We start from the raw sequence: 144,179 nt of genomic DNA on the forward strand, positions 1-144,179 counted from the left end.
ATATATATATATATATATATATATATATATATATATATATATATATATATGTATGTGTGTGTGTGTGTGTGTGTGTATGTGTGTGTGTGTGTGTGTGTGTGTGTGTGTGTGTGTGTGTGTGTGTGTGTGTGTGTATGTGTGTGTGTGTATGCATGTGTATATATATATATATATATATATATATATATATATATATATATATGTATATGTGTATGTGTGTATGTATGTATGTATGTATATATATATATATATATATGTGTGTGTGTGTGTGTGTGTGTGTGTGTGTGTGTGTGTGTGTGTGTGTGTGTATGTGTGTGTATGTAGATATGTATATAAATGTTTCTGAGAATCTGCTTAACTATGAAGTATGATTTATAACAATTTCTATGAATACAATATTTTATTCTATTGGCAATAATGAGTTTGAGTAAATGCTCATATACAAGCAATTCAAGTTTTTGGAAGCTGTTAACTGTATTTACATGACAGAAATTAGATGCATCCTAATATATGTAATGTCTGAATCATATTAGCCAAAGTTTTTGATTTAAATGAATGTTAGAACCTATTTTTCTCTCCTCTTGATTTCTAACATCAAGATTATTTGAATGCTATTTGAATACAAGTGTTTTATATTACATGGATGTATATAGTAGTATGAACAGTTTAAAAAAAAAAAAAAAAAAAAAAAAAAAAAAGGTTTATTTTAGTTTATATGATGCTGTTTTACCAAATGTGTAGTCTTGTCTTGCTAGATAATTGAATTGAAAACTGTTAACTTCAGTTAAATATAACTAGTATTAAATTGATAAGGTGGTAGCTGACGTACTGCTGCTTAGGGTAGGGGGTTAACTTGAGTGGTAAATACTACTCTAAGTTGGAGTTTACAACTCCAGGCTGGATGCAAGGTTTAATCCTTACATTATTTTCACTTGTTCATTGTTATTTGTATATAGTTTTGACATCCACAATATATTTTGTACATTCATTGTCACTACAAACAAAATTGAATCCTATACGAAATCCCATAAGAGATTCAATAAATACAGCTATATTTAAAGGTACACCTAAAGGAGGAGATGTAACATTACTTATCTTGTTATTTGTTATTTTGATCATAAGATTCTTAAGTTTTAAAAATGCCAAATGACATCTTTAAAAGGAATTTCTTTAAACATTAATGGATTGAATAATCCATGTAAAAGGGCAAGCCTAATAAGATACATTAATTTACATAAGGCCAACTTAGTCTTCCTACAAGAAACCCATCTCTTGAAAAAAGATATTGATAAACTAGCCACAAACAAATATACAGTATTGGTTAGTTCAGAGCACACTCAGAAAAAGAGGAGTGGCTATTTTATGGAATAAAAGTATGCCCATTCCTAAAACCATTAAGTCTTATCAGGATGACAAAGGAATGTTTTGTATGGTTACAGTACAAATTAATGGGAAGACTTACACTTTAATTAATGCATATTGGATACCTGGAATTGGTATTAATACAGTGAAACATCATCTTGATAAGATCATATCATTCTCTATAGGAGATATTATTTTAGCTGGTGACTTTAATTGTATACTACATGAAAGTGATACTACCACTATAGGAAAGAGAAGAATTACATCTAATGCAAAACATTTAAAGGATTTTGCTAATTCTTATCATTTGAATGATATTAATAATCAGATAGATTCAAAATCATTACCATACACCTTTTTTTCTAACAGATACAAAACTTATTCAAAAATAGATAGGGTCTTTATTTCTAACCAGATGGTAACAGATTTAATTAATTCTAAAATCATTTCATGTTCTATATCTGATCATAATTCAATTGTTTTTGAATTCATGATAAAAATACTCATAATGTTCAGATCAAAAGGATACCAGCATACTTAACTCAACTAAAAGACTATAAAGAATATATACTTTCAGAAGTAAAACATTTTTTAGACATAAATAACGCTCCTGAAGTCTCCATTGTTTATGTTTGGGATGCCTTAAAATCATATCTATATGGACAAAGTATCAGATGGTATAATAATAAAAGGAAATCTTGGGATAAGGAATTGTTAGATATTCAAAGTAAATTAGACTCTTATAAACATAATAATAAAGAAAATATTATGGACAAGAAAGTTATTGAAGAAATAAACAAACTAAATGAGAAATACAAAGAAATTTTAACTCATAAAGTTAAAATAACTTTAGAGAATACAAGTTTTTGTCTTATTCAATAAGCCCCAAATACTTACATAGACTTAAAAATAAAACAAAAAGGTTGAATAAACAAAACCATATCAAAGAAATCTTTTCTCTAAGGAAAAAGAAGAATGTTTCTAGTATACCAGAAATACTAGATGAATTTAGAAATCACTTTCACAAAATTAACCATAATAATATTAACATGGAACCTAAAGATAAAATAAAGGAGTTTATAACCACAAATATGAATAAAAGCTTAATAAACAACAGATTAAACTATTGGACAAGAGTATTTCATATACAGAAGTTATTACACAAATAAATAAGCTTAAATCAAACAAAGCACTGGGTAATGATGGTATTATACCAGAGATATATAAAATCCTTTCTAAAATACATATTCATTAATACATAAAGTTTTTATTTTGGCCCAAACTGAGTTAATAACCCCCCCCCATCTTGGCAATATACATTTATTTCACCAATTTTAAAACCTAATAAAGATCCAACTAGATGTTCTTCATATCGCCCATCTCATTACTTAATGTTGATTATAAAATGTTTATGAATATCTTTGCTGATAGATTGAAGACAATCATTCCCGGCATTATAGATATAGATCAGACAGGCTTCATTGTAAATAGAAATACTTTTGATAATATAAGAAGAACTTTAACATTAATAGATATTGCAAATAGGAAAAAGAAAGATTTAACACTTATTAGTCTTGATATAAGTTCAGCATTTGATTCAGTAAGTTGGGACTATCTGTTTACCTTAATGAAGTGCACAAACTTCTCGGATGCATTTGTAAATCTAATTGAACATTTATACAAAGGAACGTTGGCTTATATTAAGGTAGGAACATATGTTTCACAAAAAATACCCATTCTTAAAGGTACAAAACAAGGATGTCCACTTTCTCCACTATTATTCACTTTAGTAATGGAGCCTTGGTCTAATTTGATCAGAAACAGTACTGACATAGAGGGTTTTGAAATAGATGAAAATACAACATCCAAAATTCAACTTTTTGCAGATGATGTTCTAATTACATCAGCAGGATCTAATTCTTCTATACAGTCTCTATTTGACAACATGATGAATTTTAAAAGTATTTCTGGTTTAATATTCAATGAAGAAAAAACTAAAATACTACCTATATATACACGAAAAATATTCTCATTAGTGATTTTACTAAATATGTACCCAATTCAGGTCAGATAATTTATTTAGGTATAATACTATCTAAAGATATTAAATCTATTATATATAATAATTATAATACCTGTTTTCTTAATATACAAAATCTTTTAATACCTGGAATAATATGTTTTTACTATGGAGGAGAGACTTACAATTATTAAAATGATAATATTCCCCAAGATTTTATACTTAATACAATCAATAATACTTCCACCTACAAAAATAATTATCAAGAAACTGAACACACTAATGTTAAATTTCTTATGGGCACCTAATAGACCTAGGATTGCATTAAAGAAACATACTAATAGCTGGTCTCAAGGGGGTATTTCTTTTCCAGACTTTAATTTATATACTATCTCTTCTATTGTAAAAGTTATTACTTTATTAATAGATCAGTCATATGTCACAAAATGGAAAGATTATTTAGAGCTAATTAGTATACACTTCATGAAAATCTCCTTAACACATAAAAATATGATTGTAAATAACTCCATGTTATGGTTACTAAAGGAATTTTGTACTTCACCTATTACACCTAAACATATGGTTTGTTACCCATTAAATATTATTATTAGTTATCGTAACTTTATATTCATGCACCCTAAGTATAGGGAATGGAATTTTATTGTATTTCCTATAATGTATACTCAGGGTATGCTTTTGTCATCTACTTCTGAAGGAACTCATTTAGCTATAGATAATGATCTAAAGTACTGGTATCAGTTGATATCTGATAATAAAGTTAAAAATCTAGATTTCTTAAAACAAGAATTTGATCTAAGAGAAACTTGCTGGTTAGAGGTTCAGACCTTTAGACAACATCTCATTAATAAAATAGATTTAATGTCTATAACTGTTAAAGAATCTATTCCAACACTGATTGATTACTTGATATTAAATTTACAACATAAAGTTTCTGATAAAGGTAAACTTTCATACATGCATAAAGTTATCAGACAAGAAACTTTTTACAGTGTAGATTCATACTGGAATTATTTCATTTCTATTAATGGGGACCCACCAAATCAACAAGATAAACAATATATACTGGAATCTGCTTATAGAACTACGTCTTCCATTGTCTGGAGACTTTATACATGGAAATTTTTACATAGATCTTTTTATACACCTTTGATGATGAATAAAATAAATAATAAAGATAATCTATGTAAGAGATGTAATGTAGAAATTAATGCTGACTGGGCTCATATGTTTTATGACTGTATAAAATTGAAAGAATACTGGAAGTCAATTAATGAATTTTGCAGGCTCTTTTTACAGATAATTTCATTATTTCTAAATCTCTTATATTATTCAACACACCTGTACCTCAAAGTGTTAAAAAGGTTAAGCTTCCCTTGTTATGGTCTATTCTAGCAGTGGCTAGGAAAATAATAACTAGAAATTGGATTTCAGATACACCTCCTTCGTTCAATGAATTTAAAAATGTTATGAATATAGTGTGCCATATGGAAATAAACACAATTAGGACTAGAACAAATAGAAAAACATCTTATTTTATTGTATGGGATAATTTACAAAATTTGTTAAAAAATTTTAATTTCAATAGCATGGTATTTTAGTTTAATTAATTGATCTGATTGTAGTGGATGTCTTTGTAAATACTTTAGTTGTTTTGTTGAATATTATAATAATACCTATTTTTAATTACTTGTATAAAATTGTTATGATATTTCTCTTATATGTTAAAATAATAAACCTGTTTTGAAAAAAAAGATTTAGATATCAGTCTGTATTAATATCATGTTTGACATACTGAGTTATAGTTTCTGTGCTCCACTGAGTAACAAGGAATTCACCTTGTCTAGAAATGGATGCAAGGACTATTCAAACTGCATGCAGCAATTGACAAACATGATAGTACAAATGATAAAGGTACCACTGATATAGATCCAGGGCCGGCTCGTGCTATTGAGCTGCAGGACTGTAGCCCCCTCAGCTGTAAAATGAAAAGTGCATGCGCACCATTTCCGATATCCAGACTGCTGGTGAACCAGTCCAGAGCATATGCACAGAATCCAGACTACTGGTGAGACAGTCCGGATTAGGATGACAGCATTCAACAGCAGAGATCTCAGAAGTCTATGCAGTTACAACTGCATAGACTGGAAGGGGATCAGACTGCAATGTCTGCAGGCTGAGTAGCAGCCTGTTCTCACAGGAAGGGGATGGACATGTTCTCATAGACTTTACTGCAGAAAGTGTGTGTGTGTGTGTGTGTGTGTGTGTGTGTGTGTGTGTGTGTGTGTGTGTGTGTGTGTATGTGTGTGTGTGTGTGTGTGTGTGAAACACCCCAGTTAAATATACCTGGTGGCTAGACTCAAACCCTGTACCTTGGGAGCAGGTAGCAAGAGCTTGAATTCCCTACCCACCACCACTTGTGAAATGTTTGCCTCATATGTCTGTTCTTGTGAAATTTGTGGTTTTCTGGATTCTGACAGGCATTTGAATTTCAGACTTCATATTCTTCAGAAAGTACATGGTAACACAAAACCTTTTATTCTAGCAATTTTCTGTTTATAAAATAAATATTTGAAATCTGTCCCTATTTTTGGGGCTGTATTCCCCCATTATTGGTTTTGTCCAGGTTTTTTGTGCTAAGAGGTTGAGAGCTATGGTGATAACTGAATTCACTGAATATGTTTGGCAGCTGTATTCCCCCATTATTGGCTTTGCTAGGTGTTTTGGGCTAAGAGGTTGGAGGATTAGGATGAGAGCAGTGGTGTGTTGCTCTGACTGTAGTCCACAGGGTCCAGGATTCAAGACTTGGCAGTGAAATGCATGGTGGTAACACAGCATTTTATTCTAGCACCTTTCCAAGATTATGCAAGTAATGTTTAAAATGTGTCTGTAGATTTTGGGCTTTTGCCCCCCCCCCAAAATAAATTTTGGCTTATTCCAGGTTTCTTGTGCTTCAAAGTTGAGAGATACAGACATTGAGTGTCGAGTGGATTTTACAAGGAGCTGAGAGCTTGAAGAAAAGTTTAATGCTGCTTATTCTGAGTCTGCTTGTGTTGTTAATAGCACAAAGAGGTAGTGTACTTGCTTTTGATGCAGAAGGCTGTGGGTTCTACTCCCACAGTATATAAATGTATTGCTGATACTGTACTGTGTTGTACTTTTACAGTCCTGAGAATGTCCTCTTTGGCAAAGCTACCTAGTAACGATGAACCTGTTATCAGTTTGCCATCCATTCCCTATTGCAATATTACTAGCTTATCATTTTTTAATGCAGCATAGGCAATTTATTCCTCAACAGCAACATACACTTTATTTGTAGATGTAACAATGAAATATAAAGTTGTTTGCTAGCAGCAACCTCTTCATTAGTTACAGATCTATTTAATGTGGAATTATTTAGATGACTTACTTCTGCAGATATCGTGGATATTTACTGATACTGGTGGATTGAAGTTTGAGTAGACTTTTATGATGGAAATGTTCTGAACTGAGCAGTTTTTTCATTATTGGTGCATGCATTTTGTTTCATTGTTTACTGGAAAAATGTTCAAAGCAATACATTTAAAATGCCGTCTAACAGCTGTACTGTATTATACAAGGAATATAATTTAATACAATCAGGAAAGTGTATCAAAGAACACATGTATGTTTCCCGTGCAAGGAGCCTATGATTTGAAAACAGCCCAAAGTTAATCCTTATCTGCCACTGGACAGATGTATTTTCTTTGAATGTGGGTTTCAATGCTGTTTCAATGAATGTGAGTTTCAAGGGCAGAGTAGTTTTAATGCTAAGTCTATTTTTATTGTGAGACTGCATTGCTTTCTTTAGCATATGTCTATTAGTGTTTGTGCTGTAAAATGTAATATAAAACTTTAAAATGAAATCCAAATCATAGCAGAACAAAAGTGGTATGCACATTACAGTGTTTATGGTAAATGGGGCAAAATAGCCAAGTAATGGGTCATTGGAACAGCTGCAGGGGGAGGCCCTATTCATTCATGATTTTGTAAGCGGGGGAAGGGAGGCAAACTCAGACAGCCCCAGCTGAACTATACCTCTTAACTGTCCAGCTTTTTGCAGAATGAATAGATTTCTACTTCTTATTTTTGGTTTGTTCCTCATAAAATTTGTGGTTTTCTGGCAAACCATTTAGGAATGAGGTCACTAAATAATGACAGACATTGAGTTTCAGACTTCATACTCTTCAGAAAAATGCATGCAAAAGCAAGACCTGTTATTCTATCAACTGACTATGCTTATACAAGAGCAGTTTTTAGAAATGTTTGTATGTTCCCCCAATATGTTTGGCCTTGTTCAGTTTTCCTCCGTTAAGAAGATGAGAGGTACATGCAAATAAATCACTTTATAGAATTAGGTATATCCAAACCTCTCAACTGTCCCTGATTTTGGCACAAAATGTTGCTCTCCCCCTAATAATCCCTATGCAAAATGGCAAATTTGGAAGAAAACGTAGAGGGTTTACAATTAATAAATGATTGTAATGATCAGAGTTATAGATTACTTTTAATTTCAGAAATGCATGTAGTTTCTCTTATTTTATCAGCTGCTCAAGTTAACAGTACTAATATTTAAAAAAAGCATTTGTTCTTTGACAGGTTCCCAGCTGTATTGTGTGACTATTTTATATTTTTGCATCACATTTGGTTCATTTTTCATAAAATTGTGGTTTCCCAGCAAATTAGTGGCAAATCATTAAAGACTAAAGTTAGAAAATAATGACAGACATTCGAGTTTCAGATTTCATACCTTTCAGAAAATTCATGCTAATACAATACCTACTATTCTATTATCTTTCTAAGTTTATAAGAGCAATATTAAAAAAAATTGTCCTTATTTTTGGGCCTTTGTCCCACTTTTGTTTATGGCTTTGTCCAGATTTTTTGCTCTGAGGCTGAGAAGTATGACAAATGTAAAGTAAATACAACAGGCTGCAGAAAAATATTACGAAAAAAACAACAGGTTAGTTGAGAAAACCACTTTATAAAACACAAAAACAACAAAGCTTTCGGGTGAAACCCTTCCTCAATACTATTACATATGCTTAAAACCAGACTGGTTAAAATACAGGTCATATAAATCACATGACTAGCAGTCCAAAAGTCATGTGACACAAACAAATGCAAATATAAAGTGTAAACATAAAACATACAAAAATCTATAAAAATATATATAAAAATATATGAAAATTATATTACATCTAACAATGCAATCTAGTTTGTTGCAATTTAATAAGAACAGGTTTTAATGTAACCATCGAGTTCAAACCTGGAGGATGGTCAGAAGCAAGCCTTAATATCCACTCATACTCCTTGACTTCGAGTAGATTATTGCTATCACCACCCCTTAGTGTTGTATGTAAAATATCTATCACTCTAAAATTAAATCTATGATCTGTACCAAACTCAGCTATGTGTTTGTATAAAGCATTCCTATCAATAATTCTTCTAATCTCTGATTTGTGCTCAATAATACGATCTTTCAACTTCCTGGTTGTTTTTCCTACGTAAAATGAGGGACATACAGCACAGGTTGCTAAATACACCACATTAGTCGTGGTACATGTGGCCAACAAATCAAAACTATACACTTTACCAGTGACAGGATGTTTAAATTTATGACCATTATCACTAATAATGTCTGAGCAACAAGTACAATTCATACATCTATATGTACCTGGTTTAACAGAAACAGCCCGGCCAGGGGGTCTACTAAAATCTTTATAGCATAGTCTACTCTTTAAAGTTCTCACATTTCTATATGAGAAAAGGGGTCTCTCACACAAAATAGCCTTAACTTCAGCCGATGCCATCAATATAACCCAGTTCCTCTGTATAATTTGTTTAACAAAATATGTCTTAGTATTATAAGAGGTAATATATCTAACTGTGGAAACTTGACGTTCAGTTATACTAGGATTACTAACATCATCTAAAAAAATAGGTTTCAAACTTGTCTTTCTATCAGCTATGGTTCTAGTTTTCAAATCCAACAGCAATTTAGAGTCATACCCACTATTCAAAAAATCATCAATCATTTCATCAAGTTGTATATTAAAGAATGTATCATCAGTATTCAACCTACTAACTATTAAACTGTGAAGTCACTATGCCTTTAAAAACATGTGGGGCATGAATGCTGGTATTATGGACATACCTACCAGCATATACCTCCTTTCTATAGACACTAGTGTGAATAAATCCCTCTAGTAACTGCATCTTAACATCCAAGAATGCAATCACATTTTCAGAAGCATCCATTTTAAATTTCAAAAAATTCATGGTTGTATTCAAATAATCCACATATTCACTAAGCTGAGTTAAAGAACCTTTTCAAATCATAAAGCAGTCATCAACAAAACACTGATAAAAACATACATTACTATTCAGGGGATTTCTATTACCAAGAATATAAGTTTTCTCCCATTGGTGTAACACCAAATTGACATAAGTATTGGCCACCGAAGTTCTCATAGCTACACCCGTTAATTGTAAGTATAGCTGTTCATCAAACAAAAAATATTATTAGTGAGAACTAAATCCAAAAGAAAACATATTTTCAACATATCTAGTTGTTAAAGAGAATTGTGAAGTCAAAAACTCTCTTATAGATTTGATACCATACTCATTTGGTATTACAGTAAACAAAGATGCAATATCTAATGTAACAAATAAAAAATCACCCTGTCTTAAAGGAATACCATCTAAACCATTATACCAATGTCGTAGTTTGAATAAAAAATCTGTAGTATCTCGTAGAACATTAGTGCATTTCAACAAAAATGGTTGCAGCTGTTTCTGCAGATAAATGGAGATAGGCTCAGTAAGCCAACCACCACCCGACACAATAGGTCTCATGGGGGGGGGGGGTCTAACATTGACTTATGAATCTTAGGAAGACCATATAGACATGAAATAACTGGGCACGAGACAGTAAAAAAATGAAACAAATCTAAACTGATGTCACCATTAATTTGCAAATCATAAATCATCATATTAACAGAACTTATGCACTTCTTAACATCCAAAAGTGTAACACGTTTAAATGCATTAGCATCATAAAGTATATTGGAAACAGAAGACATATAGTTACACCGGTCCATAAGGACCACAACACCCCCTTTGGTGACTTGCTTAATGACTATATCATGGTTAGCTTGTAATGTTTTTAAAGCTAAATGCTCATCATACGTTAGATTAAAACATTTTTACTTTGTATGATCAGCATACAAACGTCTCAACTCCATTTCACAAAAGTCATGGTAAGCAGTTAATACAGGTATACTGACAGGTATAAATGTACTACGTCATTTGCAACAAGTATCAGTAAAAGAAGAATTACCAAACAAAACTTTCAAATTAACATTCCTTACAAATTGCTTAAGGTCTGTAAGTGCTTCGATCAAATCATCACTAGCCATTGGTATAAAATTAAGGCCCTTTTGTAAAAGGGGATAATGAGCAGCCTTTAAATCAAAGGCTGAAAGATTTAAAGTACCTTTGATCACTTTCGGCTCATTTTGCCCTGTACTAAAGGGCTATCATTTTTCCACTTGACCGGGGCCATCACTTGACCTGTTGGAGACTTCTTCCTAGGAGTAGATCGCTCAGAAACTGCTTCAGGTTGATCTAAGTGGAACTGTTTATGTGAAAAGTTTAAAGTAAGTTGTTGAGTTTTCTTGCCACCGCCCAAACGTGTATTAATTTCTCCATCTTGCTTGTCCTTTTCCTCAACTTGCGAGCATACACCCGCAACAGTCACCGCTAACGTCACAGTAATGGGCGTGTTCTCAGATACACAGTTCAACAATTTAGTAGATGACGGTTCCTGGTCCTGTGGATTAACCGGTAACACTTCACGAAAGTCATCCAAGGCATCTAAAATCACCTTCTGGCCACGAGGTTTGTTGTTGGAATGAGTAATGAAGTCAGTTTTTGGCCATGAGAAGATATGGCCTCTCTGAAAATCATTCATATCACGCATTAACTTGCGCTTCTTGGTTGCTTCTAAACGGTCATCCAAAGTTTGTATTGTATCAAGCATCTGTTGATAAACATCCAACATATCAGCAAAGACAGGCATGTTCATAATTTCATTTTCCATATTTATTATCTCATCTTTTAGTTCACTTTCAGTAACAGAAAAAAACTTGTTCATGAGAGTCATATAGTCTAAACTCAGCTTAATATTAAGTTGCTGCCACTGTTTCAGTAACTCTGGATAGGCATTCCCATACGAAGGCATTTTGAGTATTCTTAAGCCTCGTGGGACAATGCCTCTATCCAGATAAGTGGAAAAACTAAACTGCTGCCATTGCAGGCGCTTAAAAGCACCTACCTTTCCCTCAAACAGTTGTAATTTCTTGTTAAAGTCCATAGTGCTCTCAGGCTTAAAGCGACCATTGTTTTCCATATCAGAACATGCTGTAGAAGCAAACTGCATTAGCGGATTAGTTTCATTAACTAAAAGAGACTTGTCCGAGTTCACAGTCTTTGATATTTCCATATCAGTAAGGAATAACAGACTGCAAGCAACCCTTAAGGTATTCCCAAGCAGACAGCAAAAATGTAAAGTAAATGCTACAGGCTGCAGAAAAATATTATGAAAAAAAACAACAGGTTCGTTGAGAAAACCACTTTATAAAATACAAAAACAGCAAAGCTTTCGGGTGAATACCAGCATGCATGCTAAGACATATTTTGTTAAACAAATTATACAGAGGAAATGGGTTATATTGATGGCATCGGCTGAAGTTAAGGCTATTTTGGTTGAGAGACCCCTTTTCTCATATAGAAATATGAGAACTTTAAAGAGTAGACTATGCTATAAAGATTTTAGTAGACCCCCTGGCCGGGCTGTTTCTGTTAAACCAGGTACATATAGATGTATGAATTGTACTTGTTGCTCAGACATTATTAGTGATAATGGTCATAAATTTAAACATCCTGTCACTGGTAAAGTGTATAGTTTTGATTTGTCGGCCACATGTACCATGACTAATGTGATGTATTTAGCAACCTGTGCTGTATGCCCCTCATTTTACGTAGGAAAAACAACCAGAAAGTTGAAAGATTGTATTATTGAGCACAAATAAGAGATCAGAAAAATTATTGATAGGAATGCTTTATACAAACACATAGCTGAGTTTGGTACAGATCATAGATTTAATTTTAGAGTGATAGATATTTTACGTACAACACTAAGGGGTGGTGATAGCAATAATCTACTCGAAGTCAAGGAGTATGAGTGGATATTAAGGCTTGCTTCTGACCATCCTCCTGGTTTGAACTCGATGGTTACATTAAAACCTGTTCTTATTAAATTGCAACAAACTAGATTGCGTTGTTAGATGTTGTAATATAATTTTCATATATTTTTATATATATTTTTATAGATTTTTTGTATGTTTTATGTTTACACTCTATATTTGTATTTGTTTCTGTCACATGACTTTTGGACTGCTAGTCATGTGATTTATATGACCTGTATTTAAACCAGTCTGGTTTTAAGCATATGTAATAGTATTGAGGAAGGGTTTCACCTGAAAGCTTTGCTATTTTTGTATTTTATAAAGTGGTTTTCTCAACTAACCTGTTGTTTTTTAAGTATGACAAATGTGTCAGGGCCATCACCGTCAGCCAGAGAAATTTCAAATTGTGACATACTTGTTGCACCCCACTCCCCCACGTATTGGCTCTGGATGTGTTCAAGCAAGGCAGGGAGAAATTATGCAGTGTAAGTGCGCAGAGTATCCCCCCCATCCAATGTAGACACAAGTACTACAGTGGCTTTTCATCTGTCCTTGATTTTGCAGAATGTTCTAGTTTTCTGTCATATTTTTATACTGTTGATTTATGATTCTTATTCAGAAAATGCATGTTGATGCAGTGCCTGTTGCTCTGTGTTTAAGTAGCAATGCTTTAATGACCATCAGGTAAGCTTGACTCAGACTGTAAGATGCAAGTAAGCTTTAATAATCATACTGTTAAAGAATTACCAACATTTGAAGCTTTTTTTTGTTGTTGCCATGCTGAGAATATTTACATATTTAGATAACATATAAACTTAAGGTACTGAAATGCATATGACAGTATTTGTAATAAAGGACAGGATTCCAGTATTTTCAGAAGCTCATTACATTTGTTGAAGACTTGCAGTCATCTGTGCAGGCTTTACCCGTAAACTAAAAAGAATGCCAGTCTATTATGTGTGGTCCATAACCTGTGCAGTAATCCTTTAAGCAATTTATCTTAAGCTTGTTTCTTGTTTGCTGTAATTTTTTTACTTTGATCATGTTTTCCATATGAAACAGGTAGATAGTTGTTGTCAGGCAGCTGGTCATTTTTGGATAAGAAACATTTTTACAAGTGGGGGTATTGCTAATTTCAGCATGTTACTTGGTACTTTTATAAAGCTGAATATAAATTATAATTAGAACTGCAGTGCAAGGAGAAGTGGTTTGTGTTGAGTGCTGCTTTTTTTATACTTGATTTTGACTGGCATTCCCATAATGTATTTTAAAAGTAATTTATTTTTCATGCCTCACAACCTTTTTGTTTCAATCTAGATATTAAGTAAGCTGTCATGTAACCAATGCACCAAAATATTTTTTCTTCTACAATTAATTTTGTCTTGATTGGACTCTCATAATGACGGTTTGGCAGTGGCACCCAGGGCATCGTATTTAATTAAAGTCCCAGTTTATGCATTTTTTAGCATAGCTCCACCCCTTTCTAATTGACAACACCCCTTCCCATTGGTCCCACCCATTCAGCTGTCTTTTGCAGCCCCTCTTTGATTTGAAGTCACCAGCCACCACTGGGTATGTACACTGGTTAATCATATTTACTTGATCTGAAATCCTTCTCCCAGGAGTCGGGGTTTATTGAACAGGGGAGGAGCTTGAGCTTGCATAGAATAGCCATTGCCAAGCAAAAAGTGTGAAAGGCAACCACTCCACCAGTTTCCAGTGTCTGGATAGAGACCAGCTAAATCTAACTTTCTGGTAAGTACATAACTTAAAATTTATCAGTATTTAGTGTTCTTTTGTATATCCAGTCTAAATTTATCTGCCTACTATTGCTTTTTCTAAGGCATATTGCACTGGGCTGTCGTCTTTGAGAGGAATTTATGGATTATTGCAGGAAATTAAATGTGTTTACTCTTTGTTCTTAATGTTTTTGCATATAGAAAGTAAATGTGTATGCTAATACAAGGTGCATTTTACCATGGTAATTTTTTTTGTGTTGTATTTTATTACTCGATGTTTGTAATCTGTAATACACCATTGCTTTTGCTCTAGATCATGGATGAACTATGTCTGCCTTGGATCAGTCTGCAATCCTAATAAACATTAAATTACAAATAGCCCAAGTCTTCAAGTAGGACAAGTTATGAGGAATTTGCAGAAAATGGAAAGAATAATTCTGCTTTGCAAGATAGAGATCAACTTAAAATTAGTTTATCAATATATATTTTATGATAATTTATTTTTGTCCTATCATCCCCGAACTGTATGTCAAGACTTCTCTATCTGGACTCTAGCACAAACATGATAAAGAGGATGGATTATGAAGTAATGGCTGCCTTTACAAGCTCTTTGTGAATCTGTACTTTATGAATGTGAATGTTAAAATACTGAACTAGTGGCATGAGACTCCAGTAAGGATGGTAACAAGGATTTTGATGGAGTTGAGTATCTGCTTGAGATATATAAGTGGCAGTTAACTTTATTATTTTAGTTTATTTAATTTTTGTTTACCAGGGTAGAGCACTAAGCCATATGGAACTTTTTAAAAACTCAACTCAGGAGCATTATCTAGTTAAATCACATACGCAGAGTCAAATAGTAGGCAAATGAAGGCTGAGGGAATTAAACCATGGATCATAGGTAGCAGATCCTCAACTGTTCATAGCCTTAGTTCTCTGAGCTGCAAGACATTATCAATGTATTTTAAAGTGCCTCAGTCTTTGTGCGTTTTGGAGGAGAATGAGGGACTAGTTCACTAGTACCTTAGGATTCTGGGAGAGAGACTTTATCATTGATGTGAAATGTGTTGTTATTTAGGTTGTAGGCATGCAGCCCAACAATCTTAAATTGGAAAATATTAATACATTTCTGTTTATGATTTACATGTTGCTAGCTAAAGTTACAGTCCTAAAGGTGCCTCCAAAAATGAGGATCTCTACCCAAAGAAAAGAATAATAAAGAGGTGAACTTCACAGATATGGACAATAACTTTATTTAAAAAGATTGTCTTGTTTAATAAATTATGTAGCCCATCTTCTAACTGGCTGATATATCTGGTGTGGAATATAAGTGTTCAATATGAAGAGGAAAGGGACAAAAAATAAGCTAATGAATGAAAATGTTGGATTTGATGACAGAGGTAAGGCTTTCCTGACAGGGGATGTCCAGGATATGGTCATTTCTAGGGAAGCACTTTACATCAGGACTCACCTTATATGTTGCTGGATCATGCTATGTCATAATGCCCTGTTGTCACATACACTGCGGTAATGTTTCCTTCCACTTAGAAGGCCACTAATCATTTCTGAGGATCCTGAATGCATTGCCCTCATTTCTAAGTATTTTTAATTCATACGCTGAAGTATTATAAATCCATGTATTCATTTCTAAGTATAACCTCATGATATATATTTTCCCGTAACTTAGTATGCATACACACACACACACACACACACACACACACACACACACACACACACACACACACACACACACATGTACACTATTGCAGAAAACATGTAATATAAAAAGTAGAGTTGACTGGTATATCACTACCTTATATTCTACTGAATACTCATCCTTTTTGGTTACCTAACCAAACAACTGACAAGAGAGTTTTTTTAAAGTAGCTAAGTGTTATTGTTATTTTTATCAATATTTATTGCTTATTTGTAACATTCCTCTCAAGGGTTACATCACTGACTCCCTGTGTCACAACTGCCAGTGCAGTGTATAATGCTGTCAATGAATTGTGCCTCTCAACTGCCTGCACAACACAGGGAATGTAAGTTCCAATGTAAAATATCACCTATCTGTGGTCACCAAGAATACCTGGAGAGAAGTATTAAGGATGACAAAGGTAGCCTTGCTAGTAACTATTCAAAGTGCATATAATCTAAGTGCTTGGTGAATGTAGCCTTGTGGCCCATTACTGTGATCTCAGAAAATTTAGTTAATAAAAAGGTGTTATGCCATTTTTTTACCGTAAATGCCATAAATTATATTATAAAATAGATTGTGTGGCTTGCAATATCTGTATTCAATGTGAATCTTGCATAGCAAACAACTTTAAAAGTATTACAGAAATATTAATACTTGAAAGAAACACAGTATGGTCTTCTAGAAGTGCAATGGTGTGGAAAAAGTGTTTTGATCCTGATCCCACATGACCATCATGTTCGCCTCAGATGCTCTATCGACTCATTCATTCTCCTTGGGGTCAGAACTTTATGGCTCATCCAGTCCACTTATGTCAAACATCATACACTAGGAATGGGGATGACAGCTATAGTTGGGATCATGGATTTTTTTTTTTTTAGAACTCATTGTTTCCTCTGCACGTCACAAGTCTACATGGTGAGATTTTGTGAGGTCATGTCACCCACTTCAGTAAGTGATTCTACCTCTGAGAGTGTCCTACCCTTACAGACAGATGCCTCCATCTCATATCCAGTCTGCTCTAGGGATTGAAAATGGAGTTTGCACTCCCGATATGTCCTTCCAACCCTGCTCCTAAAGGGGTGAACAGGCTGTGTCTCATCCTTCATTTTCCTTTTTCAGACAGTTCCTGCAGTGCTTGGTGCCACTTGAACCTGGAATATCTGAGACATTTTCAGGGATTCATCTTTCTATGCAATGTGCCTGGATGGCAAATATTTAGAAACAGTGGGAAAGTAATTTATTTTGGAGTTATACTTCTAATATAATTGATATTTCCAATGATAGTTTTATGGTAAATGACATAATGCAGGAAAACTAAGTATCATAAATATCTCTTAACATCTTATATGCTGAATCAGGGAGAAAGCCAAAACTAATAAAGGAAGAAGGACCCATGTCTGGGAAACTTGAAACTTTCTAATATTGACATTCTTTATGTAAATGATTGATAGACTGTGAAGATTTTCTAGATTCAAAGTGTAGAGCCACTTTAGTATATACATATATATGTTTGTTTTTAAGACTTTCTTATAAAGACTGCTTATAATTGCTTTGTGACTACATTTTTTCTCCTCCTAACTGGACTTACTTGCTTTTACTGAGTGTATTTCTTGTTGATTGTTTTTCTTAAAACTTGTGACCTAGGGTATAGCCCTGCTCCATTCGCCCAAGCTAATGCTCTGGCTCACTATGCTCCCCTACCCAATCCCCCATTCACACCCACCCCCATAGCATTTCCTTTATACCTATCCTCCTATATTCCCCTCCTCTTTACCCCACCATGTCCTCTCTTCTGGACCAATCACAGCTTGTCACCCCCCCACACACTAATTAATTGGGCCTCCATTAGCTCCACCTAAACACATTCTGTTTCTTGCAATTTCTCCACTAGCAGGTATTCTCACATTTTTCCCATGATTGTAAACCAAGGACTTTCCTATCAGACAACTCCTGCCACTCTTGCCTTACTTTACTGACCTACCTCGCTAACATGACACATAAAATCTACACATTCTTCTATTTGCCTCCCTTACTACTTTTTTACTTTCTAACTGCCTATGACATCCAACTAACAACTGAATACCTTGCTCCTAGCTATACTCCTCCAAGTGTCACCCCACATCCACTTCACCCTTTCATAAACTGCTCTACCATCGCTCTTACAAATACTCTCCTTCCCAAAATCAACCTTCATCCTACCCACTCAAACTTTACAAAAAGCAAAATCAAGTACCTCTGCTACTACCCTTCACTCTATAATGTCCACTTCCTCTCAAAAACGTTATTGCTATCAGGAGATGGATCTACTGCATTCTAACAAATTTCCATTTCAACGAAATGGAAATCTGCGAATGCATTTACACAAAAGTGTGTTTCAATGAAAACGCACTTTTGTGTAAATGCATAACAAAAAAAAAAAAACACTGAAAACACTTTTATGCAGAGGGCCCCTGCACCCCCCATGTGGAGGGCTGTGCATCCACACCCCCCTACTTTAATATTCTCACTTTGAGATTGCACTACAGTGGGGAAAAGAGAATGTTCCCTCATCCCTACTGTACTACGATCTCAACAACAGTCCGCTTAGTTGTACATCAACACTAAACATTGATGTACAACTAAGTAAACATGCAAATTGCATGTTTTTCTTTTTTAACTAATTTAATTTTGTGATTTCCGTACTTATTTATGAGAAAGTGCATTTTCGATAAAACGCACTTTCGCTTAAATCCACTCATGAATTTCACATTTTGGTGAAATGGGATTCGCTAAAATCAAGTAGATCCCAGGAGATATTCATCCAAATCCAGACCCAACCCCTTCCTCCCCAACCAACAACTCTATTTCCCTACATTCAGGATAACTTACACTTCCAGAAAATATATATATCTTTTTATCCAATGAATATTAGAACTGTACTAAATAAGGTCACTGAATTCCATGCCTGACTGGCAAATCACTCCCCTGATATTATCACCCTCACAGAAATATGGCTAAAGCCTCAAATTCCTGATACAGACATTCTCCCTCTTGGATATAATATACTGCGACTTGACCACCAAAAGAAAAAAGGGGAGAAGTGGTCATTGCCTACTCCAACCACCTTACTCTTACACCTCTGGACAAACTAAACCCATCCTTTCTACCTGCTGAAATCCTGACTGCTAACCTTAAACTGAACAGTTATATTACAGTCAGTGTAGCAGCTACCTATATTTCTCCAGGGGACAACATCCCCTTACTAGAAAGCATTCTTTCCTACCTCTTTCAGCACATACATAATGAAATCGTCCTCCTTGGTGATGTAAATATAAATTGATTATCCATTTGCTCACCAAATTGTAGCTTATCTATTAACTTGCATGGCTTTACACAGCTCATCTCTACACTCACCCATGCTAACAAACCTCACAACTCTGGCTCGGTTATTAACTGGATATTAGTCGCTTACCCACTTAAATATCATAACCCTATAACCCTACCTGACTCCCTAAGTGATCACTCACCAGTAAAAGTTCTCAGATTCACTCCACAATCCCCCGTGCCACACAGACATATTACATGTTGCAAGATATCAAACTTCCACCCAGAAACTTTTAATACCCTCCTCTCCAAAGTTAACTGGTTTATTCTGTCCCAAATCCTTCTAGATAAGGCAGTACACCCATTTATGGGTTCATAGGTTCATAGGTAGGTACTAGACTATCTGCCTGAAGGCATTTATAAGCCTAGCCAGAATGTGTTGGCTTTTGCTGCCCCCTTAGATTAGTTCCCTATGCCTCTGTCCATCAAGCCACTGAAGTGATCCCTGGGTAAACTTTCTGTTTCCCATCTACTCGTCAAGGTTTCTATTTTATTTATTTATTTTATTTATTTATATTTGTTGACCAGGAGTGCCCGACTGGACGTAGGTCCATTTTCAGCGGAGGCCCGGGGAGAAAAGCTCCACAGTTAAAATAAACAGACAGTAGTTACATTGGATTACATAGCGATTAACAATTTACATAGCAATTACTTACAACATATTTACAGATGAAGAACATAGTACATCAGTAGACAACTAGAATCTTTATCTGTGAAGTACATAACAGACATTAACAAATGTTAAAATAAGAAGTTCCTGCTGTATAAGTACTAGGTTTATGAGCATCTGAGCTTGCTATAATCAAGGTAGTTAGTGGAGTGGAAAGAAGGGTAGTGGTTGGATGAGGTGGGTGATATTAGAATGGGAGTTGCAAGGGCATAGCCAGCATGTTTTTAGGTGCACTTTTAGTAAAGTTTTGAAGTGGATGCATGATGGTACAGAGGTAATTGTGGGTGGGAGGGAGTTCCATAATTTGGCTATGGTGCAAGAGAATAGTGCTTCACCAGCAGAGTTATTGGCTTTAGTGATCTGCAAGTGATTTTTCTTGCTGGATCTTAGTGGTCTGGTGGTGCGATAGGGTTGGAGTAGATTCTGGAGGGATGGGACATTTAGTAGATGGTTTACTAGTTTGTGGACGAGTGAGAGTTGATACCATTGAAGGAGGTGAGGGAGTTCAAGCCAGCCCAGTTCAGCAAGTGAGATACAGTGGTGACTACGGTAGGATGCCCCTGTGGCGAATTTGGCAATTTTGTTGTAGCAGGTCTCTAGCTTGTTTAGATCGCATTGACTTAGGTTGGTATATATTGGAGCGGCATAAAGTAGGGTGGAGATAAGGTGGGAATTTGCTATTGAAATCTTTGCTGCTTTGGTGAGAAGATGCTTATAGGTTCATAGGTTCATACTAGGCTATCTGCCCTAGGGCATTTATAAGCCTAGCCAGAGTGTGTTTGGCTTTCGCCACCCATTTTAAATTAATTTTGCTATGCCCTTTTTCGAGGTTAGTATACTGTGCCTCTGCCTAACAGTGACACAGAAGTGATACCCGGGGTAAACCTACGATCTCCCATCCACTCATCAAGATTCCTCTTGAAGAGAGTCAATGAGGGACTCTGCCTAACCTGGACTGGGACTTTATTCCAAAGTGAAAGGAGCCTCTGGGTTATGAGTCTGTCCCTCCAGCATGTCCTATTTATTTCAGTGCTGAGGTTCAAGTCTCTTGAGCACGTAGCTCGATGGGATTTGGATTTTCTGAGGTGCAGCATGTCCATTAATTTTGGGTTGGACATGGCATTATACATTAGGCACAGATCGCCTCTGAGCAGGCAGTATGCCACTGAGTAGAGCTGGAGTTTCTTTAACCGGGCAGCATATGGCATCTGTTTGAGCCCTTTGATCCTCTTGGTGAGGTACTTTTGGGGTCTTTCCAGTTGCTGCAGGTGTCTGGTAAGGTACATCCCAAAAGGGGCATTGTACTCAATTATGGGCCTGATGAGGGATGAGTAAAGAGGCACAATGACCTTCCCTGATCTAGATGTGAATCCCTTCATGATTAGGTGGGCTATATAAAATGTTTTTCTAACCACTTTGGCCACGTGGTTGTCAAATGAGAGAATGCTATCAACTTGGGCCCCCAGGTCCCTTATTACTTCTTTTGTACTTAATGGATTACCACCTATGTGGTAATTTGTGGGCACTTTGTTTTTGCCAAAGGGGATGACTATACACTTTTTGGCGTTTAGCTTGAGGCCATGGCTCTGGCACCAGTTGTCTGTTTCTATGAGGCCCTTTTGGAGGATGCTTGTGTTGGCTGGAGAGTCGATTATGGTGCCCAGTTTGCAGGCATCTGCGAACTTGGTCAGCCACAGTCCTTCCGTGTTGGCCTGTACCTCCGAGAAATATATACCGAACAAGAGAGGTCCCAGGACTGAGCCTTGTGGGACGCCACTTGTAACTGGTTTGGAGTCTGACATGGCTCCAGCAATTCTAAACATGTGGGTTCTGTCCTTGAGCTAGTTTGCAACTCATCTAGTGACATAGGGGTTTATATTTAAGCTGGTGAGCTTATCTATAATGCCCGAGTGGGGTATTGTATCGAAGGCTTTTGCGAGGTCCAGGTAGGCTGTGTGGACCACCTTCCCCTCGTCAATGGCCTTGGTGACTGTTTCAAATAAATCAACCAGGTTTAAGAGGCAGGATCTGCCCTTGACAAAGCCAAACTGGGTAGGATCCAGTGTCTCTAGGTCCCCAATATCTTTATTTATGAGGTCCATGATGATCCTTTCCATAGCTCTGCAGACCAAGCTAGTCAGGCTTATGGGGCGATAGTTTCCAGGATCCGTTGAGGCACCACCTTTGTGGAGAAGAACCACTGTTGCTGTACGCCACTCTTTGGGTACATATCCTGTAGTAAGGCTGAGCTTGAACAGTAGTTTTATGTTTGGGTTTAGCTCTTCTTGGAGTTCATGTAGGACGCAGCCCGGGACACCGTCTGATCCCATTGATGCTGGGTTTTTTGCTTTGGAGAGGACAGCTCTTACCTGAGCATCTGAGATGTCAGGGGGGCAGCACTCTGCTGGGATAGATATTTGCCCTTTTGGTGGGGAGGGGAGGGAGAAGTTTGCACTGAACCTGTCAGCTAGGATGTTGGCAATGTCTGTGGGTTTGGTGTATTTTTTGTCATTTTGGACTACTTTTGATCATATCTGGGAATTTCCACCCAGGTTCCTAACATAACTAAAGAAAGCCGTGTGATTATCCTTGGTGTCCTGTGCAATTTTTCTCTCGAAGCTGGCCTTAGACGATTTTATGAGTGCCCGTAGTTTTTTGCTAATACTTATCAGAGATGCCTTCCCTTTTTGGGATTTTGCTCTATCATGTAGTAGCTTCCTCCTTCTATTGTATAGTTTGTTTATGGCTGGGGTCCACCAGACAGGACGTCTGCCTTTGGAGGATTGGGTCTTGGTTTTATTTGGGATTGCATGATCCATGCATTCCTGAAGGTGTTCATATAATGTGTTTATAAAGGATTCTGTGGTCTGGGCTGTATTTTCCACAGGCCCAGGGGCTTTGAAGGATTCCACCTCGGTTTTGAGGAGTGTGAAATTTGCTTTAGAGAAGTTTTTCACTGTGGTTTTCAGGGCAGGGGTGGAGTCGGGATGTGAATATCCAGTGAGATTAGTTTATGGTCTGATCTTACCAGTGAGGGATACACTTCTGGTCTGGAGCATAGAGTCCCCATGTTGGTGATGATCAGGTCCAGTATGTTTTCCCCTCTTGTGGAAGTGGTAACAAGTTGTTCCATAGCATTTGGGTTTATAAATTCTAGGAACCTTTGGGCTAGGGTGTTGGAGCTAGAGTAATGCTCCCAGTCTATGTTTCCGTAGTTGAAGTCGCCCAATATAATAATGTTTGGAGAGGCCTTCATATTTTCCAGTGTTCTCAGGAAGGCCGAGTGAGGTTCCTGGGTTTGGGAGGGTGGTCTGTAGCAGGCTATAAACTGGAAGGCAGTTTTACCCACTGTTAGTTGCACATGGATAGTCTCTAATTCTTTGTGCTGTGCCACCAACCTGGAGGTGTGGGTATCTTTGACAAATATTGATACTCCCCCTCCTTTTGTGGTTCAGTCCAAGTTTTGGGGCCAAAAAGCATGGTATAAGATAATCCACAGACAGGAAGAACCGAACCAAAAAGCACAAAGTGCAGCTTTATTGAACAACAAACAGGTCAATAAATCAAGTGCTTTCGCCAGGCAAATACCTGGCTTTCTCAAGATAAAAAGTAGTGTGACTGAAAAGTTTAAATACTTAAGCATCTGATGACATGGTACTTAATTAGTTCAACAAACATTCACTTAAGAAGGCAGTTAATTAGTAACTGAACTCAGTGAGTGAAAAGTATGCATATGAAAATGCAGAATAAAAGTTCAAATAGTGAAAACACTAAAAAATCATTTAAAAATCAATTAAAAATCATTTAAAAATGATGTACAAATGTGTGCATAAAAATTCACAAATGTGTGAGATAAAAGACATTTACTAATTGTAACAAGAAAATCATAGCCTAGCCCTTCTCAGCTTTAGTACACTAGATATATTAATGGCCTCATTGAGACCAGGGAATTTTGCAGCATTAAGTCTAAGCTGCCATAAAAGCTTTTTGTATTCAAGGCGGGCTTCACAGTCACCTCCTCTGGCATCCTGGGTCACCTGTTCAAGAACTATAAACTTAAGTTTCATGTTAGAGCAAGAAGCAAGATGTTTAAAAAAAGCATTAGTGTCCTTCTTTTTTGTAATGTCATATTGATGTTCATAAATTCTTTTTCTAAGGGGTCTCTCAGTCTTCCCTATGTAGAAACTGCAACATTCTGTGCATAATCCTAAATACACCACCCCTTTTGCTCCGCAGTTGTAATATCGGTCAGCGTCAAATCTAAATTTTCTAGATGGAAGATAAAAAGAACTATCATTCATGATAAAGGAACACTGCTTGCATGCCCCACATTTATAGGTACCAAGTTTAGGAGAACAATGCCTTGAATCTGATAGATGCTTTCTTTCAAATAACCCTTTTAGGTTAATATCCCTTCTAGTCACAAATTTGGGACGTTCCTGAATTATCCCTTTAAAGTCATCGTGTAGCATCAAAAGTGGCCAGTGTTTAAGCACTGTGTGTTCCACCAGTTGGAAATCCTGTGAAAATGTGTGAATAAAACTATTATGCAAGTTAAAGTATTCCAAATTCTCAAACTGCTCAACTTGCTGAAAGCCACTACCTAACAGCGGAAAATACTTGGTTTGTCTATTATCTGTCACTTCTTGGGCCATGTTGTTAACCAAGGAGGCAGGGTAACCTCTTTCTAAAAAACGTTTTTTTAAAAACTCAACTTCTTCAAACAGTGCTAGATATCTTAGATGCACGAATGAATTGTCCCTTAACCAAGCCCTTCTTCTGGTGAAATGGGTGACCACTGTCAAAATGAAGGTATGAATTAGAAAAGGTGGCTTTCCTAAATACCTTGGATTTAAAGGTGTGATTACAGTTGTCCTTCTGTATTGATATATCCAGGTAGTTCAGTACATCCTTACTAACATTATAAGTGAAAGATAGAAAGTGTGTGGTAGAATTAATATAACTCATGAACTCAAGAAAGTTGCTCAGGGTTCCTTTCCACAACAGGCAGATGTCATCAAGGTATCGCTTATAATGGACTATGTATTGTACCCAATGTGTGGAAAATATAAAATTGTTCTCCCAGTAATGCAAAACTATGTTGGCGTATAATGAGGCACATGCAGCGCCCATCACAACCCCCTTTTTCTGTTTAAACAGTTCTTCATTGAAAAAAAGAAAATTATTATCGAGAACAATTTCCATAAACTCAACAATTAAGCTGATTGTGTTGGAACTAAGGCCGGATTCAGAGGCCAAAACTTCATTGAACCACTCTAATCCAATAGAGTGTGGGATGCTGGGGAACAGTTCTACAATATCAATGGTTGTCATAAGTAAATCAGGATGAAATAACCTAATTTCTAAACCCTTGAGAAAATCCCAAGAATCCTTGCCTAAATGTTGTAGCGTAGAAGAGAATTTCTTTGTAATGTGGTCAATAAACTTGCCCAACGGTTCAGTGATACCTCCAGCCCCCGAGACAATAGGTCTAAATCTCATGGGGTCTAAACCTTTATGGGTTTTGGGTATTCCAAAAATTACTGGGGTCCTAGGTTTATTGTAAATAGTTGTATAACCTTTCGTTAATAGCTCCCTGTAATAGGTGGTCCGATAACAAAAAATTGATCTTGGAATAGGCTAAATTTAACTTGCTCCTAGAAATCAATTCATACTGCTCTGGACCCTGTAACATGTTGTGGAGGTAGGTGTCATATGCAAAAATATACATCAGGACCCCCCCCCCCCTCTTGTTGGGTTCCATCACCCTAACACCGTCCTGAATAAGGGACTTAATTAAATGCTGTGACTTAGAGTCCAAATTATTAGATGGAGAATGTGTTCTGCTAAAACACTGCTTTCTTAAATCCATTTCCACCATCTCCTCAAAAACCTTAAGAGAGGGGTGTAGAAAGGATTGTAGGTACTAGCCTTTGCTAGCTCTTCTTTTGTGTGTGGTTGTCCCTTAAATTGTAATGCTAGATTTAAATGTCTGACAAAAAACTTTAAATCCACTAAAGCATCAGTCAACTTTAAGGGGCGTAGTGGAACAAACTTAAAACCCTTAGTAAAAAGCACAAAATAATCCGAAGTTATTACTAAATCAGTGAAATTAAATATAGTAAAATTATCTTTTTTTATTATAGTGTACTTGTTATCAGATGATTAAAGTAGTAAGTCAGAAGATTCAGATTCTTTTATCTTATTTGCCTTGGTTTCTTGGAAGTTATTTCATGGTATGAGGTATAACCTGGTAGTGCTGGGGTGCTCTCGGGAGCCTTGAACCAGGTTTCTGTTACTGCACAGATATCGATGTTCTCCATGCTAAGGAGAGTTTTGAGTGTGTGCATCTTGAGGTTTAGACTTCTGGCGTTGAGTAGCATTACTCTTAGTTTCTTATCCCTTGTGATACTTATGGAGGTGGGTTTGTCTTTTGAACCTTGCCTAAAAAAGGCACTATGGGGGTAGCAAGAGCCTTTGCCAATATCTGAAAGCCCAGGGGTGACAGGTGCAAGCTGTCCCTAGCGAAACATCGTGGCTTGTCGAGCATGTCATCCCAGGCTGACAGGCATTGGATCCCATTTGAATGACACCAATACTTAAGCCAATTGTTGAAATTGATCATCTTATCTTCATATTGTGGCATCATTCTTGGTGAGGGTAAGATGCTACTCAAGGTCAGGGTCATACCAGCCTGGGCTACATGCTCAGAGAGCTCCTCTATGTCTCTTTTCATGTAGTCCAGGGAGGTACATCTCAGGTCATTCACACCAGCATGGACAATGACTGAGTCATATTTGTACTTGCCTTGGAGTGACCTGAGTGCTTGTATTATGTGGCGGATCCTAGCACCCAACAGGCAGCTCACCATGACCTTCTCCTTTTTCAGCCTGGTGAGAAGGACGTCAGTGTGCCTGATGATAGAGTCACCTATTACAAGTGTATCAGGTGTGTTGTTTAGCCTTAAGGGCTGTGACTGTTCGGCACACTGGCTTTGTGAGCTATGTGTTGCACGTGTTTTGTTTTGGGTAGTGGTTGCTTGGGTGTCTGCTTTGGAGGTCTCTGCTGCTTAGGCCAATTTTTATTTAGATCCTCCGAGTATGTTTTTGTGTGTTTATGTGTTTGGTTTGCTGTTGTGGTAGGTCTATGTGAGACTGGAATTGTAGTGAGTGTGGTTTCCTTCTCCTCCTGACTGGTTTCACCAGTACTGAGTTGAGAGAGCTTAGGCTCCAGTATGGCTATATGGTTGCATCTCTCACATGTGTTGGAATTTGTTGGGAGGAGGAGAAGGTTGTCTGTGTAAATGAGGCAGTTGTAACATTGCCTCAAGATTCCCAGATTCACCAGCTGGACCGGAGAGGAGATTGACAACTGACCTTTGGACATGCTAGAATAGTACTGGGAATTCCTTTATAATTGAAAAAAAGGGCCAAAGGGGAACGAGGTACTCAAGGGGAGTTTGTGAGGGTGTAGTGCTTTTAATATTTTAGTGCTGACTTATATAATTGCTTTAGTGAGCAAGTGCCAGGTAACTTAAATGCAATGTGTTACAGGTAACTTAAATGCAAAAACGACAAACAATAACTTTCTTTCAAGTGAAACAAGGAAATAAGTACAGTAAGCAATGCAGATATCACTAGGGATCCATAGAAGCACTGAAAAGCCACATTTTAGGTGGAATTAGTGTTTCAGGGAAATAAGCAAACAAACAACAAGCATACAAATAAAGCTAGATTCAGCAGGCCTGGATCTAGTCTATGCTACAGCAAACAAGGTGTACCAATTTCAGTAAGAAACAGTTCAAATATGCAGGCGCTATAAGCCTTTAACCAGAAATTCCCAGCTCAGAAGGGCAGAGTCCAGCCTCTCCTCCCACAAGAGTGCAGACCACGAACCTTCTTAATGCAAAATAACTGGCCTGAAGCCCAAGTACTTAAACCAGAGCTAGTACACTTTTAGATTAACAGACACTGAGCCCTCAATAAGCAGTTCACAACTTAGAAGGATGTAATCTACCTGTCCTGCCACCACAGTGCAGGCCACAAACCTTCTTAATGTTTAACAACTGGTCTGAAGCCCAAGTGCTTAATCCAAAAGACTTAGAATGATAGCTACACTTTAATCAAGTTACTACCAAGCAGTAATAGATACAATTGAATACTTTAAAGAATGCCTGGATTAGTGCTCAAGTTATACAAACAAAGCTAGATTCAGCAGGCCTGGATCTAGTCTATGCTACAGCAAACAAGGTGTACCAATTTCAGTAAGAAGCAGTTCAAATATGCATTCACTATAAGCCTTTAACCAGAAATTCCCAGCTTAGAAAGGCAGAGTCCAGCCTCTCCTCCCACAAGAGTGCAGACCACGAACCCTTTTAATGTAAAATAACTGTCTGAAGCCCAAGTGTTTAAACCAGAATTAATACACTTTTAGAATAACAGACACTGAGCCCTCAATCAGCAGTTCCCAACTTAGAAGGATGTAAGCTACATGTTCTGCCACTACAGTGCAGACCACAAACCTTCTTAATGTAAAACAACTGGCCTGACGCCCAAGTGCTTAAACCAGAATTAATACACTTTTAGAATAACAGACACTGAGCCCTCAATCAGCAGTTCCCAACTTAGAATGATGTAAGCTACCTGTCCTGCCACCACAGGGCAGGCCACAGACCTTCCTAATGAAAAACAACTGGTCTGAAGCCCAAGTGCTTAATCCAAAAGACTTAGAATGATAGCTACACTTTAATCAAGTTACTACCAAGCAGTAATAAATACAACTGAATACTTTAAAGAATGCCTGGATTAGTGCTCAAGTTATACAAACAAAGCTAGATTCAACAGGCCTGGATCTAGTCTATGCTACAGCAAACAAGGTGTACCAATTTCAGTAAGAAGCAGAAGCTTATTTCTGTATAACTCTCCTAGTTTTTTGGGGCTTTTTTATGGTCATGGATATGTGAATGTCAAATTTTAGTTTATTGTCTATTTCCACACCTAGCAATTTGGTGTGTTCAGTTGGATATATAGTGGTGTTGTCTTTAGCTGTAATGTTAAAGTGAGAGTTGTTTTCAGTATGTTTGGCGGGTTGGAAGATGAGTAGTTTAGTTTTCTTTTGGGTTGAGTATTAATTGGGCATCGGATAACCAAGTTTCAACAGAGGAAAAGGCTTCCTGTGTGACTTTTTGCAGTTTGGGTAGGGACTGGGCTGAGCAGATGATGGTCGAGTCAGCTGCATATTGTATGAGTGTGCCATGTGTGGTGGCAGAGGCTAGATTATTTGTGAAAATAGAGAAGAGTAGGGGTCCAAGGATGGATCCTTGAGGAACCCCTATGGAGACAGGTAGTTGGGGAGATATGTCATTCTGCCATACAACGGATTATTGGCGGACAAACAGGTAACTCTGAAACCAGTTGGTGACTGATTGTGAGAAGGATAGGTTATTGTGGACAGAGATAAGTTGTTTGTGTGGGACTATGTCAAATGCTTTAGATAGGTCTAGGAAAGTAGCAGAGGAGAGATAGCCATTGTGTTGATGCTGAAGGATAGTGGTAGTAAAGGAGAGTAAGGCAGTGGTGGTGCTATGGTTTGGTCAGAAACCATGCTGAGTATTGGAAAGGAAGTTGTTAGTAAGGAGGTAGTCTGAGACCTGAGAGTGTATGCATCTCTAGTATTTTGGAGAGTGGAGAGAGAATAGCTATGGGGCAGTAATTGGTTAGTTCTGTGGAGGGTCCACCTTTGTGGAGGGGAATTATATGTGATACTTTCCACAGTGTGGGAACATAACTTTCTGACAGAGATCGGTTAATCAAGATGGATACTGGGTAGGCCAGAGCATCAGCTGCGATTTGTAGGTATTCACTTGGGAGGTTGTCTGCTGCTAATTTGGTGGGTTTAAGTTTAGTTAAGAGTTTTTTTATGTTGGAGGTAGGTACAGGAGAAAAAGAGAAGGCAGTGGGGAGATTAGTAGTTGAAGGTGTGGGTTGGAGAGGAGGGGGGTTGTGTTGTTTAGCTAGTGATCATATGGTTTGTGTGAAGTGTGTGTTGAATGAGGTAGCAATATTTTCTGAGGAGTGAGGGATGTTAGGAGGAGGGGTATTGACTTTACCTGGGTAGAGGATGGAGTTTATGGAGGACCAGAATTGTTTGGGGCTGTGTTCGGAGGAGTCTAGGGCAGACTGGTAGTATTGGAATTTGTCCTGTTTTATTAGCTTTTTGACTCTATTGCATAGTTCTAGGAATTTCTGTCTAGTTGAGGGGGTCTTGGTTTTGCGCCAGTGCTCCCAGGCTTTATCCCTTTTTTCATTTCTGACTTAGTGATTTTCTGTAGCCATGGGGAGGGTTGTGCTTTGATTCTGGAAAGTTTTATGGGGGCATGGTAATTAAGGATGCTCAGAAAGGTAGTATTAAAAAATTCAACTGCATCATCAAGACTGAGGTACTTTAGAGGATGCCAGTTACATTCTTTGAGGGATTAGATGAATGTGAGTGGGTTAAAGTTTATTTTTTTATGTATCTGACGGTAGATGACAGGTTTAGCTTGGTATAGGTATTTTTTCAGTAGGAATGTTGGGAAGTGATCACTGAGGCTATCTGATAAGCAGCCTGTTATATATGACAGGGGGCTCTTACTGACTAGTATCCAATCCAGGGTAGTGTGCTTGCTGGAGTTTTTATTTATCCTGGTTGGGGACTGAACTAGTTGGGTGAAGCCATGAAGGTTTACATGATGGGTTGGATGGTTGCCAGAACAGGATTGCCAGTCAATATTGAAATCACCTAAAATGATAGTTTCTTGGGGGAGATGGTGGGTAGACCAGCTGAGGAGGTTTTCTAGTGGAGGGATGTTTTGGCCAGGTGGGAAGTAGCATCCAGTTATGTTGATGGTTTTGTTTTGGTTTATTTTGAGGTTTGTATATATTATTTCTTCATTGCCTATTTGTGGAGCTGATGATTTTAAGATCTGGATGTTTAGATGCTGTTTAAATATTATAGCTACACCGCCTCCTTTCTTGTTTATCCGGTCTACTCTTAGTATGCCATAACCTGTAGAAAGTATTTGCTCACTGGTAATGTGAGGTTTTAGCCAGGTTTCTGTCAGGATGACTATATCTGAGGAGTACAAGTCTATGGTGGCATGGATTTCGTGGACTTTGTTGGATATACTTCTAATATTTAGGCTTAGTAGAAGTAAGTCATTTGGCTTTCTATTGGCTGTAATATGGGAGAAGTTGTGGTTTCTAGTCTGATTATGAGGATTGGGGTTGGAGATGGTAGGGCCAGGGCTGGGGTGGATATATCCAGTTAGGGCTAGTTTTGATATGCATGAGGTTATTAGTTTTCTCAGTTTTTGAATGTCTTTGTTTATGCGGGAATCTTTATGATTGTGCTCTTTGGGTAATAGGTATGGTGGGAGGGTTACTATGTTAAGTTGTAGGGATGCTTTATGTTTGAGTAATATAGATGGTAGAATATATGGGGGGTGCATAAGGATGGTTCTTGAGTTGGTGGGAGGGGAGCTGAGTGAGGGTGAGATATGAGTGGTGGTGTGAGTAGGAGTACAGTGGTAGTGGTTGAGTGTTTGAATGATAGAGCTTTGGTAGGATGTAAGATATGCAAGTAGAGTGCATGCAGTGAGCATAGGTAATGTATGCTTGTACATGTTAATTGAGGAGGGGTGATAGTAGTGGGAAGATGGAGGAGGTAGTGTTGGGTTAGTGCTGTGAATGGCTACTGGAAAGATGGGAGGGGTTTGTGAGTGTAATAAAGGTGGGACCACTGGGGTGGGAGGGAATAGGGGGCAGGTTGGGGTGAAGTGGTAGAGCCCTGTTAGTTGCTCTTATGAGGGGGCTGGAAACAATCAGGTAACAGAGTTAACTGATGAATGAACATATGATAGTGACAAGGGTGGTTGTAGTTTTAAAAATGGTGCCTGCCACAGGTAATATTTATTAACTTTGGGATTGTCTTAAGGTAATAAACAGGGAAGGGGGAGGGAAGAACAAGGGTGTGAGTAGGCAGTTCTTTGTACTGCTGCTAATGAGCCAAAGCAAAGACAAGTTAGTGTTTGAGAAACAATCACAATTGACCAAGGACTGCTCTGAAACTGTAAGTCATTTCGTAACCATTTTCAGGTGGAAAAACAAGATAACCTTGTATCAGTGGAGGGAATAGGAGGCAGGGTAGGGAGCGAAGCGGGTAGAGACCCTGTTAGTTGCTCTTATGAGGGGGCTGGAAACAATCAGGTAACAGAGTTAACTGATGAATGAACATATGATAGTGACAAGGGTGGTTGTAGTTTTAAAAATGGTGCCTGACACAAGTTATATTTATTAACTTTGAATTGTCTTAAGGTAATAAACGGGGAAGGGGGAGGGAAGAACAAGGGTGTGAGCAGGCAGTTCTTTGTACTGCTGCTAATGAACAAAAGCAAAGACGAGTTAGTGTTTGAGAAACAATCACAATTGACCAAGGAGTACTCTGAAACTGTAAGTCATTTCCTAATCATTTTCAGGTGGAAAAACAGGATAACCTTGTATCAGTGGAGGGAATAGGGGGCAGGGTGGGGAGTGAAGTGGGTAGAGACCCTGTTAGTTGCTCTTATGAGGGGGCTGGAAACAATCAGGTAACAGAGTTAACTGATGAATGAACATATGATAGTGACAAGGGTGGTTGTAGTTTTAAAAATGGTGCCTGCCACAGGTAATATTTATTAACTTTGGGATTGTCTTAAGGTAATAAACAGGGAAGGGGGAGGAAAGAACAAGGGTGTGAGCAGGCAGTTCTTTGTACTGCTGCTAATGAGCCAAAGCAAAGACAAGTTAGTGTTTGAGAAGCAATCGCAATTGACCAAAGACTGCTCTGAAACTATAAGTTATTTCTTAACCATTTACAGGTGGAAAAACAGGATAACCTTGTATCAGTGGAGGGAATAGGGGGCAGGGTGGGAAGCGAAGCGGGTAGAGCCCTGTTAGTTGCTCTTATGAGGGGGCTGGAAACAATCAGGTAACAGAGTTAACTGATGAATGAACATATGATAGTGACAAGGGTGGTTGTAGTTTTAAAAATGGTGCCTGCCACAGGTTATATTTATTAACTTTGGGATTGTGTTAAGGTAATAAACAGGGAAGGGGGAGGAAAGAACAAGAGTGTGAGCAGGCAGTTCTTTGTACTGCTGCTAATGAGCCAAAGCAAAGACAAGTTAGTGTTTGAGAAGCAATCGCAATTGACCAAAGACTGCTCTGAAACTATAAGTTATTTCTTAACCATTTACAGGTGGAAAAACAGGATAACCTTGTACCAGTGGAGGGAATAGGGGGCAGGGTGGGGAGTGAAGTGAGTAGAGACCCTATTAGTTGCTCTTATGAGGGGGCAGGAAACAATCAGGTAACAGAGTTAACTGATGAATGAACATATGATAGTGACAAGGGTGGTTGTAGTTTTAAAAATGATGCCTGCCACAGGTAATATTTATTAAGTTTGGGATTGTCTTAAGGTAATAAACAGGGAAGGAGGAGAGGAGAACAAGGGTGTGAGCGGGCAGTTCTTTGTACTGCTGCTAATGAGCCAAAGCAAAGACAAGTTAGTTTTTGAGAAACAATCACAATTGACCAAGGACTGCTCTGAAACTGTAACACATTTATTAACCATTTTCAGGTGGAAAAACAGGATAACCTTGTATCAGTGGAGGGAATAGGGGGCAGGGTGGGGAGTGAAGCGGGTAGAGCCCTGTTAGTTGCTCTTATGAGGGGGCTGGAAACAATCAGGTAACAGAGTTAATTGATGAATGAACATATGATAGTGACAAGGGTGGTTTTACTTTTAAAAATGGTGCCTGCCACAGGTAATATTTATTAACTTTGGGATAGTCTTAAAGTAATAAACATGGAAGGAGGAGAGGAGAACAAAGTTGTGAGCAGTCAGTTCTTTGTACTGCTGCTAATGAGCCAAAGCAAAGACAAGTTAGTGTTTGAGAAACAATCACAATTGACCAAGGACTGCTCTGAAACTGTAAGTCATTTCTTAACAATTTCAGGTGGAAAAACAGGATAACCTTGTATCAGTGGAGGGACTAGGGGACAGGGTGGGAAGCAAAGTGGGTAGAGACCCTGTTAGTTGCTCTTATGAGGGGGCTGGAAACAATCAGGTAACAGAGTTAACTGATGAATGAATATATGATAGTGACAAGGGTGATTGTAGTTTTAAAAATGATGCCTGCCAAAGGTAATATTTATTAACTTTGGGATTGTCTTAAGGAAATAAATGGGGAAGGGGAGGGGAGAACAAGGGTGTGAGCAGGCAGTTCTTTGTACTGCTGCTAATGAGCCAAAGCAAAGACAAGTCAGTGTTTGAGAAACAATCACAATTGACCAATGGCTGCTCTGATACTGTAAGTAATTTCTTAACCATTTACAGGTGGAAAAACAGGTTAACCTTGTATCAGTGGAGGGAATAGGGGGCATGGTGGGAAACAAAGTGGGTAGAGACCCTGTTAGTTGCTCTTATGAGGGGGCTGGAAACAATCAGGTAACATAGTTAACTGATGAATGAACATATGATAGTAAGAAGGGTGGTTGTAGTTTTAAAAATGATGCCTTCCACAGGTGATATTTATTAACTTTGGGATTGTCTTAAGGTAATAAACAGGGAGGGGGAGGGAAGAACAAAGGTGTGAGCAGGCAGTTCTTTGTACTGCTGCTAATGAGCCAAAGCAAAGACAAGTTAGTGTTTGAGAAACAATCACAATTGACCAAGGACTGCTCTGAAACTGTAAATCATTTCTTAACCATTTTCAGGTGGAAAAACAGGATAACCTTGTATCAGTGGAGGGAATAGGGGGCAGGGTGGGGAGTGAAGTGGGTAGAGACCCTGTTAGTTGCTCTTATGAGGGGGCTGGAAACAATCAGGTAACAGAGTTAACTGATGAATGAACATATGATAGTGACAAGGGTGGTTGTAGTTTTAAAAATGGTGCCTGCCACAAGTTATATTTATTAACTTTGAATTGTCTTAAGGTAATAAACAGCGAAGGGGGAGGGGAGAACAAGGGTGTGAGCAGGCAGTTCTTTGTACTGCTGCTAATGAGCCAAAGCAAAGGCAAGTTAGTTTTTGAGAAACAATCACAATTGACCAAGGTCTACTCTGAAACTGTAAGTCATTTCCTAATAATTTTCAGGTAGAAAAACAGGATAACCTTGTATCAGTGGAGGGAATAGGGGGCAGGGTGGGGAGTGAAGTGGGTAGAGACCCTGTTAGTTGCTCTTATGAGGGGTCTGGAAACAATCAGGTAACAGAGTTAACTGATGAATGAGCATATTATAGTGACAAGGGTGGTTGTAGTTTTAAAAATGGTGCCTGCCACAGGTAATATTTATTAACTTTGGGATTGTCTTAAAGTAATAAACCGGGAAGGGGGAGGGGAGAACAAGGGTGTGAGCAGGCAGTTCTTTGTACTGCTGCTAATGAGCCAAAGCAAGGAGAAGTTAGTGTTTGAGAAACAATCACAATTGACCAAGGGCTGCTCTGAAACTGTAAGTCATTTCTTAACCATTTTCAGGTGGAAAAACAGGATAACCTTGTATCAGTGGAGGGAATAGGGGGCAGGGTGGGGAGCGAAGTGGGTAGAGACCCTGTTATTTGTTCTTATGAGGGGGCTGGAAACAATCAGGTAACAGAGTTAACTGATGAATGAACATATGATAGTGACAAGGGTGGTTGTAGTTTTAAAAATGGTGCCTGCCACAGGTAATATTTGTTAACTTTGGGATTGTCTTAAGGTAATAAACAGGGAAGGGGGAGGGGAGAACAAGGGTGTAAGCAGGCAGTTCTTTGTACTGCTGCTAATGTGCCAAAGCAAAGACAAGTTAGTGTTTGAGAAACAATCACAATTGACCAAGGACTGCTCTGAAACTGTAAGTCATTTCTTAACCATTTTCAGGTGGAAAAACAGGATAACCTTGTATCAGTGGAGGGAATAGGGGGCAGGGTGGGGAGCGAAGCGGGTAGAGACCCTGTTAGTTGCTGTTATGAGGGGGCTAGAAACAATCAGGTAACAGAGTTAATTGATGACTGAACATATGATAGTGACAAGGGTGGTTTTACTTTTAAAAATGGTGCCTGCCACAGGTAATATTTATTAACTTTGGGATTGTCTTAAAGTAATAAACAGGGAAGGGGGAGGGGAGAACAATGGTGTGAGCAGGCAGTTATTTGTACTGCTGCTAATGAGCCAAAGCAAAGAGAAGTTAGTGTTTGAGAAACAATCACAATTGACCAAGGACTGCTCAGAAACTGTAAGTCATTTCTTAACCTTTTCAGGTGGAAAAACTGGATAACCTTGTATCAGTAGGCCACTATCTGCTAACAGAAGGGAATAAGCGAGAAAGTGGAAGATGAGTGTATGTGTGTGTGTGTGTGTGGGGGGGGGGGGCTGCTTACAAGCCAAAGCAGAGTGCTCTCCAGAGGAAAATGAATATTGGCTCAAACAGGTAGACCCATACTCAAAGTTAACGTTAGTTGTTTGCACCGGACTGCTCTTTTCTTATAAGAATGATAAAGGTGGTACTGCAGTTGAATACTTAAGAGTGGTGTTAGGTTCAAAGTTAACTTTAGTTGTTTGCAGACACTTCAGACCCGGACTGCACTATTGAAGAGTGTTAGCGTGGAGCTCTGCCTAATGTAGATTGGAATCTTTTTCCAAAGCATTGGAAGTCTCTGGGACAGGAATCTATCCCTCCAGCATGTCCTATTTATTGTTGTAATGAGGTTTAGATCCCTAGAGCATGTGGCTCGAGGGGATATGGTTTTCTTTAGGTGGAGCATGTCCATCAATTCTGGGTTGGACATGGCTGTGTATGTCAGGCAGAGATCACCTCTGAGTACGCAGCATGCAACCAAGTACAGCTGAAGTTTCTTCAGTCGAGCTGCATAGGACATCTCATTGAGGCCAGTGATCCTCTTGGTGAGGTACTTCTGTGGTCTTTCCAGCTGTTGTAGGTGTCTTGTAAGGTACATCCCAAATGGGGCATTGTACTCTATGATGGGTCTGATGAGTGATGAGTAGAGGGGCACAATGACCTCTTTTTATCTGGATGCGAACCCTTTTGTTATTAGGTGGGCCACATAGAAGGATTTTCTAACAACTTTGGCAATGTGATTATCAAAAGAGAGATTACTATTTACCTGGGTCCCCAGATCCCTTATTACATCTCCCGTATTTAGGGGACTACCCCTTATGTGGTACTTTGTGGGCATTTTGTTTTTTCCAAAGGGGATGACTATGCACTTTTTGGCATTTAACTTGAGGCCATGATTTTGACACCAAGTATCCGGCTCAGTAAGACCCTTTTGGAGGATGTCTGTGTCAGTCAGAGAGTCAATTATAGCCCCTAGTTTGCAGTCATCTGCGAAGTTGGTCAGCCATAGTCCTCCTGTGCTTGCCTGTACCTCTGAGAAGTATATGTCAAACAGGAGGGGTCCTAGGACTGAGCCCTGGGGAACCCCACTTGTAACCAGTTTAGAGTTGGACCTAGCTCCTGCAACTCTCACCATGTGGGTTCTATCCGTGAGCCAGTTGGCAACCCATCTTGTGACAAAGGGGTTTATGTTCAGGCTGGGGAGCTTGTCTATAATACCAAAATGGGGAATGGTGTCAAAAGCCTTTGCGAGGTCTAGGTAGGCTGTGTGTACCACCTTTCCCTCGTCAATAGCCTTAGTAACTGTCTTAAAGAAGTCCACCAGGTTCAGGAAGCATGATCTCCCATAACAAAGCCGAACTGGGTAGGGTCCAATGTTTGAAGGTTCCCAATGTCTCTGTTAATGAGTTCCATGATGATGCACTCCATAGACTTGCAGACCAAGCTAGTCATGCTTATAGGGCAATAGGTCCCGAGGTCTGTTGTGGCTTTACCTTTGTGGAGCGGAATAACCATTGCTGTGTGCCACTCTATGGGTATGTAGCCTGTGGAGAGGCTAAGTTTAAACAGTGTGTTTAGATGCGAGATTAGTTCATCTTTGAGCTTGTGTAGGACGCAGCCTGGGACACCATCCGGTCCCATTGATGCTGTGTTTTTGGCTTTGGAGAGGGCTGTTTTAACCTGAGTGTCTGTGATTTTAGGGGCTCTACATTCTTCTGGTTTGGTTATGGGCCCTTTTTGGGGTGAGGGGGGGTGAAGTTTGCACTGAACCTGTCTGCCAGGATATTGGCGATATTGGTCTGTTCAGTGTATTTTTTGCCATTCTGCACTAACTCAGAACAGATCACAGCATTGCCACTTAGATTCTTGACATAGCTAAAGAATGCCTTGTGGTTATCTTTGGAGTCCTTGGCAATTTTTCTTTCGAAGCTCACCTTGGATGATTTTATGAGGGATCATAGTTTTTTGCTGAAACTGATCAGGGGTGTCTTTCCTTCTTGGGATTTTACTCTTTTCTGTACTAGTTTTCTCCTTCTGTTGTATAGCTTGTTAATGGCAGAGGTCCACCAGACTGGTTTCCTTTTCTTTGAGGAGTGAGTCTTGGTTTTGCTTGAGATAGCACAATCCATGCATTCTTGTAGGTGCCCATAGAATGCATTAGTAAAGAATTTTGCAGCTTGGACAGCGTTATCCTTTAGCATGGGGGCTTTGAAACTTTCCACCTCAGTCTTAAGTTCATGAAGTTTGCTTTTGAAAAGTTTTTCATGGTGGCTTCCTTGTCTGGGGGTGGGGGTGTGGATATCCAAAGGGATTTGTTTATGGTCAGATCTAACCAAAAAGGGGTTGACCTCTGGTGTGGAACACCTGTCGCCCATGTTGGTGATGACCAGGTCCAATATGTTGTCACCTCTGGTGGGAGTGTTGACTATTTGATCCAGGGCATTTGAGTTTATAAATTCTCAGAAATGTTAGGCAAGGGAGTTAGTACTTGAGTAGTTCTCCCAGTTAATGTTTGGGTAATTGAAATTGCTCAATATTAGGGTGTTTGGTAGGACCTTTCCAGTGTTTCCAGAAATGCAGAATGGGGGTCCTGGGACATGGTGGGTGATCTGTAGCAAGCTACAGTTTCAATTGCAGTTTTGCTGTTGTTAGTTGCACGTGGATGATCTCTGAAGCTTCGTGCTGTGCCACTAACCTGGAGGTGTGGGTATCATTGATGAATATGGATACGCCCCCACCTTTTGTATTTCGGTTGAGGTTCTGTTGAGTTGTAGCCTGGTAGTGCTGGTGTGCTGTCTGGAGCCTTAAACCAAGTTTCTGTTACTGCATATATATCGATTTTCTCCGTACTGAGGAGTGCCTCGATTGCGTCCATTTTGAGGTTTAGACTTCTGGCATTGAGTAGCACTACCCTCAGTTTTTTGTTACTTGTGCTATTTACAGCGGTGGGTTTGTCTTTTGAGCCTTGCCTATAAAAGGCACTATGGGGGGTGGCAAGATCCTTGGCCAGTATTCGAAAGCCTAAGGGTGACAGGTGCAAGCCATCTCTAGTGAAGCAGCGTGGCTTGTCGAGCATGTCATCCCAGGTGGACAGACACTAGATCCCCTTTGAATGACACCAGAAACTTAGCCAGTTGTTGAAATTGATAATTTTTTCTTTATACTATGGCATCATTCTTGATGAGGGCAGGATGCTACTCATAGTCAGAGTCATACCGGCCTGGGCTATGTGATCAGAGAGCTCTTCCATGTCTCTTTTCATATAGTCCAAACAACCAAACAAAAAACCACCTCCAGAGGAAGCCTTAGCAGGCAATAATAGTAAAATGAAAAAAAGGCTTCCACCACAACGAAAAGTTCACTGAGAAATTCTGTTAAAATGTAGGCTTTAATAAAACGAAGAAATAAAAAGCACAAATTGTGCTATTCAGGTTGCAGGTCAAACAGGATAAGCACTTTCAGTTAAAAAAACCTTCTTCAGATCCTAGGATACATATATATATACATACAAAGAACTTAGAAATCTGGCAAAATGCATGTCAATAAAGGCAAAAAAAGAATTTTATTATAACCCACCAACTGCTCAAAATCAAATCCTTCAAAATTGTGGCATGCAATTAATTGAATTCTGCATCCTGGCAACCCCTCATCTCCTAATCCCTGCCCAACAAACACACCACAAAAAAACGCAGCTATTTTCAATTCCCACTGCAATTAATCCATTAAGAAGATGTTATCTTCTGACTCCTCATCTACCAACACTGTAATTTCTCCCAACCCTTGTCTTACTCTAAACACCACTACAACTTTTTCCCCTAAAACCAGTACCCACCAGCTACATTAAATCTCTACTCTCCAAACTAAAACCCTGCTCTTCCATCTGCAGATAAAATTCCTCCCTACTTCCTTCAAGTAGCAGCAAACTCTCTGGCTATTCCTGTATCTATTCTGAAAAACAGCTCTATCTACCTCCGTTTGGAAAGAATTCTACACTCTATATCAATACATAAAGGAGGTAACTCCACTGAAATCTCCAATTTAAGACCTATTGCTATCCTCTCGCCCCTCTCAAAAATCTTAGAAAAATGCATACACAAGCATGTCATGCAACACTTGTTGCAAGAAAATCTACTCAGCCCAACACAACACAGCTTTTGCCCAAAACACAGTGCTACTACTGCCCTTCTGTTCTTCATCAACACTATTTGTGTAGCCAGAGATAACAACAAACATGTCTCCTGCTCATTCTCTGATCTTTCTAAGGCTTTCAACATGGTCGCCCACTCTCTCCTTCTGAACAGATTGGCTAACCTCAATTTTCCTACCACTACTGTTGCCTGATTTTCTAGCTATCTCTTTGATTAACAACAATCAGTAAAGTGTCTCTCTGACCCCGCCCCCACTTGTTAAAACAGGTGTTCCCCAAGCTTCTTTTCTTGGTCCATTATTTTTCAATATCTTCACTAACCTATTCTACACTTCTTGCCCTCAGCCATCACTTGTCTAATATGCTGATGACTCTACAGTCATTTATATTGCAGACACTCCCACTGATTTCATTTCACATATTCTTTAATTCTTTTAGTCTTTCTTTAAGTCTGTTGAAACCTGACTCTTCAATATCCAGCTTATACTGAATCTTAAAAAAAACAAACTCTTGCTCTTTCTTCCCCAAAACCTAAATAACCTTAAATCCACATTCTCCATACTCTCTCTTAACAGCACACCTATCATTGTTGAACCTTCCACTAAATGTCTAGGTGTCATAATTGATGAGCAACTAAAACGTCAACTACATGTAAACAATTGCATTAGGAAAACTCACCAAAAACCTATTCTCTTAAACAGAAATAAGATGTTCCTCACCAACAAAGCAAAAATATCCCTCTCCCATAATTATCTATTACCAAGCCTATTGTACAGCTCCCAAATCCTCACAGACCTCAACTTGTCACTCCTAAGTTCGAATCTACCTACAACAAAGTGTCCAGGTTTGCAGCAAACCAAAATTATAAATCTCATCACTGTCTCTCACTAAAAAACTTAAACTGGCTAGAGCTTCCCCATCAGCTTCTCGTCTCCCAGCTTCTGATTATCTATTCCATATTATATCAATCAGCATACTGTCCCAACCTATCTCCCCTAATCTTCTTCTGCACTCCATCTAGAGCTCTTAGAAGCGCAAGCCAAGACCTACTACTAATCCATAAACCTAAGAACAACATTGGCTGCAACCTCTACATCTACAATCCAGCCATATCTTGGAACAAACTCCCACTGGACATTAGGACTCTCAACAAAGTTAAAAAATTTAAATCAGCCGCAAAAGAATACCTGAAATGTCAGTGGTTCTGCCACTGTACTCACCCTCCATAATCTGTCTTCCTGTCCTAGGGCATCTCACTTTGCCTGCTCTATCCAGTGTTTAATTTCTGTATATCTGTTACGTCTACAGCCACCTTATCTATGTATTCTCACTTTTCACTCTATCTAACCATATACTTACTCATATCACTTCTATTACCCTCACCTACTGTATCTTCCTCAACTAAGATATTTCTAAATGGTGCATCATCTAATCAAAACTTATGCTAATCACAATCTAAACTCTGTAATGTTGTTATTTGTTCTGTATATTGGCAATTTAGATTTAAACATCTGTATATATTATAAATGAAAAAGGGCTATTCAGTTCAGATGGACTAACCTTGTCAACAAATGTAAAATAAATAAAATAAATAAATAAATTTCAACTTCCTGCTGGAAATAGTGTTACTCATGCAATGAAATGCATTACCTATCAAAATAACACTGCTATATATATTTATGTATTTAGTTATTGAATCTGCAGTGCTTCTTTTCAAGGCTTTGTTGCCTCAGTATGCCTGTGAATGTCTTAGGGTGGAATTCAATAAAGGCTACACAGAGTGATTCTCCATGTAGGAATAGTGTTATGGCCCGAACACAGAACATGGCCGCCAAGCAATCCAGGAAACAGGGATGAGGGGCGTGCATGAGCATGCGGACATTGAGGTGTCCATGGAATGCAAATCACCTCATAAGCTGGTGAAAACCATGCAAATAAGGTTGATTTGTGATTCAACAAGCAGAAAGGCACCTGTGTAGGTGCCGTGTTGATGTAAGGTTAGAAACCATGTACCTGACTGTCAAATTAAAACAGGGCCTGTAAAAGCCCCCCAAAAAGGGTGGATATTGCACAGTAGGCATGCAAATGGTCAAGACTATGGCCAGTGATTCCAAAAAGGAATGCAACTCAATAAAACATATACATTTTTTTAATACATATATCACATTTAAGTGGCACCCAGCAACAAACAAACATGCCGTTATGTAAACAAAAAAAAAAAAAAAAAGAAAGAAAAAGTTTAGAAAATGAAAATTAAACATTTGCAAAACTATTGCATTATAGTGCCCAGCAGGCAGAGTCATAAAATGGCAGGTTGCACTGGTTGCTAAGGAGACAGACCCTAGTGTAGTGAAGTATCCGGGGTATATGCAATTAGGTGTATATAAATGAGCCAGGGTTACTGAATATCAAAAAGGGCCATTTTTTTCCACAGGTACAAACCATGGTAGGGCTAGAACCATGTTGGTGTAGGAAGAATAGGTACCTGATATCAAAAAGAGGTGTGTCACTCCATGTTTAAGTGGATTGGAGGCTAGTGGCACCTGTTTGTGCTCACTAAGCACAGCTAAGTAGGGGGGCATGTCTGAGCTGCTAAGCTATGTTTAGCCCCGCAGCACATGTTTTAGCTGGTTAGAGAAAAGTTGAGCATGCCCATGTACAGGGGAGGGTCCAAACTGCTGAGCAATGTTTACACTAGCACCGCAGGTTTGCACAATACACCACAGTGCTTAGAAGTGGAAAAAATTAAAAAAAAACACAAAAATAAAAGGAAATAGCCTGGGAAAGCCAATCAAGCATAAATGACTGATAAGCCCGGTTCCACTGACACTGACCCATTCAAACCCTTCAGTAATATACATGGCAGGTGGAATGCATCATAGTTAGCCAATCACATGGGCTGCATCTGCACCACACCAGTATAAAGTATGCATACACCCTTCAGTCTGATTTTTCCCACATACTCTTCAGTATTGGAATACACACTTGGGAATTTTAACTGACAAAATGATAGGAGCTGCTGCTGCTCTGCTTCATCTGTATGCACTAGAGGCTGAGGTCAATGATGAAGCTGATGCTGACAATAGGAGTAGAGTTTTCAGGCCCTGGGTAACCTTTCAGGGGCTACATGAGCTGGAGATAATAGATGGCTACAAGGTGGACAGGGACATATTACAGGAATTCACAGAGCTCTGCCACCCTCACCTCATATCCAGAGCCAATAGAGGGGAACCCATCCTAGTGGAAACAAAGGTATGTGTAGCCTTACAAATACTAGCTACAAGTACTTTCCAAAGACCTACCAGGGACATGATGGGGATCTCACAGGCATCTGCATCCAGGGTACTCAACCATTTCCTGGATGTCATGGTTCACATGCCAGTGAGCACATTTATTTACCCTGCACCCCTGAGGAGAGGACCAGCAATATGCATCTCTTCCAGCATATAGCACACTACCTAGAGGTACTGGGTGCCATAGACTGCACTTGTGTGCACATCAAAGCACCAACTGGTGAGGAGGATAGAGTCTACATCAACAGCAAGGGGTATCACTCCATCAAATGCCAGGTCATCTGCAATGCTCAGAGCATTATTATGAATGTGTGTGCCTCCAACCCTGGCAGTTATCACAACTCCCACATCTGGCAGGCATCAGAACTGTACCATACATTTGCCAGGGGTACATCCCGTATGGCCATCTACTGGGGGATGGTGGTTACTCACTGGAACCATGGATGATGACTCCCATTAGAAATGCACATACACCTACAGAAGAATGCCATAATGAGACAAACACACAAACTAGGAACATCATAGAGCATGTGTTTGGGCTGCTCAAGTCACAGTTCTGCTGCATTGATATATCTGGTGGAACCCTGCAGTACTCTCCAGCCACATGTGCACACAGGTTCATAGTATGTGCCATGCTACACAATATGATCCTGCAGAAACAGCTGTGGCAGGAACATCACGAGGATGGGGTACACAATCCCCCACCAGTGCCAAGGTTCCAACAGGCACAGAGGGACTCGGAGGAGGAACTCTCTGAGCCTCTCCCTGTAGGCAGACATAGGCATGCCCAGTCCACCATGGCCATGGCAAAGAGGCAATGTATAGCACATGCACTGACAACCTTGGGACCCAGGGACTGACACCTCACTCTAACTTATACATAGTAAAAAGGATGTGAGGCACACCCCATAACCTGTATCTTACCATATATATAGGTGTGTATTGCATGCATCCAACAGAGTCAGCCCTGAAGCAGTGTTCTCCAAACTGCTGCAGGCACAAGGTAAGTCAATCTTCTTTACAACAAATGAATGGCATAGTAGACTGTGGTAGCATATGTATGGACCTACCACATTTATGCAAGAGATTGGAGTGGGCTACCAGGAGAGCTGCAGACAACTGACAGTTATGTGGGACAACAGGAACCTTCTGCCCAATACTGGCTGCCCCATAATATGCAGTAGGCCCTAGCCAGTAAAACCCACTGCACTATCTGAGGGAATTACAAACACTGGGGTCACAGGACTGATGTTTTACTGTCAATACTAAAGTCCCCTATCCCCAACACACCTGTGTTCCTATACAACTGCAGTAACAAGTATGTTTGCAAGGTAATACCAGCAGACCACACAATCCCTGGACTGTCCCAATCAACCTGGTGACATGTACCAGTTCTCCAATATGCAGGGGTCAATGTGCTATGTATGTCTGTGGTTGATAGTATCAGGAAGTAAATTGCACTGTCTTGTGACTGTCATGGCTTAGTGGGATAAGTACATTACTGTGGATGATAGAGTACATGGTTCAAGACTGGCTGTGCCTACTATTTTCCATGTGAGCTATACCTATGGTAGGAGTTCTGCAGATTGTCCATATGTCAGTATTTGTTACTGCAAGAAAGCTGGACAAAGACAGAGACAATGGAGGGACAGGCTATTACAGATATGGACAGTACAAAGCTCTGAGTAACCTGGTTTCATGCCAGTGTAGCACCAGGATATAAAGGCTATCACATAACTTTGTCAGTTCTTACAACAAGTCAGTTGGCACCATCCATACCCCACAAATGTACAGAGTTTCACAGAATGTCCACATTTATGTCTCATATATCTGTTCTGTTTGTGATAACATTGCAGTTGTCTGGCAAACTATTGGCAAATCATTGCAGGTTACTGTGAAAAAAAAATGACAGACACTTGAGATGCAGATATCATACCCATTAGAAAATGCAAGCTAATACGAAACCATTCTACCAACTAAGTTTGTAAGAACAATATTAAAATCCTATCCCCGTGTTTTGGCCTGTGTCCTACTGTTATATATGGCCCTGTCTAGATATCTGGCTTTAAGAGTCTGACAGGTATGGGCAACATGTAGCCTTATAATAACAGTGCAACACAAACCATCTGAGGACCACAGCAGATGTATGGGGGAAGATGCTGGACAACCTGCAAAACAGGTGCAGTCAGAAGTGTGAGGTCTGTTATGCTGTGTGTGGTGTTAAATTGTCTATCCCAGTCACAGCATACCTACAACTACATAGAGGAGCAATTGTGGACAAAGCTAGGAACAGGAGCAGGGCAGGACAAAGAGCCACAAATAAGGGGAAGGAAGAACTACTGGCCAGGCAAATGTAGAAAATGCACGATAAAACAGTCTGTGCAGTAGCATGTGTTCCCTGCAGTGTATGGATTCAGTAACCTAAATATCTATCAGCAGTTCTCCACATCAATCTATAATGATCGACCACTGACAAACAAAGAAATCACATTGCTATGTAAAATGTACCAGACTTATTGTGCAAAACTCTGTTAAGTCCAATACACTCTGTACACACCCTAGATATGAGTCAGATATTAAGGACAGCACAAGCCAGGAAATCCCTCTGACATTATATTAGGGAGGTGATGGACTGTTTAATCAGATTCAGCAGCCAATTGGCTGTAGCACACAATATCCTGGACTGGAGTACAGATAGGTCTGGCCTGGAGTCCCATTGTAAGTACTGATGGTCATACTGGGCATGCTCCTACACATAGCTAATTTTAACCCATGTCTGAACCCATATCTGACTATAGAACAGTGTTGTCCTTATATCCCTGTGCATACAGACAGCAATGTATACCTTAACTCTGTCACCATATCGCCATCAGACATGATTACCCTTATCTATCTGTATGTGTCACATATAAGATATGTCTGGCTTGGTTGAGTTTTATATACATACATAATATATAGGTAACATATATAAATAAATATATCATATAAAGAAAAGCAAAGAGAGAGAGAGAGAGACTCTGAAAGGCATACAGTAATGTAGTGCTGCAGCCTCTCATCCACTAGTTATAACAAGTGACATGTGCAAATAATAGGGTGAACTCTCGTGTGTAATAGTACGTAGGTAGGGGTTTTAATCTCTCATCAGCCGCCTTGTATTTTTGTATCTATTTCACATACAGCAGAATGCACATGCCCAAGAGGCCTATGTCTGTGCAATTGTCACTCATTTTATGGCCCTGTCACTATTGTCCTTCACAAAAGTGGCCTCACTGTCAACAGTTACTGATGTCATCCATCATAACAGCAGTGCCACTCTCCAAATGCATACGCTCTGTGGTGTATGTAATAAGTACATAGCCCTATATTGTAGACAATTAGATAGGTAGTGGTTTTAATCCCAAGAACAGCAACTCAGTGAGTGTGTGTAAGTATATCCCCTTGTGGCTCTGTGTATTTCTTAACTATGTAAGTACAATGCCAATACATTTTAAGACCTGTGCCTACCTGTGAACCCCCCCATTGGCCTACTTTACAGGGTCTGCTCATGTCATCCACCTTAGATGCACAGCTACACACTCTCCTGACACGTAAGCTCTGTGGCGCATGTGATAAATATGTAGCACTATAGTGTAGACAGTTAGATTGGTAGTGGTTCAAATCCCAACAATAGCAACTCAGTGAGTGTGTGTGCATGTGTGTAAGTATATCCTCTTGGAGCTGTGTGCATTTCTTGCCTACAGTATGTGTGTGCAATGCCAATACATTTTAAGGCCTGTTCAACCCTGTTGAGTGCCCCAGTAGATTGCAATGCAGGGCATGCTGATGTCATCCACATTAGATGCACAGTTAGACATTCTCCAGGCACGTAAGCTCTGTGACACATGGGATAAGTACATCATATTATAGTACATACAACTAGACAGGTAGGGGCTGTAATCTCAAAACTGGCAACTCTGTGAGTATATATGTGTGTGTGTGTGTGTGTGTGTGTGTGTGTGTGTGTGTGTGTGTGTGTGATGGTTATACTATTTTGAGGGCTGTCCCACCTTGTGAACCCCCCCCCATTGCATTACTTTACAGGGCATGTTGATGTCAACCACCTTAGATACACTGTTAGACATGCTCCAGGCACATAAGCACAGTGGCACATGCAATAAGTATGTAACACTATAGTACATACAACTACATAGGTAGGGATTTTAGTCTCACAAATGGCAAATCTGTGTGTGTGTGTGTGTGTGTGTGTGTGTGTGTGTGTGTGTGTGTGTGTGTGTGTGTGTGCATATCCCCTGTAGCAGCATGGCAGTCTTGCCTGTGTGTGCAATGGTTATACTATTTAAGGGTCTGTTCCACCCTGTTAACCCCCCAATGGCAACCTATTCAGCCCTACAGATGTCATCCACCTTAAAAGCACAGTTAGACAGTAATTAACCACAGCAGGGCCATTAGCCTAGTACACACCTATGAACCTATGAACACACCTATGAATAGCACTGTGGTAGATGCGATAATTACATCATTCTATAGTGTACATAAACACATAGGGAAGGGTTCTAATCTCGAAACTGGCAACTCTGTAAATGTATATGTGTTTGAATGCATATCTCCTTCCAGCAGTGCAGCAGCCTTTTGTGTGTGCAATGGTTATGCAATTATAAGGGTCTGTTCCATCCTGTTAAGCCCCCATTGGCAACCTATTCAGGCCTTACTGATATCATCTACCTTAGAAGCACAGATAGATGCCGTCTAACAACAACAGCTCTGTGGTGCATGCAATATGCATGTAGTACTATAATGTGTCTAACTAGACAAGTAGGGGTTCTAATCCTAAAACAGCAACATTCTGTGTGTGTGTGTGTGTGTGTGTGTGTGTGTGTGTGTGTGTGTGTGTGTGTGTGTGTGTGTGTGTGTGTGTGTGTGTGTGTGTGTGTGTGCGCATTTAAGTATTTTTTTCTTTTTTCCTGGCTTTTTGATTATTTACTGCTTAGCGACTGCATTTTCGCCTGTTTATACAGCTCTGCATTCTACTTAAATTGTTTTTGTGTTGATTAACTGTTTTGCACCTTTAAAAAAGTTATTTGTTGCTTAATTTTACCTGTAGGCTAACACACTCAAGTGCGCTAGCCGTTTAAAAGCATTTATAGCATTTACTGTCTGTTTTTCCTGTTTTCTGCAAAAAAATATCTTGTTTTCCCGCCTTACTGAACTAGAATAGTCCAGTCTCCAGAGTTTGCAGATCTCTGGGCTTTGGCTTGGTTCCTGTGCTATTCTGTATCCTTATTTGGATAAAGGGAAGCTTCTTTGTTCAACAGTGGGAGTGGGGAGCACTGAGCAGCCTATTTGTCCCTAGAGCAGTGGTTCCAGCCAGAAAATTGTAGTCTATTGGCCATTTTGGGTCAATTCCTAGCTCTTTTCAATCCCCTGCTATAAAGCCCGCTTTAGCGCGCTTTTGCGTGATTTAGAGCGGAGTTGCCCATAGAGCACCATCGGGCAGCGCCGGTTAAACAAGGTTAAACTATTTCTGGCTCCGTAAAGTCTGCTCTTCAATTTTTCCCTTAGAACTTCTCTACTTGCAATCTAAACAGTCTATTCTCTATCTCAAAAGCGCAGCATTTTTATATAGGTAAAGTACTTATATACTAAACAAAGTACTACATTAGCCTAGAATCCCCTTGAGTACCCATTTCCCTATAGGTCCCTTCTGACTCAGTTACACAGCAAACTTTTTCACTTTTTCTAGCATGTCGAAGGGTCAGTTGCTAGCGTCCCCTCCTGTTCAGCTGGTGAATCTTGGCATCTTGAGGCAATGTTACAATTGCCTCATGTACACAGACAACCCACTCCTTCTCCCACAAAACACAAATACATGTGAGAGATGCAACTATATAGCCAAACTGGAGGCTGAGCTCTCTCAACTCAGGACTGGCAAGACCAGACAGGAGGAGAAGGAAACCACGACACCACAAACCCAGTTTCACATAGAGCTATCACAACTGCAAAACAAACACATAAACACACAAAGACATACTCGGAGGAACTGATCAAAAATCTACCAAAACTACAGAGGCCTCCAAAGCAGACACCCAAGCAACTGCCACCTCAAGACATAAGACATGCAACACATAGCTCTCAAAGTCAGTGTGCTAAACAGTCACAGCCCTTAAGGCCAAACACAATGCCAGACACACTTGTTATAGGTGACTCCATAGTCAGACACACTGACGTCCCACTCACCAGACTGAACAAGGAAAAGATCACAGTAAACTTCCTGTCGGGCGCTAGAATCTGCCACATAACACAAGTACTCAGGTCACTCCACAGCAAGTACAAGTATGACTCAGTCATTGTCCATGCCGGTGTGAACAACCTGAGATGTACCTCCCTGGACTACATGAAAAGAGACATAGAGGAGCTCTCAGATTATGTAGCCCAGGCCGGTATGACCCTGACCCTGAGCAGTATCCTACCCTCACCAAGAATGATGCCACAATACAGAGACAAAATGATCAGCTTTAATAATTGGCTTAATTACTGGTGTCATTCTAAGGGGATCCAATGTCTGTCTGCCTGGGATGACATGCTTGACAAGCCACGCTGCTTCGCAAGGGACGGCTTGCACCTGTCACCCCTGGGCTGCCGGATATTGGCAAAGGCGCTTGCCACCCCCATAGTGCCTTTTTTAGGCAAGGCTCAAATGATAAACCTACCGCCCTAGAAAACAAAAATGGAAAAAAACTAAGGGTGATACTGCTCAATGCCAGAAGTCTAAACCTCAAGATGCACGCCCTCGAAGCCCTCCTCAGTATGGAGAACATCGATGTCTGTGCTGTGACTGAAACCTGGTTCAAGGCTCCTGAGAGCACCCCAGCACTGTCAGGTTATACCTCATATCATGCGTTCTGGCCCCAAAATCCAGACCGAACCACAAAAGGAGGGGGAGTATCCATATTCATAAAGGATACCCACACCTCCAGGTTAGTGGCAATGCACGAAGCATCAGAGACCATCCAGGTGCAATTAACCATAGGTAAAACTGCCCTACAGTTTGTAGCATGCTACAGACCACCCTCTCAAACTCAGGAAACCCACACAGCCTTCCTGAAGACACTGGAGAGTATGAATGTCTCTCCAAACACCATCATATTGGGTGACTTCAACTACCCAAACATAGACTGGGAACATTACTCAAGCCCCAACACCCTAGCCCAAAGGTTCCTGGAGTTCATAAACTCAAATGCTATGGAACAACTAGTCACCATTCCCACAAGAGGAGAAAATATACTAGACCTGATCATCACAAACATGGGGACAAAATGCTCCACACCAGAAGTATATCCCTCATTGGTGAGATCAGACCATAAATTAATCTCACTGGAGATCCACATCCCGCCCCCAACCCCAGCAAAAAAGACCACAGTGAAGAACTTCTCAAAAGCAAACTTCACACTTCTTAAGATTGGAGTGGTATCCTTCAAGGCCCCCGAGCACGTGGAAACCACAACCCACGCTGCTGAAACCCTTACAAATGCCTTCTACGAGCACCTTCAGGAATGTATGGATCAAGCAATCCCTAATAAAATCAAGACCCTTTCCACCAAAGGCAGGTGCCCGGTCTGGTGGACCCCATCCATAAACAAACTCTACAACAAGAGGAGAAAGCTACTACATGACAGAGCAAAATCCCTAAAAGGGAAGGCATCTGTGATCAATACTAGCAAAAAACTACGATCACTCATAAAATCATCCAAGGCCAACTTTGAGAGAAAAATCGCTAAAGACACAAAAGGCAATCATAAGGCCTTCTTTAGCTATGTTAGAAACCTGGGTGGAAACTCCCAGATATGCTGAGAATTAGTCCAAAATGATACAAAAATCACTGAACCCACAGACATTGCCAACATACTGGCAGACAGGTTCAGTGCTAATTTCTCCCCTCCCCCCCAAAAGGAGAAATATCTATTCCACCAGAGTCTAGCCTCCCAAACATCTCAGATGCCCAGGTGAGAGCTGCTCTCTCTAAAGCAAAAAACACAGCATAAATGGGACCGGACGGTGTCCCCGGCTGTGTGCTACACAAACTCAATGAGGAACTAAACCCACACATAAGGCTGCTGTTTAATCTTAGCCTTACTACAGGATACGCCCAAAGAATGGCGACGGCAACTGTGGTCCCACTCCACAAAGGCGGTGCTTCTACGGACCCATGGAAATTACCACCATAAGCTTGACGAGCCTTGTCTGCAAAGCTATGGAGAGGATCATAATGGAACTCATAAATAAAGACATTGGGGACCTACAGACACTGGATCCTACCCAATTTGGCTTTGTCAAGGGCAGATCCTGCCTCTTGAACTTGGTCGACTTTTTCGAAACAGTCACTAAGGCCATTGATGAGGACGGCAGTTCACACAGCCTACCTTGACCTAGCAAAAGCGTTCAACACAATACCCCACTCGGGCATCATAGAAAAGCTCACCAGCTTAGATGTAAACCCATATGTCACAAGATGGGTTGCAAACTGGCTCAAGGACAGAACCCACAGGGTTAGAGTTGCTGGTGCCATGTCAGACTCTAAGCCAGTCACGCGGTGTCCCACAGGGCTCAGTCCTGGGCCCCCTCTTGTTCGGCATTTATTTTTCTGAAGTGCAGGCAAACATAGGGGATTGTGGCTGACAAAATTTGCAGATGACTGCAAACTGGGCACCATAATTGACACTCCATCAGACACAGACATCCTCCAGAGAGGTCTCATAGAAATGGATAACTGGTGCCAGAGCCATGGCCTTAAGCTAAATGCCAAAAATGTATAGTCATACCCTTTGAGAAAAACAAGGTAACCCCTAATTACCACATAGGTGGTAATCCATTAAACGCGGAAGAAGTTATCAGGGACCTGGGGACCCAAGTTGACAGTAACCTCTCTTTTGACACTCACATTGCCAAAGTGGTTAGGAAGACCTTCTACATTGCCCATCTGATCATGAAGGGATTCACATCCAGATCAGGAGAGGTCATTGTACCCCTGTACTCTTCACTTATCAGACCAATGATTGAGTACAATGCCCCATTCGGAATGTACCTTACCCGTCACCTGCAGCAGTTGGAAAGACCCCAAAAGTTCCTCACCAAAAGGATAAAGGGGCTCAAACATATGTCATACGCTGCCTGACTGAAGAAAATCCAGCTCTATTCAGTCACATACTGTCTGCTCAGAGGTGATTTGTGCCTGACATACAAGGCCATGTCCAACCCGGAATTAATGGACATGCTCCACCTCAAAAAATCCAAATCCACCAGAGCCACGAGAGCAAGAGACTTAAACCTCAACACAGATATAAATAGGACGTGCTGGAGGGACAGATTCATCACCCAGAGACTCCCTACACTATGGAACAGAATCCCAGTCCATGTGAGGCAGAGCCCCTCACTGACTCTGTTCAAGAGAAATCTTGACGAGTGGATGGGAGATCGTAGGTTTACCCCGGGAATCATCTCTGTGTCACTGCTGGACAGAGGCACAGCAAACTAATGGGTATAGTATTCTCATCCTAAGGGGTGGTGAAAGCCACACACACTCTGGCTAGGCTTATAAATGCCCTAGGGCAGATAGCCTAGTATGAACCTATGAACCTATGAACCTTACAACAGTGTGACTCTCTCACCTGTGATTCTGTGCTATGGTTATTCCATTTTAAGGGTCTGTGCAAACCTGTTAAACCCCCAGTAGCAATCTTTACAGCTCCTGTAGATGTCATCCACCTGAATAGTAGTGGCAGACACTGCAAAAATAGGGTCCATATCACATAGTCAAACTGTCATAAGTTTGACTATGTAAATATTGAACCTGGAAGTTCGAAATTTAAAAACTTTAAACACTCAGAACAGCAATGTTTTTTTTCCCAGAGAAAATAATTGCTGTTCTGGTACAAAACGTAGAAACACATGAAGACTACATACTGTTGCTAATGTGAGGGGCTGTGCCCCCCACCCCCCCTACTTAAATATACCAACTCCAAGAATGCACCACAGTGGAGGAAAGAGCAAAGCCACAGAAATGGCCCACTGAATTCTTTCCCTGGGAAAGAATTCGATGTATCGTGGCTTTGCTATTTTTACTCTTCGAACTTCCCAATTCGATGTTTCAGCATTCTGACACTTGTGTGTTCGAACGAATGATATAGACCCAATAATATATAAGCTCCATGGTGAATGTGCTGTGTATATAGTGCTATATTTGGTAAAGTTAGGTAGGTAGGAGCCTTACTGTTAACAAGGGCAGTTTGCGCGCATGTGTGTGTGTGTGTGTGTGTGTGTGTGTGTGTGTGTGTGTGTGTGTGTGTGTGTGTGTGTGTGCATGTGTGTGTGTGTGTGTGTGTGCATGTGTGTGTGTGTGTGTGTGTGTGTGTGTGTGTGTGTGTGTGTGTGTGTGTGTGTGTGTGTCTGTGTGTGTGCATGTATCCCATTGCAGCAGTGTGACTGCATTACGGCCACTATTATACTTCTCAACCCATTAGAGCAAGAAGTCTGGAGAAAGCCATACAGAAAAGTGGGACAAAGGGCATATAATAGGGACAATTCTTAAATATTGCTCTTATAGACATAGAAAGTTGATAGCATAACAGGTTGTGCATTAGCATGAATTTTCTGAAGTGTATGAAGTCTGAAATTAAAATATCTGTCATGATTGTGTAACTTCAGTCTTTAATGTTTTGCCACTAATTTGCTAGAAAACCACAATGTTTTGAAAAAAAAACGAACCAAAAATATGTGGCAGCAGGACAATCTGCAGAAATCTGTACAGGTGAGAGTTATGGCCACCACATGTCCCACCCTGCAGGTTGCAGTCCATGTTGGCCAGGTATGACCTGTGAAAACAACTCAAACAATACAGAGGTCTCAAGAGTTTAGGACAACAAATATTTGCTTAAGTTGTCTTATAGTTGCATAAAGCAATTATTTTACATCAAAAACACCTTAATGTTATGAGAAATAACATAAGCTATGGAAATGCGACAAAAATAAGCTGTCATATTGGCAGACCAAGAGAAGTCCTGTCCGTTGTGCTTGCCATGGGTATGGTTTGTCTTGCCAACTCTCATGATACTACAAGAAGTGCACCACATTGCACATTTGATAAGGTGGCAACCCTATTCTGTGTTGCCTATGTGTGTGCAATATGTAGACATGTGGAGGACCTGTGAGTAGCTGCTGCCCCCAATGACCTACATGTATCTAGGCATGAATGCTAACTGCCACCACCCATATTTGTAGGTACTGCCTAAGGTTGTCGTGACTGTAAGTTGTATGCTGTCTGTCACTGACCCAAAAACTGATGTTAACACACTGCAACGGGGTCTTACATTGGGTATGAAATGGTGCCAAAGTCCTAGCCTCAAGCTAAATACAGAAAATTGTACCATCATACCATATGGGAAGAACATGGCCCCACTATTTCCCACTAAACACACACCCTCCATTGAGAGACTTGGGTACTCAGGTTGATAACACTGTTGCATTCAGCCATCAAGTAGTGGCAGTGGTCAGAAAAGCCTTGTACATGGTTCACAACATAGGTACAGGGAGTGCATCCAGAAAAAAAGGTGGACATTACCTCTGTATAGTCCTCAGTCAGTACAACAGTATTTAGTACCATGGCCCATTTGATATGTATCTATCCAGACATCTGCAGCAACTGGAAAGGCCATGGTAATACACACAAAGGTAATCCATGGTCTTCAACACCTGTTCCATGCAGACAGCCTCAAATCAGTAGTGCTCCTCTTGATATCAGACAGGGTGTCCACAGGTGGGCTGTGGCATGCATAGATGCCAATGTTGTACCCAGCCCTTCAACAGCTGACTCATATATGTGAGTCTAACTGTTTGCACATTACCAGCATAACAGGCCTGAATCTGATATGTGGCATCAACAAAACCTACTGGAAAGACAGGTTTGTCTTCCAGTGGCTACTCTGTCTGAGGAATGCTTTTCCCAGACATGTCAAACAGAGTACCATGCAGATCCTCATCAGGTGCATCCATGATGAGTGCATAGGAAACCACAAATCTGTCCCAGAGGTCTCACCTCTTTCCCTCAATGACAGGGACAACATGTGCTGATTGACCATTCTTTCAGGAATAAAGTAATGGCTAGGCTTGTAAGGGACCCAAGGCCATCACTCTAGTAACGTTCTATGATCTTATGAACCTGTGATCCTACGGAACTCCCAGGTGACATGTATCAAGAGTAACATGCTGTGTCAAGGGGTATGTATGCAAGATTATGCTGTCCACCCCCATTGTCCATCGCACTCTGTTCTACATATATGCATCTAAGTAACCATGCACATATTCAGTCATACCTTGGCGATGTCACATTTCTGTGCTGCCACTATGCCATCCTGAGCTGCTGTATTGGCAGCAGACCCCCATGGTGTAGACACACAGACACCTGGAACAGAAACAGGATAAGGTCTGGGAGACAACAGTCAGTCAGCAATACTAACAGGAATACAGCATCATGGACAAAAGTACATAAACTTTGATGTGTATGCATGACAATTGCCAGCAGACAGCACCTTACAGGGCATAGCACTATTGCACTACAAACTGCCATTAAGTGTACTATATTCACTCTGTGCATCAGACACATATTAACATGTCCCTGCATCGATGGCATGGATGACAGGGATGTGGCACAGGTATCATCACATGTACAGGGTGTGGGGTGGGCTTGCCAAAGGCCTAGGCTGTGCCACACAGTTGATATTGTGTGTGTGTGTGTGTGTGTGTGTGTGTGTGTGTGTGTGTGTGTGTGTGTGTGTGTGTGTGTGTCTGGAGGGGTGCTGTTCAGCTGGGCCATGGAGAGGAGCTGTGTGTGTCTGGTGGTGACCTGCATGTGACAGTGATGTGTGAGTGTGTGCATGTACACAGTCAAGCCATGTGACAGCCTTACACATGGGTATGTTGGACAGCTGTGGACTGTACATGGCAGAATGTACAGTTCACCATCTCCAGCCACAAACATGGGAAAGGGTTCCTCCAGGAGTGGCACTGGCACCACCATGCCCAGGGCTAGATGCAGTGTTTCTTGCTGATTTTGACTGGTGTCTGCTGGGTCTGTGTCCCTCGAGGGACCACCTAGGACCATGTGCCCATGGCCTGCCATGTTGTGGTGTGAACAGCACCTTCCCTTTGGTAGTGCTGGTGGTACTGCCACTACAAAGTGTGGCTGTGCATGGCCACATGGGCTCCCAGCTGATGTTGCTGACCTACATCCACATGTTCAATACCCTACTTCCACCACATTTTCAAGCACAGACATTGCATAGTTAAGGACTGACAATGTCGCACCCCACCGTCTATCCACTACATCAGTGAAATGACGTAAGGCATCACCAATGCTGTGGTGGGAGTCATGTATGCCAGGCAGTGTGGTATCCATGACCCTAAGCATCTGGTGTACTGTTCACAATGTGCCTGGGCCCCCATGACAGACCAAAACATGCATCAGGTGACATGTGCTGTGAAACCTCTGACAGGTGCTGGATGGGCATCAGTCCTCCTTTGAGCACCCCTGTCAATCAACCTCTGTGGGACCTTGTCAGCTGTCTGGCTATGGCTAGTGTCTGCAGTCACAGATGCCACAGTCACCACACTTTCCTGTTCAATGCCACCACTCTCTGACTGTCCAATATCTGTGGCTGCTTGGGACTGGATATGTGTGGGCATACTGACGTGTGCGGGGACATTGGTGAAGAAAGTGGGATGTCAACCAATGGGACAGATTCAGCCCCCAGCAACACCACCTGTGCCTTACTATGGCCACCATCATCATCTGAGTCCGATGAGACACTGACATCAAATTGTTAAGGGGACACACTCCAACCCCCAATGTCACCTGTGAGGGGAAGACAATATGACTACATTAATTCCTACATTATAATGTCTGCTGATCCACATACATACACACACACACACACACACACACACACACACACACACACACACACAGGTGAGGTGCCACAAATGCATTATACAGACCGCACCTTATGAGTGATGCCCTGCACAACACACAAACAGACCACAACAGACACATACAAGTAAGGCCCTTAACAACATGCAGTGCAGCTATATCCATTTAATGTTGCTAGTACTATACACCTGTGAGATAAGTGACATATCAGTGTATGTGATGGACCTTCACCTAAAACACAGTGCACCTATTTCCACAATAGGAATGCACCCTTTTATAGTAGACTGCTTACACATTCACAAAAATATGTGCTAATATGTTACAGCTCCTGCAATTATACTGCTGTGATTACCAATGTAATGCACTGCAATGAACCTCTCCACAAGTGAACATGCAACTATTGCAATATGGCTAAGCTTAACAGTTGTGCCAATGGCAAACTGGCATCCCATAACATGCCTAGGGTATAGATGAGCCATAACAAAACAGTTCCACACTCACCGGGTACAGGATGGTGGACTCTGGCCACACCAGAGGTACCTATGGATTTATGGGGGAGAGGTATTGTCAGCAGACACAAATGGGACATTGGTACAGGATAATATGTGCATATATTAACATGTACAGTACAAACTGTGATACTATCCACATAGCTGACATTCACAATATGTGCGCACATGTGTGCATTACAAACTCCACCCCAGAAATGCAGATTGACATAGCATATGTGTACAGGTATGCAGAGGCTGCCACTATGAATGCTACAGTATTAAAGTAATGACCATAGGACACTTAGGATGCTGCTCAGTTGTGGAACTTTGCCACCCACCTCCACGACATATGGTGTGTTGGATTCTTGTGAGCTGGTGGTTGAACTCAAGTTTGCCTGGAACTCCTCTATGGCTGAGAGTGGGTGTTGTATAGCAGGCACTCCACCAGTGCCAGCACACTCCCTGGCCACAGCTGTAGCCCTTTGCTGTGTATGATGTATCATATCAGTGGCCCGGTGTCAGACCTGCTCATAGCTCCTGTACAGATGGCCCACATGATTCACCTATGGCATGAGGTCTGCCCACAGTGCAGCACCTTCTTACTGATTATGGCAAGTCCTTGATGACAGGACATGGTGATGGTGTCTCAGGGCATCAATTATGGTGGCAGTCTCTTCTTCTGAGAAAGGTGGCTTCCTACGGTGGTGCATCTCTCCTGAAAGACATGAAGAGGTGAACACATCACAGGACTACATACATCTCTCATCATTATGTACACACTCTGCACATCCACATTTGCCAGCACTATCTACCACTAACTCCCACATCATACTCCACCATCTATCACCACAATAGGTATATGGCTATAAGTAACATAGTGGCAAAACATCATGCATTGTCCTCCTGATCTTGATGTTTCCTGCTACTTGCTGCATGTCATATAAGGTGTTCAAATGCATTTTCCTGTTGCATCTATTACTGCTTGTTCATAGCCTGTCTACCTTTTATGCAGTGGTGTCAGCCTCCTACTGTTGTAGTAAGCACCTGGGTTGTAGGCCTACCCCTTAGGTCTTCCTGGCCTCCTTCCCTCAGATTCTGGAATATATGGCTGGACAATCTCCTACAGTTTTCCCTGCCAGTCTGGTTGATATGGGCATCCTGGCACAGTGTAGCACCTGCCTCATGTACATGGACGGACAACCGTCTACAATCAGCATCAAGCAACACACTGTGGGAGAGATGCAATGACATTAGGAACCTACAGTCCATGCTCTCTCCCTGTCAATACTGCATATCTGTCCTGTGCAGGTTGCTGACACAGTCAGTACACCTCTCACACCACCCACACCTACACAGCACAGACACACATATTCAGAGGTCCTCAATATACACATCCACAAACAAAGGGGACCTCCGAGGCAAATCCACATGTGCATGTTACAGCCCTACACAGCATATACTGCACATAGCCACACACCTGTGTCCCACAGCCACTAAGGCATCACCACATATCAAACATATTACACATAGTAGACTCCACTGGGAGACACACTGATTTGCCTCTCACCAGTCTGTATATGTGGATGGTCACAGTCACTTGTGTGTCAGGTGACAGAATCCATCATATCACATATGCACTGCTGTCTCCCACCAACAGGTACTGCCATGATTCTGTCACAGTCCATGTTGACATGCCTGACTTGAGATGTACCTCCCTGGACTGTATGCAGTGAGACATGAATAAGCACACTGATTATGTGTCCCAGGCAGGTATGTCCCTAGCCTTATGCAGCATTATGCTGTCACCCAGACTGATGCTGCAATACAATCAGGAAATGATCGACCTTAACATGTGGCCTGTTATCGTGTGAAATTCCATGGGGTTCCAGTACCTGCGAGCCTGGGATGATAGGGTCAACAGACCATGATGTTTTGCCAGAGATGGCCTCCATCTCTCTCAACTGGCCTTCATATGTCTGGCATTGGTTCCTGGCCACCCCATAGTGCCTTCATTAGGAAAAGTGATGAGGTTATCATTACCAACATAAAACTGTCAGCACAGCACACAATGAAGGCCATACTGGTAAATGCTAGGAATCTACACATGACTCTGCCCTGAGTGCAAGCATTCTTAACCTTGGAATTGCTGACATCTGTGCAATCACAGATACATGGTACAAAGCTGCAGAGAGCACCCCAGCCTTACCTGATCAACCATCCTATCATACAGTTAGACCCCAAAGTGTGGACGATAATGCCATGGGACATGGGGTTTCAGTATATATGAGACACATACACACCTCCACACAGAACAGGCAATAAGATGCACAGGGGACATTGCAGGGGCAGTTCACCATTGCCAACACACCTATTCAAATGATAGCTAGCTACCGGCTGCTGCATGTGACCAGGAAGCCCATTCTGCCTATATGGATCTCATCAACTGTATTAGGATTTGAGTCTGTACCCTAACCCTGGGTTACTTGAACGACCGAATCATACACTGGGAGATGTACCCATACAAGCACACAAATGGACAGAGAGCCATCAACAGTGGTATTACAAACACCTCTGTGCAGCTAGGGGCTACCCCCACATGAGATGAAGGTGTGCTGGAGTTGATATTACACAAAATGGGTTACCACTGCAGCATCTCTATAGTATCATCCTCCATGGCAAAGTAACCATCATGCGGTCATGTTTGCAGTCACCATCTCCCACAATATCACATACATACACCACCAACATGGAATACAGCCTCCTGGAGGGTGGTATACACAGCTTCACAGCCCCCAACCTCTCTGTAGGAACTAGTACCAGTATCCACACGTACACACAAGAGCTATCAGTGCATTTGTGTAGATTCATGGAGTCAGGTATACCCAACAAGATTACATCATCCTCTGCAAGGATAAATACACCTGTCTGGTGGACATCTGCAAGAAATAGTGTCTATAACAGGGATGATATACTGCTGTGTGAGACAAAGTTGCAGCAGGTGCCCATTTTGGAGCAATGTCTCCTTAGCATGAATAAGTGAATGGGATCACTCCTGGAAACCTGCACAGCAAACCCAGAGCCCACATTGTTGACATCAACTACAGACAATCATCTCCCCTTCTGCACATATGTCTGCAACATCAGAGGAAGCACTTAAATCTGCTCACTTGTGGTGGTCAAGGACACCAGCTATACCAGTGCTGTATGTCTAGAATTCTTGATGCCTGACAGAGTCAGTGTAGGCTTCACCCCTACCCCCCATTAGTACATCAGGATGTCCCCAGTACCTGACCCTTCTCCTATATGTAGGGAACAGGTCACCACTGCCATGTGAAAGTCATGGTATACAGCCACCATGGGACCCAATGACATTACAGGATGCATTCTACATGACCCAAAGCATGACCTTGCAACACCATAAGGCACTGTATTCAAAGGATGCCTGACTACCGCCTTTGTCACCTACACCATCTGTGTGAAGGACAACCACTGTCACCCCTTTACACTAAATTGACGCATCCACCAATCTGTCACATTACAGACCCATCAGCCTCACTAAGCTGATCTACAAGGCCATAGCACAGTTTATAGTCAACCTCATTAACAAGGACATTGGCAACCTCCACACACTCCATCATGCACAGTTAGGCTTTGTCAAGGAAGGGATTATATCTGTTACACTCAGTTGACCTCTTTGGAGGTGAAACCTGGATAACTGGATGGTTAACAGCACATACACCCTTGGGATACCACCTGTGTCCCTGTTGGACTAGGGCATCAGCTGTTGCCTTGCATACTCATGGGCTAACATCTGGCCTAGGCTTATCGGGGCTCAGGGCTCATAGCCTAGTAACGTTGTATGATCCTAGGTATACCAGTTATGGCCTGTGTGCTGTGACAGACTGTGTTGTTATGTGTCCACACACATCACTACCATCTATTGTGGTGTGTCCCCTATGGGCAACGTTACAGTACCATGTCATATAACCACCATTCGACAAATAGGTGAGTGGTACTACAAGTGTATGTTGACATTACAGCAACAGCTGCGCTACACAATAACTGAAAGCAGTGCAAATGTGGTGTAGGGTCTCCTGCTCATAGGTGTCCGACATCTGCAGTACACAGATATTTGCGGAATGTGTATATGTGCCTGATATAAGTGGATCCCTGCCCAACAAATGTGGATGTCTGGAAACTAGTTGAACAATATGTAATGGTTGTTCCCAGATTGTGGGGAATGTGCCTGTGACATGTCAGAACCCTCAGAATACAGTAATGGTGCATTAATATCTGGTATGGTATTCATTCCCTTACATTGTATGCTCAATATGTACACACTGTTGCTGAGGTGGAGCCTGTGCCCCCCCCCCACTACTACTGTCTACAACCTGTCCTGCTGAAGGAGGTCACCAGGTACTCTAGCCATAGCTGTCAGGCAATGAGATACAGGCGTGGCGTACACAGTGACCTAGCCAGAGTATGTCAGGAACAGTCAGGGACACCTGGCCAAAGTGTGAACTATGCCTGTATGACATTCACAGACTGAGAGGGGCTCACTGACAGTACATGATGTGATAAGCCAGCTGTATCCACGAGCAGTTACTGTCACTATTGTACAACAGACAATCCAGTAGCATTCATTTGTGAGCTGACCATTGCTGGGGGGACTCAGAGGCTAGAGCTTTGGTCTATGTCACTGCAGAAAGAGCCAATAAGGAAGACTGTAGGTGCTTGAGAGATGACTAACAGCAACATGTTATTCCAAGATATGTTGTTGAGACCTACTGTTGAAATTCATATTTCGCATGACTGCATACCCCCATCTGCATTCCATTACATGGGGAATTCCATGATATACCTGGTATAGTGATGTACTCCTTTGTGAGCAGAAATCCAGTGGTAGTTTTCCTAGGAAAGTGCAGTCTGTCTTCATGAAGAAAGTCACAAGCCTGTTTACCATAGGCAGCACCTTGCCTTTTGTAAGTAATGCTAATGAACAGGTGATTGTCTGTGCACCAATCTGTGACTCCACTTGCTAACAGCATCCAGAACAGCTGGACTGCATTTTCATTAGCAAATGGCATGCAAACACAGTGCTATAATTAAGGTGTTCATGTAGGCCTTGACCCTTTTCCTGCCCTGTGAGGAGGGCATTATTATGGTGTGGGAACTACAGCATCACAGAAGGTAGGTAGAAATACTGTCCACTGTTTGGATTGATGTGGTATGTCCACAGTTTTGCATGCTATGTTTGCCCATTCTTTACAGAGTTTCAGATTCTGTGGCAATTTACTGTTTAACAATGTGTGTTGAGGTCAGTAAGGAGACAGGCAGATGTGAGTGTCATACATCCTTTTTATCTGAATGTGTATGCTGCTGCAGTTGACATTGGTCTATCAACTGTGTATGTTTGTAGGAGGAGACTGTGACACATCTCTGTGTCACCTGACCATCCTCCCAACCCTTTATGTATGGGTGTGGTATAGATGCCCTGTTCTAGGTGTTTGGGAAGTAGGGTAGGTCTGTAGCAGGTAGCTGAACATATTGCTGCATGTGTAACATACTGCAGCTGCTGTAATCTGGCCAGGGGTTATACTGGGGATTGTGAACATATTGGGGGACAGGAAGCTGTATATGTCAGCGAGGGAGCAGTGTCAGCTCTGTTTTCACAGCATAACCATGTTGAGGTACCCATAACAGTTCAGGTGAGGCATGCGCCTTTGGTACATATGCTGTGACATGTGTCCCACCCTACAGGCCTTTAATGTGCTACTGTGGGTGATAGTGACTGTTGTAGCAGCAACCAGTTCTGCTGGACATTGCAGGGCTCAGTTATTTCTATGTTGTATTGACAAGCATGTAGTTGTTGTGCAACAGACTGGACTGTGGGTCAGGACTGTGGGTGTCCAGATGTCACACATGCTAGGAATGTAGCGGATAGATCTACTGAGTCATTATTATGGCAGGTGTAGTTGCAAGACATATGTGCATGCATACAGTGTGTTACACAGGATTCGCATGAATATGTGTGTTCAGATGGGTATGACATGTGACACTGACCTTTCTGTTATGATTTTGTAACTTCAGTCTGCACTGACTTGCCAATACTTCAGCACACAGAATAGGTTTTATGACAACCATGCCATAAGTAGGTGGCACAACTGTGGACATTCTGCAACAGTCTGTGCAGTTGTCAGCTCTACCTGATATCGTAGGCCTCATGTACATCCATTAACATGAATCTGGCTGTGTACTAGTTCGGTGCCTGCATCACAGGCCCAAGTACACTGTAATTTATCCCATTATACGTAGAAGTAGTGTGTCACTGGCAATCAGGATATGTTTGTAAAAACATCAGTTTTTCTTCGCAGTTGAGTGCAGTTGACAGGGTGCTGGGTTCAATACTTGTCAGGTGTACTTGTTTTTGCTGATGTGCATCATTTCAATTCATGATATGTTTATAGAAACAGTAGCTAGTCTTCAGAGCTGAGTGGCCTAGGGGACTAATACACTATACTGTTGTTGACATGATCCTGGCTTCAGTACTTGGCAGGGGTGAATATTTTTGCTGATGTTACATCAGTGGAATGCATGATATATTTATAACAACAGGAGGTGCTCTCAAAAGCTGAGTAGCCTAATGAGTTAATGCACTATGCTGTAGTCAAGAGGGTCCTGGATCAGTGTCAGAATAAGATAAGGGGATTAAAGCAGTTTTAAGCGGCGCACCACTTAGGTCCGCTTAAACCCGCACTAATTCCAAAAAAAGAAAAGAAAGAAGGGGTGATAAGGCAGTGGTGAAATGTGGCAAACAGGGGGAAAACAATGTGAAAGGCAAGTAGGGATGTGTAGGAAAGGACGATAGCTCTCCATTTCTTGTACAGCAACAATTGTGCAGGTAGTGGACAATTTAGAATTTGGAGCCTCACATCCCAGAGACAGGGGTGTGGATGACATAACTATATTGATTAATTGCTGTATTGATTAATTGTGGGCAGTGTACATGGCAGTGAAAGAGCTATGTATGGGGCAATGTTTTTTTTGTTGGACAGATGCCCTTTTTCTTTTTTTTAAGGTAAAAGTGGAATGTTGGGGAAGGGTTATAGGTACATTTGGGAAGGTAAGTTGGATAGGACAGGTTGCTTTTGAAGACAGACAAGACAGGAGTAGTGTATGACACATGAGGAGGGTAAACACCGTAGACTGGGAGGGTGTTTGGGAATTGGAGGGCCAAGTACCTCCAGATGGTGACAGTGGGACTGAGTTCCCCACCCATGGGCAGTCACCACTGTACCTTCACAGCCCTGAAAGGGGCTGTGTTGGGGGATGGGCATTGGGGCTGCCCTATCCCTCCAGGTGTGCCAGTTAGTCTTCAGTCTGGTGCAGTCAATCATCCAGATCACGCTGGATAACCCTGTACACCATCCATGGTAGCCTATTCTGGGTGACCACTCCCTCTCTGGGCCAGCATCCGGGGGGGGACAGGCCTCATCCCCTGAGGCAGTTCCACCTGTGGGTGGTGCAAGACCAGCAGAGGGGGCAGCTCCAGGTTGGGTTCCAGACGTGCTGGGACCCAGTGCCATGGTGAGATGACGTGGGTAGGTGGGTCCGCTGGAAACGGCCTACCCAATTGTGCTATTGTGTTGAGGTTTTTTTCAATGTGTACAGGTTACTCATGAACACAACATTTAAACATTAGTTATAACACCATGCATGGGTGTTCCAATCAACCCAGAACAATTAAATTGCAAAGCATGCAGAACACAGGCATAAGTGGTATAACAGTCAGTATTGTAACAGCATGCCAGTAGCAGTTAAGGCAAAAGGCCAACAACATTGGTGTTTCAACAAGGTATGTTAGTATGCAACCATTGTAATATATAACCAATAATACAACACAAGGCACAACATTAGGTTTTGAGAACAACATATGTGAAAATGAAACAATACCCGTAGTATAAGAATAATAATTTGTGATGCAGATAAAGGGTGGGGGGAGAGACATTCCATTACCACCTTTATAGGCTATATTTTTCACAACAGTACTGCTTTATACTCTACAGGTCTGCCTTTACTTTATGTCTACAAGTGCCCTATAAGTTATGTAGCATGTACATACCTCTCAAGCTGTCTGCATGGGATGGTATAGGCCAAGCTGTAACACCTACAGGTACAAAACTACAGGGGACTACTACAAGTTAATGGAACATATATGACTACCAAGGTGTACTCTGCACTGATGTTGTGAGAGTGTGCTACTAGCATACTTCGACTGGATTTTATATCTGCAGCCAAGGTTTTTGGTAACAGTGATCACTATCTGTGACAGCATGACACTTGAGAGGCATGTATCATGCACAATACAGAGAGTTTACACTTATCAAGCCATCATTGGCAGGCCTGGGGTTAGACTATCAGAAGACATTCACAGACGCACCAGGCATACAGCCATGCCAACAGACCATTTAATTTGTCTTCTTAACTTGGAATAGTAGTGTACTTCATGACGTTTTATTTAATAGAGTCTTATCACCTTGCTAAGCAATGCTGTTTATGCAGTAGTACATCTGGACACAGACATTAGTATACCCTTCATACAGCTATTACAGACATGTATTTACCTATATGTCCTATGGGGAGAATATCTATTAACAATACATAACTGTTTCTATAAATAGTCAGTACTACTTGTCTGTTACTATAAATATATCTTAGTACCTGTTCCTAGATTCAAACTCCGGACTGTGTGTGGAAAAATGAATAACATAATTATTGCTTACCGCACTGAGCTACTGGGCCACTAGTGTGTGGTGATTGACTGATATGTGCCTAAAGCTCACCTGGTGACAAGGTCTGACCTGGTAGTATAGGAAGAGTGTCACACAAGACTGCAGTGACAGTTGAACATACATGCATGAGATTCATGCATGATAGAAATAGTAGGTGAACTGTGTATTAATACTGGGAATGCAGATGTACACAACCCCTTATGGGTGGGAATATGTGTGATCTATACAGACCGTTCCCTATTTGCCACAGGGGCAAGTGGATCCTTTCACAGATGGCTAGAGCTGTATATGGCTGAGAGCAAATCACTGCAGGGCACCAGTGAGACATCAATACGTTTCAGAAGTAACCAAACACACCTGAAGAAAGCAGCAGCCATGAAACAATACCGCGCACACAGGCGGAACATAGGGCATCAGGCGGGAGGCACCGGCAAGGGTGGCAGAGGGGGCATCAGCAGGCGGTAAAAAACATTGCCCACGAAACAGTAGTTTTTTATGGCCTGTGTGTGCAGACCCCCTTCTGGAGAGTGTGGGAGTGTTACCTAAAACACAGCAGGCACAGCAGTGCCTTTACAAGTATCATGTCTGTTTCCTTCACCCCTTAGCACTGTCTACATGTAATATTATAACACATTGTTACTTCATTTTGGCACCAGTAGTACATTGCACTTTTTCCTTTACTGTTTTGATTTCAATTAGCTGTGAGCATGGTGTATGTGGTGTGTCTCTCTTCTCCACAGAATTCACAATTGAGTTGAATGGCTACTACTGCAGCTGAGGCCTCACTTCAAATTCCCTGATTAAATATACCAAACACAAATGTGTGAGCACTGAAGCACCCTGCACCATGCAGGGTTGGGAAACCGGGCGGTGAGGACATTTAACAGCGACTGGAGACAAGGCCCAGAGTTTCAGGATTCAGGCGACAGGCTTTAAATGGGCCCATGCCTGCTGCAAAAAAGCAAACAAAAACAAATGCATGCCCACAGTTTCAGTAACCAAAAATTAAATGTAATGCATCATAGTAAATGGCATCACAACCAAAAGAAACAGAATCAAGCAGGCATCACAGGCAGGAGGGCTGGCATGCATGTCAGTGGCAATTGCATGCGGCAGCCAATGGCACCCCATTTAGGTGTGGCATAGCAGTACCCTGCACACATAGTGTCACATAAAGTACTAAAAACACACCTGCAGACATAAATGTGACTACAGTGCACTACAGGATTTCCTTCACTTACCAGCACCTTCTACTATATTGTAGTAACAACAGCATGTACTTACATGCAGAGCACACTTTCATTTATTAAACTGCCACAGCCATCATTCACTCTTCTGGTTGTTCAGGCATGGCATGTGCAACTTCTCTTTGTCCACAGGGTGCAGCTTCATTTATTTCTCTTAGAATGAATGTTCAGCCATGTGGTGTGTCACAAAGTTAAATTGACCCGCGGGGGAAATGTCTGCCTTGGGCTGGGCACTGGAACTGGCACGGGGGGCAGAAGGCACAGGTGGCCTTCCTATGTGTTGACTGCCTGTGGTACATGGCAGCTGCGGAAATGCTCAGCGTAACATCAGCTGCAGAGAAATACAACTGGTCAAAATTCTTGCTGCAAATTTTCAGAAACCAAATGCACAGGGGAAGTTCAGTCCCCACATGCCCAGGGGGGCATGAATATGGCAGCATATGGCAGCTATCAGCAGCCAGAGGGCACAGGGGCAGCGGCAGGCAAATGCAGTGCACAATTCAGTGTACAGAGTGTGTGGTGGAGTACCCCTTCACAGTGTCTAGGTCTAGGAGCCTTACCTAAAACAAATACACAATGTGTCTAGGCTGCAGTCCAGTGTCCTGCAGGTGACATAAATGCCTTCAGCATCATGTGCTTAAACAAACATGTACTGTACACACTGCAGCACAACACTCATTACTTCTTCTACCACCCATTCATTTTAGTATTTGGAGCTGTGCAGGGTTGGCTTGGTTGTTGCTACTAGCATATTGGAAGGTACAAACAGCCATATACTCCTGCAGCTTCGTATCACTTCAATACATGTCCCTGGGTCATTCCCCCACGGGAAATGTCAGGCACCTAGGGCACCCTGACACATGTGGTTCGGGCACAGGTGAGTGAGATTATTTCCTGTGGTACATTTGACTGCTTTGAGATGCATAGCAACATTCAGCTGCAGAATGGGCTGTTTAATAGTTCTGTTCTGTGGGCACAGTGGTACACGCGCAAATGCCCAAGACAATGGCACGTCCACCATCCCCAGCGGAATGATAGGAACGTAGGAATATGGCAGGCATCAGGGGCAGGCTGGCAGGGCATGGCAGGGCAGTGGCAGTAAGGTGCATGTGCACAATGCTTTTATAATTGGTGTGTTTGGTGTGGAGTGTGTACCCTTCACAGTGTCTAGTGTCACAAGGGCAAAACCTATACTTAATGCCGAGCATACTTGTTGACTACGGTATCAGCATTTCCTCCTTGCTGTAGCCATGCTGTAGCACATCTACAGTTACATGTTATACATACTGTACACTGTACACTGCCTCATGCTTCATTACTTCTTCCATTCCATTCATTTGGTTATTAAAGCTGTGAGCATGGGTGTACTTCTCTTTGTCCACAGGAATTTGCAAACAGCTATATCACTGCAGCTGAATGTCACTTCTTCCATGTCCCCCAAGCCAACCCACACAGGATGTGTCGCGCCTGGCTAGGCGCCTGAACCCATACAGACCATATCAGGGTGCTGGGCTGCCTACCTGGCTCATATACATTTGCAGATGGTATATTTGCAGTCTAGAGCTATTGCAGTTTCATACCTGCCTGCATCAGCATACCTGTATTCAGGAATGCATATAACTGAAAGGCAAAGGTTAACATAAGACAATCCTGGGAGAAACACATGTCAATACATTAGACAGTACTACTCTAGGTTCAGATCTTAGTGCAGAACAAATATCATATTGCATTATATTTTATAGTACAGCTCCACATCTACAATTTAGCATAACAGTTCTTTATTGGCCAACCTTTGGTCACTTCATGGTGTTATACTCATGTTTACTTCACAGCACCTGTAATATTCGATTTCTTGAACAACAGCCCAGAATACACACAACAATTGGCAGAACACAGCTTTATTGAGGGTAACATGACACAGTGATTGGTATATATCTGACAATCTTTATTGTTCTACACTTTAAATAATGCAGGGGCTGAAAGACAGCTGTTATTGCACAATCTATGCAGTATGAACTTTATTTCCTTCACAATTCTGACTGCAGTTATAGTTTATTTAATGTAGATTAGGAATGCAGTTAATGTTTTCCCTTCACATTTTGAATGCCGATGTACTTTATTACCACAACATGCATTATTCATACAGTATACACATGTTATTCCCAGACTGTATTAATACAGTATTAACTTTCTTTCCTCTTCATGCTTTCATGTATATTGAACTGTACCTGACAATACTCAGTTATATCAGTGCAGGTCTATGAACACATTCATTGCAGTACACTCACAACAGAATATAGTAACTGGCAGTTAGTACTGTACTCTTTCATAATTAGATTATTATATACTGCAAGACAGATCTGTACTCACTACACTCTCAGCACATTCTGGCCAGGCACCCTGCATGGGCTTATAGGTTGTGAGCCCTCTCTTCTGCAGTTGAGGGGGGAAAACACACCATTATGCATACCTGTCTATCAGATATTCATACTAGAATTTGGTAAATGGATGGTACCTATACTTACAAACTTCTGGGGCATTGTGGTCCTGAGCTTCTTGGATCCATTGGGCCAAGAGACCCCCCACCCCTTCCTATGCTTCAGGGTGTCATAGTGATGACACCTGCTCAGCAGTGTGGGGGGGGATGCCAGTTGCAGTGGTGAGGTTTCATGCCAGCTGGTCTCAGGCCTCTCATCTGTATTCAGACCCCTGGTACAGGCCCTGCAGCAGATGGTTGTCATGGTCTTTCACAAGCAGCCCGACCATTACCCTGGACTCCAAAATGCCCCAGCACTGCACCCAAAAGCATGCACCCTCTCTAACACATACCATAGTTCCTGTACAGGTCAAACTCTAACAGGTTCTGTCTGTATTCCCACCTGTTCAGCTTAAATCAAGCTGCTTTCCCACCTTTTGCTGCCATTGGACAATTTTAAAAATGCTAAGTGAAGCTTAGCACTGCTCACACCCACCAAGGTTAGCTGAGCAGTGCTTAAACTGGCAATGCTTAGTAATGCTTAGCGGTGCACAAACCAGCTTAGCTGAGCTGAGGACTGCTTAACCTGGGACTGCTTAGCAGTGCCCAAACCAGATAAGCAGAGCTGTGCATTGCTAAGTACTGCTAAAACAGGTCCTGTTTAAGCATTGCTTGGCTTGGCTTAGGATTGCTTAGCAGAGCTTAGCTAAGGGCAAACTAGATTTTTATAATAAATAAAAATATATTGACATTAATTGCTCATTGATGATACTTTATTATTATGTGTATGTATTTTACTTTACATAACCTAACAGTATGTATTTTAATTAGGTTATCTTGGGGTATGACTGTAATGTATTGGACACTTGTGTGTAAGTGGAGCATTTCTCCTCATATCTCCACTGAAAATGGGCTTTTGCACCAACTGGACTAACTCACTTAATAAATATCAATAACTACGTCAATAAAAAAATATGTAAATATAAATGAATGCTATCAGGTGTAAAAGCTGAATGGTTTATGTGTATTCGAACCATGGACCTACTGCACACAAGGCCATGACTCTAACCATTCAACTAACATGGATGTGAAAAATTTCAGCTATACATTTCTATATAGCTTTCAGTTACATTTAAGCACTGCTGAACAATGTGCCACACCACTCAAACCACTCAGCTATGCTTAAATGTGACATTTTCCATTAAAATTAAAAGCATCCGGTTTCTATTTTTAGATGTCTGGCATGTATTCATTGTTAAGTGCCACACTGTGCAAACATGGGGAAAAATTATAAAAAAAAGGGGGGTGGAATGACATTTTTACTCATATTTCAGTGCCATCCAGCATGTTGACAGTGCAGGGGGTGTCTTATGGACACTGTAACACACTTCCTGCAAAAAAGAAAATTGGGGAGGCAAACATATTTTTCATTTATATTTCAGTGCCATCTGGCACTTTGACAGTGCAGGGAGTGTGTTACACACACACACGCACACACACACACACACTGTAATACACCCCCTGCAAAAAAGAAAATTGGGATAATCAACACATTTTGATTTATATTTCAGTGCCATCCAGTATTTTGATAGTGCAGGGGTTGTGTTACTCATCTTCACGCACTGTAACACACCCCCTACACTGATTCAGTAACTGTGTTAAATGGCTCTCCCTCAGTAGCACGCATTCATTAATATGCAAGGCACACTGTCAAGGGGGAGCTGCAGACATGGCCACAGTTCACTCCATGTAGGCCTTACACTATTCCTACCTGGAGTTTATTAAATCTGGGGGTTAATCTTTTCTGTTTGTAAGTACTCTGCATACACTCTTTGTATCTAAGAGCAGTGGCTGAAATGGGTCCACTACGATCTACCAGCTACCTCGATCATAAAACATGAATAAATGAAGGATTGTGAAAGATGCATATTTTTTGAAGTATAATAAGTATGTAACTTTAATATAAGTACTACCTACTGACTTTCATCTTCATTGTTTGATGAAATAAATACATACATACATAAATAAATAAACAAACAAATAAATAAATAAATGCATACATAAATAAATAAATCATTAATTTTACTTTGCTGGAACAAATTTTGAGCCAAAATCAGGGATATCCATTATAATCACGTACAGATGACAGGATCTCTAACTGCCTTTTCCCTAAAATTTATCAGAAGGAAATTATTTCATCTTTTAGTCACCTAGATTCTTGGAATCACCCATCAAATTACTTAAAAGCCTTTAGTAGTAAATCATAAAAGCTGCTGATTTTAAATATAATTCCATCACCCTTATTACTTTTCTTCCTCTACATATGATAGTCTTCCTCATGTAGTTTTGTTTGGAACCACTGTCCTCATCAATATTTGACTTATCCTGCAATAGGGGACATCTTACAACACAAAGGTTTCCATCAGACTGGCGACATATTTTCTTTTGAAAAATGAACAAGACCTTCAAAAACTATCAAAATCACAAGAAAGGAATGTTGTCAGTGGAGTATGTATCAGTAAACTTTATTCACACATATAATCCACAAGAGTTAAAATTCCCAAAGATAAGCGCTCTTGTTTTTTCATTAAAAACTTCATCAGATACCAATTTAAAATTTACAAGCACATATGATCACCAAGCCTCCCTCTAAACATCTAATCTGTATGAAGTCCCGTCATCATATGATGACCAACTCCCACGGAGATGTTCATTGCATTTAAATGCCAAGAAAAAATAGGTGAACACATCCTCCAGCTGTCTTACAAGTATACCATTATTAAAAAGTGTCCTTGAAACTATTATATTTCATTAACTGAAAACATTTAACAATAACTTTACCTGATAGCATCATTCACTACCTTTTAAGTAGTTTCTGTTATGGTGTAGACATTTTTATTGGTATACCAACACTCTTACGAGGATAAGTTTATCAAATGGCTTCTTCAATTTCTGTTAACTGTGGTTTGTCAAAAAACACACAGACATACTGAAGGAGGTTGTGGTGCATATTAGCTGGGATTTGCTGCAAATTGCTCATATAGAACTCATCACTGTACTGCTTTGAGACAGCTCCACTGGCTTGAACTGCCCAACCTCCTAACCTACAATCAGCTCTGCCTCTGTCATTCTATCTATTACCTCTCTAATAAGTGTCCTGTCCTCAAAAACCTAGTACAACATCACTCATCCAAAAGGCCTCTTAGATCATCAAGCAAACTACTACTAGAAGTCACCAACAGCTACAATAGCTTTGGAGATGCACTATATAGTAGTTCAGTGGCTAAAAAATGGAACTCTGTCCCTACAAGCATTCAAAACACATCATCCAAAGACTCTTTTGAAGACCTCATCAGGCAACATCTCAAGGAAAGTTGGCAGTGCCATGATTGCTCCCCAGGCTAGTGAAAGCAGATAACACATACATACAAAATCTAGAGCACTTGATAATAGTTTTCAATTTTACTCACAAACACTGGCTAATCTACAATGTATGTACTGTACCTGTGTACTATGTATGTATTCTACCTATGTTCCAAATTTCAGCTGTACACCACAAATCTATTAATTACCTTTATTTTTAAAATGAATATTTTTTGTTTGTTCTCTCCACTGTAACTGTTTATGTGCTGCATACCACTGTAAAAACATGTCTCCTGTAATTTGTGTGTATACTGATCATGTCTAAATAACTAAATGTGTCTGTAATTTTTCTTTGTGGAGCTTTTCTCCCTGGGCCTCTGCTGAAAAAGGGCCTTTTCAGCTCAGTCAGACATTCCCGGTTAACAAACGTAAAATAAAATAAATAATAAATTTTCACTTTTCCCCACTGTGATGTGACTGGGACATTTGCATATATATGGCAAGGAGGTGTAGAGGGGCCATACTAGGGGTTCATGAGGTGTTTACTGCCTATAAAATATACTGTTGTGTTATTATGAAAACTTGATCTACTCGTGTGAGACAGGAAAATTTATAAAGCAGAACTCATTTTTGGATGACTTGATTAAGAATAAAGAAAGCCTTCTTATTCTTCTTAATAGTCTCTGAACAAGTCTTTGAACCAAGGGATATGTATGGTTCACTGAGTCCTGCTTGGCTGACAGATCAGGTCATTGAAATTAATCTTCTCCAGAGGATGCATGGACTTGAAGAATGCTATATAAATTAAAGAGGTGCAAGAGTGAAGCTCCCCATTTGAGGAAGGTGGAATCTTGCTTCACCCAAAGTATGTAAGTTAACTTTTTCTAAGTAAGATTCAATGAAATTGTTGATAAAGCTGAAGTTGATGACCTGTACCATAATCATATCTACAAGTTTGTCTTCTTCAATGTAAAAAGAAAATCTCCATCCCTTCATTTAGTTTTTTTAATGGCATCCTTAAATCTACTACTCATGCCATGTCACATTCTAATCTTAGATCTTGCTTATTTACTATTCTTTTTTTCTGCTTTCATCCATTACCCAAATGATAGATTTGTAAAGAACACCATCATCAATCACCTTTCTTATCCCTTACTTTCTACTTTTGAACCTTTGATTGTATTTTATAAGCTTTCTTCTCAGCTACTACCTTTTGTTCTGTCAACTCTTGTCCCTTTCTATGTGCTGTGATTTTTATTCCTCATTTCTTTATATCACCACATCCATCATTGTCATTCCAGTAATCAGTTCCTGCTGAATCCTACTTTGCAGTATTTTATACTATTTGTATTCTGTATATTTAACAAATATTTATGTATTTATGCACTCAATCATTGTTCACCTTGAATCCTAAGATGCTTCTTTATCTATTATTTATTTATACTGGATAACCTAGAGGAGGATGAAGACTGAACCATCAAGCTTAGTTGCCGAAAGTTCAAACCACTGATGACTTGAGTTCATCTTTAGGAAATCACTGTATGTTTTTCTGGCTATGATGCCTTTTGGGGGGAAATTCCCCCCTTCTTTGAGTTGGTGTGTCCTTGGAGTTGGTAGATATAAGTTTAGGGAGTATGGGGGATTTTCCCACTGGAAGAAACACTTTAAAAAGTTTTTTTTGGCCTTTATTTTTGGTAGATGCAGTTTAGGGATTCTGATCCTCAATGCATTCAGTGGAAGCATTTACACTTGTGAGTGTAGTATAAGCAAAACAATTTTATAAATGAGGAAATTAAAATACAACAAATCACACATATTTAATTAAAAAAACTACAGAATAAATAAATACTAATGATTATATATAATAACAGTATGAAGGGAATTATTTTAAAACAAGACTATTTTCACAGAAGGTAAAAAAATTGTGCAATAAGGAGCAACAGCACAAATACTTAACTGATCAAAATGTAGTACAATATTATGAGGGCGTGAAATGAAAACATGGCACTCTAAATAGGTAATGCCATGCTTACATAATATCAGCATAATGTCTTCTAGTGTGAGCAGTTTATTTGGTTTAGGTAAGAAGGCAACAGGAAAGGAAATCTCTAATCCATGTCTGCTGTTTTTACTGCAACTAGACCAAAAGGAGTCCTGGACTGTTAAGACCTTGTTTCTCCCAAGAGCAATTTTTTCCTTTTAACCAGGAAACCACCATGACAGTGATTATATACATACAAGCCTCCAATGCAGTACAAACTATGAACCAGGTACTGTGTTAACAACTCAGCCTTTAAACGAAATATGTGAGACATCACTATAATCTCAATTCTGTTTATTATAAAAATATTAATGCACTGTAGTACAATATAACTTGACTACCACCTGACACATATGTGAACACACAGATACTAATATTAAGGAGAATAGTTCAAGGGTTTGTCTGTTGTCACATGTTGCATTTTTTTTGTGATAGCCTGTCAACTACTACTATTATATGGGTTACAGAATGATAATAAGGTGGTCCTTATATTGCCTGTTCAGTTTCTATCTTTCTCACTTGCGATGATGATTACCCATCATATAAGAAATTATTTAATCATTTTAAAGTATTATTTTATCAAAAGAAATATGTACACCATACACTACTGTAACAAAACAAAACATTTTTATATGCAGAATAAAGTGAATCTGATGGTTTAAATGTATTTTATACAATCAAATTATTTGTATTTGAGTTATATCTGATCATTTTCTTCTTTAACTGTTGTCTGCAAAACATAAACTCCTTGAATAGATTTAAACATCTCTGTCACCTAAAAGAGAACAGAAAAAGTATAATTCAAACATATTCATAAAGTTACCTGCATTTTATTAAACTTTGCAAAAGGTACATAATATATGACAATCCTTCAATATCCCATTTATTTTAAAATACATGCTTTAAAATTAAGATAAAAATAATGATCATAATGGACATATACATTAGAATAACCTAAATGGTACCATTTAAATGAGGTTTTGGATAAATAGCATCAGTGCTTCATAAAGGAATAATCTTAATGTCCAACGTGTTAAAGAAGAAAACATTTTATTGTCTAGGCTACAAATGAAATTCAGTGCAGCTCACCATGCCATTAAAGATTAAAGCAGGATAAAGATATTTCATCTTACTGGTTCACTGACTCCAGATAGCATCTCTGTGTATGTACAGGTTGATTTTGGCAACCACTTACCAGTGTACAGTTTTGGTTTCATTTTGCAGCATTAAAGCAGGAGCTGATAGCTTGTTTATATTTACTTATTCTATTATTCATTTCTGATTGGAAACTGTCCAGGAAGCATATATCTAAAAAGGTATCAGAGTGTACAAAGCTGACATATGTGATAGGAAATGTATGTATACTGTTATATAAAAACAGAGTCCAAATTGCTTCATTCAGTTGTGCTTCTGATTGTATTCTACCTTTATCAATGACAATTGTGTTTTCATGAAATTATTTTTTCTGAAAATGTAATTAAAGCAAATTATGTTTTCTGGCTGTACAGATATATTAAAATGTAATGTATTTTGCTACTGTAACATTGTAAGGCACCTAGCATTACTGTATCTGAGTCAGTAAAGTCAGTCATAAAATATACATTATTACACTTCAAGTAGTTAAATCAGCAACAAATTACTGTATTTGCATATCTCTGAAGTGCATCTCATTATGAAGAATGTTCCTCATTTTGACCCTTAAAACGTCCATATTCTTCAAAGTTCAACATCAGAAGGGTCTGCCACAAATTAACTGTTAAGACTTTTTTAACTGATGTCTGTGATATGTAATACTTACTCATATTAAAAGCAAGTAAGTGTTACTATGGCATTTATTGGAAAGCAACATTTTTTACACTTTTTAAATATTTTAAAAACACATATTTGACATCTTTACATTTAAAGCACATGATCTGATTTATGTAATCAATCATGAGCAGACAGGTGATCCGCTGTGGCGACCCCTAACCGGGAAAAGCCGAAAGAAGAAGAAGATCTGATTTATATAATACACTTAAAGTGTATTTTGTGTTTTATCCACCCTCCAGAACTTAACTTTTTAATTTCTTCATTAAATACCCATTATTGGTTATGAGTAGACACAAATATCTTTCTTTACACACACACACACACACACACACACACACACACACACACACACACACACACACACACACACAGACACACACACACACACACACACACACACACACACACACACACACACACACACACACACACACACACACACACACACTAATCATAAGCACTCAACCACTTTTTTTTTCTTCATTTTCTGTTCCATAATCCTCATACAACACCATTTTCATATTCATTTCTCCTATATTTTAGTGCTATATATTTCTGATATTTTCTCCCACAATCTGTTTTTTTGTTTTTTGATATCCTATGAGCTTAAGTTTCATTTTTGTCTTTTGTATTACAGTGCTGTTCGTTTCAAAGTCTTTAGTCTTACATTTTATATTTCATGTTCTCTTTAAATGGAACTTTATCTGTAGATAGCCTCTGTAAGAAATCTGTCTGTTCATGTGTGTTTTGGAATATTTTTCTTCATCTTCTAACAACATACTTCTTAATATCTAAATCTTCCCATGTAGCTGCAGAAAATAAATTTTCCATTATTATGGTACAAAATAAATAACTTATTTTTTTATCTTAACATTAACTTGTCACATCACTGCTGTTTGATGTACATTTAGCTGACATTCTTCCTCAATCTGTTTTCTTTTTTCTTTTTGTGTACTATCCGATGCATCCTTATATTTTTAAAATGCTTTCCAACAGTCTATTTTCATTCTGAAAGAGTTTCTCTAACATATAATACATAAGTAAAGTACATAAAGGTACTATTGCTGTCATCATCCCAGGACACCGTTCTGCTTTTCCTTAGATATTTAGTCACTTTTAACCAGATTTAACCTGGAGCTTTATAACAACAGAAACCTAACTTTAATAATTCTTTATCTTCCTGCTTTTGCAAACCATACACTCCACCTATGTATCTCAAAACATCCATGTCCAATTAATTAAATAAACGTTTTTTGCAAAGGAACCTTTAAAAGTACTATAAACATTAAAATTCTCTTTAATTTCTTTCAGATATTTTTCCTAGTCCTTACTTTTTTCTATAAAGCATTCCTAAAACATGGACTTTCACATTATCAAAATATATCCCCCTTGTTTTAAGCTGCTGTAACACTTAAACCCGTTTTATTGAAAGGATCTGCAATTGCCACTATGATTTCTCTTACAAAACCTTTTTTGCCTACTAATATACCATTTGTATTAAAATTTACAAAGCATGACGTTTCCCTTTATACTGTCTTCTACTTACACTCTTCTCATTTTCTTGCTTTTATCCACTACACATTCCTTATTAAAAATGTCAGTAGGTAATCCTAGTCTTAGCCCTCTTCCCATCCTTATTTTCCAAGCTATCAAGCCCTTTACTATAAAATTTATGTCACAATTCTCACTTGCACTCTCAAAAAAGAAAAAAAATAATTTTTAATGCAATAATATTCTAATATTTTCCATGTTTGTTCATGACTAACTCTATATACAAATTAGATCTGTATGTGATGAATGTGATGCAGAAGAAAGTTCTGGCAATCTGCTTCCATTCCCCAATTACCCAGTAAACACCATGAATAGCAGAAGTTCACAGGATTGCTGCAGGAGTTCGATGCAACCTCATAAGCATGAATAGCGAGGATGCAATCTTAAAACTTTGACTCATCAGATGTCACATTTCTCCCTTCCTTCCTTTACTTTGTAATACCATCCCCAATCTGTTTAATTATAATAAATAGTTCATTCACCTCCATGGATTTTATATGATAAACACTTTCAATGACTATGTTCAATAACAATTTCCTTTTCTAACTGGTACTGTTTTCATAAATATTTTCTAAATCATGTTATGTAAATGTTATGTAGAGCTGTCGGGTTCCAATTTTCCAAAATTTCTTTCTCCCTTCACTCATATAAATTTAACCTCTATTCTACAAATTTCTTTGCTTAATTCTGTCTTGTTTTCATTTAGCAATTCCAAAATGTTTATTATTAATTCGATTCATACTTTTATAAAAATTATATTTTAAGCCATCTTTCCTTGGTGCAAAGCTATCATTAAGCCAATATCATTAATCACTTTCATTGTGATCTTTTTCTTGCAGTTTTTATATGTGCTTCATTAAGTGTTAAGAATTTTTAACTGATGTCCATGATATGTAATACTGAATCATATAAACTTGTCAAAAAATCTGTGTATAAAATAATACATTTGGCCATCCTGTGAGCTTCATAGCTGAAGGTGTTAGTAAGCGTTCCCATTTTGCCTATTTTTTTCTACATTATGAGAGGTAGTGTTCCTCATTTTGGAGCCTGAGGGTTAAGAATTAATCATATTTGCAACAATGACAACATTTGTTTTTATACTGATATAGCATGGCATTAATGAGTTAGAATCAACATTTTTCATACTTATTTCCCCAAACTCTTCTTTGTTGCTAATTAATAGTCCTGGAAGTTTTGTTTATTTATTTATTTATTTTCAGTACAGAATCTGGAGAACATTATGTCCTTTTCATTCATTCCTCAACTGATGGGGCTTGGATCAGAGTCTCAGATCCGACTGAGACAATTCTACCAGATCATTGGACCAGATCCAAGAACTCTTGCGTTCCACCATTTAACCACAATGCTCCACCAGCCTAACATACCTCAGATCTCATTTCCTGCCATCAGCTTCAGACACGGATCCCACTGTTCTCGAGGTTTTGGAGTACTAATAGTTTGTTTTTCATGACTTAGCTCTTAGTTTTTAACTTTCAAATTCTATTATACTCCTACCTCCCACCCATAATCTTTTGCGCTAATTACGTCTCCCTTTTAGCTGCTGTTTTTGACCTATTTCTGTTCCCTTTTTAGCTAACGTTTATCGGTACCCTCTTAAAGTACCCTTGTTTGTACCTGTCCTTCTTCATTACTCTTCTATCTACCACTGCTGGTAGATTTTTTCTATTTTTCTTGCTTTCTTCTTTTCTGCAAAAAGCAAAAAAAAAAAAAAAGCAAAAAAAAAAAGTCTTTTCTATCCTTAGACTCTAAGTGTTTTTCTTTTATACCCTGTATTGGTGGCATTTGTTGTATATCATGGCTGACAAGCCTACAGGGTTCAAAAGGTGCATTACCAGTGGGCATAAGCTTCCCAAAAGAGATGCCCATAGGGAATGCATGTATTGCCTAGGTCCCATTTATGCAGATGCAGAATGCTCAATCTGCTCTGGTTTTAATTCTAGAGCTTTTACTGATCGGAGGAATAAGTTAGTCTTAGGAGACCTTCTTTCATCTTTCTCTACTTCCTCAGTTGCTGGGGCTCAAGCCCCTGCCAAAAAGTCTACCAAGGATAATTCATAGTTTCCAAGGAAAAGGACTCCCACTAAAGGTCTCCTGACCATTCTTCCAGGTTGGCTGCTTCATCTGAGCCCTCTTAAAAATGCATAAGAACTCGGATCTGTCTATCTTGGATATGACTAATTTGAAACTTAGATTTCCTCAGATCTGCACCCCTCTGCTCCTATTGGATCTAGTTTCATCACGACTCCCTTCTACTTTGCTGGAGGGATCTGCATGAAGACACTCCAGGCCTCCATCTACCACATTATCTCTTAGATCTTTCAGAAGACTTTCAGAAGCTGATGTGGATAGGATGACGAGGAAGTTTCTCAGAGTGCAGATGGGGTTCTTCTGGCTCCGACTCCCACTGGCACCACGAGCCATCTGTTGTCCACTTCTCCCTTGGTATCTCCTTCTCAGACCCAATCCACTGTTTCAGAGTCCTTGGATTTGGGATCTCTGGTATTATCTTTAATGGATCCGGAGATGATTTTTTCTTCAACTCCGGTGGTTTCTCTGAGTTAACCGGCTCCAAGCCTTTCATTGCAAGAAGACTTGCAGAACTGAAGCATCAGTGTCAGGTCCAGAGGGCATTGGAGTCAATTCTGAAGCATTAAGGTCCATCTCTTCCCCTTGGGACTTCAGCACTGGATTGCTCAGGTCCAACTCCTTCCCTGAGTAGATTGCTGGTGGGGTTGCAGGAACTGAGAGTTCAAGAAATATCAGCTCCTGTGCCACTGACTCTGTGTCCTCTAGGCATTCTACCTTTGAGGTTGTGGAGTGGGCTTTCTCCTTGCCTAGAGATGGGACATCCCTGCCCCCCTGTAATCAAGCAACCCTGCTTCATCCAGTTCTTTGCTCTGAATCTCATCCATCTTTTCCATGGGGACAGCCAGCCTAAATAGTCTCCAGTCGGTCAGTCAGGACATTGTCATCTCTTCCAGTACTTCTCAAATTCCAAGGCAGTAATCCAAGCTGATCCACGTACTATAAATGAATAAATAACTTTGAATACTTGATCCAAATGCAGTGAAAAGCTCTACATGAGCCACACACAATCAATGTTAAGCGTGCTTTCACCTTGTAAAATACAAAGCTTCATCAGAACTAGAAAATCATTGTATCAGGTGCATTAAATAATCTCATTTTAGGTTGAATAATCATTTCATAAAGAGACAATTGTCCCCTTAAATACATCAATATTCAAACTTCATAGCAACTTTAAAGATACAAACAACTTTAAAAGTTCATTGAATTCCATGTTACCATGCTTTTTAATTTTAATGTCCCTATATAAATCTGTACTACTAAATTCATAAAATAATGAATAATACATAATATATTAAAATTGTAAATAATACTTAATGTTAGTGTCATAATGAATAACACCCACTAAAAAAAATTATATATATATATATATATATATATATATATATATATATATATATATACAATAATAAGCTAGTGGGAAGTATTACATACTGTATAAATCGTAACTTGACAATACAGTCATACCTTAGCTTGTCTTAATTTCAACACACTATTAATACTAATGCAATCATTCAGACCAGGGAGTCTGCCAGCATCAGTTTTTAACTGCCAGAATAACTCTCTAAATTCAACCCTAGACACCCAGTTACCACCACGAGGGTCAGTGACTACCTGTTCCACTACTGCAAACTTAATGTTCATGTTTTTGCAAACTAAAGAATGTCTACGGTTGAATTTAGAGAGTTAATTTGGCAGTTAAAAACTGATGCTGGTAGACTCCCTGGTCTGAATGATTGTATTAGTATTAATAGTGTGTTGAAATTAAGACAAGCTAATGCATGACTGTACTGTCAAGTTACGATTTATACAGTATGTGATACTTCCCACTAGCTTATTATTGTATATATATATATATATATATATATATATATATATATATATATATATATATATATATATATATGGGTCACCTTTAGATGCCCGACAACGCGTTCCGCCGACACGGAATCCGACGGACGAAAACACCGACAACGCAGATGACCGACAAGGTGAGAACCCGACGGACTCGGTAAGTGTGCGATCGAGTGAGGGATTTAGTGTTAGGGAGTGGACAGGTAAGTGTGCGATAGTGAGGGACTCTGGGTTTAGGGGTGGGTTAAGTGAGTTAGGGTTAGGGTGCAGGTAGGGTGTGTGTGCGATAGTGAGGACTGTGGGTTAGGGGTGGGTTAAGTGAGTTAGGGTTAGGGTGCAGGTAGGGTGTGTGTGCGATAGTGAGGGACTGTGGGTTTAGGGGTGGGTTAAGTGAGTTAGGGTTAAGGTGCAGGTAGGGTGAATGTCTTGGTAGTGTCGGATCTTGGGGTTACGGGTGGGTAAGTGAGTTAGGGTTAGGGTGCAGGTAGGGTAAGTGTGTGGTAGTGTCGGACCTTAGGGTTAGGGTTTGGGTTAGGGATAGTGCATATGTTATGTAGTGTACTGTGTTGTTTACGTGTAGTGTGTTGCTGTAATGGTTTTCGGTGTTTCGCGTTGTCTGCGTTTTTTGTTGTCGGCCCTTTGGTGTCGGTTATTAGTGTGTCGGCGAAACGCGATTTCGAGGTTTTAAAGGTGATCCATATATATATATATATATATATATTTAGTGGGGGGGGTTATTTATTATGACACTAACATTAAGTGTTATTTACAATTGTAATATATTATGTATTATTCATTATTTTATGAATTTAGTAGTACAGATTTATATAAGGGCATTAAAATTAAAAAGCATGGTAACACGGAATTCAATGAACTTTTAAAGTTGTTTGTATCTTTAAAGTTGCTATGAAGTTTGAATATTGATGTATTTAAGGGGACCATTGTCTCTTTAAGAAATGATTATTCAACCTAAAACGAGATTATTTAATGCACCTGAAAAAATGATTTTCTAGTTCTGATGAAGCTTTGTATTTTATGAGGTGAAAGCGCTCTTAACATTGATTGTGTGTGGCACGTGTAGAGCTTTTTACTGCATTTGGATCAAGTATTAAACATTATTTATTCATGTATATTACGTGGATCTGCTTGGATTACTGCCTTGGAATTTGTGGTGTTACTGACTTGGTTCGTTCACTTTGTGGAGGAGGAATTGCTATTCTTTCTTAGGCTTTCGGATCTGGCCTGTCTACTTCTTGGGTGACTCTGCCTGGCCAGTGAGCTCATATACCTTATTTTTCACTAGGTGTGGAAAGTGCTGGATATTTTAGAGCTGATACCAAAAATACCAGATAAGATTTTAGCAACCCTAAGGACCAGCCACACTAGAGCAAGGGAGTCCCTCTTGATGCCATGGTTGTGGCTGCAGACACTAAGAAGGAACTGGCACAACAGAGCTCCTCTGTTCCTCCCACCAGTATAGAGTCCAGGCCTTTGGACAGATTTGGGAAGTGTGTGTATGTTTCAGCAATCTCTGCCTCAAGTCACTAAATTATCTGGTGTATTTTATGTATTTGCAAAGAGATCTGACAAAAGAGCTTGCTAAATCTCTTTCTGGGTCCATGTATTATGAGGATGTAAATAGAATCTCCTTGCAACTCGTCACCCTCCAGTGTATTTCAAATGCGTTCATGAGGTTGACCTTCCATGCAGCAGAAGATATCTCACAGGTGTTGGGTTCAGGTATAGCCATCAGAAGGCATGCCTGTATTTGATTATGTGATTTTGCAGAGCCATTTAAGTCTTCATTTATCAGTGCCAATGCACCTTTTAATGGATTTCCCTGTTTGGCCCCGTGATAAAAGACATGCTGTCTAGATGTGAACAAGAGGGAAAGACCCGGTATGCCACAGGTGTATGTTTTTCCACCCCTGAAAGATCTTTCTCAAGGAATCTATGAAGAGGTAGAAAAATGTAGTTTAGAAAATCCGAAGGTCCTTTTTAAGATCCATGTGGAGAGAGTTACCCCAGGACCAGAGGGTGGGAACTTTGCCCTTGCAGCAGAAGTGACCTACAGAACCTGGGCTTCAGGAATCCTTCCCAGCAAAACCCTGTCAGCACTCCTGAAAGGAGGTCCGGTTGTTCTCTTCTGGAGCCAGTCAGGGGACATTTGTCTCTGCACTAGAGAGCCTAGATATCTATTACAAAAGATTCATGGGTGCAGAGAATCATATCTATTGTTTATACCATATCATTTTCTCTAACCCTTTCTACCAATGTGAACAAAATCCCCAGTGTTCCTCCTATTTAGAGTGAAGCAGTTTCTCTAGAAATAAAAAAAAGCTGGTAGAAAAAAAGAGTCATCCAAGAGGTTCCCCCAGACCAGAGAGGATCTGGAACTTATTCAAGATTCTTCTTGGTGCCAAAAAAGATAGGGAACTTGAGACCAGTTCTGGATCTCAGTAAATGAACCAGTTCATACAGTAGTAAATGTTTCAGATGGTCACAGTTCAGTCCATTTTCCATCTGCTGCAAGAGGAAGACTGGATGTTTTCGATACATCTTCAGGATGTGTAATATCACATAAAATGCACATGTGCTCCAGAAGATACCTGTGCTTCTGGCTGGGATCCAGTCATTACCAGTTCATAACACTGCCTTTTGGCTTCACCACAGCTCACAGGGTGTTCACCAAACTCATGGCAGTGGTAACAGCTCACTTAAGACAGCTTGGATTCTGGTGTCTCCATATCCAGACAATTGGGTCCTAACTGCCCCAACCAAGCATCGACTTATACAGACAATGGATTACTTGTTCCAGCTGTGCTTTCATCTGGGAATCACTGCCAGTTGCAACAAATTTCAGCTCACACATACGCAGAATATGGAGTTCATAGTTGCTTGTCTGGACAAAGTCAGTCAGATAGCTTCTGTTCCATCTACTTGATACAGACACTGAGGTCCCAAGTTAAGAAATTGATTCACAGCTCCTCTCTCATGGTCCAATTAATCTTACAAGCCCTGTGATCCATAGCAGCAGCCATCACCCTTGTTCTTCTGGTCAGGTTCTACATGTGAATTCGTCAGTGGACACTTTCAGTCTAGTGGTCTAGTCTTCAACATCCATTAACCACTTCAGTCAAGATTACACAAGTATGCAAAATATATCTTCTTTGGTGGAGTCATTAAAACCAGCTCTGCAAAGGCTGTCTGTTTGTTCTTCCTCTACCCATGGCCATAGTGACCATGGATGCCTCCCAGATAAGATGGTGGGGCACTACTTGGGAAGGACGATTTAAGGTATGTGGTCTCCCAAAGAGCTCAAGATGCATATCAGTGTCCTGGAGATGAGCTCAGTCCTCCTATCATTGCAGGCCTTTCAAGCCATTCTTTCATCTGTGACAATTGCCATTTAGAGAGACAACATGTCAGTGATTTGGTACATCAACAAATAGGGAGGAACCAGATCTTATCCACTTTGTCAAGAAGCAATGTGAGTGTGGCAATGGGCGATCTCTTCTGAGTTGCTTTCTAATGGCAATGCACATCCTGTGGAAATCCAACATGACTGTAGACAAATTAAGCAGGTCCATTCTGGTGTCTCATGAGTGGTCTCTCACTGTCAAAGTAGCAAGAGGATTTTCTGTCAATTGGGCCAGCCATGCTGCAATCTATTTGCCTCTCTCCTCAATCACAAATGCAGTAGGTTATTTGCTCTGATTCCACTAATGGGGGAGTCACCGAGAGGTGCTCTAGTCCATGATTGACCACAGTCTTCTTTATGCTTTCCCGCCATTATGTCTCATTCACAAATTTCTACAGAAAGCATTCTGGTTGTAGAGCACAGATATCCTCATTGCACCCTTCTGGCCTTGTCAAATCTGGTTCGCCTTCTTCTGGCCTCACCTTCTACATCTGCCCTGGCTGCTGGATCCCAGTCCAGACATCCTGTCTCACCAGACAGCGATGACTCATCTGGACTTAAGCTGGCCTCAAACTGACTGAATGGTTTGTCCAATTCCACTGATTGCTAGATGGTCCAGGGTCTCCTTTCTGTTATGTCATATCTTGTTATCTTCTCGAAAACCTCCTGTGCCATCTATCCTTGAATTTTTAGCTTCAATTTTTCAATGAAGGTTCACGTTTTTCATCTATTAAAGTGTAACTGACTACCATTTCAAATGTCCACCTGTGCAAAAATAACTCTACCTTAGCTTCTTCTAAACTATGTAAAGCCTTTCTTAAGGGAATCATTTTACTTAGACTAAAATTAAAGGATCCTACTCCAGCTTGGAATTTAACTATTATGCTTCAGGCTTTGACACAATTCCCCTTTGAACCTTTAGCCAAAGCAGAACTTAAACTTTTGTCTTGGAAAACGTTTCTTCTGGTCGCTATCACACCAGTGAGATGAGTATCCAAACTCCAGGTTCTGTCTTCTAAACATCCTTACCTATTTTGTTTCAAAGACAGTGTGTCTTTGTGAACAAATCCATCTCTCTTGTCTAGGGTAGCTTCTGAGTCCCATATAAACCAGGTTATTAATCTACCAGGTTTCTTCCCTAATTTTGCAAATAAGAGAAAGCATATGCTCCAATGTTTGGATGTGCATAGACAACTTAACTTTTATCTTCACAGAACCAAAGACTTAAGGGAATTTGACCAATTATTTGTTTCCTTTTCTTCTAACAGATTGGACAAACCAGTATCCAAAGTTACACTGGCCAAATAGTTAACTGAATGTATTTCCTTTGTTTATGGTAAAAAGGTGTATCCTTGCCCAAGCCCCATAAAGTCCATTCTGCAAGATCTATGGCAGTTTCTTCAGCCTTTTGGCCAAGACTTTCCTCATATGACATTTTCTTAGCTGCAACTTGGACTAATTCTCACACCTTTATTGCTCATTACAAATTAGATTTGATTTCCAGGAGAAGAGCAGCTTTTGGATCTGCAGTACTCCGGAATATCTTTCCATGTGGGCCTGCCAAGGTTACAGTGGCTGGGACTCTATCCCATTAGTTGAGGAATGAATGAAAAGGGCAACATAACATTAGATAAAAAAGTTATGTACTCACCATAATGTTCCATCTGTGCTGTCCATTTTCATTCGTCCTCAACTTTTCACCCACCTTCCTCCATCCTTTTCTTCTGGAAAGATCTAAGAGCTGCACCAGAACCTCTGTTCCTTGTTTGAGCTCCAGCTTCCTTTTTCCTTTCCACCTTTCCTATTTTAGATAACAAGGGTCCCTCTATCCTAGGGGTAGCAAACTTGATCTGAGGTATGTTAGGTTGGTGGGGCATTGTGGGTAAAAGGAAGAGATCAAGAGTTCTTTGATCCAATGATCTGGTAGAAGCAGCCAAGTTGGATCCAAGTCTTGGATCTGAACCTCATCAGTTGAGGAAGAATGAAAATTGACAACACAGATGGAACCAAATGGAGAACACAGATGGAACATTGTGATGAATACATAACTTTTTTAACTTAAGCTTGGTAAATACTGTGCATGAGATATATTACTTTCAAAGAACTCTGCAGGAAACTAAGAACTCCTCTCCACTCATGCTACTTGCCCAATGTAGAAAAGCCACTTTGCATGACACAGAGAAATTCTAATTCAGATACAGCTGCACGGCAAAATATATAAGTGGGTTATCTCTGAATGAAACACTGTGCTGTCAGACCTGACCACTGTAGTTTTCTCCTTAGAAGCCCATGCATTGCATAAGCAAAGTTACCCCTCCCTGACACACACACACACACACACACACACACACACACACACACACACACACACACACACGCACACACGCACACACGCACACACACACACACGCACGTACGCGCAGACGCGCACACACGCACACACGCACACACACACACACACACACACGCACACACACACACACACACACACACACACACACACACACAACTATATAAGAAAAATGAGTGAGTAGAGGCAAAATTCTCCACATGGAGGTGGTGAGGGGTTTACTCTCTGGATTTTTTTTTATTTCTGTTAGTATCACCCACACTTTTGGTGGGATTTATTCTTTAGTGAGTTTTGCTTGCCCAATTTGCTGTTAGTGATCTGTAAGTTAACTCTGAACAAATGTAAAATGTTTATATTTTTTCTTATAGTCATAGCATTTTGCTTAAAGCCAGTTTATTCTGAATTATTTGACTTATGTCCTTCATCTCCTTAATTAGTGAACTATTCTATTTAATAAGGGAACTTGACATGTGCAACGAAAGTACTATCAAAGCATATAACATTTGCTAGCATTAAATTTGACATTGTGTTAATATTGTCATTTGTATCATTCAGATAAGTACTTAAAATGCTTGAATTCTTTACATATATTCTGATTTTATAGTCATCTGCAAAATTCAAAATCCAGAAATCGGTGCGTTGGGAAATATTAAAAACATATGACTAAATATTAATAGACCAGTCATGACAAATATTTGAGGCACATTCTTATACAGGTTTGCCTAGCTTGAATGATGACCTAGGGTCATTACCCTATGACACATGTCCTTCTCTTAGTTAGCCATCTAGCTTGTAGCATTAACATTTACACTGTCTAATACAAAACTATTAATTACCGCTTCACAAAGTGAATTAAAAAGTTGTAAAGCTGTGCAAATAAACAGCTGCAATAGTCATATCCATATCCAAAGTCTTGCTAGCAGGCTCAAAGAAGTCCAGCTGAATAGATTGTCTACAAAACCATGGTAAGAAATATTTTAAACCTGGTGATTTTGTGGCTCATTACCAATTTCTCAAACATAGAGCACTCAAAGCACTTTCTTATTTTTGAAGTAAGTCTTACGGGTCTGTAATTTGTTAAAGACTCAGTATATCCCCTTTTGCAAACAGGTGTTACAAATGATTTCCCAGTGTAGTTATTTACTTTATTATTTGTAAAAGAGGTAAATGAATTGGTACAAGACCCTTTTTATCCTTGATATGACAAAAATATACCTAGGGCATGGTCTGTAAAGCAAAATTCAGGATTTAAACAGTATCCTATATGTGTTGCACAGGAGAGTTCAGCAGTATATATAAATGAGTATCAGACATGCAGCAAGTTGTGTAAGTACAACAACAGACTGTTTTATCAATTCAAGTTTTGTGGTGTGTAAAATATGCAGTTTTAAGTGTATATCGGAGTTAGTGCAATAAATAACTTAGAGATCAAGTGGTGCTAGTTTGACTTTATTCTTCACTGTCCCAAAGACATTGAAAATAAAAGCTCTCCTTGGGAAATTATTGCAATTTTTGAAGTAGAGTAGCATAAGCCATTATGAATTTGTTTGAGGAAAGAATTCCAGTCAGCTATCAAAATTTCTCAGAAAGCTCTTTCTGAAGTTGCTGTCCAGGTTTAGGCCAAGTGAGAGACTGTGCTCAATCATCAACATTTGTTAAAGTGTAAGGAATGATCTTAACTTGAAGTATCAGCTTAGTATGAGAGTTGATGGAAATATTAGTAGAAAATAATGAAATATTAATTCAACAATCTGTGGAGGATCTTGGAAGGACAGGAGTCAAAAAGCATGTAAAATAGTTAATTTGGTGATTTTCAAACATCATGTAACATTTTTTATGAAATTGGATAAGCATATGAAAAGTGAAAAAGTATAAATGGGAAAGCTTACTTTATTGGAACTAACTTTTCACAGTCCATTCTGGAGCCTTCAATAGAAATATTGATGAAAACTACCAGCAATGCAAGCAAAAGAACGTAGATGAAGATTTATAGACCCTACTACAGTGACAGAGTGTTCAGCAAGGATAACAGAGTATAGAACACAAAATTAGAGCGCAACATACCTACTAGTGGGATATTTGAAGTTCCCTCAGGATTTATAGAAACAGTGGGACATGCCAATCAATTTCAGAACACTAGGAATGTATATTACAGCGGGACAGGATATCAGTAGACAGGAATGATCAGGGTCTGGGGAGAGGAAGAGGCGTACTGTTCATATCATAATAACAATAAGAAATTTCAGGCATTTAATCTTTGATCTTTTGCTGTTGAAGAAAGACTGAACATTTTTGGAAAAGTGACTGTTATTTGTCGCCAGTACATAGGAACATACCAGGCATATGATCACAGGGACCACAAGATGGCTACCCATACACACCTTTAAGCAGACCCTAGGAGGAGAACAAATATGGTAAATACACCAACTGAAGTTGCATATTTCACAAGGAAACTGAAGTTGAACTTTATTTTGAAGATGTTATGAACATTTAAAATGGGCAAAATATATTTAAGAAAGATTATTTCTTCTTCTCTGCTTTTCATTTTTAGTCAGACTTGGTGCCTTAACCTGTTGCTACACTGCCTACCAACCTCTGTGGCTTCTATACGTGGTAATCAGAGCTCCAAACTCCACTTCCGCTTCTAAGCAATCACCATCTAAGTATTTGTATGTTGTTATATTTTTAAACTAAATTCCCAGGTGAGCACGTTGCCTTGGTCAGCAGCTGGGTTTCTGCCCCCCCCCCACAATTACTTACACTGTCTTACTGTACTCAGCCCTGCTCTTGTAGTTGTTTCTTATTCAAACACCCCACCCAAAAAATAGTGTAATACCATGAAATTTCCCGATATTTCTAGAGTGGAACTACCTGAAATCTTGCTTTTATATAACTTTTATCCTCCCACAAGTCACTCTAACAAATCAGTCCATAACTTATGGAATTCACAAGTATATAATTTTAAAGGATATAAGATAAAATAGCTGACTATTTTTGTTTTTTCTTCTCACCTTCCTTAGTCCTGGTTCTACCTGCTCCATTCGCCTATGCTCTACTCAGGCTCACTCCTCTCCCTTAACTTACCCCCAATTCTCATTCACCCCCACATACTCTACATTTATTCTGTATCTGCATTGTCTTAATCCCACCCCCAACAAATTGTCTACCAAATACCTTCTCCTCCTAATATCTAACCACTCCCCTACCACGTAAACATTCCCTACCCACTACATAATCTTGCCCAACCCTTCATACACTTTCTTCTCACTCATATACTTCCCTACCCAACCCACCTTTAGCCACATTCATTTCCACTCAAAACTCCTATCTCCTCTATTCCTTTTCTACCTATATTTTACTCTTACCTGTTCACAAACTAACATACTCACACTCCATCTCCCAGAAACTCCTCTCTCACACTCACGACATTACCCACTATGCTGCATATCTACCTTACAACTCCCTCTGTTTTTCTTCCTTGCATTCCCTCACTTCAAATCATACAAACCTCACTTACCTAAAACCACCTCCTACTCTTATCCATCCTATTACTAATAATGTCTCTACCCAATCTTTCTCAATCTCACCCTCTCTCTATAATTTCTGCTACATACAGCTCCTAAAAATCAAAATTTTATCTCACAACCCTCTCCTCCCAAAACTTAAGCAAATATTCCAACACCTGTTAGCAATTTCATCCACAACTTTCCCTACTAGAAATAATTATTCTATGGCTGGTGACAGTCATCCCAATCCTGGTCCCTCTACCTCTACACTCTCCCCACCTCCTTTTCACCCAATTCCTCCCCTCTCTCACTTCTTACCATCCTTCCCACCCTACCTACTCCACTCCTAAAAACTTAACCTTCTACTCTATAAACATACAAAGTCTACTCAATAAAACCACCGAACTCCATTCATGGATAGTCCAATACTCTCCACATATCCTAACCTTATCTGAAACTTTGCTAAAACCCCACATTCTAACAATGAAGTCTTACCTCCAGGATATAACATTTGCTGGCAAGAAAGAATCTCAAAAAAGGAGGTAGAGTTGCCATACTATTTTCAGAACAACTCAACCTCACCCCCCTACCTACTTCTCTCCTTAACTTCTACCCAGCTGAACTATTAATTCTCAACTGTCATATAAATACCCATAAAACATTTACTATAGCATCCATTTACATCCCACCTGGCAATAACATCCTCAGTCTTGAATATATATATATCTATATATACTATCATGGATTTCTCACTATGTGCCTTATGAAACTGTCATCTTTGGTGATGTAAATATAGACTGGAAAAAACTTTCAACTGATTCCCCAAATCTCAGTATAAATCTTCATGGCCTTACTCAACAAATCACCTCACCCACTTGCATGAAGGAAAAATATTAATGCCAACTCTATCCTAGACTGAATCCTAACTACAGATCCAAATTTATGTCATACCCCTTGTACTCTACCCAATTCCATAAATGATCACCTTCCGTTCCACATCCAAAGACACTCAGGCCAACTGTCTAGGTCTCACCTGTAAAGAGATTGCTGCAAACTTTCCAGCTTTAATGCTAAAACTTTTAGCACTAGACACTCATTCATTAACTGGTCCTATCTCCATCACCTTTCCCTCAATGAAGCAGTACTAGCATTCAACCACAGTTTCCTTGAAATCTTTAACTCTGTAGCACCCCTTAGCAAAATTACAATAAAGACCAACTGTGCCCCTTGGCTTACAAAAGACACTCACTCCCTTATGCATAATGGAGACAGCATTTGGAAAACTTGACTAAAAAACAAATCCCCTTCACATCTCCAAAAATACAAAGAACTCAGAAACCTTACCAAAATGCAAATCAGCAAAGATAAAAAAAAATCTACAATAAGGCCCAAACCTACCACCACTGTAATCCAAAAAAAAAAAAAAAATTCTGGAGCAGCATCAACAAAATTCTTCATCCTGGAAATCCTTCAACCCCTAACCCTTACCCAAACAACACTGCTCAAGAAAATGCTACACTTCTTAACTATTATTTTATTGACTCTATCTAGAGACTAATGCATACTGACCATAGCAACAATCCCCCTATTATTTTTGTTACTGCTGCCAATTTAACCTCCTTTTCTCTTGAATCTGTCCCCAAGGCCTACATCAAATCACTTTTGTTTAAACTAAAACCATGTTCACCATCAATGGATAACCTACCTTCCCACTTTCTCAATCTCACCACAGACTCCTTAGCCTACCCTGTCTCAATACTAGATAACAAATCAGTCCAAGAATCTACTGTACGTGACATCAGGAAATCATTCTACACCATTCCTCTACATAAAGGAGGAAAGTCCACTTACCTTTCCAATTTCATACCCATAGCCATTCTCTCACCACTCTAATAAATCCTTGAACAATGTATATAACTCACCTTCTTACATTTTTAATCCAAGAAAACCTCCTGACCTCTACCCAATATGGATTTTGGCCAAACCACAGCACTGCCAGCACCCCTCTATCTTTCATTCATATAGTCACAGAGGCTATAGACAACAACCGACTGGTGTCCTGTCTATTCCTTGACCTCTCAAAAGCCTTTAATACTGTAAGTCACTCTAAGCTATTTTCAAAACTATCTGATCTCATCCTCTCCACCTCTACTATTCACTGGTTCTCCAGCTATCTTATCAACAGGCTTCAATCTGTCAGATGCATGCTTCTTGCTCCCCTTTCTTACCTATCCAAACAAGTGTCTCCTAAGGCTCTATACTAGGGCCCCTTCTTTTCAACATCTTTACTAACAACCTCCACTATTCCTGCTGCAACTCCTCTCTTATACAATACGCTGATGACTCTACTCTCATCTCTGTCTCTGACACTCACCTGCACTCTCTTCCGCAAAATTCATTCCTTACTGCTGAAAAATGGCTTACAGATAACCAACTTATCTTAAACCCCAAAAAACAAACTCCTTCTTTTCCTCCCTAAATCACTCTCCCACCTCAAAACCTCCTTCATCTTCTCATCACTTGACAACACCATCATCAAAGCTGAATCTCACACCAAGCTACTTGGTACCATAACTCATGATCAATTAAAATTCGACATTCGTATTCAACAATGTATAAAAAAGACACACCAAAAATTGGGACTATTTTGTAGGGAAAAAACTCCTTTTATCTGACTCCAAACTCTCACTTATTCAGACATTCATCCTTTCCTGCCTTCTCTATGCTGCTCCAGTACTCACAAAGTTACAAGCCACTTTAATCACCAAACTAGAATAAACATATAATAAAATAGCTAGATTTGCCTCCAACCAACCCTACAACTCTCACCACTGCCTTGCTCTAAAGAAACTTCAAAGGCTTGAATTTCCTCAACAGCTGCTTCTGTCACAATTAAACATCACACACTCCATACTTAATAAATCTACTGCCTGACCTTCCGTCTTCTGTCAAGTATCTTACTATACCTCTAACAACTCAGTCCGCAGCTCAGATCAACATTTCCTTGATATTTATAAACCTAACAAAAACACTGGCAAATTGTTATACAAATACACTGTGTCCCAAACCTGGAACAAGCTCTCATTTAACATAAGAAACATCAAACACACTAACAGTTTTAAAAATGAGCCAAAAATGTTCCTATGCAACTCATGGTGCTGCCCCTGCCAGGATCCTACACAAACCCCATCCTCCTTTCTTTTCCTTCCTTAATTTTACTGGTCTAGTTGCTCTCAACTCTAATTCACTGCAACTGATGACAGAATCAAATTATAGATCATCTGTAGTTCACATTTTAACTACAGTTCATACTAATATCTTCCATCATCTGTATAGTAATTTGTATCTTTACTTCAATGTAACTTTTACTGTATATAACTTTTTTGCTCTAGACTACTCAAGGTTTTTAACTGCCTTTTGTTAATTTAATTTCTGACCTGCACTGTATTATGTGATCTCCCATTTATTATTTCCTTTTTGTTAGACTCAAATGTAAGTTTTTGTATTATTACTTTGTTGTTAAACTCAAATATACATTTTTGTATAATTTGTACTGTACTGTATTGGAGATTTTTTCCTCGGTTCTTCACTAAAAATGGACTCCTGGCTCAGTTGGACTAACCCAGTTAACAAATGTCAAATAAATAAATAAAGAAGAGCATTGTTTTAACCTCTCCCTTAACCAGCTTATAGCAGCATTTGAAATACTGTGTGAAACTAAAATAAGGTCCCTTTTCACAAATGTGCCAGCTTGAAAATTATGCAATTTTGCTAATCAGATAATGCTGCTGTCAGAGAATAATGAGACAAACTGGATGTTAGAATATTTAAAGTTGAATATGGGGGAGAAATAGAGTTTTCCTGCATATTTGTAAATATAATTAATGTATTTTAGACAGTGGCCAGGATTCAGTAAAGCTTACATGGAGCTAAACTCCGTGTAAGAATAGTGGCATGGCTTGAACACGGAGTTCGGAGCCTATATGATCCAATAAACAAGGCTGGGGGTATACACGAGCCCCCCAGCACTATTTTAACATGGACATCAAGGAATAATGCTAATCACCTCATTTGCTGGTGAAAACCATGCAAATGAGGTGAATTAGCGATTCAGCAAGCAGACAGACATCTGTGCTGGAGTCGTGTCCGCTGCAGCAATGTATTCGGTTACTAACCGTGCACATTTTTGCAAAAATTAAAACAGGGGCATGACAGCTCAGAGTAAGGCATGTATTATGAGTATTAGGCATGCCAATTGCCAAAAATATGGCCATTGGTATGCAAAACTATTTCAAAATTATAAAAATCAAAGTTTATTTTTTTTGGCCATTTAAGCGGAGCACAGAGGTGCGCAAACGAGATCGTGCAAAAAAAAAAAAAAATTTAAAAAGACAATTTTACATGAAAGATGAATTTTGCAATTATAAGGGGCAGTAGGCAGACTCATAGCAATAACAGGCAACAGTGGTAGCTAAGGACATAGGCTCTGGTGTAGTTGTGTAACTAGGGTCTAAGGCAGTGGGGTATGCAAATGAACTAATTTTACTGACTAGCAAAATGGTAGGCCATGTCTGCATTCACCTAACCATGTAGGAGCTATAATGCGGTGGTATAAGCAGGAGAAGCAGCTGACATGAAAAGGGGGTGTGCCATGCTTGGTGTTAGCACACTGGAGCTCTGTGACTCCTATTTATGCTCAGATAAGCACAGCTAAGCAAGAGGGTGTGTCTGAGGCTGCTTAGAGTGCTTACTTCTTTCAAGAACCGAGGAGCGTATTCATGTCCAGGGAAAGGTGTGTTCTGCTCAGCAATGTTTACACTTACTAAAACAGTTTGCACGGCATGGCGCAGGGCTTAAACAGAGTGAAAAAAAAAAAAGGAAATAGCAGTATAAAGGAAATGACCTACAAATCACTAAAATGGCCTCTCCCAGTCACAGTGGTCCATTCAAACCCCTCAATAATACAGCTGGCAGGTGGAATGTATCATAGTTAGCCAATCATACAGGCAGCATTTGCAGCACAACAGTATAAATTATCCAAACACCTTTCAGTCTGTTTTTTCCCACAAACCTTGCACCATTGGTGCACACATTTGGGAATTTTAACTGACAAAAATGTTAGGGGCTGCTGTCACTTTGATACATCAGTATGTGCTAGAGACTGAGGGAAGTGAGAAGAATAATGCTGATAACCATCCCAGACCAAGGAGGAGGAGAAGAGAGTTCAGACCCAGGGTAACCTACCAGGAGCTACATGATCTGGAAATACTAGAGCACTACAGGGTGGACAGGGACATACTTCAGCAACTCATTGAGCTGTGCCGGCCTCATCTCAGACCCAGAGCCAGCAGAGGGGAACCCATCCCAGTTGAAAATAAGGTATGTGTAGCCTTAAGAATACTAGCAACAGATACCTTCCAAAGACCTACTGGTGACATCATGGGGGTCTCACAGACATCTGCATCCAGGGTACTCCACCAGTTCCTGGATGCCATGCTACCTCATGCCAGTAAGCACATTTATTTCCACAGCACCCCTGAGGAGAGGACCAGCAATATGCATCTCTTCCACTATGTAGCAGACTACCCAGAGGTACTGGGTGCCATAGATAGCACTCACGTCCACATCAAAGTACCACATGGTGAAGATGGTAGCATGTATGTCAACCACAAGGGGTTTCACTCCATCAGCTGCCAGGTCATGTTCAATGCCCAGGGCATTATCATAAATGTGTGTGCTGTCAGCCCTGGAAGCTATCACAATTCTTACATCTGGCATTCCTGACAGCTGCAGCAGGGATTTGCCAGGGGGGACATCCCATATGGCCTTCTTGTGGGGGATGCTGTCTATGCACTGGAACCGTGGATGATGACACCCTTCAGAAATGCACACACACCCACTGAAGAATGCTATAATAAGGCAAATGCACAAACAAGGAACATTATAGAGCATGTGTTTGGGATGCTCAAGTCACGGTTCTGCTGGCTTGACATATCTGGTGGAGCCTTGCAGTACTCTCTACCCACACATGTTCATAGTATGTGCCATGCTACACAATATGATCCTGTGGAAACAGCTGCAGCAGAAATAGCACAGGGAAGGGCCACACAGCCCCCCACCATTGCCAAGGTTTCCACAGGCACAGGAGGAGTGGGAGGAGGAACCCCCTGAGCCTACCCCTGTAGGCAGATGTAGGTGTACCCAGTATGCCCTGGCCTTGGCAAAGAAGCAACACATAGCACATACACTAACACCCTAGGGACCCAGGAACTGACACCTCTCTCTGACTCACACACACAGTAAAATGGATGCCACACACATCACACTACCTGTACCTTACCAGTAAAGGCCGTGTACTGCATGTATCTGACAGAATCAGCCCTCAAGCACCATCCTGACAACTGCCGCAGGCACAAGGTAAGTCACTCTTCTCAACAATACATGAACAGAGTAGTACATTTTGGTAGTATATCTAAGGTATTGCTGCATGTATGCAAGGAAATGAGGTGGCCTACCGGGATAGCAGAAAACTGTCAACTATGTAGGACAACAAGGAATTTCCGCACAACACTGGCTTCCCCAGAGTATGCAGTAGTCCCCTAGGTGACAAAACAGACTGCAGTCTATGTGTGGGAAAATTAAACTGGGGGGGTCATAGGTCACATGCATGGATGTCAATGTTGGTGAACCATACTCACCCCACAGCCTCTCCCAGCAAGTCCATTGTAGAAAACCATTAAGAAATGTCTGGCAAAGGCCCACAAAAAGGGATAATGATGACATAGTCCTCTCACAGACTTACACAGTGATATCACAGCTTGCCTTGCATTTGCAGGATGTCTCAGCAGGGTAGGAAGTCTGAAACTCAAATGCCTGCCAGTACATTCTAACCCTCGGTCTTTAGTGATATGCCAGTATTCTCCAAGACAGGCACAACACTATGCTAAATGGAACCCAAAAGTAAATCCAACATTTGCATAGTCTGTGCAAATGTGTACTGTTGAAAGGTATGCCCCCAGCACACCTGTGTCCCCATAGAAATGCAGTAACATGTATATTTGTAGGGTAATAATGGCAGAGCACACATTCCCATGGCCATCCCAAGCAACCTGACCACTTGTTGAATGTCCACAATATGCAGGGCTCAGTTAGTTACGTATATGCATGGTCAATACTGTTAGGAAGTGGGCAGCACATACACTCAGCTGTTGAGCCTAGTGGCCTAGGTACAGTACTGTGGTGGACAGAGTCCATGTTCCAAGACTTTCCATGCAAGCTATTTAGCATGCAACTACAACTAAGGTAGGAGTTGTACACACTGTCCAGAAGTCAATATTTATCACTGCAGGAAAGCTGGACAAGTTAGGGACAGGGGGACACACATATGGACAGTACATGGCTTGGAGTAACCTACACAGTGCCTAGTAGGTCAGCAGGTACATGAAAGTCACTGTACTGCCAGGTTTTCAATGGCTGCCACCTTACTGTGTCAGCACTGACAAAAAGTCACTGGCCACCATCCATACCCCTGGGATGGCAGGCTGTCACAGAAGGATCACAAATATCACTCATATAACTTTTCTGCTTGTCCTAACATTGCATTTGCCTCCCAAACTATGTGCCAAACAAGAAAGGTTCATGGTGAAACATCAATGGCAAACAATGGAGAAGCAGATGTCATACCTCTAAGAAAAAGTAAGCTTATGCCAAACTGGTCTCACAGCTGTCAATGTTTGCAAGAGAATTAGTAACACCCTGTCCCTATGTGTGGTCCTGCGTCTGACTGTCATATATGGGCCTGTACAGATGTCAGTCCATGACAGGTTGACAGCTAGGGCCAACATGTAGCTACATAACATAGTAACACAAACCATCTGAAGTATTATAAGTATGGACCATCATGGATTATCATGGACCTCCTTAACAGGGACATTGGCAAACCCCAAATACCTGACCCCACACAGTCTGCCTTCCCCAAGGGGAGATATGTCAGTGAGCTCTGGATGACTTCCCTGAGACAGTCAACAAAGACATGGATGATGGAAATATGGTGCACTCTGGCCACCTTCACTCAGCAAATGCCTTACACACTATTTTCCACTTGGCCATAGTACAGGAACTCTGTCAAGTAGGCATCAATCAATATGTTACCCGATGGGTAGGGAAATGGCTCATTAACAGAACCCACATAATCATATTAGGGGTAGCCAAGTCAAGCAGTACACCTGTAATGAGTGACATACCCCAGGGATTGGTCTGGGGGCCTCTGGTATGTGGGAAATACTACCCTGAGGTGCAGCTCACAAACACTGGCCTATGGCTTACCATTCTGTCAGATGACTGCAAGCTGGGTACAGTCATCAATATCTAAAGTGATGTGGACGTCCCACAACAGGGTCTCACCAAAACAAATGACTGCTGCCAGAAACATGGCTTCAGACTGAATGCCTGCAGGTGCATCATCATCATCATCCCCTTCGGGGAGACTGACGTCCTCACATATTATCACATGAATGACAATGTCCTACATGCACAATCAGTACTGAGGCATTTGGCCACCTAGGTTGATAGCAACCTGAAGTCTGAAAGTTTCATAGATGGGCCAACACAACATTAAGGGTATCTCATCTAGGGACAAAAAGGTCATAAGATCAATGTATCCTAACCCTATAAAGCCAATTATTCTGTGCAACACCCCCTCCCGCATGTACCTTAGAAAGCACATGCAGCAGCTGGAGAGACCACAGAGGTTCCTCACCGGGATAATCCAGGACCCCAAACACCTATCCACACAGATAGGCTAACAGCATTGTCCCTCCACTCAGTTGCATACAGACTCCTCAGAGGTGACCTCTGTCTGGCATACAAAGCAAGCCAGACCCTGACTTGATGGGACTGTAGCACATCTGGAAGTCAAGACCCACTCGATCAAGCTGTAAGCGGAGCATCAATTTGGTCTGTACTATCGACAGGGGATGTTGGTCTGACAGATACGTGTCCCACAGACTACCCCATCTGTGGAATACACTCCATGTCCATTTTAAGCCGAGTGCCTCAAAACCCCATGTGAAAAGCTCCCTGTATAAGTGCATGGGAAACAGAAAATACAGTCCTGTGACTACACCTGTGTTCCTGCTGTACAGAGGCTCTTGGTGCTTATATGTCTTATCACTGGCTACACTCTCATATGTGAGGGTTATAAGGGCTTCAGGGCCAATAGCCCAGTAACCTCATATCAACCTATCAACCTATGAAGAAATGTCAGTCACAGGTTCACCACATTATCCTATAATACTTTGCCACTGACATACCTGGAAATGACAGTGCTATATGGAATATACCGCACATATAATGGACATCCCTGCTCAGTAGAATGCACTCTGTGCCCACACCCATACCTCTCAACCTCTTAGACCAGGAAATCTGGACAAGGTCATAATTAAAAGTGGGACAAAGGCCCAAACATAGAGATAATATTTAAATATTGCTTTCACAAACTTAGAAAGTTGAAGGAATAACAGGTATTGCAGTACCATTAAATCTAAGAAGGTAATGAAGTCTGAAACTCAAATGTGCTGTCATTATATTCTAACTTCAGTCTCTAATTATGTGCCACTAACTTGCCAGAATACAACAGTTTTATGGAAAATGGAGCAAATCTATGAGGCATTCAGCTGGACATTCTGCAAAACACTGTACAGTTGAGAGATATGACACACCAGGATATGACTTTTCAGATAAATACCACACAGGCAGGTGATCCCCAGCCAGTATGTCAGTGAGGTGCTGGACTGTTTACACAGTGTCATCAGCCAATCAGCTGAAGGCACACCTCTCAACATGCCGGATTGGGCAAGACTGTCCATAGTTTGGCTCATAATTCTGGTCTGTGCATCGTACAACTTGTATTTCACAGGTAAACCACTGTGAGGATCTGAGGACATATGTTAGTAATTAATGACAAAATACATTTCATTGTCAGAGATCATATACGTCAGAAAATGTCTGCTAAAACAAATCCTGTTACACCAGCAAACTTTGTACATTAATAAGAGTAATATGTACAGTATTCCCCTATGTTTGGGCCATTGTCCCCCCTTTTTGGCAGGCTATCTCTAGATCCCGTGCACTAACAGGTTGAGAGGTATGACTGTAGCACACCGATCCCCAGACCGGAGTACAACTATCTCTGGAATGGAGTCCCACTCTTATTATAGAAGGTCATACTGGGCATGCTCCTACACTTAGAGAATTATAACCTACATCTAAACCCACATTGGGCTATATAACTGTATTTTGCATATATGTCTTTGCATACAGACAACTGTGTACACCTTAACTGACTCTACCCATACCCATCAGACAGGATTACCCTCAGCTAGCTGTAGGTGGCCCATATGTGCTATATCTGCATCTGTTGCATGTGATACACAGATATATATATATATATATATATATATATATGTATATATATATATAGGCAACATATAACAATATTTCCAGCATACACACACATAGACATGGAGAAGAAAGACAGAGACAGTGACAGAGAGAGACACACAGGCAGACACACACACAGAGTTAGTCATAGACAGGGGTATCCTAAATGGCATAGAGTGACGTCCTGCTGTGGACAGTTGCATACCAGTTGTAACCAGCGCATGTGCCAGAATGAAGGTGAGCTCCACTGTGTAATAGCACTGCAGAAGAGGGTTGTAGTATCACATCACCTGCCTTCGTATATGTGTGTTTGCAGGGTAAGTACATTTTCCATTGCCCTACCTTACAAGATCTGCTGATGACAGTCACCTTAGAAGTACGTTTGGAAATGTGTCAGCTCTATAAGCTCTGTGGCGCTTGTGATAACTGCAGAATACTATAGTACAAATAATTAGATAGGTAGGGATTATAAACTCAGTCCTGCCAAATGTGAGTATGTGTGTGTATCTGTGTGTGTGTGTGTGTGTGTGTGTGTGTGTGTGTGTGTGTGTGTGTGTGTGTGTGTGTGTGTGTGTGTTTGTGTGTGTGTGTGTGTGTATGTGTAGGTTAAAGATTTTGAGGCCATTCTCACCCAGTACACTTCCCATTGGCCTACTTTAGTTGTCCTGCCAATGTCATTCATCTTAGAAGTACCTTTGGACAGCCCTCAGCCCTATAAGTTCTGTGGCATGTGCAGTAACTATGTAACAGTATAGAACAAATAACGAGATAGGCAGGGGTTCTAATCTCAGATTTGGCAAATGTGTGTGTGTGTGTGTGTGTGTGTGTGTGTGTGTGTGTGTGTGTGTGTGTGTGTGTGTGTGTTTGTAAGGGTGTATATTTGTAGGATACAGTATTTTGAGGCCTTTTTCTCTCAGTACATTTCTGATTGCCATACATTACAAGGGATGGTGATGTTATTCACCTTAGAAGTACCTTGGGAGACTCTTCAACCATATAATCTCCATGGCACATGCAATAACTGCATAACACTGTAGTACCAGTAAATAGATAGGTAGGGGTTCTAGGGGTATGTAAGCAAGGTCACACTGTCGGCCATCAGTGTCCTTCACACACTGTTGCATGCATACACACCTGGTAAACATGTACATATACAGCTGTACCTTGGCTATTAAAAAGGTCAACGTGTTTCCACTCTGCCATACTCCTTGCTGGTAATGTCAGCAGGGCCACAGCCAGCAGACACACAGACACCTGGAACACAAACAGAATACATCATGTGAGACGACATTCAGTCAGCATTACGAATGCCAATAATGCAACATGGCTAAAAATTATACATACACTTTGATGTGTACCCATAAAAATTTCCAGCAGACAGCACCTTACACAGCATTGCATTACTACACTGTACTATATTCATCCTGTGCATAGGACCCATATTAGCATGTCCCTGCATCAATGGTATAGACAGGTATCATCATATGCACAAGGTGTAGTATGGGTTTGGCAGAGGCCTAGGCTGGGCCATACTATTGATATCATGTGTGTGTGTTTGGAGGGGTGTTGTCTAAATGGGCTGTGCAGAGGTGCTGTGTGTGCCTGGTGATGACCTGCCTGTGATAGAGATATGTGTGTGCTAGTATGCACACAGTCATGCCATGTGGCTGCCATACACAGTGGTATGTTGGACAGCTGTGGACTGCACATGACAGGCTGTACTGTTCACTGTCTCTGGCCATGGACATGGGAACTGGTTCTGCCAGGGGTTTCACTGGCACCACCAGGCCCAAGGTCAGATGCAGTACTACTCCCCAGTGGTGACTGCAGTCTGCTGGATCTGTGTCTATGATGGCACTGGCCAGGACCATGTGCCCATGGCCTGCTCCATTGTGGTGTGGACAGCACCTTCCCTTCGGTAGTGGTGGTGGTACTGCCACTATGGGAGTGCGAATGTGTATGCCCCCATAGGCTCTCAGCTGATTTTGTTGCTGACCTACATCCACGTGACCGATGTCCTACTCCCACCACATGCTCCAGCACAGACATTCCACAGTCGAGGATTGATAATGTCTCACCCTACCATCTATCCATGACCTCAGCATAATAACATGTGGCCTCAGCAAGGCTGTGGAAGGAAGTGCTGCATTCAAGACCCTGAGTATCTGTCTGGTGTTGGGTTCTGTATGTGCTTGTGCCTCTATGATGCTCCAAAACATGCATTTGGTGACATTTGCTGTGACACTTGTGACAGGGGCTTAATGGGCAGCAGTCCTCCTTCAAGTACCCCTGTCCATCTGCCTGTGTGGGACCTTACCTGCTCTCTGGCTATGGCTAGTGACTACACTCACACTTGCCATAGTCACCATGCTAGCCTATTCCATGCCACTACCCTCCAACTGTCCATTATCTGTGGCTGATGGGAACTGGGTATGTGTGGGCATTGTGACTGTGTGCAGGGACATCGTGGTTGCAAGTGTGATGCCAACTGGTGAGACAGATTCAGCCCTTGACAACCCCACTTGTGCCTTACTATGACCACCGACATCATCAGAGTCTGCAGAGACACTGACATCAGGTTGTGAGTGGGAGGGACACCGACCTACATATCCACCTGTGTGGGGAAGATAACATATGTAAATTAATACCTGCACTATAATGTTTGCTGCTACACACACACACACACACACACACACACACACACACACACACACACACACACACACACACACACATATGTGCATCTGCAGCGCACACACGCACACACGCCTTTTACGCACACACACACACACACACACACACACACACACACACACACACACACACTCTGGCACATACAGGTGAAGTGGCACAAAGGTACTATACAGACTACACAATATATGAATGATGACATGCATGGAACACAATCAGACCACAACATACACACTCTGGACAGGCCATCAACATCATGTAGTGCAGCTATGTCCACTTAATGTTGGTACTAATATACAACTCTGGGATACGTGAGTAGTGTTAGTAGGTGATGGGCCTTCACCTAGCACACACTGCACCCGTGTACACATTATTGCTGTACACCTGTATAGCACAGTGGCAACACCTACAGAAATGTTACATCTCCAGAAAATAGACCCCTGTGATGACCAATGTGATGCAAAGCAGTTAACCCCACCAGAAGTGAACATGCACATATTGCAATATGGCTAAGAGTAACAGTTGTGTACATGGTAAAAAGCATGCCCTGAACATACCTAGTGTATTGGTGAGCCATAAGAAGACATGCCCATACTCACTGGCTTCAGGCTGCTATTTCCCCATCAAAACCAGAGGGACCTATGTAGTTGTGGGAGAGAGGTATTGTCATCAGACTCAAATGTCGCATTGGTACAGGATGAATGCTGCATTTCTGCACATGTACAGTGCAAGCTCTGATACTACACAATTTGCTGTCTTTCACCACAGATGTGCACTTATGTGCATTACAAAACCCCACATACAAATGCAGTTTAATGTGACATATGCATCTAGATACTCTACGGATGCCAGTATGACTGCTACAGTATTCAGTTGATTTCCACTGGGGCCTTTCCTGGATGCTCCTCATCTGTTGTCTGGGTGCCAACCACCTCCAAGATTTGGGTGTGTTCAGTTTGCTGGGGTGTGGTGGTTGCCCCAAGGTTGGTGAGGAACTCCTCTGTTGGTGTCAGCAGGGCCTGCTTAGCAAGACCCTCACCTGTGGCTGTACAGTCCATGACCATGGCAGCAGCCCTTCCCTTGGCATGGTGTATGAGATCAGTTGCCCTGTGTCTGACCTGTTCATAGGTCAGCCCATGCTGACCAACGTTGCTCACCCTGGTAACTAAGTCAGCCCACAGGGTAATCCTCTCCTGCAGCTGCTATCTGCTACAGCTGAACAGGACTCTGTGATGCCTTCAATAATTGCCACAGTCTTGGCTTCTGAGTATGCAGTCTGGCATATACGTGGCATTCTACATGGAAGACATAAACAGGGAAACACATCACAGGACCGCATACATTGGTCAATGTTATTTACAGATCCTGAATGTCCACATTTGCTAGCACTATCCACCACTAACAACCACATCATACCCCTGCCATCTATCAGCAAAGTATGAGCATGCATTGCACTCCAGGTCCTGATGTGTCATGTTCCCCCCATTGACGGCTATTAATTTGCATAATCCTCCATTCATCATTCACAGTTGTGTAGAGGGATAACAGCGGCTATCTTCCATGCAGATGGGATGATACCGGTGTGCAGGATTTGTTTGACTACAGTATTTAATGGACATAGACATCAAAGAAATATTTAATGTAGTGTCTATAGAACATGTTACTAACCTAAATAAATGTTAAAATTGGACCATAAAATGGCTATAACCATACTAAATAGTTCACTGGCCATGGAATTAAGATCCTGGATGAAGTAAGAATCTAACAGTGAAAAATCTCATAGCCATTCTTCAAAATATATATCCTGTTACTGATTAAAAAAAAAAAAAAAAAAAAAAAAAAATTAATAATATGACCTATTATAAACAAATAACATCTCATATTGTGTTTTCATATGATGTAAACTAACGTAATTCTAATATAGGTTTAATAGTAAAATAATCGTTCAATCCTGGTTTTCTACCAGCATCTGTGAAAATTTGCCATATTAAAGAAAAAAGAAGTAATATGGCAAATTTTCACGGATGCTGGTTAAATATTTCTTTGATGTCTGTGTTAGGACTTGTCAGGCTTGTTAAGTTATATCTTTTGCATTTTGCTTTATGTTGTTATGACAGGTTTACATGTGGTTGATTTTAAAATTTGTATTGTATGTATTGTTACCTTTTGGTACAATGTTGCTTTAAGCTACTTTGACTTGGAGGCGGGATTGGTGCCAAAAAGTTTTTAAAAAAAGTTTTATCAGCCAGTAAAAAGGCATTTTAAAGAAGTCCACTTATGTGGATGAAAGCGCTAAATGTTTTATCAGTTCACGGTCGAATAAAGTAGTTTGTCACTTTTCTTCTGTTATCATTTATTGTGCATCCACAAGTGACTCCAGCCTATTTTTGTGCTTTTCTATTTTCAATATAGTTAAGGTGTCTACCTCACAATCAAGAGGGACAGGGATTGATTCTCACCAAGGAAAATTGGCTATGCTTAAAATGTCTGACAAAGGCAGCTAGCCTAGTACTTATCTATGAACCTATATTCAGTCCTCTGTTGTCACTGAATTTACCAGCAGCCACATGGGCATGGCCACATCACACTGTTTCTGTGAGGTGAGTATGAAGAAAATGAAAATGGAATTAGACTAAGCACATAGCCTTGTGGGATATTACTGCATATCAGACACGATTTTACCTTTTCAAGTGATATCTCTGATAAATAATTTTTAATTTAAATTATTTTTAAACTGGGTAATAAGACCTATTTGAAAACTTCAGGTTGTCATGTTTTCATAAAAGGGTCGATGGATTAAAAGGCCCTCCTTATATCAATAATTCTGTTTGTTACCGCTGATAAAAAGTGATATCACTGATACGTAACCTGCAGAAATTTGCCAAATGTAAGCCAGACCATTCACATATGGATTCTTTGGAATCATTCCATGTATGCACCAAATTAATAGGGGTTCCATTAGGCATAATGTCCTTACAAAGAAATAACAGGTCTTGTTTTGCATTTTCCTTACAAAGTTGTTTACATTATGCAACACTGAATGATTTATTTTTTACAGACAGCTAATTGTATTGGCAGATAATTAGAAAAATTTTATACTGAAAACTGCTTTTACAGTGCCCTTTTAGAATATCCTGTAAATTATACAGATTTGTGCAAAAAATCCTTATATTATTTTTTGCCACTAATTGAACAAGTATTATTCTAAAGCATATGTATTTAAGCCTATTTTGTTCATATTCACTGGACCATATTTCAGAATAGTATAGCAGTTATGAGATGGAATGGGCTTGGGATAGGTTTTTAGTAAGATTCCATGGTAGTACTGTATAGGTAGGCTTGTAGGAAAATAATGGTTTAAATTAGAAAATCTTTTTTGTGCTACTCATATAATGCTTACAGTTAGCTCATAGGGAAAAATGATTGCCACTTGTCCATCATGATAATGTCATTAGGCACAATGCTTATAGACTTTAGTAAATAATCCTAAAAGGCAGTATATTTTTATTTAGTACTGCACTATATGTGTCATAGCAGAGACACATTCATAGAGCAAATAGCATGCTCTCCTGCTATCACATTCATAGCCTGTTGTAAAGGCTTGCTACATATAAGATGCCACCTATTTTGTAAGTGATTTGCTAATACTCTATACCTTGTTTTTCAGTTAAGAGTTAAGAGAAGGTCTCCTTTATCTAAAATCTAACTTTTACATATACATACATGTCACTGCTATTACTGGAAATTAACAGCATATCACAATTTCAAATAACAGGAAACAATGTCTGGAGTACTGGACACAGAACAATTTGGAAGATATTTGGAAGATGACAATGTGTGTGTGTGTATGCATTGCATAAGCAAAGTTACCCCTCCCTGACACACACTCACACACACGCGCGCACACACACACACACACACACACACACACACACACACACACACACACACACACACACACACACACACACGTATTTGTTATCTATGTATACACATACGAGTATTGAATTTATATGCACGTATATCTCTGTCATATAAAGACATATCTAACTATCTATATGTAGACAGGTAATAGTGACTCCACATGTAGCAGACTTTCGTTTGATATTGGCTAATCTAAATTTTGGAGGTTTGATTCTTTCCTTCTTCCACCAGTGTTTCTATTAATTTTCTAGTACTAGTAATATCTAGGGAACTAATCCAAGGGGGTGGCGAAAGCCAACACATTCTGGCTAGGCTTATAAATACCTTCGGGCAGATAGCCTAGTACCTACCTATGAACCTATGAACCTATGATACTGTATTGCAGCATGCTATGACTGCTACACTTCTGAGAGTGCCATCCTTCAAATGAAATACTAAATCAAGGTCTCATCTGCCTAAATCGGCAGTAGCTCAAGTGGATGTAAGTGTTCCTATGGCATTTAATGAAAAGCAATATTTTTTAGTATTTTAAAAACTCAAATTTGACATCTTTACATTTGAAGCTCATGATCTGATTTACATAATACACTTAAATACAATGCATTTTTTCCTTTATTCACCCTCCAAAACTTAACTTTTTATTTGCTTTATTCAATACCCATTATTGGTTATGAGTAGGCAAAAACATCTTTCTTTCCGTACACACACACACACACACACACACACACACACACACACACACACACACACACACACACACACAAAAATCATAAGCGCTCTTAACCACTTTTTTCTTCTTCTTGTTCTTTCCCGTAATCCTCGACAACACAATTTCCATATTCATTTCTCCCATACCTTTAGTGCTATATATTTCTACAAACTTTCCCAACAGCCTTTGTTTTTTAATATCCTATGCATTTAAGTTTAATTTTGTCTTCTGTATTACAGTGTCCTTCCTTGCAAAGTCTTTAATCTTATGTTTATATTTCATGTTGCCTTTCAATGGAACCTTATCTGTAGATAGCCTCTGTAAGAAGTCTGACTGTTCATGTCATGTGTGTTTTGGAATCTTTTTCTTCATCTTCTAACAATATACTTCTTAATATCTAAATCTTCCCATATAGCTGCAGAAAATACATTTTCCATCATTATTGTACATAATAACTTCTTTTTTAAAGTTACATTAATTTTTCACACCACTGCTTTCTTTTGATATAACTTCAGGTGACATTCTTCCTCAATCTGTTTTGTATTTTATCCAATGCATCTTTATATTTTTAAATCCTTTCCAACAGTCTATTTTCATTATGAAATACATTGTCTATTATATAATACAAGTAGATAGAGGCACTACTGCATTCATCATCCCAGGACCCCTTTCTGCTTTTCATTATATACCGATTCTCTTTTAAAAGATTTAGCCTGGAACTTTATAAAAACAGAAACACTACCTTTAATAATTCTTTATATTCCAAATTTTGTAAATCATACATTCTGCCTATGTATCTCAAAACATCAATGTCCAATTAATTAAATAAACATTTTTTTTCCAAAGGAAGCTTTAAAAGACCTGTAAACATTAAAATGCTCTACTTTTTTCAGACATGTTTTGCCACTCCTTACATTTTTCTAGAAATTTCTCCTAAAACATGGACTTGGGTGGCCACGGTGGTGGAGTGGTTAGCATTGTCACCTCCCAGCAAGAGGTTCGCCAGTTTGATCCTCGGCTGGGGTGCCTTCTGTGTGGAGTCTGCATGTCCTCCCTGTGGTCGCGTGAGTTTCCTCCCACATCCCAAAGACATGCTGTAGGTGGATTGGACATTCTAAATTGGCTCTAGGCTGTGAGTGCATGCATGTGTGTGTGCCTTCCATGGAAGTTTGGGCACTGGGCTGGCAACTTGACACCATAAAACTCCACTGCCCGTCATGAGCGGACAGGTGATCCGCTGTGGCGACCCCTAACCGTAAAAAGCTGGAAGAAGAAGACTCCTAAAACATGGACTTCCACATTATCAAAATATATCCCTTTTGTTTTAAGCTGTTCTCCTAATTTCTTACTTTTATTAACACTTAAACCCATTTTATTGAAGTGCTCTACAACTCCAACTGTGATTTATCTAACCAAACCTATTTTACCTACTAATAAACCATTTATATTAATGTTATAAAGCATGACTTTTCCCTTTATACTGTTGTTCACCTAACCTTTCCACTTTTTCTTGCTTTTATCCACTACACATTCCTTATTAAACAAAAATGTCGCTAGGACATCTTAATCATAGCCCTCTTCCCATCTTTGTTTTTCCACATATCAACCCCTTTACTGTAAATTTTATGTCAAAATTCTCACTTGCACTCTCAAAAAAAACTTCATTTTTTTCAGTGCCATAATATTCTAATACTTTCCATGTTTGTTCATGACTAACTCTATATACTCTTTAAGTGTGCATGTGATGAGTGTGATGCAGAAGAGAGTTCTGGCAATCTGCTTCCATTCCCCATAGGAGTCTGATGTAACCTTATAAGCATGGATAACTGGAACACCACCTTAAGCATTTGACTCATCAGATGCCACAGTTCTCCCTTCCTTCCTTTACTTTGTAATACCATCCCCAATCTGTTTAATTATAATTAATAGTTCATTCATCTCCATGGATTTTATATGATAAATACGTTCTATGACTATGTTCAATAACATTTTCCTTTTCTAACTGGTACTGTTTTCATAAATATTTTATAAATAGTTATATGTAGATATTATGTAGAGCTGCTTGTTATCAATTTTCAAAAATTTCTTTCCCATTTCAGTCGTATAAATTTAGCCACCATTCTGCAAATTTCTTTGTTTTGTTTGATCTTGTTTTCATTTAGCAATTCCAAAATGTTTATTATTAATACCATTCATACTTTTATACAAATATATTTTAATCCATCTTTCCTTGGAACAAAACTGTCATTAACTAAGCCAACTATGTTATTAATCTCTTCCATTGTAATCTTTTCTTGCAGTTTTTATATGTGCTTCATCTTTACCATTCTCACAGGGCAGGGAGAATGCACTTGGGAACACATGAGTAGTATGATCTGAGAGACACTCCGTCCATCTGGTGGACTACTAAGTAGTTAATTTAGCTCTACTTTGTGCCTGGGAAATATTTCTAATACCAATCAGGCTCTCATCACATCGATCTCTGCTGCACTAGTAGCCTTAGCTATATGGGTTAAATCCTGCCAAGGAAATAAATGCTGGCCAGCTTCCAAAGCTTCATGGCACATTCCACATACCCAAACCATTAGTCCACTTGAGCTGAGCTGACTAAAAAGACAGGTTTAGGTACTAAGCCCATCAGAGCTTTCCTGCAGTTAAAGATAACATTTCACTGCATGCTTTCGAGGATTGGCTAGTTGGCTTATGCTGTTCCATTGCTGGAGATAAGTTACTTTTGGAAAAAAACCTTCTACATTAAAAAATGTTGTTTTATTGTACTTTCCTGTTTAGGAATGCTATTTTTAAACTAGAAGTTTCTGTTTTATTGGATTATTATGAGACTCAATTCTGCTTTTAAATGGAAGCACACTTTTATCCTGTCAGTTTAAAAGTTGTTAAAGCAATTAAAAAATATTTTTTTCTGTAGTGAAATTGTATTTATTTTACTGTTGGGGGTTAGCAAGGTTCTTAACGTGTGTTTTACTGTTTTTGTAAGAAAAAAAGTGACTTTTAAAGACTAAATTTTCATTGGCTTTTGCTGCTTGTTTTCCCCATGAAAGAGGAAACATTTACCATGGAACAAACTATCAGTTCCATGGTCGGCCCTTCTTCCAGCCATGAACAAAAAAAAGTTAAGCAGTTAAGCAAACAGCCTTCATCACTACAGCAAGCTAGCAATATGGCTCATCTGCAGGTGGGTGACTCTATTGTGGTCACTCATCTTTTCACCTTTTAAATCAGATCCCTCTGGTTTAGTATGTACAGCCACTATGGACCAGGGGTTAGCCACATCCTCTGTGACTTTTGGGGTCTTCTCAGTAGGCAAGTGAGAGCCATTCCTGTCAGTCCTGGGAGAGGGAACAGGGAAGATTTCCCTGTTTGTTCAGAATGCTGTGCTCACCCCTTTGGAAGCTGCTGCTGCTGCTATTATTAATACTGTTGGCCCCATTTTCCCTGTCAAAAAGAAACAGAAAAGTAAACCTAAAAATGTATTTACTCCGCCTCAAAATTCCTTAGACAGTAGCAGTTTACTGGGTCCAGGTCAGGATTTAATTCAGGCTAGTGATCCATCTTATAAAGGGTTTTCTGATAAAAGAGAGATACCTTGTTATCTGAAGCAATTCAAGATTCTGAATCTGGACAGGAAGATAGAGGGACAGATACAGGGTTTTCTCCTTAGTTTTCTGATTCAGACTTACAGAACTCAGTTTCTGGGTGGGGGTGGGGGGGCTCTTTCTCTGAGACTGTTTCCACAATGTGTCAGTGTTTTCAGAGGGAGAACACTGCGGTTTCTTAGTCCCACAGGAAATACTATGTTCTGCTACAGAAGGAATTTCCAGAACCTTCACACATTCCATCAGTTCTAGCCTAATAGTTAGTCTGCTACCCATAAACGGCAGATAGACTGTATATAGTTTCTCACTCTTTTTTAAGTTTTTATACACTCATCCTGACCCATCCGCTATTGCTTTAGTTAATCCTAGTTCTGCTAAACATTTGGTTAATTCCAATCTTACTGTTTCTGACAGTACTGATAAGTATGGGAAAAAGTGTATGCTTCTGCAACTTTGATTTTCAGAATTTTACATGTTTAGGCTCATATGTTAAAATTCATTCTAACTAATTGTGAAAATATGAGGAATGTTCTGATAGGAGCTTCTTCTTGTGAGGAAACCAGCTTTGTATAATTTAGTTTCTTCCACCTTACAGGTCACAAATCATTGATTACAATGTGTGTATAACTCAGATGATACTTCTTACAGTGCTATGGCCACTGGTACTGTTTTGAGGTGGTTTACCTACCTGTGTTCTTGGAACCTCCCAGATGATGTGAAAAATGACACTTTAAGTTCTACTCTGGATAGAAATTTGGTTTTCAGTTTCTCTGCTGCAGACGTTATCAAAAAGTGTGATGAAAGATGTAAATTGATACAAGGAATCTCTTTAGACATTTCAGTCTACCTTTTCCGCATTTTACAAGGGATTCTCTAACCCGTCATCCATTTTCAGCAAAAAGCAAAATAAACAGTCTTATGAAAAATGCAGTTAATCAAATGCTTTAAAAGAAATGGCAGGGGTTCCAAAAAGAATACAGGACACCTCCCGAACCAATGGCAGCCCAAAAAGTCAGAATGACTATATAAGGGACCTTGTCCCCACCAGAACCCCATTCCTTTTCCATTCAAGAAAGCCTATCTCTGGGATTCAATAATGCCTACACTAAGTGTACATTGTTCTGAGTGAACAGACAGCACAGACATAGCTTAGACCTTCTTCCTCCTAATTTTAGTTTTCCTAATGATATTCTTGCAGCTTTAAATATCGACAGAGATTTGTAATGGTTACCACAAAGTGTAGACTACATATACACTTAGTGTAATCTTTTTCAGTGACTAGGAAGCACAAAAAATGTGATAAGAATTTTTTTTGAATACATATTGTGTACAGTTGTACACTTAGTGTAAGCCTTATTGAATCTGACCTAAATCTTCAATTTTCTCTTTGGTAACAGCTTCAGACAAATGTGTTCTGATGATGATTCATTAAGGTTACAGATGGCAGTAGGTGAAAATCCCCCATTTCCAGAGGGTAACTCCTCACTCACTAGACCAGTCTCCGCTATTTCCCCCCTTTCCTTCAACACATGCTTTCTCAAGGAGTGACAGAACCAGTTCTTCCTTCCCATGTTGGGAAAGGCTTTTATTCAAAGATGTTTTTAGTGCCAAAGGAAGAAAAATGCTTGGAGACCAGTTCTGAATTTTTCTTTCCTAAACTTGTTTGTGATAGTGCCCAAGTTCAGGATGATGTCACTTCACAACCTGTTACCTGTTCTTCCTCATTTAAGTTTCTTGGTAACAAAAGATTTAAAAAGATGCTTATCATCACATCCATATTTATCTAGACTTCAGGTGTTTCTTAAGATTATGTGTGTCTGGATCACATTATCAGTTCTTTACCTTACCCTTTGGGTATCCTCTGCACCAAGAGCATTTACAAAGTACCTAGCTTCAGTTATAGCTCATTGTAGCCTATAGGATATCCACATTTTTCCATAATAGCTGACTTGTTTGTATTTGCAGAGTCTTTTTCAAAGTGTTGAGAATCTGTCACTTTGGTAAGAGATCTCTTAAACAATCTAGAGTTCCAGGAGAACATTCACAAGTCGTTCTTGACTCCTTCATACAGGACTGTGTTCTGGAGACATCAACTAGACACCTCAGTTCAAACAGCTTTTCTTCCACAGGGAAAAACAGATCTATATCTGTACTTACTTTTCCACTCAGGCTTCTGTCAGTGTGAGGAAATACTTCAGGATTTTGGGTGTCATGCCATCTGTGATTCTCATGATACCCCTGGCAAGACTCCACATGAGAAGGAATCAATGTTATCTGAAGTCTCTTTGGTCCTAGCACCACCATTCTTTGTTTTTTCAAATCCCATTGCTGTGGTTTGGCAGAAGGAAAGTCACTTGGTGGAGGCAGCAAATGTCCCTAAAGCCAGCTCTCCTCTTCTCCAAAGCAGTCATTTACCATGGATGTCTCAGACCTTGCTTGGGGAGCAGTTTCAGAAGGGATAAAAGTGCAAGGTGTTTGAGACACCAAGGATAGATACAAGCACATAAATATAAAATAAATGATTTACCTAATCAAAACACTCAACTCTCTGAACCACCTTTGGTCCCCTGGACCTCAACACGTTGTTATAGATAATACCACAGTCATGCTGTACATCAGCTAGCAAAGCAGAACCAAGTCATAATCCCCCTTTGTAGACTTCCCATGTTAGCTTGGGTTATAGCTTCACAGCATAGTCTTACTCTATAAGCATTCTGTATTCTATCAAAACAAAATTATATAGCAGACAAGCTGAGTAGGACAAGGGCAGACCCTCAAAATGGAAACTAGATGAGAAGGTCTTCCAAGATTTGATCTATCTGAGGTGAGTTCCTCAAGTGGACTTATTTTCCTCCTCTATGAACAATCATCTGGCAAGATTCTGTTTCAGGACTCCACACAAGAAGGCCTGGAAGACGGATGCATTTTTCCTTTCATGGATAGGGATGTTCCTATATGCTTTTCCTCCATTTCCACTGATATCTAGGGTACTTCAGAAGCTTCAGATCAAATCCACCAAAATCATTGCAGTGACTCTCTTCTGTCCCAGACTGCAGTGGTTCTCCGCTCTTTTGGAAATGGCCAGGGGCAATTACCACAAGCTTCCTCACAGAATGGATCTACTCACACAAGATCAAAGATTTTTAATACACCCCAACATCAATAAACCTCATATGACTGCATGGATGGTGGGGTATCATTCCCATTAGGCACCTGTTTACTAAGGGCTTGCAGGAAAGCCTGCTAGTAGAAAATCAAATATTAGGAAATGGAAACAAGTTGTTGCCAACAACATAACCAGCTCCCATTCAGGGCTAGTGTTTCTTGTCTTTTACAATTTTGCATCAGTTGCTATCCTATGACCTTTCTTTCTCCTCCATCAAGGTTCATTTATTGGCCATTTCTACATGTCTGCTCATGGCTCCTTCTCTTTCAGTGCATTCTCATTTCAGAATGTTTTTGAAAGAGGTTTTGTGTAAGAGGCCTCCAAGAAAACCAGTGGCCCCTCCTTAGGATCTTAATTTTGTGTTAGAGAAGCTAAAACTTGTCCATTTGAACCAGCTCAGCTGGCTAACTTGAGATTCTTAACATGATACATTGTTTTACTAATATTCCTGACCTCTACAAGAAGAGTATTTAAGTTGCAGGCTATTATGGTGAGTCAAACCTATCTCATTTTCCAAAGACAGGATTTCTTTGACAGCTAATCCTTTTATGCCTAAAGTCATATCCAAGTTTAAGAAACCTATCCATCGTCCTGTTTTTTCCATGAACCTTAAAAAGAGGGAGAAAGGATACTCCATACTGTGGCTGTCCACAGAAACCTCAGGTACTATCTTGACAGAACTAAACCTTTCAAGTCATTTGTTCATTTTTTGTGAAGGTAAAAAAAAATAGACAACCCCTTTCAAAAGAGACTGTTTCCAATTGCTGTCTCAGGATATTAACTTTTGTTATATTCACCTTAACCAAACTATTCCAAGCAGGGCCAAGGCTCACTCTACCAGGGCCTGTGCTTTATCTATGGCTTTTTGGAAAGAGTTGGAGTCTAGAAGCATTCTAGAAGGAGCAATGTGGTAATCTACACATAAGGTTATGGGAAATTACTAGTTTGATTCCTTCCCTAGGTCTAGATCAGGTTTTGCCAGGACCATTATCCAGGGGATCCTGGACCTTCCTCCTCCTCCCAAATGTGGAATGCTAGAGTAATCGACCCATATAGCTAAGGCTACTTCAGCCGTGATTAATATGATGAGCATAGTACAACTGTATAAGTAAACTTACCATAACAGTAGATGTTTGAACGAACACTGCTGCAGTAGCCTCTCCCTTTCTCCATCCCCCTTATTTTTTGGTGTATTGTTTATGCCAGGGTGCAGAAAATTATTTTTTGTTGTTATTAGAATTGTCCTTTCAAGATTTAGCCTCCTTCTCTCTGTTGGCATGAATGTTCTGAAGGCTTGACATGGAAGGTGTCCTTATGTTTTGGACGCTGTCCAACTGGCAAGATACAGTCCATACAGTTATGGGTACTGCAGCATTGATCATTTGAACATCAACTGTTATATAAGTTTACTTACACAATTGTACTTTCTTTATTTGTGTAGATGCAGTATTTTGTAAGGACAAAAACACTTTACAAGGCTGTACAGACAAGCACATAGTCCCAAGCCATGACAAATCATGGCAGCACTTCTACTAATAAAGAACCTAAACAATCAGTGCCGTATAAAAGGATAGTAACTATGCTATAGTGAATTTTGGATGACACTGATGTGATTATGGAGGTCACCAATAGATATGGGAACAGCTTGTTAGAGATTATTGACAAACTACAGACTCATCAGCAGAAACTCAAGGCTCCAGAGACATGCTGAACATTCATATCCACCAGATTGGAACTCTGCAAAACACAGTTCAATGGTTAGAACTAAAGCTGGATGACCTAGAGAACTGGAGTGGAAGGAACAACCTTCTGTTCTTAGGGTTACCCAAACCACTGAAGGTCTCCTATCCAGATAACCAGTTGTTAATTTAAAGATCCCTTCAGCCTGATTGTAAAAAGGGCTCGTATGATCATGCCTTGGTCTTGTTCCAGCAATTTACCTAGATATTTTATTGTGAGATTTTTGAAATATTATGACAGAGACAAATTGCTGGATCCTCAGTAAGAGTTGCATTAGGCTACAGCAATAATTTGCTTCTAAAGAGGAAAGCTTTGGTGCCTCTTACTAAGATTCGGTCAGTCTGGTCTGACCTGACAACTCATTTTCCCAGTACTTTGCACTTTACTTACAGGGATAAACAGTATGTATTCCACATTCCAGAAGAAGTCGCTGCATTCATGGACACAACATTGCCACAGGATCATCATCATCTGGCAACTTTTATACCTAGGGGACTTGGAGGGGGAGCAGCATCAAGAGCAAACAGCACCGATATTGACAGAGAAGGGCACTTTGAATAACAAAACAGAGATTTATACCTGGGAAACAATCTGGGGCTAGTACAGTGACTACACTTAAGCAGACGTTGCTGTCATTGATGGGGAGTTTCACCAACTGATATGCACCATTGACATAATTGTTGCTTTTAGAGGCAGATGGTGAGAGCTTTTTGACTCTTGTTTCTGCCCCAGAAGAGCTTCAACAAATGGACACAGGCTAGGGCAAAACTTTATTATTGGCAATACTAGCATTAACATAATAAGGAGTGAGGGCACATGAACTGATGGGCTGTACGGATGATATTTGTGTATTAATACAAAATTGATAGGAGTCCATAAGTATACATGCCTCCTTCATACAGAAGCATGGGTGGGTGAGGTTAGTCACAGTTTTTTTGTCATGATTATGTTGAAAGATGAGATATCTGTATCAGTTTAATGAGAACTATCAAAGCTTCATTTTGTAAATGTTAAATCATAGGTATTTGCAGGGGTGGAAGGTAGTCTACCACGCCCCTGCCAGGGAATGACTGGGGAGAAACATACTTAGTAAACTGTGTTAATGCACTTATTCAGGGTCATAGTTTTATTTATGTAGAAAGACAGAGAAGCAAAGGAAGTAGCTTTCGGGGCTCTTGGTTGACTCTTTTCATGACATAATGTCAGCGATGTTGAGGCAGGGTTTATGCACATTTTCTTTTAATTACTCATCTAAGTAGGAGTAGAGATTTTAGAACCTAAAACTGTATGGGAATTGGGATCATTTTCTTCTAGTTTTTCTATCCTCTATTCTACAGAGTATTTAAGTTAGGCTTAAGCCACCCTTTGTTGGTAGGACCCAAACTCTATACAGTGGAGCTTGATAACATTAATTGGGTTCAAGGTGAAAATAGGTCAGATACAAATGGGCAGTGGGTTATAGTGCAAGTTAAAACTAATGATTGTTCTATTCTGCTAAGTTATGGCCCATCAGAGGATAATTCTAGTATATATCTTCAGAATTTATAGGAAGCATTGTTACAGCTGGATATGGCTACTTTGCCTCTTATTTTATCACGGGATTTTAATGTAATTGTCAACCCTCTTCTGGCTAGGCTACCTACAGGGAGAGACTACCAATAAGTCTCAAGGGTTATACAAGAGTTTATTTCAGATTTGAATGTCTTTGACAAGTGACAGGTTTTTAACCCTAATAAGAGAGATTTCACATTTTACACCCCAACAACTAATGTTGCTAGCAGGCTAGAAAAGTTTCTGGTGAGTTTCTGGTGAGTGCTAAACTAAGATCAGCAGTGGTATGCATTGAAATACCTCCATTCCCACACTCAGATCATTGTTAAGTAGACCTGGAGTTAAAGGGTTAAAGGGTAGGAGATTTACCTTCTTCCCCTGTCCAAATGGAAATTGGATCCATTGCTTCTTAAGAAAGCTGAGATGGTGAGGAAATTGAAGGAGGCTACACAAACATTCTGGTAGGAACATAAGATCAGTCAGGATACAATCTTTATGAAATTGATTCTGTTTAAAGTATGTTAAAGACACCATGGATACTCTTAGAAGGCAGAAAAGCAGTTTAATTTACAGTGCATCAGCATTAAGAGATAGCTTAGCAATCCATGGTGTACTGTTGTTGGATAAGTTATTAGTCACACACATGGATTACCTTCTATAGGTAACCATGGTTTCATAAAAAACGAATAGTGCAATTCTCTGTTGAAAGGAATGTCTGATGTGTTGTCAATATACAAGACACTAAAGCCCTCCTAAGCTTCACTAACACCATAAACCAACATAGAAATAATAGGCAATTTGTTTCTTCCATCTTCTTAGATCTTTTTAAAGCCTTTCCCACCAGAAACTACTCAATGAACTATTCACTCTAAAACTTAGTTCCTCTGCTCTAGCATGGTTTCAAAGCTACTTATCTGGCTGACAGTAAGCTGTCAGATGGCAACAGGGCCCCTCTTCCCTCCTGCCTGTCACAGTGGGTATTTCCCAAGGCTCTATTCTAGGTCCCCTACTTTTCAGTATTTTCACCAACCACTATACTGGCTTGAACTACCCCATCTCTTAACTTAGACTCGACTTACTATTGAAAACAGAATCGTCCATCAACCTGAAAATACCCCTGCCCTTCAACTATTGCTTCAGTCATACACTAACAATTGTCTTCTCTGATCTTCCAAAAAGTTCTTATTACAAGTCTCCAAATCCAACAATAAAGTCTAGTACTATCTCTACTCTAACTACATCTCCAAAATATGGAGTACCATCCCTCAGACAATTATATCTAATCCCAACGTATCACACTTCAAAATGCTCCTAAATTATATATTATATTCGTATAGACAAAACATACATAATGGAGAGGGTATAGTCTCCTACTGTACTAGTCATGTGATTATAATGGCTCTGTGCAATGAAACAGCATCATAAAGTTACCATAAAATAAATAGTTGATTTGAGGATCTGACTGACAGTGAATGTAGTGATGACATTAATGGCCCTTTCAAATGATTCCATCCAGATGATGATGTAGTTTGACTCTGTCCAGTGATACATCATTGCACACAATGGCTTGGAAGTGGGTCTGAATAAATAATGTTAGTCTAGTGGTGTCAGCAGTCTTATCTCTCTTACAGCAACACAGTGCAATGGGTGTAGGTAGACCTATTGCATTGTAATAGTCATGTGATATTGATGGTCTTGTCTAACAAGACAATATACCACACACAAAATATATGCTGCCTAAAAGTGTCTGGGTTAAATGACACAGCTGGCAATGTCAAATTTTAAAACATAGTGCAAAAGTGTAGGAAGATGCTGCTAAAATACAGTGACAATTTGGAAGACACAGGTATCCTCTAGATTTTAGATATCTTTCTCTGTCTTTTATTTTTATTATCTATCCTATCCTTGCTGGTTTAAAAAAAAAAAAAAGAAAAAAAAGAAAAGAAGATAACCATCTGAAATGAAATAGCCCAAACATATTCAAATGTTAAAAAATTTAACAGAATTAATTTCTTTAATTTTTTTTAGAAACTTGAGATGATTACTCCCACATAATCCTAATCCTCTGCCTAATTATACACTAAGGTTTATATATAATTAAGAGTTTAGTTGTTAGCAATCCCATAACAACAAACCTGTAAAGTGTCCCTTATAAAATATTACAAAAAATGTGAGATCATACTGTCCTTTTAATACTCAGTTAAGTTAACATGGATACCTGTTAAATAGATTAATGTTAATGTTAGTTTGAAAAACCATGCTTCAGATTTTTGCATTGCAGTTTTAATTAGTATGACTGGGTCTTTGGGACACATATGTTTAACTAATTAGTTACACCAAACGAAAACAACAATGAATGCATCATCATAATGATAATTGTATGCATGAGGTAAAATTCTGATGAATTACACACATTAAGAGAGAGAGGCTGCTGTGTGATCCAACAAGCATACTCCTTATATGGCACTCCTGAGACTAAAGCCATGCATTTCACTTTCACTAGTTCTGTTGAATCTCAGTAGTTCACCATACTCAGTCTACTACCAATTGCTTTTGATCTCATCAGTGAAGCCATGCTGCCATAGTTCTTCCAAACCTATATATATCTTGGGATGAAAAATGTAGGCTGTGTAATCCTCCCTCCCTATTTCCTATAATTTATAGGTCCCTACAACTGGCTTTACACTGAACTGACCTGACTGCTTACTACCACCCCACCATGACGATCTGACTTTGCACAAAAGGATGCAATTTCACATTTCTGAATTGTTATAAACTGCCAGGTTATGGTGTGCGATAAGATCTTTTGGCTTATCAAACAGCTAAATAAAAATAAAAAACAAAAAGTAAAAATACCAATGGTCTCCTTCTCCTTGCTTTAGTCCTTCTATGTCATCATAAAGTTGATACTGTCTGTAAAATGAACCAATCTAGTAGTGGCATTTATGACTCCAAAATGACTTACAGTATAAACAGATTTTCAGCACATACAGATGCACATCCACCAACATTTTGTTGAGTTTAGCAGGAGGATGAGTTCTCCTTTACAAAACCATATCCCCTCAAGCCACATGCTCCAGGGATCTAAACCTCCAAACAAATAAATAGGAATGCTGCTGGAGTTATTAGACTCCTGTCCATGCTCTGGAACAAGATTCCAATCTACATCTACAGGCAGAGCTCCTCGCTAACCTCTTCAAGAGAAACCTTGATGAGTGGATGGGAAACAGAAAGTTATATGCCTTTTGCAGAGAATAGCTAGTACCTACCTATGAACCTATGAACCTATAAGACTTCCTCTGTAACAACTGGTTCTGCTCATGCGCTTGTCCTAGATAATGCCTTCCACTTGCTCTAATCTTACTTTTAATCATTACCCATAATTCTAACTTTGCACTTTTACTAAACCTCATATGTCCCAGTATTTATCTCAACTCATCCCTGTTACTTCTCCCTAGTAACATTATACCTTCTAGCTCTTTACAACTTCCTCTGCCTGCTCTCATGTTTCCTTAATTCTCTTCCATTTTTCTCCCTCCCTTCTACTATTTCCTTCTGTCCTCATTTCTCTGCTTCTTTACTGACTCCTTTCTTCTCCTCCATACTCTGTACTTACCCTTGATCTCAACTATTCTTTTGTAATACTTCTATTGCAATGCTTTTAACTTTGGCATGCTTGCTTCTCCCTTCCTGTAGGCTATTTTCTCTCTTACAATTCTGTTGACTAGATGACTGCATGTACAAATTGTACTTCTATACAGTTTTAGTTTTGGTACTAATTATAATACATTCTCTACTATTCGAATCTTTGTAAATCAATGTACATCGATGATTTGTGTATAATCATATTTTTTTCTTCTCAAATATGTATCTATCACTATTTACCATAACATTTTAAGTCTATGTACATTTATAATATGTATAATGTTTGTTATTATCGGAAATTGTACCTATGATGTGTTTATCGTGCTGACTTTATTGTAAATTGTTGTGCACTTTGTTTCTGGGGCTTTTCTCCCTGGGTCTCCACTGAAAATGGGCTAAGAAACAGTTTGACTATCCTGATAAACAAAAGTAAAATAAAATAAATTAATAAGATGGAAAAATTTAAAGGTGCCACTCTTGACTAAAATTAATGCAATAAAAATGGTATGTCTGCCAAAGTTTCTTTTTCTTGTTAGGCACTTACCGCGGGTGGCATGCAAAAATATACTAATGGGCTTCAGAAATTGGTTGCACACTTATTATGGGAGGCACAACTGATTCACCTATCTGGCTTCATTCAGAACATAGAACCACTGATATCACACAATCCCTATACAATTTACTGGGCAGAGGGGTGGGGCCTAGGTATTTTGGATAACAAAGTTATAAGGGTATTTCATGAGGGAACAGGCTCACTGGAGTATGATTTCATATGATCAAATCCATTATACTAAATAGGGCGCTTCATTTTTTTGTATAAAATTTTATACTGAATGGATTGTGTATGTGGCTAGATGTACTGGATAGGAATTCAGATTTGTTTTTTTCATATCGTGGTGCAGCGGTAGCGTTTTTGCCTCACAGCAAGAGGTTCTCCCGTTCTATTCTTGGCTGGAGTGCGGGGAGTGCCTTCTGTGTGGAGTCTGCATGTCCTCCCTGTGGTTGGGTGGGCATTCGAAAGACATGCGTAAATGGGCGTGCTTTCGTTGAAGGTTGAACGTCGAGCTGGCACCTCGGTGTTTGTGAAAATCTACTGCCAATCATTAGCAGACCGGTGTTCCGCTGTGGTGACCCCTAACCGGGAAAAGCTGAAAGACAACAACATGAATGTCAGATGATAAGAGGATGCACAAATTTACAGTTCTGGTAGTACCACCCATTAAGAAATGTATATTGTAAAGCCAAACCCAAGAAGTTAGGGTCAGATGATGAAGACTATCATTTGCTGTGGTACTGAAATAATAAAGGTCAGTAACAAAAAGGTATGTTTTCTAGATGTTTTGCTTACCTGCAGAAGGAGGCAGATCATATTGGTGAGCAAACTTGTCTAGGCAAGGAGTGCTAGGAGCTTCACTGTATAAAAATATCTGATACACCTTTATCAGAAAAGTATGCCTTTAGACCTATTCCCTTGTTAGCATTTGCTAGTTTCAGAGTTATAAATAGGTGGAAATTTGCACCATATTCCAGCATACTGCACTTGTTACATAAATAAGGTTTATGCTGGTGTTGCCATATCCCTGTAGCGGACTCCTGGCATATTTTATAGGCATGTCCAAAACATCTTTGATTTTGGGGAAAAGTTATTGGCATGTTAGGTGGACCACCCTCTCTGTTTTTGCTCTAATTGCATTCTCCACTTGTTTGGATATTTGGGTTTAATGAGTCTTTTCACAGATTTGAATGGACAAAAAGTATTCAAACTGTTTCTCGTGCCAATGATGATTGCAGCTGTGTAATTGGCACAGCTTGGAAAACTGCTGTTACATATATTAGTGACTGGACTGATGAGATAAATAATATTAGGCAAAGAACAAATAAAACATGTTTAGGAAGGAAAGTGTCAATCAGCTCTAAATATAACACAATCCCTATTGAACAAGATAATACCACTGACAACTTTGAAATTCTGGGGAATTTTGGATACAAGTATTCGGCAATCTGAGGATTTAGAGCGTATAAAAGAAAATTAAGAAAAAAACAGAAAAGAGAAGTTCATAACAAATAGCAAGGAAGAAAAATAAACTGATAAATGTCTGTAAAGCAAAGAGAATACATACTAAAAAGGACGCTGCTTTGTTCATAGGTTCATAAGTTCATAGGTGTGTACTAGGCTAATGGCCTTGTAGCCTATACAAGCCTTGCCCATAGAAGTGCTCTGACATCGTGCTGCCTGACATTAGTTCCTAGTGCCTCTATCAAGTACAGCCACTGGAGTGATCTCCAGAGTGAACTTTCTATTACCCATCCACTCATCAAGATTTCTCTTGAAGAGGGACAGCGAGGTGCTCTGCTTGACATGTATGGGAAGTCTATTCTAGAGCATGGGCAGTCTCTGGGTGAGGAACCTGTCCTTACAGCATGTTCTGTTGATTGTGGTAATGAGGTTTAGGTCTATGGGGCATGTGGTGTGGAGGGATTGGGATTTCTTTAGATGTAGCATTTCTAACAGGGCTTGGTCAGACATGGCTTTGTAAGTCAAGCAGAGATCGCCTCTAAGTAGGCGAGTCTTTTGAGTCTATCCATGTAGGACATTTGCTTAATGCCTAGGATCCTCTTCGTGAGGTTCTTCTGTGGCCTCTCCAGCTGTTGCAGGTGTCTAGTGAGGTACATGCCAAATGGGGTATTATACTCTATGATTGCTCTAATAAGGGAAGAGTAGAGATAAACGATGATCTCTTTCTTCCTGGATGCAAAACCCTTGGCAATGAGATGTGCCACACAGAAGGACTTTCTGACTACAGTGACAATATGGTGGTCGAAGGAGAGATTGCTGTCAACCTGCGTCCCCAGATCTCTTATAATGCCTTCAGTGATCAATGGGCTCCCATTGATGTAGTAATTTGGGGGAACTGAGTTTTTACCAAAGGGGATGATGACACATTTTTTGGTGTTAAGCTTAAGGCCATAGTTTTGACACCAGTCATTGGTCTAAGTGAGGCCTTTCTGTAGGATGTCTGCATCACTTGGGGAGTTAATAATGGCTCCCAGCTTGCAGTCATCTGCGAACTTGGTCACCCAGAGTCCCTTTGTGTTGGCCTGGACTTCTGAGAAGTAGATTCCAAACAGGAGAGGAACCAGGACCAATCCCTGTGGGACTTCACACATGACTAGTTGGCAGTCTGACTTGGAGTTGACTACTTTTACACTGTGTCTTCTGTCTGTGAACCAATTTTCAACCCACCTAGTGATATAGGGGTTGATGCCTAGTTTGGTGAGTTTATCAAAAATTCCTGAGCGAGGAATGGTATCAAAGGCCTTGGCCAGATCGAGGTAGGCTGTATGCACTGCCTTACCTTCATCCACAGCCCTGGTGACTGACTCAAATAAGTCAACCAGGTTGAGCAGGCATGATCTGCCTTTTACAAAGCCCAACTGTGTGGGGTCCAGAGTTTGGAGATTTCCTTTATCTTTGTTAATCAGGTCCATAATGATGTGCTCCATAGTTTTACATATGAGACTCATCAGGCTAATGGGGTGATAATTCCCAGGGTCTGTAGTCGCTCCCCCTTTATGGCGAGGGATGACTGTATCAGTGCACCATTCGGTAGGGACAAAGCCTGAGGTGAGGCTGTGACAGAACAGGGCACACTAATGTGGTGCAAGTTTGCTTTGTAGTTCATGTAGAACACAGCCAGGGATATTATTGGGTCCCATGCAAGCTGTATTCTTGGCCTTGGACAATGCAGCTTTAAACTGTGCTACAGTAATGCTGGATGCCTGGCATTCTTCTGGTATTTTGATTGGCCCTTTAGGGGGAGAGGGGGGTAAAGTTGGCACTGAATCTGTCAGTGAACTAGGTTGGCAATATCTGTTGGCTCAGTATAGAAGGTAAAAAGCCCAAAATATAAACTAATAAGTAAAAAACAGCACACATGGAGCTGGAGAGCAACTGATGCAGATGAAAAATTTAAATGATGTCACCAAGTAGAGTTCAAGCACAAAGATTTATTCCACACAAAAAACTCAGGTTATATGCACAAGCTTTCATCCCTGCTCAGTCAGGAAATTCGTCAAAGTGATTTAGTTGGTCAGATACACTTAATTTAAATACCTGAATGGCATATGATCAATCCTAAAAGCATGCCCTCCCTTATTTACATAACTAATAGGGTTTACATAACTAATAGGGTATATCTTAATAAATGAATAAATACACTGTCTTATACATAAATACAATATAATAACTAAAACATACTATTTAATTTTAATATAAAACATATAAAACTACTTCTATATAAAATTCATCTTTCCAGAGCTTTTAGTTTTAAAAAAACATGCAAGTGAAAAACTGTTATTCACTCCTGACCATTGTAGGTAGTTCTTAGCTTGTGGGGGGACATATGCTAACATCGTAATGTTACAGTGGGAGAAAAAATGCTTATTTAATTCAAACCGTTTCTCCCACTGCACATTATATGAGATTTTTGGATGACATTTTTATGTATTGGGAGTGGCCAGGAGATTATACCTGAGTTCCTAGGATATTTAAATGGGTGTACCCCTTTTCTAAAATTCACACATATGGTTGGAGTTGGTGAAATACCATACCTAGATGTGAGGTTAATGAAAGACAGAGTATTTAAGATTTTTAAATCTGAAATTTATCGAAAACCAACACATTCAAACAGCTTTTTACATTTCAATTGTTCACATCCGTTTAAACAAAAGAAAGCCATAATAAAAGGTCTGCACCGATGGTATCTGAATCTGAAAGTTTTTTGGATGAATGTGACCATCTTAAAGACATTAACTAAGAGATTAACGATGCACCACACCATAAAACGTATCTCAACGATTTATTCAGAGCTGTATCTCAACAAGACAAAAAACAACAAACAACGGATTAGCGCTTTCAGCTATCAAAGCCTTCTTCAGATCCACATTCAAAAGCCACATCTCAATCTAATATAAAACATATAGCAGCCAATGACAAAAAACATGTAAACAAGCTGCTTTGCTCTAACCAATACAAGTGCTTATACAAGCACTTCATCATCCAATGTGTTTCGTTATTCTAATTAGCTTTGACTAGCAGGTTAAGATGGAAAATATAAATTAGACTTCGCTTTCTCAAACATCATTGGTCTCAGCTAGCAAATGAAAGCAGAAATGTAAATCAGACTCTACTTGCTTAAAAATTATTGGTTTAATTTAAACATTAGACAAAACCTAGCTTTAACTAGCAAGTTAGGATGGAAAATGTAAATTAAACTTCACTTTCTCAAACATCATTGGTCTGGGCTAGGAAATGAAAGCAGAAAAGTAAATCAGACTTTGCTTGCTTAGAAATCATTGGTTTGTGTTAGACATTAGACAAAACATAGGGAACTTGTATCAAAAAAGTATTCCCTATCGCTTTCATAAGAATAAAAACCAAATTATTCCAAGTTCACTCATCAAAAAGCGCGATTCTATAAAGACATCTTAAAGACATTTTCCAGAAGAGGGGATACCCTAATAAATGATGTGATGTTAGAAGTGGTAAATAAAAGAGAGAGGGGGCACTTTAATAACACTGTTATGCAACCCCAGGTTCAAGAGACCCAGACAAAATTTTGAGATATCTGAGGAGAGGAAATTTAACAGTGCATTCATTACAATTTTTAATAAAAGCAGTAAGAGTGTAGCTGACATTTTGTTTAAAAACTGGGTGGTATTAACTAATAATAGAGATACCAGAAATATAGTGGGTGAATCTCCTACCATTGTATATAAAAAGGGTAGAACTATGAAAAACTTTTTAGAATATACACAAGTGAATCCGCAAAATGGATGCATGGGAAAATGTGGTGCATGTAACTATTGTTGTTATATTCATGAGGGTAGTTCACATAAAATTAACAATATCATTGTGAAAATTACCAGTAGATGTACATGCACAACAGGGAAAGTGATATATTGTGCTGTTTGCACAAAATGTGCATGTTTTTATATAGGGAAAACAGAGAGGAAACTAAAAAGCAGAATTTATGAACATGTAAGAGTGATATAAGGAACAAAAAGGAAACAAATGCCTTAGCAAGACATAATATGGAGTATCCTGACCATAGTTTTAAATTTGGAATATTGGAGGTAATAACACCAGATATAAGGGTGGACCATGGGCATTAATACTAGAAAAACAAGAAGCCCTATGGCAACTAAGGATGAACTCCCTACAATGGCCAGGACTGAATGACCGTTTTTCACTTGCGTGTTTTTTAAAACTAAAAGCTCTGGAAAGATGAATTTTATATAGAAGTGGTTTTATATGTTTTATATTAAAATTAAATAGTATGTTTTAGTTATTATATTGTATTTATGTATGAGACAGAGTGTATTTATTCATTTATTAAGATACATCCTATTAGTCATGAAAATAAGGGGGCGTGTTTTTAGGATTGATTATATGCCATTCAAGTATTTAAATGAAGTGTATCTGACTAACTAAATCACTTTAAAGAAGTTCCTGACTGAGCAGGGATGAAAGCTTGTGCATATAACCTGGAGTTTTGTGTGGAATAAATCTTTGTGCTTGAAATCTACTTGGTGACATCATTTAACTTTTACATCTGCATCAGCTGCTCTCCAGCTCCATGTGTGCTGCTTTTTACTTATCAATATAGAAAGTACCATTGTGCAGTAACTCAGAGAAAATCTGGGTATTGCCATGGAGGTTCTTGATATAACTATAGAAGGCTTTGTGATTGTTTTTAGTGTCTGCCGCGATTCTGCCTTCATAGCTGGCTTTAGAGGATCTGATGAGGGATTTCAACTTTTTGTTGAAGCTAATAAGGGAGTTTTTCCAGTCTTGGGACTTCACCTTTTTCTGCAGCAGTTTCTTCCTTCAGTTGTGGAGTTCATTAATGGCTGAGGACCACCAGATTGGCTTCCTTTTTTTGGAGGAGAGCGTCTTGGTTCTGTTGAGTGTGGCTAGTTCCATGCATTTATGTACATGTTCATAAAGTGCATTAGTGTATGATTCGGCAGTTATGCAGCTATTTTCCATTGGCATGGGTGCCATGAAGTTAGCCACCTCAGTCCAAAGTCAGCTATGGAGAAGTTTTTCAAGGCAGTTACTTATTGCAGGGGGTATAGATTTCATGGGTGATTAGTTTATGGTTGGATTTGACCAGGGAGGGATTGACTATTGGTGTAGAGCAACAGTCACCCACATTAGTAATAACCGGGTCAAGGATGTTGCTTCCTCTAGTGAGGCTCAAAATGAGCTGGTCCAGAGCATTGGAAATGATGAATTCCAGGAAGCGTTGGGCCAGTGTATTGGTGCTTGAGTAGTCTTCCCAGTTGATGGAGGGGTAGATGAAGTCTCCTAGTATGAGAGTGTTGGGTTGGACCTTGATAGATTCCGGGGTGCTTAGGAATGTGGAGTGAGAGTCAACGGACATGGTTGGGGACCTATAGCAGGCTATAACCTGGATCTCGCCATCTTACCCAATCTTAGTAATACCTGAAGTATCTCAGATGCGTTATGCTGGGCTACTAGTCTGGAGGTGTGCATATCCTTTATGAATATGGAGACACCACCACCTTTGGAGCTTTGGTCCATGTTTTGGGGCTGAAAGGTGTGGAATGAGTTATAACCTGGAAGTGCAGGGGGCTTTCTGCTGCTTTATACCGGGTCTCCATTACAGCACAAATGTCAATGTTTTCCACTATGAGGAGTGCTTCAAGCAAGTACATCTTGAAATTTAGACTTCTAGCATTGAGCAGCATGACCCTCTTTATTTATAGCTGTTACAGTGGTAATTTGGTCTTTGGAACACCACCTAAAAAGGCACTTTATAGGTGGCAAGAGCCTTGGCCAATACCCGGAAACTCATCGGTGATAGATGCAGGACATCTCTGGCACAACATTGAGGTCTGTCATTCATGTAATCCCAAGCAGACAGATACTGTATCCCCTTAGAATGACACCAGAAACTTAGCCAATTGTTGAAGTCAATCATTTTTTGTTTGAACTGCAGTATCATTCTAGGTGAGAATAGGATACTGCTCAGAGCTAGTGTCATACCTGTCTGGGCCACATAATCCTAGAGCTCCACCAAGTCTCTTTACATGTAGTCCAGGGAGGTGCATCTCAGGTCATTCACACCCACATGAACAATGACAGAGTCATACTTGTACTTGTTGTGGAGTGACCTGAGTGCGTGTGTCATGTGTTCGATTCTGGCACCTGATAGACAGCTGACTGTTACCTTTTCCTTATTCAACCTAGTGAGTGGGACATCTGTGTGCTTCACTATTGATTCACCTATGATTAGTGTATTGGGCAAGATGTTTAGCCTTAGGGGCTTAAGTTGAGGGGCACACTGTGGAGGTGAGCTATGTGTCCTGTGGTTTGTGCTGTGGTGTGGTGGTCGAGTGCATTTCTGTCTTGGAGGTCTCTGCTGTTTGTGTAAATTTCTAATGAGAGCCTCTGTGAAGGTGGGTGTGTGGTTTGTGTTTTTATGTGAAAGCTGTGATAGTGGGTGTTCTGAAGGGCTATGTGATCCATGTGGTGTGGTGCAGGTGTTGAACTTCTCTTGACCAGCTAGTCCTGTCTTGGCTGGAGAGTGCATAACTTCCACTTTGGTGATATAAGTGCATCTCTCACAAGTCTGAGTGTTGGGAGGTAACAGGAGAGGGATATCTGTGTACATGAGGCAGTTGCTACTGTGTTATGTAACATTCAAATTATAGAGAATTATAAAATTTTGCCATCAGAAAACCTTCAGTCTACAGAAAAAGGCATCATTTTTCCAAAACAGAAGGTAGAAAAAGAAAAAGAGGCAAGGGGCAGGTGAAATGAAGAAATCAAAATTGAACATGGAAGGACTGAAAAACATTATTGCAATAAAACAGAAGAGAAAGACAGACATTGACAACATGTCTCAGGCTGTTGATGTACAAAGCCAGCTGGATTAGAAATGTATTCTTGCAAATGTAATATACAATGAAAACAGTGGGATTAATAAGAATAATGGTGATGAAGATCATTCCTTTGTAACAACTGATAGAGCAGATATTACTGAACAAGAAGTTGAAGATTCTCCAGATCTGGTCAGAAAAGATATTCTTGTAATTAGAGATAACAATTATTAGAGAAACTGATACTTATCTTTGCAGAAGATAATGAACATAGAAGAGTGTTATGCTTTCCAGGAGCAAAAATAGATGATGTGAGCCAAGCCTCAGAATACCTTAATGTAAGGAAGTACAGCTCTGTTTTTATTCATGTTGGTACAAATGATCTCATCTGCATGGGCTCAAAAATTGTTAGTAGGGAACTTACGGCCCTCTTAGATAGTACAGCTTGAACAAGTGTTAGGACTTATTATTTACAAATAACATATATAAAGGAGAGTCAGGTCACCACGAATGAAAAGATTTTTTGAGGTAAAATGTCCTGTTTTAAAAACTGAAAATGTGTAGAGCATGAGATAGGATGGCTTGCACTTGTCAAGACTGGGGAAGAGAATTTTTGAAGCAGATATTTTGCAGTATTTGACAAACACAAATTAGGATTTTTGAAGGTCAAAAATGTAACAGTTCACAGACAGCAACATTTGATGCATCTCTGATGGTTTTTAATGCTAGAAGCATTAATAATAGTTTTTATTAGAACATTGCTAAATTCCCAGATGACTGATGTTATTGTTTGTGAAACATGGTTAAAGAACAATGCCTGGAAACTTAAGTTCTGTCAGGGTATAAATGTTTTTACTGTAACAGACATTCTGACAAAAACAAATCAGGTGGAGGTGTTATGATAGGGATTAAAGATAGATATGAGACCTGTGATTATGTAGGTTCATAGGTAGGTACGAGGCTATCTGCCCGAGGGCATTTATAAGCCTAGCCAGAGTGTGTCGGCTTTCGCTGCCCCATTGATTAATTAACTGATCCTCTGTCAAGCAGAGCCAATGAAGTGATCCCAGGGGTGTATTTTCTGTTACCCATTCACTCATCAAGGTTTCTCTTAAAGAGTGTTAGTGAGGTGCTCTGCCTGATGTAATTTGGAATTTTGTTCCAAAGCATGGGGAGTCTCTGTGACAGGAATCTATCCCTCCAGCATGTTCTATTTATTGTTGTGGTGAGGTTTAGCTCACTAGAGCACGTGGCTCATAGTGACTTGGATTTCTTTTGGTGGAGCATGTCCATCAATTCTGAGTTGGACATGGTTTTGTAAGTCAGGCAGAGATCACCTCTGACTAAGCGATATGCCACTGAGTACAGCTGGAGTTTTTTCAGTCGGGCTGCATAGGACATATGTTTGAGGCCAGTAATCCTCTTGGTGAGGTATTTTTGTGGTCTTTCCAGCTGTTGGAAGTGTCTTGTGAGGTACATCCCAAATGGGGCATTGTACTCTATGATGGGTCTAATGAGTGACGAGTAGAGGGGACACTATAACCTCTTTATTTCTAGATGTGAACCCTTTAGTAATTAGATGGGCCACATAGAAGGTTTTCCTAACTACTGTGGCAATATGATTGTCAAAGGAGAGATTACTATCTACCTGGGTCCCCGGATCTCTTATTACCTCTTCTGTATTAAGGGGGCTGCCACCTATGTGGTAATTTGTGGGTGTTTTGTTTTTCCCAAATGGGATGACTATGCATTTTTCAGCATTTAGCTTGAGGCCATGACTTTGACACCAGGTGTCTGTCTCAGTAAGGCCCTTTTGGAGGATGTCCGTGTCAGCTGGAGAGTCAATTATGGCTCCCAGTTTGCAGTCATCGGCGAACTTGGTTAGCCATAGTCCTCCTGTGTTTTCCTGTACTTCTGAGAAGTATATGTCAAACAGTAGAGGTCCCAGGACCAAGCCTTGTGGGACAATGCTTGTGACTGGTTTAGAGTCGGACCTGGAGCCCGCTATTCTTACCGTGTGAGTTCTGTCTGTAAGCCAGTTGGCAACCCATCTCGTGACATAGGGATTTATGTTCAGGCTGGTGAGTTTTTCTGTAATACTCAAGTGGGGAATGGTGTCGAAAGCCCTGGCAAGGTCAAGGTAGGCTGTGTGAACCACCTTTCCCTCGTCTATGGCCTTGGTGACTGTCTCAAAGAAATCAACCAGGTTTAGTAGGCATGATCTGCCCTTAACAAAGCCGAACTGGGTCGGGTCAAGTGTTTGGAGGTTTCCAATGTCTTTGTTAATGAGTTCCATGATGATGTGCTCCATAGCCTTGCAGATCAGGCTAGTCAGGCTTATGGGATGATAGTTACCAGGGTCAGTTGTGGCCCCTCCTTTGTGGAGAGGAATAACCGTTGTTGTGCAACATTCTATGGGCACATAGCTTGTGGAGAGGCTGAGGTTGAACAGTGTGTTTAGGTGGGGGGTTAGTTCATTCTGTAGTTCATGCAAGACGCAGCCTGGGAAACCATCTGGTCCCATTGACGCTGTATTTTTGGCTTTTGAAAGGGCTGTTTTCACCTGTGCGTCTGTGATTTTTGGGACACTACACTTTTCTGATATTACTGTGGGCCCTTTTGGGGGTGAGAGGGGGGTGAAGTTTGCACTGAATCTATCTGCCAGGATGTTGGCAATATCAGTAGGTTCAGTATATTTTGTGCTATTTTGCACTAGTTCAGTGCATATCTGCGAGTTGCCACTTAGATTCTTAACATAGTTAAAGAAGGCTTTGTGGTTATCTTTTGAATCCTTGGCTATTTTTCTTTTGAAGTTAGCCTTGGATGATTTCCCTTAGTTTCTTATTGATACTGATCAGGGATGTCTTTCCTTCTTGGGATTTGCTTTTTTTCTGAACTAGTCTCCTCCTTCTATTGTATAGCCTGTTTATTGCAGGGGTCCATCAAACTGGTTTCCTTCTCTTAGAGGAGTGAGTCTTGGTTTTGGTAGGGATGGCATGATCCATGCATCCTTGTAGGTGCTCATAGAGTGCATTTGTAAAGGTTTCTGCATCTTAGGCAGTGTTATCCTTTAGCGCGGGGGCTATGAAATTTGCCACCTCTGTCTTAAGTAAGGTGAAGTTTGCTTTAGAAAAGTTTTTTACTGTGGTTTCCTTAGTTGGGGGTGGTGGTGGTGGGGTGTGGACATCCAGAGTGATTAGTTTATGGTCTGATCTAACCAGTGCCGTGTTGACCTCTGGTTTGGAACACCTGTCTCCCATGTTGGTGATGACAAGGTCCAATATGTTTTTACCTCTGGTAGGGGAGTTTACCAGCTGATCCAGGGCATTTGAGTTGATGAATTCCATGAAGCGCTGGGCCTGGGAATTTGTACTCGAGTAGTTTTCCTAGTGAATAGTAGGGTAATTGAAATCGCCCAATATCAGGTTCATATATAACATGTTCAGTTATAACACCAATACTACAGACTGTGTATAACTGTGACAATAAAGACAACACTGGAACATATAACAATTGTTGGAGTGTATAGACCACCAAAATAGAGTGCAAATGACCTAGAGGAATTCATACATTTCTTGCATGATACTCAGGAGGAAAGAATTATAGTAGCTGAAGACTTAAATTTACCAGAAATAGACTGAAATAATATTGAATCTATGACATTAGTAAGGAAATTAATCACATCATATGTTCAGGAACAACAACTGCTTCAGATTTTAAAAAAGCCTACCAGGGAACTGAACATATTAGACTTTGTTTGTGTTCCTAAAGAAATTATTGTTACTTCATATCAGGTTTTACCACAGTCGATGTGAAGTGAGCACTGTGTTATAAAGGATACTTTGTTGCTAGATAATTCTGCCAAACTGAAATCTAAACCAGCATGCAGAGGATTAATAACAGATTATATGGAAGCAAAACAGTCACTATGTCAAACTAATTGGAGTGATGTATCCACTGGAAAACTGTAGAAGGAATGTGGGAAGTTTTGAAAGAGACGTTTGAATACAAAAAAAAAAGTTTACATCAGGATCTAGGAGCACAATGTCTGGAGGATACATTTCCACAAGAACAAGAAACTTGATTAAGGTGAGAGACAAAAAAGGATGTAAAAAATGGAAAAATAGAGTCACTACTTTGAAAACTGAAATAAATAGGCTGGACAAACAAATAAACATAGTGTGAGACAAGATCAAGAAAAACTTGAAGAAAATTTATATATAGGTAATGAGCATAATAAAAACATGTTATAAATACATAAGATGTAGAAGGGGTAAAGACATATAAATGGATAAACTGTGTGTAGATTCTAAAATGTATTCTCAAACACAGCAGATTATAGATGTATTTGTAAAATCTTATGCAAAGCTGTTTTGCACCAAAAAGGAGGTGACACACTGCCTTAGTGATATCCAGGTAACCTCAGATACTGAAATTAAATTAGATTATATTGAAAAAGAACTATGCAAACTGGATCCAAACAAAGCACAGGGAGGAGATGGAATTAATAATAATGACCTGAGAACAACTCAGTTAGAACTTTCAGTAGCATTATATCTGTTATTTACTAGGTAATATAAATATGGGGAGATTCTTTAAGGTTGGAGACCTGTACTTGTTAAACCTGCCTTCAAGGGACAGGGGAATTGGACAAACCCAGAGCCATACAGACCCTTAAGTTTATTTTCATATAGTGGAAAAATAATGGGGAAGGTAATACGGGATAAATTATTGTCAGAATTGGAAAGGTCCAGACTTGAAACCATTTATCAGCATGTATATGTTGAAAATAGATTTATTACCACCTATAACATGATGTTCTATAACAATATAATAACAGATATGAATTAAAAATTGTGTTGTGATGTAATTTATATAGATTTAACTTCAGCATTTGACATGGTCATACACAAAACACTAATCAATAAATTGGAACAAGTAGGTATTGCTGTACTCTTGATACAATGCATAGCTGCATGGCTTCCAAATAGGACATGGCAAGTATCATAAAATAATTGGACAGGTGAATTGGGAAGTTACAGTCAGGGTGTCCCACACAGCTTTGTCTTAGGCCCATACTTGTTTAGATTACATCTTTCAGATCTATTTTTTTCATCTGAGATGTTCTACAGTCTGTATGCAGATGACATGAAATTGGTTAAACTGATTGCATGTATTACAGAAAGGGCATGTCGGCAAAATAACTTGACTAAATTTGCCATTTGGGTACAGGAGAATAATATGCCAATAAATGCATCATAAACTAGGCATATAAAAGTTGGGAGACATAAACTGAAAGGTGAATAGTTCATATGGCACACAGTGATTGAAATTGTATATTCATTTAAGTACCTGGGTATGTGAGTAAATCCAGTTTTCAGTTTTTTCAAATCATATCAATGAATTGGTTAATGGCAGTTATAGAAATATAGGTCGTATAAAAAGATGTATAAAGTTTACAAAATCAGAAATTATGAAGTCATTGTTAGGCATATTAGACCCAAACTTGAGTAAAATAACAATATGGAAACCTTACAAGAAAACAAGCATGAGTAAACTGGAATGAGTACAGCGGAAATATACCAAGGCATCCATTAATGTGAAAATTTAAGTTATTATGAAAGACCAAAATATCTGAACTTTACAGTATCTCATTCAGATATTTAAGAGGAGACCTTATTCAGGTATATAGGGGATTTAGAGGCAACAACCTGTGGGAATGTTTGGAGTTATCAAAATGTAGTAGAACATCATGAGACAACCTATGAAGAAGATTCTATAGGAATGAGACATGTACTAAATGGTTCTCTGAGAGAGCAACTGATGCATTGAATAGACTACCAAATTACATTAAAGCAGGCACTAGCTTAGACATTTTTAAGAATAACATGGAGACTTATTATGGGAACAAATGCTTTGGTGTATTGGCAAGCTGCAGGGGCATTAATGCTTGAACTTAAAATATTTGTGTGGATGGATGGATTTATGTATCTTATTTAGACATTAGAACCATCACTTCTGACAGAAGAAACTGAACAATCATTTTGATGTACATTTAAGTAGAATATGGGCTCACACAAAAACTATAAACACTTCAATGTATTTATTGAGTTTTGTTTTTATTTTTCTGTTTTGTCTGGACAGTAGTGTTTGTGTTTAAATAACTAGAGGATATTTTTCTTTGGATTTCATTTTCTTTTTGTGGGGGTTTATACTAACATTTTTGAATTTGTTAATGTTCAAATTGAAACATTTTTTCTTGGATACTTTTGCATGCCTTTGTGAAGAAAGCTATTCATTGGTTTGTTAAAAAAATCTTATTGATCATTTTTTTACAGACTGACCTCCATGTTCTTTCTTCTGATACATATCTGTTTTTGTTTTTTTTTCTGTTTGCAAAATACTTTTTTAGTGTTCACAGTCTCCCAGTTCATATTTCTTACTTCATTAATTATATTCTTCTTCTTCTTCTTTTCACTCTCAGATAGTTGGATTTATTTCTTCATAGCATAATGCACATTTTCGAATTTATTTGTCTTTTTATATCCCACTGTGACATCCCTCCTCTGACCCAGTAATCAAGGAATCTCAGTCCTCACTAATGACACCAGTGATGGACATTCACTTGGAACAAAGATAGATACATACATACAGTATTTTCAGATGCAGCTCTCTACACCAAGCACAATTTCCCTTAAGAGCACACAGGGAATGGACTCCCATCCTGGGGATGGGTTTCCCTCTCTCTCACCATGCCCCAAATAAGACTTCCCACTGATACAGCTGTAGAGTTGAGTCCTCAGCCAAGTGTTACAAGCCAAGTCCTCCACCACCCTCTCTGTGAAACCAGTACTCTGTGTCCCTACTCCAAGTAGCTGACACACACACACTGTATGAGATTTGATTTTCTCACATGCACACACACACACACACACACACACACACACACACACACACACACACACACACACGCACATGCATGTACACACACACACACACACACACACACACACACACACACACACACACACACACACACACACACACACACACACACACACACACACACAAACACTCACCTGGGAAAGGCTGTCACAGATTCACCAGCTATGCTCCCTCTGCCCAGACTTTAAGGTAGGTACTGCCACTAAAACACTACAAAGCCAACTACTTTAAAGCTATTACAAGGGTACCCAATTATACTGAGTAAAATTAGTACTAATACAAATGGTAGTGTTTGACCAATGCAGCAAGGCTTTTGGAAGCAGCTACAGTGTCACCAAATAAATATAAGCACTCTCAAAGGTTAAAATATTCTTGAAAAGACCAGCCACAATGAAAAGTTTAAAAAAATAATAAATAATAACAGAACAAGAAAATACTAAATATCTATTTACAATAAAGACCAGAGTTTCAAACACAGGACATATTAAAAATAACACAGATGGACAGATTTACACACATATAGAAAAACAATACTTTACTAATCTCACTATATTCTCCTGACTTATCTAAAGAATTACTGTACCCTAGTTCACTTACTAGAGCAAAACAAGATGAAGTAGGTGATGGTCCTTCCTTCTTTGTCAGGGTGCAAACACAGACTGCACTGAGACTTCTATTTCATCTTGTATTAAAACATCATTTCAGTACTGGATTACAGAATGATATCACATATGTCTGGTCATCTGACGTCTGATTCCCACACTACACCTTTCCTAGAAAATGAACCAGAATTTAGCACATATGTGTTACCATGCACACAGCTAGAGCTTTGCTGAGATGTGTTATAGCATCTGGAAGTTATAAAACCATTTCAAAACATCCACCCTTTCAGGGTAGCAATCAGTTCACCCCTAAGGACAATACAGTAGGATTCCTAGTTCTAGTTTTCACAGACATTTTGTCTCTGGTTGTAATCAGAACTGTAAGATACAATATTTATGGCCTAAGCCAGGTAAATTAATTTCAGACTATTTTTCAAAGTTAGCTAGACTGACTTCTCTTCCAATATCCTCTATTACAATATATTCATTTCAACAGTTAGAATACAGTCTGACATACAGATGTATTCTTTTGTCTCCAGCAAGACACAGGCATTGTTACATTTTTAACACAAGCAGCTTTACAGTTACATTTTCAACACAAGCACCTGTACAAATCATTTTAATTACAAATAATGTATAATTCTTTACAAAACTCCAGCTAGCTGTGCTGGCATATGTTACACATGCACTGCCCTACTCTCTCTGGCACTACCTCACATTATCATGTCTCTCCCCACTTTGAAGACTCAGGCTTGTTTTTCATGTGACCCTTGAGAAATGTTGCTTGAGAGGAATAAGCTTGTCTGGAATTACATTAACCAATGTCCTGTCTTGGAACCCATCTGCATTGACATTGCTGCCCCACTACATTGCTGCACTGTCATGTCATATGTTTGCAACCCTAGGCTGCACTCTAATAACTTGGCATTTTGCTGGCTGCCTTGATTTAGCCATAGATCCCCCTCAAATTCCTCCTGCAACCCACTGAAAATACTTGGCACAAGGTCTCCCTATCATGGTAATTCTTCATCGTGTTAACATGGTACACATTGTGCCCCTGCCTCCTGCCTAGCAGTTTTAGCATGTAGTTAACATCACTGACATTTCTTCCCACTTCAAAGGGTCCCTCCCAAGCTGCCTGCAGCTTATTGTGTCTGACAGGAATGAGAACCATAACCTGCTGTCCCACAGTATAGTCTCAGGCTTGAGCATTCCTGTCATACAGGATCTTTTTCTGCTGTTGGGCTCCTGCCATTTTCTCCTGGGCCAAGCCCATGAGCTCCCTAAGCCTTGTCCTGAGGTTTGGGACATATGCACAACAGACTCCTTGTGGGATTCACACTCACCCTCCCACTCATCACAAATGAAATCTGAAGGCCCACTCATCCTATGCCCATACAACATTTCAAAGGGTGAAAAGCCTGTAGATTCCTGGGTACCTCTCTGTATGTAAAGTGCAGATGGGGCAAATATTTGCCCCACTCTCTCTTAATCTGGTCTGCAAATGCCCATAGCATGGTATTTAGTGTAGAGTTTAACCTCTCTACAACCATTAGTCTGGGGGCAGTAGGGGATAGCCTTTAGGTCTTTCACTCCACAGCGGTCCCACAGACAAGCCAACAGGTCTGACATGAAATTGGAACCTCTGTTAGCTAGTATTTCTATCAGGAAATCTATTGTACTGAAAATCTCTAAGAAAGCATTTACCACCTTCTCTCTCTCAATGGACGGCAGAGCCACTGCCTCAGGGTATCTAGTAGCATAATCTACTACAACCAGAATGTTCCTCTTTTCTTTAGAATTTGAGGTACTCAGAGGCCTCACAATATCCATCGCTCCCTTCTAAAATGGCTCCTCAATCACAGGTAAAGGCATCAAAGGAGCTTTGACTTTGTCCCATGCCTTGCCTACTTTCTGGCACTGCTCACAAGTCCTGCAGTACCCTGTTACACCCCTTGCAATCCCAGGCCAATAAAAGTTCTGCATGATAAATTTCTTGGTATGCTTTATCCCCACATGACCTGCAAAAAGAAAGTCAACGGCTATGGTTAGAAGTGCTAGATGGTAGGCTCTAGGCACTACCAACTGCTGTATTACCTCACCCTCCCTCAGAGATCCATTCTTTGTACAGTAACCCTTTGTTACATTGTATACAGACTCCTCTTTTCCTTGAGAATCAGGAACCTCCCTAGCTTGTCCCTCAAGCCTCTTAGTGTAGGGTTTGAGATCTGAGCCTGTCTCAACTCTACCTTGGTGACCCTTCACAGCTCTCCTTCCACAGGAAATCTGATATCCTCTGACAGCAATGCCTGACTGTCACCCTAGGTACTACCACTCACCTCTGCCCTTGAAGTCAATCTGTTCAACAGAACAGCATTACCTACCAGCAGCTGTGTCTCACCTTCAGTCTCTCTACTACATGGTAACTCTCTCCCTGAAATAGCCACCTCACCATCTCTGGCTTTAGGTGTGGGGTCTGTTTGGGTCTCCCCTAGGCTACCAGCCCCACATGCCTGTCTCAAAGCCTGACTGCATGCAACTGCATGCACACAAGGTACTGCATTATCAAAATCATTCACTATCAGGACATCTGCAGGGATATCCTCTAACACATCTACTTGCTTGCTTCCTTTTCACTGTCCCAGTCAAGGTGAACCCTGGCCAGATGCATTTGGAATGGTGTCCATCCTAAAGACCTGACTGGTGTGGACTGTCCAAGAAAGTACTGTTCCTCTTTAACCACTGCAGGCTTCACATGGTTATGTCAGAGGCTGTGTCTCTCTTAGCTGTGGCCTTCCGGTGACAGTCTGGTACCTCTGTTGTCTTCAGACAACGTACTACTAGCATACTATTATTCCCACTTGCTAGCACCCCCACGTTTTGTTCCCCACCATGCCTCCATGGACATTAGCATGTTATTTCTCTTCACTGGTTACATTTAAAACATTTAACCCTTGATCCTGGCCATGTACCTGAACCAGTAGCTTCCCCTGTTACTTCTGGACTCTGTTGAGGTGGTTTAGACTGCCCACCATAGGCTCCCTTATATCCATGTGCAGCACTGGGTATCCTTTTCTTCTGCAGTGATGCCCTGCTTGCTAAGTATAGATCTCTTTTCTTCCCAAGCTCATCTGCAGAGTTGTCTGCCAACCTTATACTCATGTCTTCAGACAAAGTGCTAAGGGCTTTTTCCCTCACCAGAAGGCCTTTCAGCCTTTCAAAAGTGGTGATCTAACACCCACTCACCCACCTACGAAAATAA

Source organism: Protopterus annectens, chromosome 2.part1 (genome assembly GCF_019279795.1).
Source record: "Protopterus annectens isolate FY-2018-M chromosome 2.part1, PAN1.0, whole genome shotgun sequence".
Taxonomy (NCBI): domain Eukaryota; kingdom Metazoa; phylum Chordata; order Ceratodontiformes; family Protopteridae; genus Protopterus; species Protopterus annectens.